General features: G+C 50.6%; 7 protein-coding genes and 3 long non-coding RNA genes across 29 annotated transcripts in view; 5 read left to right on the top strand and 5 right to left on the bottom strand.

Moving 5' to 3' along the window:
- CD4 (CD4 molecule) overlaps positions 1 to 9,118 on the bottom strand; it is a 12,347-nt gene extending 3,229 nt beyond the window's left edge. The window contains exons 1-6 of one of the 2 annotated variants that reach the window (XM_064410463.1): positions 7,067 to 7,162; positions 5,072 to 5,211; positions 2,558 to 2,687; positions 755 to 934; positions 534 to 677; positions 21 to 296 (exon numbers count right to left, since the gene is read on the bottom strand). In XM_064410463.1, coding sequence (XP_064266533.1) covers positions 21 to 296; positions 534 to 677; positions 755 to 934; positions 2,558 to 2,618 — 661 coding nt within the window. In that variant the 5' untranslated portion in view covers positions 2,619 to 2,687; positions 5,072 to 5,211; positions 7,067 to 7,162. Of the gene's footprint in view, positions 1 to 20; positions 297 to 533; positions 678 to 754; positions 935 to 2,557; positions 2,688 to 5,071; positions 5,212 to 7,066; positions 7,163 to 8,921 lie in introns of those variants that run through there. The other variant, XM_064410465.1, reaches the window with a different exon arrangement.
- Positions 1,118 to 2,892, top strand: LOC135294773 (uncharacterized). The gene is made up of 2 exons (XR_010356816.1): positions 1,118 to 1,715; positions 2,022 to 2,892. It is a non-coding gene; the product is annotated as an uncharacterized LOC135294773 (long non-coding RNA).
- Positions 9,119 to 17,313: 8,195 nt separating the features above from the next.
- Positions 17,314 to 23,683, bottom strand: LAG3 (lymphocyte activating 3). Its single transcript, XM_064411337.1, has 8 exons — positions 23,228 to 23,683; positions 22,826 to 22,997; positions 22,377 to 22,603; positions 21,853 to 22,110; positions 21,379 to 21,672; positions 20,774 to 21,064; positions 20,393 to 20,508; positions 17,314 to 17,938 (listed from the first exon to the last, which is right to left on the bottom strand). Exons 1-8 carry the CDS (start codon positions 23,280 to 23,282, stop codon positions 17,831 to 17,833), a joined length of 1,521 nt encoding a protein of 506 aa, XP_064267407.1. The 5' UTR covers positions 23,283 to 23,683; the 3' UTR covers positions 17,314 to 17,830.
- A 15,786-nt stretch (positions 23,684 to 39,469) lies between these two features.
- Positions 39,470 to 43,320, bottom strand: PTMS (parathymosin). Its single transcript, XM_064410459.1, has 5 exons — positions 42,936 to 43,320; positions 42,083 to 42,154; positions 41,283 to 41,364; positions 41,069 to 41,133; positions 39,470 to 40,417 (listed from the first exon to the last, which is right to left on the bottom strand). The coding sequence occupies exons 1-5, from the start codon at positions 42,981 to 42,983 to the stop codon at positions 40,367 to 40,369; spliced, it is 318 nt and encodes a 105-aa protein (XP_064266529.1). The 5' UTR covers positions 42,984 to 43,320; the 3' UTR covers positions 39,470 to 40,366.
- A 6,724-nt stretch (positions 43,321 to 50,044) lies between these two features.
- On the top strand, positions 50,045 to 56,707 carry MLF2 (myeloid leukemia factor 2). Its single transcript, XM_064410458.1, has 9 exons — positions 50,045 to 50,196; positions 50,370 to 50,443; positions 52,112 to 52,238; positions 52,711 to 52,746; positions 54,188 to 54,241; positions 54,643 to 54,768; positions 55,105 to 55,264; positions 55,344 to 55,584; positions 56,119 to 56,707. Exons 2-8 carry the CDS (start codon positions 50,394 to 50,396, stop codon positions 55,520 to 55,522), a joined length of 732 nt encoding a protein of 243 aa, XP_064266528.1. The 5' UTR covers positions 50,045 to 50,196; positions 50,370 to 50,393; the 3' UTR covers positions 55,523 to 55,584; positions 56,119 to 56,707.
- A 2,273-nt stretch (positions 56,708 to 58,980) lies between these two features.
- On the bottom strand, positions 58,981 to 78,169 carry COPS7A (COP9 signalosome subunit 7A). 5 transcript variants are annotated; one of them, XM_064410450.1, is made up of 8 exons: positions 70,136 to 70,401; positions 69,977 to 70,052; positions 69,452 to 69,540; positions 69,175 to 69,377; positions 68,601 to 68,706; positions 68,106 to 68,257; positions 67,928 to 67,993; positions 58,981 to 59,179 (listed from the first exon to the last, which is right to left on the bottom strand). In XM_064410450.1, the coding sequence occupies exons 1-7, from the start codon at positions 70,295 to 70,297 to the stop codon at positions 67,954 to 67,956; spliced, it is 828 nt and encodes a 275-aa protein (XP_064266520.1). In that variant the 5' UTR covers positions 70,298 to 70,401; the 3' UTR covers positions 58,981 to 59,179; positions 67,928 to 67,953. The 5 variants fall into 5 exon arrangements, with proteins under 5 accessions (XP_064266520.1, XP_064266518.1, XP_064266519.1 ...); XM_064410448.1 differs by lacking the exon at positions 58,981 to 59,179 and adding an exon at positions 67,169 to 67,786; XM_064410449.1 differs by lacking the exon at positions 58,981 to 59,179 and adding an exon at positions 67,169 to 67,649.
- PIANP (PILR alpha associated neural protein) lies at positions 78,086 to 90,936 on the top strand. 5 transcript variants are annotated; one of them, XM_064410454.1, is made up of 7 exons: positions 78,086 to 78,273; positions 78,567 to 78,737; positions 85,036 to 85,104; positions 85,247 to 85,833; positions 85,969 to 86,050; positions 86,286 to 86,513; positions 86,658 to 90,936. In XM_064410454.1, exons 3-7 carry the CDS (start codon positions 85,088 to 85,090, stop codon positions 86,677 to 86,679), a joined length of 936 nt encoding a protein of 311 aa, XP_064266524.1. In that variant the 5' UTR covers positions 78,086 to 78,273; positions 78,567 to 78,737; positions 85,036 to 85,087; the 3' UTR covers positions 86,680 to 90,936. The 5 variants fall into 5 exon arrangements, with proteins under 5 accessions (XP_064266524.1, XP_064266527.1, XP_064266522.1 ...); XM_064410457.1 differs by having other exon boundaries at positions 85,036 to 85,132; XM_064410452.1 differs by having other exon boundaries at positions 78,087 to 78,273; positions 85,244 to 85,833.
- Positions 90,937 to 92,622: 1,686 nt separating this feature from the next.
- Positions 92,623 to 108,661, bottom strand: LOC135294765 (uncharacterized). 2 transcript variants are annotated; one of them, XR_010356814.1, is made up of 4 exons: positions 108,027 to 108,661; positions 105,722 to 105,802; positions 105,425 to 105,613; positions 92,623 to 96,253 (listed from the first exon to the last, which is right to left on the bottom strand). It is a non-coding gene; the product is annotated as an uncharacterized LOC135294765 (long non-coding RNA). The 2 variants fall into 2 exon arrangements; XR_010356813.1 differs by lacking the exon at positions 92,623 to 96,253 and adding an exon at positions 99,925 to 102,925.
- On the top strand, positions 102,872 to 107,890 carry LOC135294764 (uncharacterized). Its single transcript, XR_010356812.1, has 3 exons — positions 102,872 to 102,993; positions 103,507 to 103,627; positions 107,472 to 107,890. It is a non-coding gene; the product is annotated as an uncharacterized LOC135294764 (long non-coding RNA).
- A 179-nt stretch (positions 108,662 to 108,840) lies between the features above and the next one.
- Positions 108,841 to 134,086, top strand: ZNF384 (zinc finger protein 384). Of its 10 annotated transcripts, none has more exons than XM_064410435.1 (12): positions 108,841 to 108,998; positions 109,363 to 109,411; positions 110,235 to 110,424; positions 113,052 to 113,118; positions 113,273 to 113,513; positions 113,851 to 114,172; positions 119,031 to 119,111; positions 126,005 to 126,229; positions 126,870 to 127,052; positions 127,844 to 127,922; positions 128,734 to 128,892; positions 129,038 to 134,086. In XM_064410435.1, the coding sequence occupies exons 3-12, from the start codon at positions 110,372 to 110,374 to the stop codon at positions 129,311 to 129,313; spliced, it is 1,686 nt and encodes a 561-aa protein (XP_064266505.1). In that variant the 5' UTR covers positions 108,841 to 108,998; positions 109,363 to 109,411; positions 110,235 to 110,371; the 3' UTR covers positions 129,314 to 134,086. The 10 variants fall into 10 exon arrangements, with proteins under 10 accessions (XP_064266505.1, XP_064266514.1, XP_064266509.1 ...); XM_064410434.1 differs by having other exon boundaries at positions 108,913 to 109,054; XM_064410441.1 differs by having other exon boundaries at positions 108,913 to 109,054; positions 113,048 to 113,118.
- Positions 134,087 to 137,366: the final 3,280 nt, after the last annotated feature.

The following is a 137,366-nucleotide window of genomic DNA, read 5'->3' as shown; positions in this document are numbered from 1 at the left end:
CCGTTTTTGTTGTCACATACCTAATACCTTCACAGCAAAGGAGATGTTCCGATTAATCAGTGGAGAGTCTGAATGGATCTGACACACCCAGGTCCCGCTGTCCATAATCTCCAGTTTCTTTAAATTCATTATGTAGTTTTGGCGGCTCTCGTTTTGTATTTCTGGTGTTACTCTGTTATTGTTACTGTCAAACAATGTGATGCTGAGATCAGGTAGAGAACTGGGGGGTGAACTTTGAGTTAAAATCAGCTTAGGGACTTCATTTTGCAGAAAATGCCCATCCGAAGGGATCATAACTGTAAAAAGAGAAAAGCACAGCCAGTAAGTCAGTTCCTCTTCCTGCGAGAGAGAGACAAGTGTTACAGCAAGGAGAACATGGAGACGCTGTGCTCTGGAGATGGAGGAGAAATTAACTGTGATAGCCCGGGACAGAAGAAATGCAGCTGGATAAAGAATGCCAGCACAGATGTCACCCCAAGCTCTATGGTCCCCTCCCTCCCCTCCTGCTGACTGAAAGGCCTCCACTCACTCACAATTAAAGATGTGCAGTGAGGTGTGGACTTTGTGAGTGCCATATTCACAGGTGTAGATGCCGGCGTCGGAGAGCTTCAAATTCCACACGGACAGTTGTTTATACTGCATCTTGATGTCAGCTCGGCCAGTAATGAAAGTTGGCTCTTTTGAGAAAACAGGCTTGGTTAGGAGGGAAGAGGTTTCTCAGCTGTGTGAAGGGGTAATGAATTGGAAGCCTTACTTTTCCAATATCTGTTATTGTTTTCCATACGCCACAGAAGAGTATCAGAGTACTTCCAGCTCACAACTGTGTCCCGAGGTAATTGTGACTCAGGAAGTATGCCTGTGCAGTTCAGGGTCACCTCCCCTCCTGTAAGCCCAGTCTGGAGTTCATTTTGGTGAGCCATACTGGACATCAGGCCTGAAAGTCATTACCCACCCAAAAAAAGGCGTAAGTTCACTTTCTGAAGGGTGGCTCAGTAAACACTTCCCAGCCTTCAAAAAATAGTTTGATATTTCTCCTCCCTTTCCCAGACACTGAAATTATCCTCAATGTCTGAATTTGTCACTCCTTTACATCATCAATTTAGTAATCTATCAATCAAGCTCTTTTATTACCTGGTTATTATCTTTCACATACATCCAGAAAAAAAGGAAAATACCAGTAGTTATGGTGGAATGATCATCATTCATAATTTTGAAATGTCAACAATTTTACTGAAACAACCCTTTTCCACTGGATAAGACTTAGTTATTCTACTGGTAGCAAATGAAGGACAGCATATGTCAGCCCTCCTGCACTCCCCAGTCAACAGTTGATCAGCACTGACAAATTTGCTCACACCTTCTTCCAGTTTTTGCATGGATGAAGACTGAAAACACAGAAAAATGAAAGAAAGAAAGAAAGAAAGAAAGAAAGAAAGAAAGAAAGAAAGAAAGAAAGAAAGAAAGAAAGAAAGAAAGAAAGAAAGAAAGAAAGAAAGAAAGAAAGAAAGAAAGAAAGAAAGAAAGAAAGAAAGAAAGAAAGATGACCTAATGTCAGGTTCCTGTTCTTGGGAGAAGGGCTATGTGACAGTAAAAGAAATAGGATTTATAAAGTTGAAGAAACATTAGGGGTGGTTTCTTGGGAGATTCATTTCCTTTCCTTCACTGTAAAGAAGGTTTCTTCAGGAGACCTTAAGAAAGAGATGGAGTTGCCAGAGGTAAGATTGGGAATAACAGGGTTGTGATCTCCTGCTTTGCTGTGGTAAACTCTCAGAGATGCCTAACCTGCAAATCCCCGAGGTGACCTGAGTACTGAAGAGCTATAGAAGTGTAAATGAGAAGGTTACATGAGTTTAATGTAGGGTTTGCCAAAAGTTACATCCCTCTAAGAGGTCACCTGCAACTGTACCCATATAGGTTTTCGATAATTGCACATTGGACTACAGAAGTTTATGGTTTTGTCTTTAATTGTGAAATTAGAAATGTTATTAATAAGATATCTTTTGCTTTTCATTTGGTTCCAGGATGGACAAAAGATTTCCAGTCTTTTCTCTGTGACCAGAGAAATCAAAGCTGAGTATCTGAGAAATGCAGGCTTGGCCTTATTCACTGTCTTTCCTTTCTTGGAAAATGAGCACTAAAAAATCCACCAAAGCTTATGACATTAGCAGTCAAGCTAAGCAAGCCAGTAGCATTCCATTTGCAAGGGCAGATCTGTGATGAGACTCTGAAGATCACATCACAGATGTGGTTGCGCATCACAGATATGTTTTTGCCCAGACAGCTGGAGGCAATGTGGAGGGCATATTTTCCACTCATCTTGGTGTGTATCCTGGTTCTCACAGGACCCCCACTCCTGCATCTCTGGGGGGCAGCTCCCCAAACCCTGGTTTTGGCTGGCAGGCTCAGCAGGCATGCTGGGAGCAACCCGAGTCCCAAAGCTAAACCGTGTAAGGAAACTTATACCACACATCAGAAAGAGCCTAGAAATACACCGAGTGTTATGGGGCTTGTGAAAGGGATGTGAGAACCGTGAGGGTTTGCTGGGCCCAGGACTCACTGAGATGCAGAAGCAGGAAGGCAGCAGGCGTGCAGCTCAGGGCTGTGCTGCTCGACTCCATCGCTGGGAATGCTCCTCCCGTCTGCAGAGAGCAGGGCTGGAAATGTTGTCACTGCCAAGGGATCTTATCCTGGAAGACCCAAATGCTCTGTTAATAATGTCTGATTTTTCAGACCTTGATGGATGGGACTTGTGTTCCCAGTCAGCTCCCACCACCCTTCAGCACAGAAAAATGGAAGCTTATTGGGAAAGTCACCAGAGCCCTTTGTTTCAGCAAAGAATCCATCTGCAGCGTGCCCCTGGAGTTTGGTAATAAACATTTCATTTTACTCATCCCTAGGTTTCTGGCATTCATCAGGCAGCAGCTGTTTATACTGCCAAGAGTTCTGTGCTTTTTTACTTCTCTATGGTGGGTTATCATCACTCTTGCAGAGATTAAAGCTAAACACATACAGGGCTGCATTAGCAAGAGCACAGCCAGCTCTGCTGGAAGTAGAGCGAAGTAATTATTTCTCTCTATTTGGCACACCTGAGGTCTCATCTAGGATACAGGGTACAGTTTTGGGCCCCCAGTACAAGAAGGGTGCCAACAAACTGTACGGAGTTCAGTGGAGGGCTAGTGAAGTGGTGAGGAAGTTGGAGCACCTGACATACAGGGAGAGGCAGAAAACTGGGCTTGATGGGGAGAAGGGAGCCAAAGTGGGATCTAATTTCAGTTTCCCATTATCTAATGGATATTACCTAGAAGAATAAGCCACATTCTTCTCAGATGTGCACAGGGGAGGAGCAGGAGGCAGCAGCCATATGTTGAGCAGGGAAATGTTGACTAGATAGAAGGAAAACTTTCTTCCCACTGAAGGTGGTTCAGCAACAGAATAGATGCCAAGAGATGCCAGGCAATCTCCAGCACTGGAGACACTCAGAAGTTGCCTTGTCAAGCCCTGAGCAACATGTTGTAGTTTTAGAGTCAACTCAGCTCTGAGTAGGAGAACTAACTGGAGACCTCCCAATGTCCCTTGCCATTTAAATATTTACGTGTAATTTTGTGATTCTACTATTATAGCCATCTGTTATTAATATTTTTCTTCAGGTATGGGTTTGGGTTTTTTTGTGTTTGTTTTTTTTTTTTTTTTTAACTTCTTACCTTAAAAGTCTCAATAACCAGCAAGTCTGATGTTGGAAAGACCTGTTTGAATTCTTAGGACTATTCAAAGAAAAGTATGGGGAGAAGGCAGGAATGAGGTCCAAAAGAAGAAGTTGCATTAATGGTAGTAAAACCTTAAGTGGGAACTGGAAGCTAATGGTCATATTAAGGTGAGTTATCAAATTCAATCCAGTTTCTGACTGCAGCAAAGACCAAGTGCTGGTAACAGCTGCAGCTGGGTGGGGTGACAAGGTGAAGGGGACCATGGCTGCTGGTGCAAGGACACTGCTGAGCTCTCCATCCCTAAACCAAGGCATACACCACAGAAGGGAAGCCAAGCAGCTTAAATGCTCTGGGGAGCGAGCAAGCCAGTGAGGTGACCTCACTTCTCTGAGAGCAGACAGTCCCCATGTTAGGTGTGTGACAGACTGAAGGCTGGAGTCTTAATAGGATTGAACTCCAAAGAAATGCATGAATAATTTTCTACAATATTTATATGTACGATGTGCAATATTATGTGTAATGTATTCTATTAGAGGATAATTTAATACTGAAATTAATTTAACGATCAGAGCATGTGAAGCTGTCAAAGAGTAGATGAAAACATCAGCGCTACATTTAAATGGAGATCAGGTCAGCACAACATCTGACATCCAGACCGATGTACAGACATGCACAGATGAAAAATATGTGTGCAAGAACAAGACAGCAGCCATATGCACCATCAGAAGAGAAACAGGTGGCAAAGACACAGTCAGAGGAGACTTGTGGCTTGCCTCGTGCAAAACAAAAAACCCACCCCAGGCCAGGAAATATTTGCATGATCTGTTTTCTGCGGAAATTGTAAAACAAAGGAGCAAGTGCAGATGATTGGAGATCACTCCTAACAAGATGCAGAGGCAGTGATGAAGCAGTTTGCTGGGTTAAGCTACAGAATAAAGAAAGGGGCACTAACAAGGCATCTGTATGCATCTCACTCCAAAGGAACATCGATAACTGAGAACTGGCACAGGTCCCTGAGTAAGATCCATTCCTGAGGTGACAGGAGAAACCTCATCCCTGCTGTGAAATCTCACATCACCTGTTCCTGTGGGATGAAAAAGTCAGCCCCCACTCTAAAGTAATATCTGTGAATTAACAGCTCAGTGATGGGTTTCAAATTTTTTAAGTCATTAAACTTTATATAAAACCTGAAGGTAATGGAACAAGTAAAAATTAATGAAATCGCTGAGTCACACCTCATAATTTTGTTTTGACTGGGAATCTCTTTTCTCCTGTCATATGGCTTCAGTTGTTCTGTGCCTTCTTTCTTCCTGGTTATTGAGCAAAACCACACAACCAAAGCCCTGTGGGACTGGTGAACTGCTGACCTTGTGCATCTTAGTAGATGCAGGTTGATGCATCTTTGTTCTTCTGTTTCTTCTCTTGGTTTCACATCTTCTGCATTCCCACTTTGTTCACACTAATCTTTGTATTTCTGTGGCAGATCTCCACAGTGCGATGTTACCACCTACATGTTACAAATCAGTGGGGAAAAATGGGTTGCCTTCAGCTAGGATTTCTTTTGCACACTTTCCCTCTCTCCCTGTTCATTTCTACTTCTCATGCACGCCACTTCCTATTGCCCCCTGCCTTGCTGCCTCCTTCTGCATCCCTCCAGGCCAGATCGCAGGCGAGGCTGCTCCGGAGTGTGCGGATCTGAGCGAGCGAGGCTCCGCAGCGCTACCCGAGCAAGCTGCTCTCATTAGCGGATGCTTGAAGCAGACCCACAGCCTCCTTACAGGCAGCCCAGCTGCATCTTACGGTGGTACTCATAAATTAAGCGGTGTCACAGAATGTCCCCAGGCACTGGAACATACTCATCAGTCCTGTTAAATTGCTAGTACATTTCCTGACACATTTTTGGCCGGGGACAGTTCTCGCTCTCCCGAGCAACTCTTGGGATGAATTTAGGTGTTAGCATGGGCCAGGGACCTCTCCCATTAGGTGGCTGGCATGTGGCCAGTTCATTTTGGAGGTTAAGTGAGTTTAATAGCCCAGACCATCTCATGCCAGCTGGCCTCTGTGCCAGAAAGAGTCCAGGCATACTTGATTTATTAGCACATCTAGCAACTGAGGAGCAGGGCTCCCTCCCAAGTGAACATTGATTTCCTTTTCATTTTAACTTCCCCCTCTTATTAAACTGGTTTAATTTCCTTCTTGACTTATTTTAATGATCCTTGCCTCTCTGAGGGATAGGAAAAGGAGAGCTGAGGTAGTGAGTGGGCTTGCTTCAGAGAATGATGCCTGCAGGACCAAGCCTGGAGAACATCTGCTTGGGAGCAGGGCTGGCAGTCCCTCGGTTCCTCCAGTACCAAACCCCAGTGGGTGATGGTTACAGAGACCTCTCCACAGGCTGGCACTGGCATGACACAGGAGGAAACTTAAATTAAAAAAACCCCAATAAATAAAAACTCGGCAGCCGCTCCTGATGCAGAGCAGGCCGTCTCCTTCTCTCGGTGTGTCCCTGCGCCTCTTCCTTGCAGCGCGGTTTTGGTTTCTCCTCTCGCTCTTGTTTGTGGCTGTGCTTTTGATCTGGCAGCAGCTCGTTCTGTCAGGGTGGGGGGGCCCCAGCCCTCCCTCCCATCCTCAGCTTCCGCTGCTGTGGCATTTCCCCTGTGCTGCCTGCCGGGCCAGGGCTCGGGGTGCAGCTGCGTCCTGCCCTGCTCGGAGTTAGGCTCGGCTGTGGGGCTCTGGGCTAAAGGGGTTCACCTCTCTTCTTCTCTCAGTTTAAAAATCTGAAACAAAGCTGACTTGGCTCTTTTACCAAATAGTGGTTTCTTTGAATTTACTCCTTAACGTTAAAGCAAACGTCAGGTGAGCAGCGGGCAGGGTAAGAGACGAAGTGCAATGAAGATGGCCAGTAGAGAGCAAAATTATGACAGCAGTGAAGGTCATTTCATGGTCCCTGCTGTCCCCCTGGACTGTTTGACCCTCCCTCATTTCCTCCTGAGCATCTCTGCTCATCCAAGAGCAGATCACAGAATCACAGAATCACAGAATCATGAGGTTGGAAGAGACCTCTAAGATCATCAAGTCCAACCTATGCCCTGACATCTCAACTAGACTATAGCACCAAGTGCCATGTCCAGTCTTTTTTTAAACACATCCAGAGATGGTGATTCCACCACCTCGCTGGGAAGACACTTCCAGTGCTTTATTATTCTTTCAGTGAAAAATTTTTTCCTAATATCCAACCTATACCTTCCCTGATGTAGCTTGAGACTGTGTCCCCCTTGTTCTGTCAGTTGCTGCCCGGTGGAAGAGACCAACCCCCACCTGTCTACAACCTCCCTTCAGGAAGTTGTAGAGAGCAATAAGGTCACCTCTAAGCCTCCTCCTTTCCAGGAGGAGATGCCCTCCTCCCGTTGGAACCCCTGGGAGAGGGAGGCGCTGGAGCAGGATCCATGGGGTCACACAGGTGAAAGCAGCTGATCCTCCCCAGGAGAGGTCCCACCATCAGGACAAGGAGCGTGGTGATGTCACTGTGCCAGCACCAGCTGAGCTCCCCTCAGCCATGAAGTACCCCATGCCCAGTCACATGCCTGGAAACACGTGGAGGCCACAAGAAGTGGCTCCATCTCCACAGCCCAGGCTGCTCCCTTCTGGCCGGAGGGGAAGCCAAGACCTGCCTTTCTAAAGCCCCCAGAGGCTGTGACTGGCAAGGCACTGTGATGGACTCTGAAATCAGCTCCTTCATCAGCCTCCTGAGCCCTGTGTGTGCTTGGGAGGACATTTGGGTCTCATCCCTCCCCAGTCTTCCTCTGGTGAATACAGGGTCCCCACGTGAGGCTGTGGCAGATCAGGTGGGCACCGTCCCTGGGTGCTCAAGAACCTCTAGTGGGGATGAGGTGGATGCTCAGTTTGGATGAGCAGAGCCCTGCTGTGCTGCAGGCAGACATGTTTGTGTGACACTGTGGGGGACAAAGGGCGAGTCAGGGAGACCTCATCACAGCCTTTCAGCACTTCAAGGGATCTTGTAAAAAAGACGAGGAGCGACGTTTTAGATGGTCAGATAGTGATAAGAGAAGGAGGAATGGTTTTAAACTGAAAGAGGGTTGGTTTAGATCGACTGTTAGGAGGAAATCTTTTACTCAGAGACTGATGAGGCACTGGAACAGGTTGCCCAGAGAAACTGTGGCTGCTCTATCCCTGGAAGTGTTCAAGGCCAGGCTGGAAAGGACTTTGAGTGATCTGGTCTAGTGGAAGCTGTCCCTGCCTGCAGCAGGGGTGTTGGAATGAGATGTTTTCTAAAGGTCCCTCCCAACCCGAGCCATTCTGTGGTCCTACGATTCTAACCTGCTCCAGGGATGTTGAGTTCATAGTGGAGAACACTGAGCATTAACCTGAACTCAACCCTCATGTGGAGGAATATCTGGAGGTGGCTGATGGAGGCTGAGGAGGATACGCCACCTGAAAGTTGAAAAATTCAACCAGAAATGAAACTCCTGCTTTCAACAGCACAGCAGCCCATGTGAGGGGAAAGCAAATCCCTTTTCTGTTGTCCTGAAATTGCAAGGATCCCTCTTTTTCCAAGAAATCCTGCTCACTCAGCCCTGAGCTAATGGATCAGGCTGCATTGGCAGCTAGTGTCAGGCAGTGAGCCAGTCAGCCTGGATTAGCAGAACAGACCCCTCCAGTCTCAGCACGTACAGATGTAAGTAGGCATCCTTACTTAGCTAGAGACTGGCATCTTCTTATTTTTGCAGGCTTTTTTTAGAATAAAGTTCCCCTTCCTGCAGGGTACGTGGAGAAGGTGATAGCAAGTGGCAGCTGGTAGAGGGCTGCTTCCCAATGCGTTTGCAGCCCTTGGGGATATGCAGTCACCAGTGACAGGCCCTCACATAGGACATATTTCCCTATATATGGGTTTGAAAGATCCATGAGATCCCCAGCCTCTGAGGCAAGTTGAGCTTTTCGTAACTCCCTTTTTACATGCCCCTTTCAGAGAAAATTCCAGGGAGACAAACAGTTTTTAGTTAAAATTAAAAGGCCTTGGAGAATTGTACAGCCAGAAGTATTGTCAAGTCCAAGGTTTAAGATGGTTTTACAACACACCTTTAAGCGGGGCAAAACCAACCCATCCATGCCGAAACAGCAACTTGAGCAGAGTAATAAAGTTCATAGCATTAAAAAACCCGAAAACAGGCTGGCTCTTACCAAAAGAAAGAGTTTCCTTACCTCTTTTCTCTCAGTCTCTGTGTTTCTGTCTCCTTGTGTTTGTCACCTGCTGTAATTGATCTCACCCAACTACAGCTGAAACAAAAGAGGAGCGAAGTTGATGTTCAGCGAGCAGATGTAGGCTTGGCCCTGATGTCTCCTCCTCTCCAGCCGGAGCGACAGCGAGGTCTTGCTGCCCCTCCAGGTTCTGCCGACATCCGCCGGCTTCTCTAGGCAGATGGTGATTTTCCAAAGGCACGTGATTTCCACTCTGGGTGTGAACAGAAATGGGCCTGAGCGGAAGGCGACGTTTGCCGCGGTGGGGAGAATGAGTGTGCGGAACAGAGAGAGCCTGCTGGCCACAGGGCAGCCATGGAGGGCTGGAACTTCCACACGGACGCCTGGCAGCTGGTTCTGCTCCTCTGAGGAGGAGAGCTCAGGAACTAACAGGTTAGCTGAGCAGATCCAGACCCAGCCCACACCTCCCGCGCTCTCTAGGAGCAGTCTGAGCTCCATTTCCCAGCCTGTCTCCTGCACCACCGCTGAGAGGAGGCACCTCTGAGGAGCTGACCCCAGCCCTCCTGTCTGTGGAGTGTGGCTGAGATTTAGGGTGAGGTGAAAGAATATTTTCTTTATAGAAGTGGTGGCTGTTGGCCAGCAGCCACCCAGCTGCTCTCTCATTCCCCCTCCTCAGCATGGCAGAGGGAGAAGACATGAAAAACCCTCTCAGGTCAGGATAAGGACAAGGAGATCTCCCCCCAGCTATCGTCATGGGCAAAACTGACTTAACTTGATTTAATTTATGGCCAATTAAAAACAAATAAATAGATAACATAGTGATACAATTTAAAAAACTCAACAACTTTAAAAAGCTTCTCCCACCTCTCTTTTCTCCTCAGGCTGAGCTTCACACCTGACTCTTCTATCCCTCCTTCCTCCCCCAAAATGTCACAGGGGCAGGTCACGGGAGTTGTGGTCAGTTCACAGCACTTCATCTCTGCTGCTTCTTCTTGCTTATGCTGTTCCTCTGCCACACTGTGGGGTCCTTCAAGAAATGCTCTGGTGTGGATTCCTCCCATGGACTGCAGCTCTTCATGTACATCTTGACATTAGAAAAACATTTTTTTTACAGTGAAAACAATCAGTGACCAGACCAACCTCGCCAGGGATGTGACAGAGTTGCCATTGCTGGAGGCTTTCAAGGTGTGATTGGGCAGGGTGCTGGATAACCTCATCCAGGAACCCAGTGAGGGTCCTCCATAGGCCACAGCTCCTGCCAGAAAACATACTGCAGTGCAGACTCTCCATGGGCTTCAGGGGGATCTCGGCTCTGACACCTGAAGGAGCACCTCTTGCCCCTCCTCCTCCCCTGCTCTTGGTGTCTGCAGGGCTCTTTCTCCCACGTATTGTCCTTCCTGTCTCCCACAGCTGCTGTGCGCAGCTTTTCAGCCTTTGTTAAACACACTGTCACAAGGGTGCGACCAGCACCACGGATGAGGTCAGCCTTGGTCTGCAGTGGGTCTGCTCTGGGGCTGTCTGGAGGTGGCTGTGACTGACACGGGGCCAGCTCCTTCTCACGTCTCGCTGGAGCCGCCGATGCAGCCCCTCCAAAGCCTGCCCTGCAAACCCAGTGTAAGGTTACTCTTCATAACCTGCACCACTGCTGAATCTCAGCTGTTTCCCTTCTCTGTAGGGTGGAGGAGGGGGCTCTTGTGGTTTCCCACCCACATTTGGTCTCTCTCTCTCTCTGAATCCCAGCCTCAGCCAAGGTGGCGGAAACCCACTGAGCCCCAGACTTGGCTGAGATTTCATCTCTGTGCCACCCACTCTTCTTTTGGCAGTGACTTGCCCCTTTGAGGATGGGGGTAAGAGGTGCAACCAGGCTTTGGGGGGAGCAGGGACAGACAGGCACAGCAGCGAGGCTCACAACGTGCCACTGCTGTGACAGGAACAGCCGTGATCAGGCCTCCAGCGCAAGAGCTGCTCCGTTGATTGTGACTTTGGAGAAAGAGGAGGTCCTGTTTCAGAGAGGAGGCCACCTGCACGAGACAGGAGCTTCCCAGTGTGGGATACAAATGATGGGATGGGATGGGATGGGATGGGATGGGATGGGATGGGCACTCTGCCAGTGTCCAGAACTTGGGAAAGCCCTTTTCTGAGATACAGGTCTCTGACGTACCCCATCAGCATCTTCAAAACTCTCTCACATGTGTCAAATAGAAATATCCTTTCTGGTCCCCAGCTGCCAGAGAGGGGATGTCCTGGGATAAAAAACAGCATTAAGAAAACTCAGGTTGGGATTGTAAGGCTTTGGCATCTCAGTGCTCGGGGACCTGAGGCATTGAGCTGATGCTTCAGTTTGTACAGATTCTGGCTCGCGTTTTGTCTCCCCAGCAAGCTGTAATGCAGAAACATTGGCTTGTTTTTAAACAGTTGGTTTATGTCACTGCAAATATCTACCAGAAATAGCATTCCCTGAAGGGGTAAAGCTTGCAAAATGCACTTGAACTTGCTGCAGAGTTGCAAGGAGAAGCAGGGCTGTGGGTCTGAGGTGACAAAGCCGCAGGCTTGTCACGTTGTGACAATGCCTGTTCTGGATCCACTGTCACTCTAGGGTGGGATCCATCCCTTGGAGCTGCTGCAGTGTGGGGAACAGGTGCCTCTGGGACCAAGGGTCACGGCGTGCAGTGACGTGTTTGTATCTCTTTCATCCAAGCATCTCAAAGCACTTTGCAAGCATTAATTAAACATCAGAATCCAGAAGGGATGAATAATATTAGCCAGTCAGTCTCTCTTCTGAATGTAATATTCCTCATAAATATTTAAGTGGTTTTTAGGTTCTTGGCAAGTCTGGTTGTCACCTCGCTGGGGCAGTTGCTGTACTGCACCCCTGGGGAAAGGGGGCTCATCCAGCATCACACAGTGACCCCACGGCACAGCGAGAACAGCCTGAGCACTGCACACAGCTCTCCCCCCACAAATCAGTGGCTGTCATGTTTCCCTGCTTTATCCCCTGCAGAGACACTCTGCGCTGTCTCTCTCTGCTCTAATCCCATCACCAGCAATATTTTGGAGAGAAACAGATCCTCTCAGCAGAGAGAAGAAGCTTCCAGGCTGTGCTGGGTGATGGTCACAGTCTGCAGGGACACTGAGTGTCTCCAAGGAATGAGAGATAAAGGGAGAGAAGGGCCTCAGAAATCAGATGTTGAGAAAGACCTTTTAAATGGCTTCACTGGAAAGCCAAGATGCCTCCAGAGATCATCTCCTTAAAACCAAGTTCCCTGCACATCAGTGGGGGCTCTCAGTGTGCCTCTGTAGACTGAAAGATGAAAGATACCCAGATGTGTCGGAAAATTAGAGATTGCCAAGCGGTATTGGAGAGAAAGAAGGACAAGTGTTTGATGCAGCATAAAAACCAGATCTTCAGGCACCTGACTATCAGCAGCTTCAAAGGCCAGGAGCCTCTCTCTGCAACAGAACCGCTGACACCTGGTGAGCCTCTCGAGGGGCATTTCTGATGCCTGATGTGGGAGCTAGAAACAACAAGCTGGCAGCTGTGTTCCTCAGAAATGGGGAAAACCGGGGAGAGATCCCTCTCTGCAGGAACTTGGAAGCCTGAACTGGGAAGAAAGGGCTCTCTAAGCAGATATCACAAAGGATCGTTTGCTGATCACAGTGGAAAATCAGGAGCCCTCCAGAGAGGTTCTTCACGAGCAAGGGGTCCCCTGCATTTAGTCAAGAGGGGTGGAGGCTGATGGAGCAGGACTAGCCAGGCGTGCTGGGAAATGAGAGGCTGCTTGGAGGGCACTGGACACAGGAATCAGGAATCACTACCTGCAGAAGTGTGTCACCAAAAGTGACAGGGGCTAAAGCAAGCCTAACCAAGACCGAGCCCATGTTAGGGGCACGTGAGAAATGCAACAGGCAGGAGGGAGGTGGCTGGAGGAGATTTTAGGGACCTGTATAGGATGCATGTTGCCTAATATCTCACTGTTAGTGGCCTCGGCAAAGGCAAGGGGAGAAGCTGGCGGCAGCGGTGGGTTTGGTGCGCAGCTGGAGGCGTTTGAGCAGCGCGGATCCCGCCGCACAGTGCACTAGGTGGCGGCATCGGCTCGGGACACGGAGCCGGGAGGGACCGCGGAGCTCACGGAGTCACAGAGAGGTTTGTGCTGGAAGGAAACTCAAAGATCATCCACTCCGACGTCCTGCCGTGGGCAGCAACACCTTCCAACAGACCGGGATCCAGCCTGGCCTTGGACACGGCCAGGGATGGGGCATCCACGGCTTCTCTGGGAAACGTGCCAGTGCCTCAGCACCCTTACAAGTGAAGAATTTCTTCCTAACAGCTAATTTAGGATCTTAAAGGGCTGGGGAGTGCCTGAGCAGAGGGTCCAAACTGAGCTCCTGACAGCCCCCAAAGCTTGTTAGGGAGTTTGCTGGACCTCCTTGGTCCAAAACCTGTCTTTTTACATGTAAAAGTGGGGAATGCTGACCCGGTGACAAGAAAGAAGCCCCACACTGCCTGTAAAAGAAGAGGAACCTTAGTAAGAATGGGAATTACCAAATCCTTGCAAAATCTGCCCTTGTGTGTGACTTCCTGTGTTTCTGGGCTCCAGGGGTGTCTGTCCTCTGTCCTCCTGCCGCGGCACCCTCTGAGACCCATCCGTGCAGGTGGCACTGACACCCTTTTCACAGCACGACATACCACAGCTCTTGGAGGGAGTGGCATGGCACTGGCAGGCCAGCGGGACGGAAACCTAGGAGAGGAACTCTTGAGCCTGATGGAATCCACAAGTATGAAAAGACTGTCCCAGATGCTTTGGAACTCAGTGGGAGGCACAAGATGCACTACCCACAACAACAGCATTCCCGCAAGGAGCTCGGTGTGATGGTTTTGCCTTTAGAAGGCAAAAGTAAAACCCTACATGTTTTGGGTTTATTCATCAAGTGTTGAAGCAATAGAAGCAGAGTACAAAGTAATGGGATTTTTTTTTTTTTTGCAAGATTGGATTTGATATTGTTCCCATAAATTTGCTTAGCAAATATAAAACTCAGTGTGCCTTAGTAGCCTACATAATTTGAGATCTGGTTTTAACGTTTTATTGTTTTTAAAAGGCTGTGCAGAATGCACAAATACCACAATAGATGTATTTTTCTTGTTGCTCTTTTGTCAGATTATGCTATTTGCTAGAATTTAGCCTCTCACTGTAAATCCCTCGGAAGTCTGGGTTGCAGAACATCTGGACCTAGTTATGATTTTTTCTAATGATGCTGATCTTTCTTGCAGAAAAAAAAAAAAAGATTAGTTTGGGATTAAAGGTTGTCTTCCTATTCCTTTTGGAAGAATCCTATGCAAAGGAATTTGCATGCATAACATTTACTTTGCATTCCTTAAGCCCTCCTCTCTGCTAAAAGGGATTTCCTTGGTTTTTTAAAGTTTCCATCCACTGTGCAATGAGTTTTCGTGTCAAGGTCTAGATAGCTGGGGAGCTACAGAGCTGCCTTCTGTGAGAAGCTGCCAGAAGCTTCCCCCATGTCCCATACAGCCAATGCCAGCTGCCTCCAAGACACTGATGGCCAAGGCTGAGCCAGCAGTGGTGGTGGTAGAGCCTCTGGGACAACACGGTTGAGTGGGATGAAAAGAACGTGAACAACTGCAGCCAGAGAGAGGAGTGAGAACATGTGAGAGAATCAGCCCTGCAGACACCAAGGTCGGTGCAGAAGGAAGGGCAGGAGGTGCTCCAGGTGCCTGAGCACAGATTCCCCTGCAGCCCCGTGGTGCAGACCGTGGTGGGGCAGGATACCCTCCTGCAGCCCATGGAGCTCCACGGGGGAGCTGAGATCCACCTGCAGCCCATGGAAGACCCCAGAGCAGGTGGATGCCTGATGGAGGCTGTGACCCCTGGCGAGTCCACTCCTCTCCAGGAAGGAGTGGCAGAGATAACACCTGATGTACAGACAGCAACACCCATTCTCTGTCCCCCTGTGCTGCTGTAGGGAAGAAGGTAGAGAAAATTGGGATCAAGTTAAGCCTTGGAAGAATGGAGTGGTGGGATGGAGGTCTTTTAGGATTTCAGGCCTTTTAAGATTTGAGTCTGTTTTCTCAATATCCTGCTTTAATTTGATATGATTTGATTGGTAATAAATTCAAATAATTTCCCCACGGCGAGTCTGTTTAGATGTGATGATAATCAGTGAGAAATCTCTCCCTGTCCTCATCTGCACCAATGAGCCTCTTGTTATATTTTCTGTCTCCCATCCAATGAGAGAAAGGAGTGATGGACCCAGCCAGGTCAAACCACCTCATTCTGGTATGTTGAAAATATTTATCTGAATTTTGCACCTGTAGCTGTATCCTTACCAAAAAGCATTGGTCTCTTTCCTTCATATGTCATTTGCTTTATTTCCTGTTTCTATTTATTGACTCCACTTGAAACAGCTTTCCAGATTTGTTTGCTTCTTTGTACAGACTCAACTCCACCAACTTGCCTTGTGCCACCTTGATTTGGAAATATTTTCCTATATATAGGAGTAGTTTCTAGGAAGGAAAATCTAAACTGCATAAACACTTCCCAGCTTTTGCTCACTGTAACTGCACCATGTCAGGCATCTGCCTGTTATGACAGGCACAGTGAACAGCTGGGTGCAAGCTCAGTGTTGTTGAACTTCTTTCAGAGAGGCAGACAAAACACTGAAGGGCTGGATGGAAGTGATGCAGGGAAGGCTCTGTGTCTCCATGTAAACCAGCACTGCTCCCCTGCTGGGCTGCTGCCTCCTCTTCCAGAGCAAAGGGCCCGAGCAGAGCTGACTGTGCACAGAGATGGGCCTGAGAGAATGTCCCAAAATCTGGGATTTGTACCTGAAAGGCAGTGAGTCAGGAGGGGATGGGGAAATAACAAAAAGGGGATGTGATAAAATGTGGTCAAATAATGGCCATCCAAGGCACGGTAGATTGGGAGTCCCTCTTTTCCCAGTCTTTGTGATGGGAGAAAAGAAAATGGTGAAAGTGGAAAGCTTTTCACTTCAAACTGAGAGAGGAACCATTTTCACACAGTGAATAAGCAGATCCGAGGACGGATTGCTGGAGGAAGTCAGAGAGTACAAGGAAACAGGGAGGTTTAAAGACAGGCCAGGCACACATCTGAGCAATGAGAGTAACAGGCAGTGCTGAAAGTGTTACCCACAGGAGGAGAGAGCATCCCATTGTGTGTGAGAAGAGAGAGCAAACCGCTGTCAGGCACTGAGAGACTACTGTGTGATCCTGATGGATACTGGATTGCCCCTCAGCCCCACAGGGGTTAACCAACCTGTTCTCTACCTCCAGAGCCTCTGGCAGAGAGAGCTGATTGAGCTAGACAGATCACTCTCACCTGAAAAAAATGGCAGCATTATCCTTTGCCAAGGAAGATCCTGGTAGCATGCTGGACTGTCTTGCCTCATGTTGGTTCTGCTCCAGGGTCTGCCTGAAATTGCATGGGATGGTTGAAGCAGACAAGTCTACCTCGCAGCTCTGCTGCACTTCTCTAGCATTCAGTGGAGAAAGGGGTGTCATTTTCAGTAAAATACATGGATAGGTGAGTAGCTGAAGAGCTGAGGAGTCCAGACATGCTCCCTGGAGTGGGCTAGCTGTGATTTTTGGGTGTTGCTGCGCTACCTGCAGTCTAAGGACACCCAAGTGGATTCACTACCTGAGTGCCTGAACCTTTTGGGGAGGGAAGGTGAGAGCCACACAGTAAGAATGTCTGTTCATGTGCCTGCTGAAGCAATGAAGAGCTGGCCTGGCTGTGGTGACCTTCTCTCAAGTCAAGAGAGTCTTCCATCCTGAACACGGAGCAGGCTCAGCGTGGGGACAAATATGGGAGAGTCACACATGTGACTGTCACGCCTAAGTGTTTCTTCTGGGGCTGCATTCAGTGGCTGCTCAAGAGCAGCACCACAGTCCTCCACGGCTGCTCAGAGGGGACGTGAAGAGCGTTCTCTGACTGCATGAAACCTAAACACACTGAAGGTCTTGAGAGGCAGGGCCTGGCAGGCTCATGCTTACATTGCTAAGTACATCCTTAGCAGGAAGAGAGTGACAAAGAGCCATAATACCACTTGCAGATCTTTCAGGAAAATGTGAGGACTAAAGGAATAAATGAATGAATGAACAAGGACAATCAGATGGGAGAAAAAAAGAAAAAGAGGCTCTGAAATGCAGCAAAAAGGAGAGACTGAACCTGTGATCCTTCCTTCTCTAGTGGCATTTAATTTCCCCTTCCCCACTGTGAAAATGTCAGAAATGAACAGGCAACCTGAGTAAAACAGAACTGAAAGGGAAAGAGAAGGCAGCAAAAGCCTTAGAAATGGCTTCACACAGGCAGAGGTACACCCGGCTCTGTCAAATAGCACACACAGGGGTCAGTGGGCTTTTTCATCACATGAATTTATTTTAATTCTAAAATGAATTTCTAATAAGTTAAAATGCTCAAAATATGCAACAGAGCAGTGAGCAGGGCAGTGCAGGGAGAGGGAGAAGAGAAGAGAGTGAGCATGGGGGGAAAAAAACATTGTCAGACTGCAGGGGAGATGGATTCCAGCCATGTCCTGCATCCGAGTGTTCCACCACAGAAAGCCTGAGAGAGAGGCCATGAAGGAGGGGCAAGGAGTGGGACAGAGATGTGGCACTGAAGCCGGCAGTAGCTACTGGCTCAAATACTCCCAATAGCTCCAAAGCATCTCTGCTGCTGGCCGCCTGACTGCAGTGCTGAGTCTGCCTGGCCCTGGCTGCAGCTTCCAGCCCCTCTGCAGGTACGGAGCTCCCCAGGTGCCCTGCCTTGCTCGTGCCACCCCTAGCCCCTCCTGAGGGGTCTGCATGGTGCCCATCTCTCTCTGTGTGCACACAGAGTTTCACCCTGCCATGCAGACTAGCCCCGACGCCCCTGCTTCCATCAGCACTCCGTTTGCTGGATCTTCCCTTTCTGCTTTTCCTCCATGGAGCTCCGTGGCACATTGGCTGCAAACATCCCTTCCAGGGCTGGGAAGGCAGGAGCCCGTGCCTGAAAGGGAAGCAAGAGGCTACATCAGACACAGCAGGGAGACTGAGCTGCACAGTCTGGCCGTGGAAGGCAGTCCTACTGCTTGCTACCAGAAGGCTGCCATCCCCTCCCAGAGCCAGGGAAGAAGACACTCTCTGAGACAAGCAATTTCCTCTGGGGAAGGCTGGCTCAGCAGGATCCTCTGTGGTGTGATGGGCATAAGGAATAACAAAGACAGGACATGCCTAAGGGAGAGCAGTCACTGAGCTGGGCAATGGTCAGGCCGCTGTCAGGTTTGATGGTGTGTCAGATTGTACAACACCTTTTTGGAGAGGTAATAAAGGCATGAAGGCTTGTGCAAAATGAGATAAGAACAAATTAAAGACAGAACCACACAAGTGACTTTCTAGACAGCGAAAAAGAGGTAGATCTCAGGGCTCCTGATAGCAGCATGGGGTTACACAGAGACAGTACAGCAAGAAGGATGAGATTAGTTAGAGAATGGCATGGTAGGTGTGATCTCAGCTAAAAGGAAGGCACTGGGGTTTGCTGACAGGTTTCTGCCAGGCTGAAGGGAAATGAAAAGCACAAGTCTTCAAAGACCAGTCATTATTGGCACAGAGAGTGTGAAAGTGCTAATGAGTTAGGCAGCTGATAAAGTTGAGGAGCCTCATTTGGAAGAAAGAGGATGAGAATATCATGCAAGACACAGATATTTTAGGAGAAGGCAGCTCTAACCTAAGTGACAGGATCAATGAAATGCAACAGTACCGATCAGACATTGATAGGATCAGGGGATTGGAATGGGAATTCCTAATGTGTGGGCAATTCCCATCGGGTGTGCACGGTACACCGCGGGGAGCATCCCGTTCCCAACCAGCTCAGGAGCAGCAAATGCAGTCTCAGAGGATGCCAGCAGAGAGAGAGAGAGAACCAGAGAAGAGCTGGTATCTCTGCTCCAGGCACCACCTCGCCTGCACTCTGCGGAGGCTGTGCAGGGAAGGCTGTGAATCACAGAGCCAGAGCGTGGCTGGGGCCAGCAGGACCTTTGGAGATGATCCAGTCCTGCTAAAGCAGGGCCAGCCCGAGCCGCTCGAGGAACACCCATGGACAGAGGAGCCATGCTGCCACACGGGAGCCTGGCTTGCTGGGCACAGCAGGGCCTGGGGGACATGCCAGTGCTTTGGGGTGGTGAATACCCTGGTGGGATGAGAGCTGCTCAAGCAAACAGCTGGACACCCATGTCCTGCTAGCTGAGGCTTTACAGGTGCACTGTCAAGGGGTTCCAGTGCAAGGCTTTGGGCCAGAAAGGTTGGTTCTGATCACCTTGGCCTGGACTTGCACACTTTAGAGAGTCTCACAGAAAGTGTAGATTTCTGCCTCATATTATCCTTTACCATCAGTGCTGATTGAGGATGGATGACGAAGAACCTGTCACGAGCTGCTCTTGCACTACCCACAGTGGTTTCTTAAAAATTTCCACCTTGCTTCTTTTGTGATGCTGCCTGCCTTCAGTCTCCAGCCACTGGGACTTGCTAAGACTTTTCATCAGTTTTGTCACATCCCTCGTCTTCAGCTCGAGGCAGTTTCAAGGCTCCCAGCTCTTTCACCAGGGTAAGCTCTTCCAAACTTATCTCGCTCTGATGGCCCAGCCCCTGCCCCACTAGAATTGTCATTGTGGGCCCTCTCCATGAGGCTAAGTAGGAGGCAGCTGCATCACAGCTACTCCCAAAAGGTGTCTCTTGTCTGCAAAAGGAAACTCTGAAGGATGATTTTGCCACCTTATTAATTTGCAGAGCAATAATAGGAAAACTTCAGAGAAACAGTCTGACTTGTTTGCAGAGTTTTTTCCAGTGACGTGCTGGGGAAGGATTAGTCCTGGTCTGGTCTTGCAGGATCATAAAGGCAAAGGTACAAGGCAGAGTTTTCAGAGGACAAGATACTGGAATAAGCTGAGCAAATGAAGGGCTGTAAGTTGTCAGAAGCTGAGAGCTGAGGTGTGAGGGCTGAGCCAGAAAGGAGCAGCTGTGCATCAATGTCCATGTCTGGGCACCAGCAGGCATTGATACAGAACAGGAGATGAAAACATCCAGCTAAGGAATGACAGAGAGGACTCTACAAAAGCCTGGCAACTAGCCCTCCTCTACTACAGCATGGCTTGATCTCTGGGGGAATAAACATGAAGATTTTCAAAGCTGTGATTGTGCCTCAGGAGATTTTCTTCCTTCTCTGAGGTGTCTGGCCTGCCCCTGAGGAATGCCGTGGTTAGCCAGACCTGCCAATGCCCCGGGTACAACTGTGGTTGTGCCAGTGCCACAGCTTTCCCTGTGTGTCCATGACACCGTCAGCACATTGCTCCAGCCCCATACCTCCTCTGGCCACTGTGTCCCCAGGACCTCTCTAGAGTAATCTGGGGAAGGTCAAGGAGTGTGGATGTACAGGGGAAATAACAGAAACGGGGTGATGGACACTTACCCTTTTTTGTAGGGCCAGAGCCACAACACAAACGGCAAGCAGGAAGGAGAGGGTGAGTATGAGCCCAAAAGTAACCTGCCCACTTAAGATAGAGGGAGCGCTGGAGACCTGGGCACCTGCGAGGGGGAACCACAGTTAGGAAGGAGGGGATGGTTGATTTTGCACCGAGGAAAGGGTGGGACTGCACAGCAACAGGCAAAATAGGAAAGAGGTAGGCGGGGAACTGGAAGGAGCAGCATGAGGAACTGGTGTGAGCTAAGAAGATGGGATCCAAGTGGTCCAAGGGGAGAAGGACAGGATGAGGTTGAGAGAGGAAAGGGCACCAGAGAGCTACGTAGGGTGAGGAGAAGAGGTTGTTTGCAGAACCATGGGGGACAGTACCTGTGATCTGCAGGTCATACTCCACTGCTCCCAGCCTGCCTTCTGGGCCATACACACTGCATTCCCAGGTGCCCATGTCCTTTTGTGACACCTGGGGTATTTCCAAGAGAGGTCCCATCTGGGAGCTGTGGCCCTCCAAGCCACGGGGAGTAGCCACAGCCAGCTTGCTCTTGGTGGGGGCTGAGTCAAGGTGTGTCCACTGGAAACGCTCATGTCCCTGGGAGTGCATGAGGCTGCAGATGAGCAGCAAACGACTGCCCTCAGAAACTGGTCCTTGGATGCTCGGAGTCACTGCGGCAAAGGGAAAATGTAACCTCAGGAAAGACTACAGGCATGTCCACATCTCTGCCTCGTCCATCCTCCTTCTGTTGCATCTTTTCTTTATTACTTCCTCTCCATTATTTTCTTTGTCTTTCTCATTCTTAAGAGGAATAATCAAGTCACCCAGGACAAGCCCTGATTCCAGCAGCGTCCAGTGCAGTGCAATGCCCTGAACAGAGATCTTGTTTCCTGCCCCGGGGTGGGAACCCATGACCAGGAGCTACCCCTGCTCATCGCACAGACACGTGGGGATGTTTATCTGCAGCGAGGGACCCCCCTCTCACCTGTAACCACAGCCAAGGTCACGTCCCTGCTGATTGTCCTGTGCCCCACCGAGACAGCGCAGCGGTACTGCCCCGCGTCACCCGGCCCCACCGCGGGGAGATGCAGGGGGAAGCTTCTGCTGCTCAGGTTCTGGGAGGTGCCCCTGTCTTCCAGATGTCCTCCTGCAAGATGGCTCCAGCGGGCTGCCACCACGCTCATCCCAAAGGCTCTGGGAAGGTAGCTCAGGCTGCACGGCAGATCGGCTGCAGAGCCCACTGCTGCATAGACCACAGGGCTGGTTGGGCCATCAAAACCTGAGCCAGGGAAAGAAGGCAATGTGGGATGGTGCCTGGAAAGAGCTCTGCAGGGATGTGACTGACCTGGGAAGTGAGGACAAGGTGGGAGCTGGGAAGCTGGGGCCACTGGGCTTTTTCAGTCACATCAAAGGGATCAGGTTAGGGATGCTGGGGTATCAACACAGAGGCTGAGCTCACCTAGAATTTGCAGGTTGAACGTGGCAGAAATGACCTCCTCATCAGAGTAGCGAAGCTGGCAGCACCAGGAGCCCGCATCGCTCATAGCTGGGTAGAAGATGGAGAGAGTCCCAGACAAGGAGCAGAACCTCCTGGAGGTGGGGCCCAGGTGCTTGTTGTGGAACCAGCAGGTCTCCACAAGGCTGGCCCTGTGGCTGGAGTTGCAGCTCATCAAGAGCAGCTCTCTTTCTATCACAGGACTGGGTGGACTGAGGGTCACTGCAAAAGAAGGGTTTGGGTTGGAGGTGAGCTAAGGTCATAGGGGAGCTACCAAAGCAGCTCTGTGTGTCTGCTCTGCCCTAACTTCATCCCTCAGGCAGCTCTCCCTTCAGAGCTGAGGGCAGACAGCAGGAAGCTGCACTGTCCAGAGGGTGCTGCCTGTGCTCTCACCTGCCCTGCCAAACACGGCATCCCCACCCTATCCCACCTTTACAACCTCCCCGCTCCTAGGATCAACATTCCCCAGGTTTTCCATCCTCTCCTACCTGTGATCACCCCCAGCTCCACGTGGCAGCTGTGCACCTCTGTCTTGTATTTCACCTGTGCCTCATAGAGCCCAACGTCCTCGCTCCGCACCGGGGCGATCCGCAGGGAGAAATTGCCGTGGCGCAGGGTGGAGTCCTGGAGGGACACCCGGGGCTTCATGAGCTGTGCTGTCTTCTGCAGGCCCGAGAAGCCAACTTCCAGCACCACGTGTGGCTCCTGGTGCACGCTGGAAGCGGGACAAGGATCATGCCAGAGGCAAACATGAGATCGAGGGAGGGGGCAGGAAGGAGGGAATATGGGGAAGGAAAGAATATGGGGAAGGAGAGAATATGGGGAAGAAGAGAATATGGGAAAGGGGGTAATATGGAGAAGAAGAAAAGGGGCTCAAAGGGCCTCCAAACCCCCGATTCCCCCAGAAGGACTCGTATCTCTGGTGGCCCTGGCGTACCTTCCCCCATGCCTCTTCCACAGCACAGATATCTTGTCAGGCAGCTGCTTTGTGCTCTCCCTTGTCCTTCTGGGGCTCAAGTGGCAGGGCAGCACGGCTGCACTCCCCTCTCTGACCCACACTTTCTGCTCCCTGCTTCTAGCCTCCGACAATCCTGGTAGGATGTGGCCAGCTGTAACAAGATGGAGAGTTGAGCAAAGAGCAGGATTCAGTATTATCCCACTCTGGGGTGGGGATGCCATCTTTGCCAGGGTGGGCTAGAACACAGTATGACATCTGGCCACCTTCTGTGGAGTTGGAAGGGCAGAAATCCTCCCTTCCAGCCTTTCCAGGGATCAGGTAACACACAGCCTCAGATTACTGAGCTACTCTGCCCTCCCCAACATGTTCAGCCCCTCTTACCAGTGAAAGGCAGCAGAGTGAAGGTGAGGAACAGCACCAGGGACACCGGCCTCATGGTGGCATCCAGGAGAGGGGCTGCTGCTCACTCAGCTCTGTCCTTAAGGAGGTCCAAAGTTTGAAGAGATCAGCAAAAATGAGGCATGGGCAAAAGAAGGTTGTTGGGATGGGTGGGTGAGCACCGAGGGGTCAGTGGGATGTGCTTGCTCTCACGCTCTCTCGCTCTCTGATCAAAGCATTTCGTAAATGCCTTTATACTGCAGGTGGGCAGCGAGTTTCCTCATATCACTAAGAGGATGCGTCACGACCAAGAAACCAGTACGAGCCCGAGGCACGTGAGGGCAGAGGAGGGAGGGACCAGAGACTCTGCTCTAAGCATCTTTTAGTGGAAATTCTTTGGGTCGCTGTTGTTTTTCTTACAAGTTTCGCTTCTATATAGCCAGTGGAAAAACTGTAGAAGACACTTCCCAGCAAGTACCCTTCATGTTTTTCTTTCATCTCTTACCTTTTTTGGTTTGATCTTCCCGTCTCTTACAGATTCTCTCTAATTCTTTCGGGGCTTTTGAGAACATGTTGGTCTTTTTTCTGCTGTTCTTTCTTTTGTTGGTTTTCTTATTATTATAATTCTTTTTCCCCTTCTTTAATCTTTCAGATGTGCTGACTTCTTGGCTTTTTCTCATTGGTCAGTTCACAGGCAGCATGAGGAAAGGCTAATGCTCCATGCTAAGCTCCAACCAGGACACATGTGACTCATCAATCTAGAGTCCAGGGCTAGTCTGGGACACACCTGAGGTGGTCCAAGGAGACAGAGGGGAACATCCAGAGATTAAAAATAAGGAGTGTGAGGAAGGAATCCTCCTGCTTCAGCAGCTCTGGGGGAAACCCACTCGAGCTCATGTGCTGAGGGGGCTCGTCCTAGCCCCCATGCAGCTGCTGACCTTTGCACAGGACAATACATTTCCATCCACGTGCCTCATCCTGGGCCCCCTTTTTGTCTCAGAGAACCCCCACTGTTGTGGTTCACAGTTTCCAGCTACCCACTGGCTCTGACTCTTTCAGATTATCAGCCCTTTGTGATGAGTGTCAGACACCCAAGCCCCTCGGTGGCTCATCCACCAAGGGCTTGGGCTTTTTCTGAGGCTGAGGCAAGGGAGGTGACTCATTGTGGCTGCCTCTTGACTGCAGAAGGAATTCTTGCTTGCTCTCTAGCTTTCCTCAGCTGTGTGCTGAAGGTGGAGGATAAAAGAGAGCCAGTGCTATGCTTGCCCTGAGCAGAGCTCTGTTGTAGGGACAGCTCTCAGGTCTTTCATCCCACGTGGCTCCTCAGCCTCCTGAGCAGTGGGACTGGTGTTCAGGTGTAACCTTGTGTGCCTCCGTGTCCCTGAGGGGCTGCTCTGCAGTGGTCCCTCATGCCCTCTTGCGTGACACAGCCCAGGGGGCTGCATGAAAGAAGAAGGGACAAGTGGAGATGGGGGAGAACTTGTGACAGTTGTCAGGAGGTGTTTTTCCCCTCTGTTCAAGAAAAACAGTTTGTGGTGACCAGTTCAAGCAGAAAACATCAAGGTCTCTTTCCCTTGAATCAGCAGCACAAGAATGGTGTGAGTGTGTGGGTGCAGACGAAAGAGAGAGAGAGAAAGAGAGAGAGAGAGGAGGGAGCTGGAACTGTGGTGGGGAGACACAGTCCAGCACCATCTCCTCCCATTCTCCTGGCTTTTTTTGGGGAAAAGACCAAGCTCAATGCTCTCTGCCTTCATTTCAACCCTCCCTGCACTCGTAGCCTTGGCACCCTGGCGCTGTTCCCTTCTCACCCCCCAAGCCATCCTTAGTGGAATCCGTGCTCCGGGACACGCTTGTCTCTCGTGAGGACCAGCAAAGGATGCGCTTCCATCCTGCTGCCTCCCCCGAGAGCGGTCCCGAGGCACTGATGGACAGCAAGGACAGGCACTGCCTGGCACTGGGGGGGCACTGGGGCCCAGGGCTCATTGTGCTGAGTGAGCACGTTGTGAAATGAAGGTTTTGGAGGCGCCGTTTTACTCAGCAGCAGGCTATCTTTAGCAAAGACCCGGTGACGTCTCTGCCTAACGACCCACTTTAAATGCTGACTCCTCGGATGGCATTTTCGTCATCTCCCAGAACAGGACCCCAGCGCGCAGATAACACTGACCGGACAAACATCAGCACGGGAACGCTTCCCAGAAGCGCCTGTGTGGGTCCCCTGGGCCGAGAGGCTGCCAGGCACCTGTGGAACTCTGGCAGAGCCATGGGGCAGACGGGCAGGCTGCAGTGGGAGTGCCAGGGGCAGGAGGCAGGAGCCCGGCTCACTGAACGCTCCTTGGTCTGTGCCAGCAGCTCCAGCCCGGGTCCAGATGCACCCACAGCAGACACCTTGTGCACGGCCTTAACACATCACTTTTCTTGTCTATCTCGGCGTGTCTTACAGATGCAAACTGCCCTGACCGAGAAAAATAGGAGTAGAAAACGCTGTTCTGCAGTTTCATCCAGTTAGTGTCACTGAAGGAATTTTTCGCTGCGTTTCCAGATTGCTGTGATACCATGTTTTCCTCTGAGACATTCCGCTTCCACCTTTTGGTTCTTGAAGCATCAAGTCTGAAGCTGGTCACAGTCTTCTGCTTTTTGCTGAGTTTCTGAGGTGCTCCAGAATTTATTTGCAGACTATAACTGATCTAAGAAACCACGCCAGGCTCGTAGCCTGGGTTATCAGCTGCTCTGGGTGTTCCTGAGATAGAGCACTCCACAGAAGGACCTCGTGTAAAACGTCCTGGTTGCTGTTTGCCCAGCGCAAAAACAAACACAGCAAGCAAAACCAAGTCACTTACTAATAAGAGATAACTAATAACTCCATGGCGAGGGACTGTAAACAAAGAGCAGCCACACCTGGGGAAACAGGAGGGAAATTCTGGCAGGGATGTGGTGTGAGCAAGAGCTGCTGGGCAGGTTGGTACTCAACAGGCGCCCGCACGGGCAGCAGGGTTTCCAGGGATCTGACTGGCATTAACTGCAAGGCTTCTGGCACTGACTGGGAAGCTGAGGGAGCTAAAAGACATCTGAGGTCAGCTGCAGAGGGGAAGGAGTGGGGCTGCCCTCTCTGGGCGCTCAGGACAGATGCAGTGGTCCCCAAGCCACTGCCACATTGCTGCAGCGGGGCCAGGCAGCAGAACATTGAAACAGAAAGAGGCAGTGCCCACATCTTTGCAGGCTATGTGTGAAATGTAGAGTGGGGAAACGCCCCAAAATAGCACCCCTGGGGTAAAGGGATGCAAGCCACTCTATCCACACAGAGGGCCACGGTGGTTTCCACCAAGGCACCAACCCGAGATGCATTCTGTGTATGAAATTAAGTTGAGGGTGGGCACAAACTTCCTTTTTCTGAGGGAGGAAGTGGCTGCTCCAGTCTTCTTTCTGTCCCTCCGTGATGCCTGGGAGCAGCAAATTGTCCCCCTAGGGGTGGGATATGCCACATGTCAGAGGGACACATTCAGCTGAGGTGATGGTCCCAAAAAGGAGTGAGGAGAAGAGGATTGGAAAGGAGAAAGTTCACATCACTCAGCAGGTCTGGGTGAAACCAAAATGTGCCCCTGCAAAAGTTCTTGGAATAGGAAGAGTGAGAGGATGCCTGACTGAGAGGCTTTCCTGAAAAGGGGATTTTTTTAGGGTCTTTAGGTGTTTTTAGAGGGTTTGCTGCATGGGCAGTGCCCGAGTCACCACAGGTCTCTGATATGCTGCTGAAGAGAGTCTAGCAGTGGCCTGCTCCCCAGAATCCCACAGGAACACCTTTAGGAAAGCATAGCTTTATAGGGTTTTTGGACAAATCTGCAGCCTCTTTCTGCAGTGCTATAAGGCAAGCATCCCTTTGTATGACAATCCTCAGCAGGCAGCTGAATATCCCAGAGAAACCTGAATTAGAAAGCCAGGAACAGCACTGGGAGGTGCTGGCTGAAGCCGTGGGCTGCATTTCTGCTAAAAAAAAAACCCTGGTGATTTAATTACTGAAGAGAATCTGCAGCATTCATGGGCATGTTTGGCAGCTGGCAACTTGTATCTGGCCAGCATTCACTGTGGAGAAGTGTGTAACTATTCCCTTTCAATAGACCCTTCCTGCAGGAAGGATGGGATGCTGCGGGATCCCTTCAGTTGTCCCAAATTACCTGTGGAGACGGTGATGGCTCATCAGCACCTTGGCCAGTATCTAGTTAAGTGATGTCTTTGATGCCACAGCCCCTGTGTTTTGCAACACAGAGGGTGAGGTGGATTAACTACAAAAATCCATGCAGCAGGTTAGGCTACATTTTGACTCATCTCTCATTGCAGCATTCATGCTTTTAATGCAATGGAAAAATATGCAATAGCCTCCCAAACATGCCAGGGCTGCAGGGGGTTTTCTCAAGGGCAAAGAGGTACCCAGGAGCTCAACATGTGGGGGCAAGGTGGTGTCAGGACAGGTTGTGAGGCTGATGCTGGAGATGCAGTGAAACCAGGGTACACAGATTCCCCCAACAGGCTAAAAAAAAAAAAACAAAAAAAACAAAAAAAAAAAAAAACCAAACAAAAAACAAAACCTTCTTAGGTGTGGCTTCTTTGGCTTTCAGTCTCTCCACAGTTTTGCAGGGAGACTGTATGACTGCTTTTCCTGGAGATTTTTTGGCCTGTGGGACCTCCAGAACAGATGTGGGTTGTGTCTGCTGGTCTTAGACCCAGCAGCAGATCTGGGGGAACAGTAATATTTCTCCTGATGCCAAGAGAGAAAGTTTGATCCACGTATTTCAGGCTCATATCCCCATTGCTGCTGTGTCTCTCAACTGACAATACAGAATCCCCTCAGAGAAAAATTACCACAAAAGGATGTGCCTTCTGCTCCTGGGGCTCAGATCCTTTCTGTGCCCTGCTCTGGGCAGTCCCATGGGTCTCTCCAACACAGAAGAGGCACCTTGGCCACGTCTCAGATGCTCAGGGCACAGAGGGGTCTGGCTCTAGGCTTAGTTGCATGTGTCCTCAGGAGCTGTGAAAAGCTGTGATCTGTGTGCTGTGTTTTCAGTGTGGCAGGAGAACAGCAGCCCAAGTCTCATGGTGCACTGGATCTCTGGAAGCTGCAGGCAAGCACTTAGTGAATATGTTGTTTCTTTCTTAGTGGGAAAGCTAGATATGGAAAATGCAGGGTAACGAAAGGAGCATGTGATGCTATGAGAAATCATTTGCAGAAGAGTACAGCCACAGGGAAGGTTGCTGTGGGTGATGGCACAGCAAGGAAGAGCACAGCAGTGCTCCAGAACAGTCCTGAAGAGAACAAAGTCTCTGATTTGGTGATCCCCAGCCACTTGGCTCTGAACAAAAAATTGCTAGGGAAGGAGATGGTGCATTTTTAAACTCAAAGGGCTCATTGTAAATCAAAATGGATTTATTCCTTTATAGTTTAGTTTTCAGCTGGATCAATTCTCCGCTGCTCATCAGTGTTGACAAAAGAGAGGCAGCAGGAGAGATGAGAGGGAGGATGGGATTGCCCCTCTCTGCAGCACCACACATTTGTGCTGGGTTAACAGGATTGTGTGCCAGACTGCAGTTCAGAGGGTGCTGGCAGCTGAGCTGCCTTTCCATTTCGTCTCCACTTGCACCTCATGGCAGGTGGCACCCTGCATCCTTCTGTGAGATATCTTCTGCTGCCCCACTAAGAAAAGGCCCCACGAAACCAAACAAACCCACTTGTTTGTCAGTCACAGGAAGGCGTCGCAGCAAGGTTCAGGTGGGAGGGCACCTCTGGGTCTCCTCCCCACCCCTCTGCTCCCAGCAGGGTGATTGATTCTCAGACTAGACTGGGTTGCTCAGGGCCTGGCCCAGGTGAATCCTGAGCACCCCCAATTGTGGATAATCACTGCTTGCTGAGCTCTTGCCTTTAGCACTGCAAAGAGACCTGGCTGGCTCTGGAGCACCCCTGTTCTCACCATGCTGGAGATGACTGGCACATCCAACAGGCTTTCCTGGCCCTTATTCACCCTCAAAGGAGGCTGGGGCCAAAGAGCTGGAACTATGAATGGACTTGAAAATTCCCAGGGAGAGATGGGGTCTCCTGTGTCACGATGAGGGCTGCGAGAGATCTGGGTTCCCAAAATAGAAAGCAAACTGAATATCAGAAAGTTGGTCACTGGGGTGCAATTGTGATGACAGGGAGTAAACATGGGTTTAAGCTTTTTTTTTTTTTTTTTTTGGTGCCATTTATGATTTTTCCTGGTTCTAAGACGTTTCTGTTTGCAGACATCAGATCCCATTCTCCAGGAGGAGCGCACTCTGAGCAGTAGTTCTCTCCCCTGTGACAGGTTTCTCTGCCAGGTTTTCCTCTGAAAGCCACAAAAGAGCCAAGGACTCTCTGTAGCTGCACAGCTTGTGAGAGAGTAGAAGATAAAACAGCTAATGCTTTTGTGGCCTGTGTAAATACTTCAGACCCTTTGCTGATGAGATGAAAGTGTCCTGGAAATTCAGACTATGTGAGCTTCCAGTGCCAGGCTGCCACAGGATTTGTTCAACATCCAAATGCCCATGGATGTCTTACACTGCCAAGACATGGTCAGGAGGCTTCAGAGCTCTGCAGGTGTGACTGTCTCTCCTGGCAGGGTGCAGATATTTGGCAAGGTTCATGGGAAGCCACTGCCTCCTAAGACTCCTGGTAAAGTCACACTTAGAATTCAAACATAAGGTTCTGTGTTGAGGAACAAAGTATGTGGATCACACTTCCAGAACAGAATACAGTATCCTGGGAAGACAAGACTCCAGGGAGGGAGATGGATGATAACATGCTGTATAAAATGGGATCTCAAAGAGTGAACAGATTGTGTTACCTCTGTTTACAGCACAAGTTACTGGAATGTGTCCATATTTCGAAAAAGGATGTGGAAAAATGGAAAAGGATTTAGAAGATTGGTACCAAAAAAAAATCTCACTTGAGAGCCTGGGGATCTTGCTTTGAAATGAATGAACTTGAGGTGTTTGATTTCTTCTACCTAATCTGAAGAAAACTGCAGTGAACTCAGGCAGCAACTTTGCTGCAAGCAAAAGAAAATTCATTTTATGTATCACAAAGACTGTATAATTCTTGTTAGAGGATGATGTGGAGGCCAGGAGTACAAATGAGTTCAAACACAGATTGGGTTATTTGGGGAGGATCAGTTCCTCTCTGGCTCTCAAATATGCTGACCTGGTAGGAGTGGCAGCTTAGGATGTCCCTGACTCTTGCACAATCCATCTTTGACAGTTTTTCCCATGAGCAGAAGATGTGAACTAAAGGCAGGCTCTCCACTCCAGCAGAGGAGCACACAAGTGACCAGAGGCTCTAAATTAAACCCCAAAATCTGTCTGGAAAGGACGTGCATGTTTCTCACAGAAAGGGACTAACACGGGAAGAACTCTTGGCGTGGCCTCTTCACCACCTGCAGACTGTTAACACAAAAAATGGTCAATGGCATCCCCTTGCTCAGCCCCAGGATATGGAACTCTGCAGGATTGAGGAAATTGAGCCAGACAATCACCATCATAAGAATAAACCAGTATCTACTCAGATCTCTCCAGGCTTTTCCCTTGCTCACAGCCCTGACTGGAGGGCCTCCCGAAGAGTTCGTGTGTGCCCTTTTCAAACTCAGAAGTAAAAGCCAGCTTGTCTTGCTCTGCAAGAAAACTCCAGTGGAGGGAAACCATGGATGAGCATGGCTGCTGAGCTGAGGCAAGGCACAAGCCACAGGGAAAAGGAAGGAAAAAGCTCCTGGATTCAAATGAAGTGAGGTGGTGGTGGCATGTGGGTGTGGGGACTTTCCCCTAAGTTTGGCAGGGCCTGCCTGTTTTTTCCCTAGCTACAGGTGCTCAAAGGGCTCATTTGTTCCAGCCCTGAAGGAGATACAGGGGTTTCTATGTTTTCTTCTTTTTTTCAATTACTATAATTTTCTTCTGTGTGTTGCTTATTAAGTCAAAATAAAAGTCACTCTGAAGGACTGCTAACCCCAAGGGCTCTGTGTGCCCCTTGTCTGAACTGTAAAACCAGATCGGCTTGTGCAGAGGAGGAAATACAGGCAAAATGGTCCTGCCATGAGCCAAGGTAAAGTCCAGAAGCCTTAATAATGGAAAAGGAGGCTACAGTCATACTGGCACAAGAGTAGTTATTCAAAAGGGGAAAAAAAATTAAACCAAGCCAAGAGCAACAGCATTTCTTGGTCTGTGAAAAACAAATGTTTGGGGTCCATATAAAAACCCAGAAGTTCTCAGAGTGAAGTGGCATAATCATTCAAGGGTCAGAAGATGATCTGGAAACCTTTCCAGGTTCTTGAGAGTGGGATTCCACCTTACAGCTGTTTTCATGGGGAAACAGATCCAAGAGACGCTCTTCCAAGCTTGCCTTCCTGTCTCAGTGCCACAGGGAATGACAGCCCCTGGCTACATACTCACTGCCACTGGCACAATTTCTGAAAATATAGTCCTTCATGGGGTCCTAAGACAGACCAATGTAAAATTTTGGTTTAAAGGGAGGAGGAGAAAAAAAAATGAGTGTGTGACTAGAATAGGGAATAACTAAAATTACTCCCTTGGCATGTTCCTACAGATAGCTGCCTGAGCATGACTGAGGGTGGAAAGGACAGAAAACTTTTAAAATTCTATTGCTGCCATGTAGAACTGAAGGTGTGGACTGTGAGAAAAACAGGCCCTACCTCCTAATGGTGGGACAGTCAAACTCCAATGCTCTACCCAGGGGATCCAGTAAGGGAAGGAACACTTCTGGGAAAGGGTCCAAAATCCATATGTGCCTTTCTAGTGGAGGTCCCTCGGGCTTGCCAAGGACTGTCTAGCAAAGGACTGTGTCTCCTGAAGGCAGAGAGACACCTGTGAGCATTAAAATCATCCTGTGGACAGGCAGCCAAGACCAGCTCTTGGCTCTGCAGCTTCTCTGGAGTGCCCAGGGCCATCCCGGTGGCTCCACAGTGACAGGCAGCGCCCAGCCCGGCATTTGGGGTACACAGACACGGACTGGGGTGAAGCCTGCTCAGGGACACGTCGGGCTGGGTGCCACCCGGGGGCCCTGCGTGAGGAAAGCTGCGCTTCAAGGACTCCGGCCATGCCTCTCCCCGGGATAAACCTGTCCCACAGGACCAAGGAAAGCGACATGAGGCTGGCAGGTAGCACTCTGAGCCTGCTCTGCCAGCGTGCTGCTCGGTTGCAGCACGGGCAGAGGTCTTGGGAAAAGAGATTGGGCTCAGCCTTTGTGTCCCGAATTCAGGCAGAAGGACCTGGTCCTGCTGGAGGTGACCCCGGAGTCCTCAGTGATAAGAACATGTGCATCATGAAGGTGTTCTGCAGTGGGACAGCACAGGTGTCACCACTCCATCCCAGCTCCCCGACACCCCGTCTTCCTTTCTGTCTGCAGGCTGGAATCCCATCTGTAGGCTTTTCACACTTGGAAGTAAAAGCATAAACAGCCCTGGGGATACTGGGAACACCTATAGGGATCCTGCCACACATGGGAGATTTGATCTGGAGTCGGGATTTGATCTGAAAGCATTTAAAGCACAGAGAAACTGAGGCAGAAGAGGATCCTCTCCCAACGAGGACCTAGAGCCAGCATGGCACACCATTAGCAATGGCATACCAGAATGCTTATTTCCACAGCTGTGGAAAGGGATTCACAGACCCTGAAGCAGTCTGTATTTTCTTTAGTTATGAGCAAAACCTCCTGACTCATTTGAATTACAAGGCTGGCTTTTCCAAACATCCCTACTGAATCTTCTGTGAAATTTACCTTGTGAAGAAACATCAAATTCCCAGCTCAAATCTGGGTCCATATTTACCATGCTGCTGTCCTGGAAGCTCAGGAGGTTTGTTGGAGCTGTATTCAACAGCTTCAGCTCTTTTCAAAACTGGATCTGACACAGGAAAATATTTATAAGTACCAAGAAACTTCCCAAAAGAAAACAGCAACCAGCTATAAGTTTCCTGGTGTGCTTATGGACAAGCCTACCTGGGGTTGTGCTGGGCTTAAGCTGGGAAGTGCTGTCCAGCAAGGACCTTTTTGCCAAGGCATTTGGACACGCAGCAACAGAAAAGCTGGTGAAGGATGCTTCAGGCAAGGGGCTTTGAAAGTTTTCATTACAAATTGTGCAGCCTCGTAAATGCATCCTAAAATGATGCATGAATTGTTGTAAGACTAGGGAAAGCCTAAGCCATGACTCTACCTGAGCTGCCAGCGAGGTATTGGCAGACAGAGGTAACCACAGGGCTCTGGAAACTGGCTGGTTTTGCTACATCTCACGTCTTTTACTTGTTGCAGGATCTTCTATCCTGGATGCAGGGAGCCCTGGTAACATTTTGGGTTTAGGGACAAGATCCTCCACTGCAGGACATGTAGCCAAACACCCTGCTGACGTGACACCAGGGCGTGACTGAAGGGACTGAGCTGAGAACAAAGCACCTTGAACCCCGACAGGACACTGCAGAAGCTGACCTGGACCCTCTGAGATGCAGAGTTTAAGATACAGGGTAGAGAAGGGGAGCAATGAACGTCGTTTCAAAACCCACCGGAGGTCTGTAGAATGTGCAGCTCCTACAGCCCCCCGGTGACAAGCAGCATGTCAGATGTCACCCACAGCACACACAGGAGCTGTGTGCTCTCCTCAGACAGTAAAGCATCTTCTTCTGTGCCTAACAAGAAATGCCTCCCACAAGAGCAAAGCTGTGCTTGGTGGCACCACGCTGGGCCAGGTTGTGTGGCTGGGATCCTTGAACATTTAGAGACTTTAGGTCTTTCCTCACCCCTGTGACTGTCCAGGCTTTGCTAAGACCATAAAAGCTCACCAGGAAATAGCACTGGGTTTGCATGGCAAGGTTTTAGTCGTGGAGGGGCTCCAGGGGTGGCTTCTGTGAGAAATTGTGTGTGATGAACAGGCTGCAAATCCCTGCACTGCTGGAGGGGGGGAGATAGAGAAAATTGGGAGTGAAATTGAGCCCAGGAAGAAAGGAGGGGTGAGAGGATGGTGGTTTAAGATTTGGTTTTATTTTCTGATTTTCTTGTTCTGATCTGATTTTTAATCAATTAAATTAAATTTTCCCCAAGTCAGGTCTGGTTTGCCTGTGACAGTAATTGGTGGATGATCTCTCCTTGTGCTTATCTTGACCCATGAACCTTCCTTGGCGTGAGCCTTTACTGTATTTTCTATCCCCCCATCCTGTTGAGAAGGGGAGCACTAGAGCAGCTTTGGTGGACTCCTGGGGTCCAGCTGGGGTCAGCTCAGCACAGAAGGAAAGCCCAGATTCACCCACTGATGAGATGTCCCATCCATCTGCAACATGTCCTGAGCTGAGCCCACACACGTAAACACAGACTCCTTCCCTGAGCCAAGAGTCTGGAGCAGCCACGAGCAGGGCTGCCTCTGACTCCGTGTTTGAAACGAGGGAGAGAGGTGGGAGGGAAAAGTACACGGCCTTCTTAAGGAGCTGGGAAGGCGAGTGGTTTCAGCTCCCCATATGGCATATGGGACGTGGTGGAGCAATGTGTCCCCTAACCAGAGGGACTAAAGCAGGCCCTGATCCCAGGGGGAGGGCAGGAATAATTGCTCTTCACTGGTTTTTTAAAGCTAGAGCAACAAGGTGATGATGGACTTTCCTGAAGCAAGAAGGGTTTTCCTCCCAGACCAGCAGTGGCTGGAGGGCTCACTTTTTCCAGCTCTGAAGGAGCTGCCTGCTCACAACTCTGCCCGTGTGATGGTTTGATTATTCCCATCTTGTATCATCTATTGAGATAAAACTGGTGTGAAAGACAAAAGAAGCTGGGCAGAGGGGATCATTTGCCTAAGGGGAAATGACAAGGTGACAGCTATAAGATACAAAGAGCATTCATTTCTGGGCTCAGCACTCCAAAATATCTTCAGACTCAGCTCACATTTTCGATGGCAGGCCTCTACTTCTTCACATATCGCAGAAACTGGTAGATGGAAAGGGACATCTCAAGATCCCTAGCCCAACGCCCTTGGTCACATCAGAGCTGATTCCAGAGCTACGTCTGGTTTTATTCACCCAGCAAGGCAGCGTTGTTGGTCACGTGCAGCAGCCAGAGCTGTCCCACAGGTGTGGCACCCCTTTCACAGCCACAGCCCTCAGGAGGTCGGCTCTGATGGGCCCAGGTCCCACCTGCCCAGTGATCCCTGCCAAGGAGCAAGGGGTCACTCGCTCATCCGAGCCAGGACAGGGACCCAGCTGAGACCCCACAGGTGGCTCTACCTGCTCTCTGCACTGGAGTCAGTGTTTGCTTTTCCAGAGCACACAAAAGGGCCATCAGAAGCAGAAATTGTCAGTCTAGAGGGAAGTTCAGCAGAGCCTGCAAGAGCACGACTGCGACACCTCCACAATTCTCAAAGCAAGCAGACCTGGAGGAGGAGGAGGAGGAGGAGGAGGAGGAGGAGAAAGAAGGAAATCTCCGTCGCTGCTTGGCTGGCAGGAGCAGATCTGCTGTAAGCTTGCAGCAGGTTCCATCGGAAGCACGGAAGGCACAGCTGAGGGAGTCCTGCCCCCAGCTGATGAGGTTAACAGATGGCCGCAGGAATTAAATTAAATGAGCAGAGAATTAGCACAGAGACGAGGAAGGCAAATAAGGCCCTGAAAAGGCGTCATCATTTCTGAGGAATCACTGGTGGAGACAGGCTTTGTTCTTACCTTGATGACACCAGCACGACACCACTGATCTCATTGTGGGGGAAGAATTAGGCTGAAAGATGAATAAACCTGCAGGCTCGGACACAAACCAAGCACACAGGCAGGCTCGAAATGAGGCGCAGTGCAAAGCCCTGCATCCTCAACTTTTTCTGGAAGCCTATGCCACTGCTTGCTGAGCTCACTCTGTCAGCATGGGTCTTTGCAGATCCACAGGACAGGAAGAAACTGTGTAATTTTCTATTGTGCTATCTGCAACCCTCACCTCAAGTCAGAGATGATGCCCTGCAGGTCACCAACATGGAAAAAAAAAATACCCAAAGCAGATATTTTTTTATTTCTGTATCTCTAGCTGTATCTTCTAACCATCCACAGACAGTGACAAAGGTGTTCAATAAAAACGAGTTATGTGGAAGAAATAGTAGAAACTGGGGAATCAAGGGGCACATAGAGACATGGAGAAGCTGCCTGGCAGTCCTTTGTCACATCCCTCTGTCCTGCACTATTTCCCTCAGAGGAAAGGAAGGTTGGCTGCTCTCATTGCTAGCACTGGCCTAACAATCAGCTGCTGCCCCACTTCCTTCTGGATGACTGCCTGGATACAGCCAGTGGTACCGCCGCTGCATCCACATAGGAAGCAGAGATGGAATTATGCTTCCATAGCTTCTCATTGGCAAGGACATCCTTCACTATCCCCAGCCAGGCACTGCACGGGGCGTGGGGAGGAAGCACGAAAACTTTAATCTGCCCGTGCAGAGATGGCATCATCCGCTGATAATTCGTCTTCAGTACTGAGCAGCAAAACCTGGCTGCCAAGCAGAAAGTTTGGGGAAGTCCCGAGGAGTTGCCCAAGTCTGGAGCAGAGACTAGAATCTGTATTTTTTTTTTTTTTTTTAACGGAGGAATGCTGGGCATACCAAGTTGCAGCAGCAGCGCGGCTCGGAGGTGCGCGCGGGCGGGAGCAGCCCATGGATCCGGGCGGGAATTGCCTATGGATCGGGGCGGGAGCAGCCCATGGATCCAGGCGGGAGCAGCCCATGGGTCGGGGCGGGAGCAGCCCAGGGATCGGGGCGGGAACAGCCCATGGATCCGGGCGGGAGCAGCCCATGGATCCAGGCGGGAGCAGCCCATGGGTCGGGGCGGGAGCAGCCCATGGATCGGGGCGGGAACAGCCCATGGATCGGGGCGGGATGGATCGGGCGGGAGTAGCCCCATGGATCGGGGCGGGAGCAGCCCATGGATCGGGGCGGGAACAGCCCATGGATCCGGGCGGGAACAGCCCATGGATCCGGGCGGGAGCAGCCCATGGATCGGGCCGGGAGCAGCCCATGGATCGGGGCGGGAGCAGCCCATGGATCCAGGCGGGAGCAGCCCACGGATCGGGGCGAGAACAGCCCATGGATCCGGGCGGGAACAGCCCATGGATCCGGGCGGGAGCAGCCCATGGATCGGGGCGGGAGCAGCCCATGGATCGGGCGGGAGCAGCCCATGGATCGGGCCGGGAGCAGCCCATGGATCGGGGCGGGAACAGCCCATGGATCCAGGCGGGATGGATCGGGCGGGAGTAGCCCCATGGATCCGGGCGGGAGCAGCCCATGGATCGGGGCGGGAGCAGCCCATGGATCGGGGCGGGAGCAGCCCATGGATCCGGGCGGGAGCAGCCCATGGATCGGGGCGGGAGCAGCCCATGGATCCGGGCGGGAGCAGCCCATGGATCGGGCCGGGAGCAGCCCATGGATCGGGGCGGGAGCAGCCCATGGATCGGGGCGGGAGCAGCCCATGGATCCGGGCGGGAGCAGCCCATGGATCGGGCCGGGAGCAGCCCATGGATCGGGGCGGGAGCAGCCCATGGATCGGGGCGGGAGCAGCCCATGGATCGGGGCGGGAGCAGCCCATGGATCGGGGCGGGAGCAGCCCACGGATCCGGGCGGGAGCAGCCCATGGATCGGGCTGGAGCAGCCCATGGATCGGGGCGGGAGCAGCCCATGGATCGGGGCGGGAGCAGCCCATGGATCGGGCGGGAGCAGCCCATGGATCGGGCGGGAGCAGCCCATGGATCGGGGCGGGAGCAGCCCATGGATCGGGGCGGGAGCAGCCCATGGATCGGGGCGGGAGCAGCCCACGGATCCGGGCGGGAGCAGCCCATGGATCGGGCTGGAGCAGCCCATGGATCGGGGCGGGAGCAGCCCATGGATCGGGGCGGGTGCAGCCCATGGATCGGGGCGGGAGCAGCCCATGGATCGGGGCGGGAGCAGCCCACGGATCCAGGCGGGAATAGCCCATGGATCCAGGCGGGAGCAGCCCACGGATCGGGGCGAGAACAGCCCATGGATCCGGGCGGGAACAGCCCATGGATCCGGGCGGGAGCAGCCCATGGATCGGGGCGGGAGCAGCCCATGGATCGGGCGGGAGCAGCCCATGGATCGGGCCGGGAGCAGCCCATGGATCGGGGCGGGAACAGCCCATGGATCCAGGCGGGATGGATCGGGCGGGAGTAGCCCCATGGATCCGGGCGGGAGCAGCCCATGGATCGGGGCGGGAGCAGCCCATGGATCGGGGCGGGAGCAGCCCATGGATCCGGGCGGGAGCAGCCCATGGATCGGGGCGGGAGCAGCCCATGGATCCGGGCGGGAGCAGCCCATGGATCGGGCCGGGAGCAGCCCATGGATCGGGGCGGGAGCAGCCCATGGATCGGGGCGGGAGCAGCCCATGGATCCGGGCGGGAGCAGCCCATGGATCGGGCCGGGAGCAGCCCATGGATCGGGGCGGGAGCAGCCCATGGATCGGGGCGGGAGCAGCCCATGGATCGGGGAGGGAGCAGCCCATGGATCGGGGCGGGAACAGCCCATGGATCGGGGCGGGAACAGCCCAGGGATCGGGGCGGGAGCAGCCCATGGGTCGGGGAGGGAGCAGGGGGCGCTGGAGGCACCGGGGCAGCCGCGACCCTCCCGGGGCAGGGAGCCCACGCCGGCTCGGGGTGCTCCAGCGGGATCGGGAGCCGGGCGAGGAGCAGCGTGACCGCAGCCGGGCGGCACCGCGGGCAGCAGGGCTCGGCAGCACTGGGAGAAAACGCCGGCGGATGCTTTGCCCCTCTGGAGACAAAGTGTGGGCGCTTCCAGAGGCCGGGCCAGCACGGAGCCGCTGCGGCTCGCACGAAGGTCGGTGTTATTTACAGCGCCCGGCGGCTCCCTGCGCGCCTGCCAAAGCCGGAGCTCCAGAAGGAGAAACACGAGCGGCAGCTCCGAAGGTCTGCGCGGATAAAAGGGCAGGCGCTCGGCAGCTCTCCCCAGGGCAGCTGGCGGGACAAAGAGCTGCGGCTGGCGCCTGCCACAGCGCTGCCCTGTCGCGGGGCCGGGTGAGCCGCAGCTCCCTCCCTTCCCACATCCCGACAGCGCTTCCAAAAGATCCAGGACAGCCCTGGGGCTTGTGCCATACCCCCGGTAACCGCGGCCCTCGAACAACCAACACTGCCCCTGGCTCAAGCTCCAGCTCCCCTCTCCACCCAAGCCAGCCCCCACCCACCCCTGTGTGTGAAGACACGGCCATCCACACCAGCGGTCTGAAACATTTTTAAACGCTTTTATTTACAGTGCTTGTTGAAAACAATATATATATTTATATCTATCATCCTCGTGATGTCTGTGCCATAGAAAACGCTGTGGCTATATTGCCTTTAATTTACAAAAAATGGTCACAAGAAAATCTGAAGGGAAAAAAATGGAAATCAAAGTTTGGTCCCCAATTGTGTCTCTCTTGATTTGTTTTAAAAAAGCCTCCAAATTAAAAAAATACACAGCTCAGATGAAATTCATATATAAAAGCAACCCTTATCTTCCGAAAAATTCACGAGGGCCAGCTTGCTGTCATGTAAACTTGGAGAAAAAAAAAAAAAGCTTAAAATAAATCCTGTCTCCGTGTGTCGCTTAATAGAACCATTATTTGCTCGTAATATTCTTTGCCTCTCAGGGTTCAGGGGGGAAGCGCATGAGAAGAGGCCCAGGACTGGGGAATGCACCATGAGGTCTGTGCCCACACCTCCCGGAGCAGGGAGGAGCTCTGGCAGCAGGGCTGGGCAGCGGGAGCGCTCAAGGATCTCACACCGGTGACAAAAACAGGCGGGCAGGTGACAAGGGGACAAGGGGAGGTGCTTTGCCACGTGAGGCGCCCGGCGAGGTTGTGCCCAGGAAACCATGAGATCCTTGAGGGAACAGGAGCACTGGGAAGTGGGGCACAGTGAAGGGATGCAGGGGATGGGGGTCATTTCAGCTGGGGAATAATGTCATGGACGGGCTAGGTCTTTGGGTGAGAAGGGAACTGCTGTCTTCCCCGTTTGAGAGCATTTCTAATCTTTCCTCATCTGAGATTGTGTGAAGCCAGAGGCTAACGGGCAGTGCAAGCACAGGCTGGAATGGAGGAGGAGAGATGGACGGAACAGGGGAGATGGGAGGGGAGGACTCAAGCTGAAGAGCCGTTTTCTGTCTTCTGTCTCTTTGGATCCACTTCATCCTGCACCAGCCACGGGGAGGAAAAAGAAGGAGTTACCATCAAACAGCCACCACCCCAAGGTACATGATTTCTCCACAAAATTCTTAGCTCTTTCCTCCATATGGAAATCTCTGTTAGGCCCACCCTAAATCCACTCTCCTCTAAAGCACTCTGGAGTGCTGCTCTGACACAGCTGTTGTGTTGGTCGTGCTTAAGATGTGGACAGTTCCATCCAGAGGAACACCACACCCATGCTGGTACTTCCAGGAGGTGTAAGGAGCTGAGGCTCACACCACTCCAGACAGACCTCAGGCTCTGTCCTGAAGAGGAAGGTCAGACCCTTCAATCTCCTCACCCTCACAGTGCACCTCGTGGCCTGAAGCCCAGGAGACACGGGCAGCTCAGAGGTGATGGCCAGGCACAACCTCCAGCACCTCGCCTCTCCCTCGCTCACTCAGCACCACAACTGCTGCTGGAGGGACCTGCATCCTACAAGGAGCATCCACCAAGTGTTTACTGTCCCCTTGCCACATCAGATTTGTTCACTCATCTGCTCCTGAAGCAGCGAGACCCGAGGCCTATTTGAGATTATCAGCAGCAGCATCCACACAGATTTGATCAACAAACAGCCTCATTCCCTCTCCCCACCATTATTGTCACACTACTACTCACCTCCTCCTCCTCTGCAGATCGTTTCTCTGCATGGCCATCCTGCTCCTGCCCATTCTCATCTGCTTCTAAGCACAAGCAAGAAAGGAAAATCACGGGTTAAACTGAAGCAGCATTTAAGGGAATGTAATCTCAGAGTCAAGAGGGATCAGAGAGGGAATTTCCCGCCACAATCCTCTATTCCTCTGCAGCCTGCTATTCCTTCAATTTCCCCTACCTTCATCCTCATCGCCACCTTCTTCTTCATCCACATCATCAGGATTCTCTTCATCATCCTCGTCAGCTCCGTTCTCCTCATCCTGAATGAAACAAACCGGTCAGAGCAGAAACCGGTGCCAGGATGACATGTCCACGTGCTCTTTGCTACAAGCACAACTTCCAGAGCTCCAGCCGCTCCAGGTAGGCATTTGAGTGCACTGTTACTCCGACACAGTTATTCCCACCACCCCTGCTGTACACTCCTCCCAACCAGCCCTCCTTCACAAAGCCAATCCTTCCAGTCCATCCCCAACACGAAGCTCCTTGTCTCCCACGAGCTTACATCCCGATGAGCTGCTGCCATCCCTCCCAACAACCAAAGCATCTCTCTGATTACAGGCTAATGACTTAGCCGAGGCTCACGGTACATCTGCTTCCAGATCCCTCCCCAGCTCCATCAATCTGTGCCTTTCCTCACTGTTCCTCCCCCCACCTTCTCCAACACACGCTCCTTGTGCGCCTCAGGATACCCCGGTGGGCGCAGGACCACATCTCCCGTGCCACATTCTCCCACTCGTTCTCGGCTCCATTCCCTGCTGTGACCTTTCTTCTCCCTGGTGGGCTGTGGTGACGACACCGAGTCCTTCAAGGCTCGTTCTCCACAATTATCCAAGAGCTCGCTCTCCCTTCATGTCTATGCTGGAGCTCCCTCGGCCTGCTGCCTTTCTTAATCTCCCCTATTCCCTTCATATTCACTACCCACAGCGAGCACAAAAACCTCCCCGACGCCACCAGATCTGCCCCTCAGAGCAACCTCACCTCTACTACCTCCTTCTTCTTTTCTTTGTGGACTGCCTTCTCTTCGAGTTTTTCCTTCTTTTCTTTCCTTTCCTATATATGAAATGAGGTGCGGGGGGAGGGGGGGGAAAAAAAAAACCAACAACATTCCGGCGGTCAGCGGCAATAAAAGACGGGGATGCCTGAACAAAGAAGGCTCGGAGGAGAGGCGGAATAGCGGGCGAGGAGGAGACATATTAGGCGTTAAATCCGCCCGCCCGCCCGGCGAAGGGAAGCAGCAGCGGGCGCGCGTCAGAGCTGCTTTTAGCCCGCACCACACGCGTGAGGCGGCCAGAGGCGGCACGGAAGAGTTTTAACGATTTACCAAAAAAAAAAAAAAAAAAAAAAAAAAAAAAAAAAAAAAATAAATAAATAAATAAAAGAGGGCAACCTTGCCCGTAGGACCGAGGCGTTTCCGGACCTCTCTCTCTCTCTCTCTCCGTTCCACCCTTCCCCCGCTTTGTGTCCACACAACTTGCTCCCCGCCCCCCGCCCCCCCCCGACCCGGCTCCGAGCGGAGCCGAGCGGAGCCGAACCCCGCGCGCGCTGGCGCCGCCCGGCCAATGGGGGGCGGGGGCGGGGCGGGGGGCGCCAGGGCCCTCGGGGGGGGGGGTGGGGGGCCCACCCCCCTCTCCCGCCCCGCCCCCGCCCCCCCATTGGCCGGGCGGCGCGCGAGGGGCCGCGCGCGCGCCCCCCGCCGCCAGGGCGCCTCACGGAGCCCTCGCCCCCCCCGCCCCCCCGCCCCGTTCCCCCGCCGAGCCCCGATCCCTCCCCGCCCGCCGGGAGCGCGGCCGGCCGCGAGGACGGGAAGAGGGGAGCGGGAGGCGTCTCTCACCTTAGCGCTCAGCTCCGCCGGTGCCTCCTCAACGCGTTTTTCCGACATCCTGGCCCCCCGGTCGCGAAGGGAAGAGGCCGGTGGGAACGGAGGGAGGGAGCGGGCGGGCGGGCGAGCGGGGGTCAGCGGCGGGAGCGCAAAGTCCCAGCGGCGCGCAGGCAGCGGCAGGATCCCGCCCCGGGGGCCAAAGTACCAGGGTCTCCCGCGGTGGGGGGATCCGCCGGGGCAGGGGATTTATACAGCGCCGGTGACGAGGGAAGGAGGGACCTGGGGAGGGAGGAGAGAGGGACGGGCGGCGGAGGAGGGAGGGGAGAGGGACGGGCCGCTAGAACAATGTGCGCTCAGCCGCGGCCGCCCGGCAGCGGGGGGCGCACCGCGGGGCCCCGTCGAGGCCAGCCGAGAGCCCCGCTCCGCGCCGAGGTGCCGCGGCTCCGACGGGGAGGGGAGGGGAGCCGAGCCCTCCGCCCGCCGCACGCCCAGGGAGCCGCCCGTGCAGGCTGGCTGGCTCTCCGGGAGGAATCCGGGGGAGGCGAGAAGCGGCGCTGCGGGGCCGTGTGGGAGGGCAGCGCTGGCGACACGCGGCCTCCTGCCTGGAATTTTCCACTCCAGCTGCCCGCCCTCCCTCCCTCCCTCCCGCTGGAAGCGCTCCCGGCGGTGGGGCTCCTCCCCTGCCCCCCCCGCCCGCCCAGCGCCGGGCGCTTTTCCCGCGCTCCGCGCGCGGCGGACGGACTGGGCGGGGCCTCGGGCAGCGGGTGGGCGGTGCTTGGCGGAGGGAGTGGGCGGGGCAGCCGGCGGTGGCGGGGGGGGGGGGCGGATTAGCGATCGCATCCCCCGGTCCCCATATAAGGAGGGGCTGGGGCTGGGCCGCCTGATTGGGCCATTCAAATGAGCTCTCTGCCTGGCAACAGGTTTGCCATTGGCTGGCGGCGGCCGGCGCGCGGGCGCGGGGCCCTTTGGCGCAGCGCGAGGCGGGAGGGGCCGCGGGCACGTGGGGCGGCGGGAAGGCGCGCGAGGGCGCGGGCATCGTCCCGCCGGATCCGCTCCCGGTGCCCGGCACCGGCATCCCGCTCCCGGTGCCCGGCCTGCGACACTGGTCCTTGCCACCCGCCCGCCTCGGGCCCGGGCTCCGGCCGACATTGTGCCGGTGCTTCCATCCGGGCTGGGAAGGATCATCGCCCAGCCCCGGGTCTGCCTTTAGCCAAAGGTCCTTCTTGCAGATCATCAGGTGGTGACTTGGAGCTGCAGGGATTTGTTGGTAATGAAACAGATGTTCCTGTAGCCGCTGCTCAGCCCTTTGGTTACCAGCTTGAGCGGACTGGGATGACTAAATTCCCTTCATCTTTCCCAGGAGGTTTATATTGTCCCGCTCTTAGTCACAGGCTCATACAACAGAAAAAAGAAAATAAATCTGCACGCGTTTGCAGGCCTACCTACAGACAGAACTGAGCGTGCACATGAGCACGTTTGGACGTACACGTGTATGCAGTCATTCTCCAGGTGCAAGGCAAGGTTGTTAATCCATCTGGATGGAAAATGTATTGAGGTGCACAAGCCCTTCTTGTCCTCCAGATACAAACTCAGCCTCTGTGCAAAGCCAGGATTTAGAGCTGCTGCTCTTGGGTTTAATCGAATGTGTCTCGCTTCGAGAATTTAACAGCAAAAGCCATTGGTATTCCTGGAACATGGAGTATGTATCTCCCGAAGGAAAGTATGGAAGAGATTGGATAAATTATGATCTGTGTGACAGGGAGGTGGAAGGCCCCCACCTTGTCATGTCGTCTCCTCCACAGCAACAGCTGCTTCTCTCATGATCTGACTAATTGACGTTCCTCCCAGCTACACACAGTGCACAGTGCCTGCCCCAAAAACAGTCCTGTAACTCAGACGTACACATCTACACTAGTACCAAAATAAACCGAATTATGAAAATGCATGCGCTAATTTTTTTTCCCCCTACTATTTCACATAATCCATCTGGCCAATTTCTCAGGTCTAGCTGCAATCAGCATTCCAGCCCTGGTTTGGTTCAAGTAGCCTTCTTTCATCCTTCTCTTTTGCATGAAGAAAATCTTAATTTCTAGACATACGCCTAAAAATGGGACCCAAAATAACCTATATAGTGGCCAGATGTTGTTCCCCTCTGCTTCTGCTTGTCAGAAGGTGTGTGGCTCATTGCTCTGCTGTTCTCCTCACCAATCCAGATTTTTTTTTTTTCCAGGATCCTTTTCCTTTACACACTCAACCATTGAAAACACAAAATTACATTGACACATATCCCTTGGCAAAGACATCTTCACATTAACGCACAAACAGGCCTTGACACAACATCCTAGAGGGGAGAAAGCAAAGGATTATGTTCAGAGACGTTCCCGTGCCCAAAGCTCTGTGTTGACACAGACTGCACCCACGGATGCAAATGCACAAACACCTGTTTGTGCAAGGGGAGCTCGTTTCCAGCAGCCTGTGGGATGGAGCTGTGGGGTCAGCACTACAGGCTGGCATGGCAGCAGCGAGCTCTCCTTTCCTCCCCTGCAGTCTGCAACCTCACCTTGTCCCTTCCATGCTCCCCACCCCATCCCCTTTGCAATTTTTTCCCTCATCTGCTGCTTCTTGGCATTTGTCTCCTACCCGTGCTCTTGGCAGCACTCTTCCCATGGCCCTCTCCCTGGCTTCTCTTTGTGACGTCCTGTATCTTACCTACAAAATTCATCTCACGTCCCCTCCTTTGTTTTTCACCTTCCATTTTGCCCTGCATGATTGTATCAACTCTGCTTTTCCCCGTAAATCCAACGTGAAATTCTTCTTCATTCCTTGTGACCTGCCTGTTTCTGCATTCTGACTCTTCTTGCCCTTTGGATCCCGGTGGTGAGATTCCCCGGGCTTCTTCTGCATCCCTCAAGCCCTGAGGCCATCCACTGACTGTCTCACCTAGCTCTTCCCTGTGACTTCTGCTCCTCCAGCTGATGTGTGCCACTCTGCATTTCGCCTGCCAGATCGATCTGCAGCTTCTCTGTGCTCCTCTCTCCCATCTGTGCTTTCCCCTTTGTTGCAAACGCAAGTGCACTCATTGTGCGCGCTGCAGATGCCAGTCCCTGCTCAGAGTGTTCTCTAGTCTTTGTAGTCGCTTTGCCAGCTCAGCAGAATAGATTCCATCCTTTTTGGGGACTTGTGTCCTTCGACAAAACGAGGGAGCTGCAGAACTCACATGACAGATCGTTGTGTGGAACAGACACTCTCGTGTCTGCCTGCAGCCCAGACAACAATGGGAATGTCATTTTCTCCGTCCAGTGTCACAGTTTTGGTGCTGTGTCCTGTTTGTGCTTGGTGTTTATGTAGGCGTGTGCATGTGTTTAGGTGCAGTACATACCTGCCTGGGTACGGAGGGGATATTTTCCCTCTGATACATTCTCTTACTTCTGTGAGTGTAGAAAGTATGGTATTTTCTACTGAGGCGTGCGTTGAGCTTGCTGGCGTGTGCCATCATACGTGAGCACGTGGTTGAGATGTGTTTGGGCTTTCATGCGTGGTATCTGTTTTTCTGCTCCCAGCAAACGCGGGGTGAATGCACCTAGAAGCAATTATTTATGCATTTTGGTCTATTACCTTGCTAGTCGTGTCACTGTGTTCTGATGGGGGGCAGAGGGGACGGTGACTTTTGTGTTTATTTTGAAGGCTGAACTAACTCACTGTGAGCCATTTTCTGAGCAGAAGCAAAACACAATAACTGGGTATTTTAAGAATTATATTTACTGAGCTAACTCCTAAGTGGTTCCAAACCTCTTCCAAACTGTTTGCTGAATAACAAAAGAGCAGAAGGATGTGTATTTGCATTAAATTTTCTTAGATTTACATAAATACAAAATATCTGTCCTTTCACTTACAGCAAAAGTAGCAAAATCTCAGTGTGCAGAGGGAATGTGTTTGAATGCATTTATGTATTTAACCCACGCTGTTCATCTTTCTGTACTGTGTCCATTAAAAATCCCAACAGATAACCCGCTTTGTTCTTCTTTCACGATGCCGTATACTGAATTTAAGAGGAAATACCCAAGAATTCAACCACCGGCCACCTTTGCATTGGGAAATGGCTTCCTGAGAGGCAGCATATTTATATAAGCCCTGCAGGAGGGCTGGAAGCAGGGTAGGTAACACAAGGAGAAGAAGCAAGAGCAGTAGAAGGGAATGACGAGGGGTGACACAGCCTGTCGGAAGACTGGAAAGCGAAGGGATGTTTTCAATCGTGATTTTTTTGTGAGCCTCTCTTTGCTAACGCAGCACAGATGGAGGTCGTGGTTCTCACTCACACTGTGACAGACACACTCTTAACACGAGCAAAATATTCTGAAAGTAATCGCTGCCACACAACGCAGGCTGCAGCCACCACAAGCCGGCTGTAGCATCCCAAATATGAATTTTCACATTTAAGATCAAATCAGAGCTGTCCTTCACTCAGGGTGCCCTTCATCCGAGGTCGGAGTTAGTTGTTGGGTGAGCATTACGTAAGAGGCACAGATGAGGAGCCAATGAGGAGATGGCTGTGGCTAGCTCCGAATTCTGCCAGCGAGGATTTCTTTGTCTTCCAGGCGGCCGCGGGGCCCCTGCGGCATTCGGGCGCGCTCGTCCTGCCCTCCTGCCCCAAATGCCCGCTCCGTGCCGGCAGCAGGTAACAAGGCAGGTGTCTCTCCCTGCCCTTCGTTTGCCTTCCCGGCGTGGTGCTCAGTTGGCTGTCCCGGGCCCGGCACCGGCGGCACCGGCGGGGCGGAGCCGAGGGCAGCGGCTCCCGCTCCGCCCTTCCCCGCTCCCCGCCGCCCCCCGCACCACCTGGGCAGCTCCGAGGGGAGAAAGAGAAAGAGAGGAGATGGAGAGACGTAATGCTTTTTGTTCAGTGTGACAAGAGAACAGAGAGTGCGAGAGGAGCAAGGTGGGAGCCTTGCTCTCATTCACGCCCCCACGTCGCTCCTTGTTCAATGGCCGTGCCCTTGGAGCACATCGGGAATAACTGGTGAGTGCTGTGCAGAAACCTCTCCTACCCACACTGCGTTCCTCAGACCCGTGGCCTTGTCCACACTCCACGAAAAGGCTGTTCTAATTCCTCCTTCCAGGGTTTCACGCAGCGCGACTCTCTGCAAGCAAGGCTCCCCCGAGGTTTGCTGAACTGGCAGTGGCCCGGAAATGCAGCCTTTGGTAAGGTGTCCGTCGGCTGCGAGGACTGCCCGAAAGGCTGCAGGAATACCCAGGGAGAGGCACAGCCTCAGCCCCCCCGTCTCGCAAACTCAGCCCTTGGGTTGCACTTGCAGAGGAGCAGCGTTAGGGACAGAAAAAGGATCTGCAGAGCAGTGTTTGTTCCAGGCTCTTTTCTGTTCTTTTCCCCGCTGTGTTTGAAGGCATTAATGCCTGACTTATAATTTGGAAAAACTGAGAGAGCCCTACCATCTCTGGGACTTTGCAGGAGTGGGAGAATCACTGGTATCCAGGGGACAGCAATTTATTTTATCCCAGATCTAGGGAAACGAAGAAAGAAAGAAAAAAGAAGAAAACTGGAAGAGATGTTTACATTTCTGCCTTAGAAGATCTTTACCTCCCTTTGCAGCCTGACACTTGAGGTCAACTCCACACTCCAATCAAACAGCAAGAGCGCCTCAGAGCAAAAGGAAAACACACCAGACAGGAAAGGCTTTCCAGACTGGAGGTCTCTGAAGGATGATTCAGGTTTGCAGAAGCAGCATCAGAGAGGTTGAGGCAGCGCCAGCAAGGGCTTTGTGTGAACTTCAGCACTCAGCGATGAGCTCCGAGCTGGTGACAGGAGCTGTTTCAGCAGCTCACTTGTGAACAGCCTCCCTCCGAGAGGCTTGGCCCTGCTTTAACCCGTGCCCTGCCCACAGGACTTGTGTCCACCTCGTGGTCCTGCACCATTGTGCTGCCGACAGTTCCCCAATTGTGGATGTTTTGGTTTCAGCCTCTGCAGAATGCAATTGCTGTGTGCAGAAGGGACTCCTGGAGAGCCTTCTGCATGCACACAGGCACGGGCTTCCCGTCAGAGGTCTTCTTTCTCAATACCAAGCAGTTCTGAGACCTGCTGGAGCAAGAAGTATTGCCAAATCCTCTATGCATTCCACACCTGAGCCATGCTGCTGGGTCATTTTCCTCTGTCAGACTCCGAAATCCAAGGACATGGCTCCTGCCACAACTCAGGAGTTCAATTTCTCAACCACTTCTCGCAACCTGCTATTTCCAGTCCTCTGGCACGGGTCCAGTCTGGCTCCTGCACATGGTGGGCCGGATGCAACAGTCAAGAGAAGCACCACTGAGGAAGCGTGCCCTGGGCTGGAGCTGGGATGAGTCAGTCTCCTCTCTTCCCTGTAATCCTGGTGGTAGCTGCAGGCAACCAGCATTCCCCAGAGATGGTGACAGAGGTGTCATCCCCTGCTTTCTGGAGATTCCCCGCCACTGCTGTAGGTGCACACAAGTACCTAGGCTTCACCTGTGTCCAGGATGGGTCCCTGACGGCCCACAGCTGGCTCACAAAGTATCCTCCCTGCTTGGCCAGCAGAGCACTCGCTGTGCATGCGCTCGGCACAGCCAGGCAGCTCTGGGGTGCCTCCCACATGCCCATGCCGTGCAGGAAGCCTAGGATAAGTGCTGCCTCTGCAGCAGCCAGGCAGCGCTGTGGACTCTGGCCGGGGAACCAACTGGCCACGAGCCACGGGGGTTACTACAGCATCACAGAATATTCTGAGTTGGAAGGGACCCAGCAGGATCGTCGAGCCCAGCTCCTGGCCCTGCACAGGACCATTACCAAGGGTCACACCTTGTGCCCGAGAGTGTTGTCCAAACACATCCTGAACTCTGTCAGCTACCCCGCTGGGTGCCAAACCTTTGCCTGATACCCAGCCTGGACCTCCCCTTACACAGCTTCAGGCCATTCCCACGGGTCCCGTCACTGGTCCGCAGAGAGAAGGGATCAGTGCCTGCCCCCGCGTCTGTGCGGAGCGGTGGGGCCTGCCCGGTCCCTCTGTTACCACCGCATCTTCCCATTCCCAGTGCCATTCCCGTTCCCGGCTGCCCGGCGGGAGCGCCCGCGGGGGGCGCCAGGGGGCGCTGCGCCGCGCGGCCCCGCCTGGCCCGCGCCCTCCCGCGGGGCGGGCGCGCATGCGCGGCGCGGGCGGGGCGGAGGCAGCGCGGTGCGGGGCGCGATGGGCGCGGAGGCGTGAGCGGCCCGGGGGCTCGGGCTGCGCCGCACCGGGAGCGCCGACACCGGCAGGCACGGCCGGGCAGGGCCGCGGCGGGCGGGCCGGGAGCGGGGGCGGGGGCGGGGGGAGCGCCGCCATCACCCGCCCGGGCTGGCGGCGGGGCGGGGGGGCCGGTTCCGCCGCTCCGCCCCGCCCCTCCCCGCCCTCAGCCCCGGCTGCGCTGACCGCCCTCTCCCCTCCGCAGAGGCCGCCCCCGAGCGAGCGAAGCATGTTCCGGCTGATGAGGGATGGCGAGCCGGAGGACCCCATGTTTGCCATGTGAGTCGGGCTGGGCATCCTGCGGGCAGGGCAGCCGGGGAGGGAGGGAGCGAGGGCTGCGGCACGGAGCGTCCCCGGGGAAGTGTGCGCTGCCCCCGCGCCCCGCCGGGCGCGCAGAGCCGGGCGGGCCCGGAGCGCCGCGGCAGCGCGGCTGGCTGGGGCACACACGGACGGACCGGACAGCCTGCGGAGGGACAGCACACAGGGACAGCCTCCGGAGGGACTGCACACACGGACAGCACACACGGACAGCACACACGGACACCCTCCGGAGGGACAGGACACACGGACAGCACACACGGACACCCTCCGGAGGGACAGGACACACGGACAGCACACACGGACACCCTCCGGAGGGACAGCGCGGCCACTCACAGGGCTCGCGTCGGTCTCGTTTCCGCGATAGTGGAGCGTGGTCTTGGAGGAAAGCGTGATAAAGTCGGCCAAAAGGCATCGCAGCTGTCTTGAGAGGAAGAGAGGGCTGGCATAATAACTAATCTTTTTCTTTGCGCGAGGATTTTTTTTTTTTTCATTATGCAAAGTAGGGTTGCAGTTGAGGTAGATAAAATCTGCTGCTCTGTCCAGTGTTTGTTGCTGTTCTGCACAGGAAGTCATTAATGGAGCTGGAGAAGGCTGCTGAAGCAGTTGTCAAGTTGTGAGGAACAAAGTAAAGAGAAAACAACGAGTAGTTTTGAAACACGAGTATTGAAATCTAACAAAGGTCCCAAGAACTCTTCCTGGGATTCCTTTGACTGAATGTTTTTGTTTCCGTCCTCAGTACAGAAATTGGATGCTATTGATAAATTTTGGCAGTGACACTAAGTTGGCAGCCTTTGCAAAGTGGATAAGGAATAGACTGTAATACAGGAAGAATTTGATTATGTTAAACAAGACACTACTAGAAATTTGGTGAAATTTATGTATGTAGAAGAATAGTCAATCTTTTACTTAGGAAATCAATAGTAAGCCAGAATTTTATCAGCTGTGGGCAAATTAGCAGGAGAGGAGGCCTTGATGTCCCAGTTAGTCACTGAATGACTGTGTGTTCTCATTAACATGGCAGGTATGAGTCTAGCTTTTATTATGGGAAGCATTTCCAGTAGAGACAGAAAAGTATTGGTTTTAAGTATTTAAGTAGTGGGTACTTCTGTCATCTCAGGAATAATCTGTGCTGTGGAGGTCATTAAAACTCAAGAGGGATAATTGCAGGCTACAAGATGTGCAGGAAAAAAGCTATGGTATTTCCCAGAAGTTTCTAATTGTGGCCACCCAATTCTGTGACTCTTTATCCTTACCCTCCTTTTCCTCCTCTTGCTTCACCAACCTCTGTGAGTGCATGCAGCCCTCAAAGTGGAGGCTGCAAAAGTTGGGAAAACCAGTTGGGGGTCCCAGTTATTGTCCCCTTTCTCCCTCAAATCTGGAAAAGCTGTATGTGGTCTCAACCCCTGGGGAGCAGAGGGGTGTCAGGCCATGCAGTCCATTCTGGAGGTTCCAGTCCTGCATTTCACTGTTTGTGTCTGTGTACATGGAGGGGTGGGAGGACGATAAGTAGGATCTCCTGCTCCCCGGTGCCATTAAGTGTACAGGTGTGTAAGAATAACACCGAGCTGGCAGGAGCGGATTACACGGGGCTTTGTCCTCACCGTTGTTCTCTGCCCCTCTCCAAAGGGATCCCTTTGCCATCCACCGGCAGCACATGAACCGCATGCTGTCGGGGAGTTTCGGGTTCGGGCCGCTCCTTGGCATCACGGACGGGAGCGCCCCTGGGGCTCGCCAGGCTGCCCGCAGGATGCAGGTAACACAGGGCTGGGCACGGGCCGCAGTTTCCCAAACTGCTCTGGCAGTGTCTGTCTCCCACCCTTCCCGGGTTGGGCTCCCCCCTCTCCTCCACGCAGGGCGTGGGTGCGGAGTGAATCTCTCAGGCAGTGGTGCTCCGGTCCTTCTCTGTATTCCGCCTGTTTTAAGGTCTTGAATGCAACTCTAGGTTGGATGGGAGGAAGGGAAGAAATACTAAATACATGTTGTTTCTCGTTCAAGGATGTGAGTTCATATAATGGGGAGAAATTTAGGAGCATCACCACACGTCTGGTTTGTTAGGGGTGCTAATGGCTTGAACCCCCAGGGCAATCTGTGGGGCACTTGATCTGTTTGTAAAGCCTGAGTGTTCCCAGTTCTGTTTCTGAGAAGGATTAGTGTGTTCTGATGAGGATCTAGTGTTTGGCTGTTGCAAAGTCATTCTCTGTTCTGTTTTTCTGTTCTCCTGGCAGGCAGGAGCTGTTTCACCCTTTGGGATGCTCGGCATGGTAAGTTTTCTGTTTTTCTGGGTCAGATTAGAGGCTTTCCAAGTAGTGGCTCCATACTGAGATTCATCAGCACTGTGTGCAACCGGTGCTAAAATGTAGCCATCTGTGAGCCTGACCAGCTATCCTACCAGGTGGGGAGGATGGGAATGTCTGCAGAGACCAGGATGAGCTTGAGATTTATAGTAAATGGAATGGGGAAGAAGGTATTGAACTGAAACTGGAAGCATCTGGTTTCTCCTGGATCTCTCATTGAGTTGTTTTATGACTTCAGGCCTTTACCTTGTTTCCCCTCTAATGTTTTAATCCTGTCCGTGAGCTGTTTTTGAAGAGAGAGTCTAACTCTCTGTATATGGGGAAGTTGTATTTGCACCTTGACCGGAGAAAAGTCATAAAGCTGTTATAGCACAATATTTCATGGGAATTGGGACAGTTAATATCTGGGAAGAGCAGGTAGTCCCTTAATAACCTCATCTGTCTGAAAAGAAGCTGCAGATGTGGAGGTAATGGAGGAGCTGTGAGGACGCCAGGAAAGGACTTGGCCATCAGTAGGCAGAGGGGATTACTGCACCTCCTTTGCTGGTGGTGGCGGCTGGAAAGCCAGCAGAATATTCACTAAACAGGGCTGGGATGGGAATGGCTGTGTGTACGTGAGAACACCGTGCTCGGAGCGTGCTGATCTCCGTCTTCCACCGAAGTGACACAGTGGAAATAGGTTATTCCAGATCCAGCAGCTTTAGCTGCCTTGCTCTGCAGAATTGCCTCAATGAAAGAGACTCCAGCGTCCTGGAATTTTTGTAGCTCAGAGGAGGATTAATAAGACTACAAACACATAGACTTCAAAGCATAATAACATTGTGTGTGAGTACTGCTCTGCTGGAAACGAGAACAAGAGGCTACTCGAGGAAACAAAAAAAAAAGAAATCAGCAAGTTTGAACTGACATTGTAATTTTGTTTACATATTGCACAATTAACCTGTGAGACCTGCTGGCCCAGGGTGTTACTGCAGCATTCAGGTTTACAGGATGGAAAAGGCAGGTGTTTGTAGGGGAAAATAAGCAAATTTGTTGTTGTGCTAGAAAGAAAACAATCCGTGGAAATTTTCTTAAGACCACTCTTAGTGCATCTGCTGAGATTTCTTCTTACTTTGCTGAGTCCCCAAGCTCACAAGCCCCAATGCATCAGCAGTTGGATACAAACTAAAAGAATAACCTTTGCCAGAGCATTGGGCAATGCAACCTGAGAGAATGGAGAGAACAGCAACCCCAAATTCTGGTGTTGGTTTTTTTTTTGTTTTTTTTTTTCTGCACACTGAAAGAACATGAAAAAAAAAATCAAGGTTCTTCTTCTTAGGCAGCAGGCTTTTTGCACATAGTTTGTTGTTCTTTCCTCATGTCTCTTCCCAGACTGACTACTCTTGTGTTCTCTTTTCCTTTTTATCAGGCAGGTGGCTTTATGGATATGTTTGGGATGATGAACGACATGATTGGAAACATGGTAAGAACCCTCCATGAACTGTTCTGTATGGAGGGGAGTGCTGAGGGTGCTTCTGCCACCCCTCTGATGTCTCTTACCTTACTGTGCTGCTTGGGATGGACTGAGCCACACCTGCCAAGGTGGCAGAGCTGTAAGCTTTGCTTCATCACTGGGAGGCAGTGACAGAGCTTGTTCCTGAGTGCAGGGAGAGGAGAGGGGTGAGGAAGGAAGCGTGTGGGTGGACATGTTTAGCAAGAAATAAGTATTAATTTAACAGGAAGGTGTGTTCTCCAGAAAAAGGGACCCATGGGGATTATATTCATCCTATTGTAACTTATTACTTCATCGCAGAGAGGGAATTAAATGCCATCTCTTCTTCCCTCCCATCCCTTCTTTCCACCATTCCCCATTCCTTCTTGCAGGAGCATATGACAAGTGGTGCTAACTGCCAGACATTTACCTCCTCAACTGTCATCTCTTACTCCAACCTGGGTGATGGGCCCAAGGTCTATCAGGAGACCTCAGAGATGCGTTCAGCACCTGGCGGGGTAAGGAGGAGGCTGCTGGCTTTGCTGGGACAGGGTGGGCTTCGTTTGGTGGCTTTGTGGGTGGCCACCTACAGCACTTTGGCTTTGCAGCCAGCTGCAGTTCAAGGAGCACATTGTGCTCTGGTGACTCACTGAACCGTGCCAAGGGCCCCTGGGAGGAAATGGGAAGAGCTGGCAGTGGGGAATCCATTCTTCCCTGTTCCTAATGTTGCGTCTGACATCCTGGGAGTGGTGGCAGTGCAAATCGGTCGAAACACTGGAGGCAGGAATCAGGGTGCCTTAGGGGGCTGGGAGAAGGAATGAAAACGTTGATTCCACGTGGGAATCTGCCCCCAGATCCGCGAGACGAGACGGACCGTCAGGGACTCGGACAGCGGCTTGGAACAGATGTCGATCGGGCACCACATCAGGGAGAGGGCCCACATCATGCAGCGCTCCCGGAACCACCGCACGGGCGACCAGGAGGAGAGACAGGACTACATCAACATGGACGAAAGTGAGTAGAGTGCCCGTGTCCTCCTCCCAGCCCAGCCGGGTGCTGCTTCCCCGCGTGAGCTGGCGGTCTCCCCGCGCAGGTGACGCCGCCGCCTTTGACGACGAGTGGCGGCGAGAGACGTCCCGGTTCCGGCCGCAGCGGGGCCTGGAGTTCCGGCGCCACGAGGGCAGCGCAGGCCGGCGGGCCGAAGGGACTCGCCTCGCCATCCAGGGCCCTGAGGATTCTCCCTCCAGACAGTCCCGCCGCTACGACTGGTGAACTGGGAGCAGACCTTGTGGGGGGTGCAGCGTGGCCACCCCCAAACCTACCTACGCGCTCTTGTGAGTCTTAACAAGTTCCTTCCTTGTCTTCCGCTCTGTGGTTGCCTCTTAGCCATAGGGTTATTTGTTTTCTTTGCACTAATCTTATGTTATTTTGAAGTTTCGGTTGCAAAGGGATTTTCCTGCTTTGAGAGGGCAGGGGAAGGTGTGAATTTGGAGAAGGTGCTGTGCTGAAGCAGAAGATGGAAGCTGTTTAAGTTGGCTTTGTCATGAACAAAAGACCTGTGGTGTCAGCCTGAACTGATGGCTGAAATAGTATGATGTGATGTAGGATTGCAGTCTGTGGAGTGTTTATATTGTCGTTGTGTGGAACTTAGAGACCATTTGCTGTCTATCCAGTTTGAAATATAAGTAAGTGCTGGTGTCTGCTCTCCTGTGCTTTGGATAGGGCTCACCAGGATGTGATCTAGTGCTTCAAAAGGGACATTTTCCCCTTTTTTTGATGTCTAGACATTTGGTTTAAACTTGTCTTTATCTGTCTTCTTTCTAAGCACCACTTACTCTTTTTATGTCTTCTGTTTCCTTTCCTCCCAGGTACAGACAGTGAAACTCGGAAGCCCCTTCAAAGCACCACTTGGACCCTTCTCAAATTTAGTATTAACCTCCCTCCCACTTAAGGATTAAAACAAAGCAACTAATCTTCTGCATTGCTCTATTTCACCCCGTTTGGGTGCTGCAGTGGGACATGGGGAATCTCACTGATGTGCAAGGAACACATTAATTGCCCATTCCCTCTCTGCTCTCCCTTTGGCTCTGTTCTTTCTGCCAGTAGTGCTGGGCATGAGGAGCTGCCACCTTGCCTCTTCCATCCTTTCCACTCTTTCTGTGCTGGGTTGGGCTGGTTCTGAAGTTTGTATTTAGTCCCCTGTGAAAGGAATATGAGGGAATTTGCTAGACCCCCCTGTCAGTCCCCTGACTGGGACAGAGGCTTTGATTCCCCTGCTGCTCCCTGGTGCATCTGTGGAGAAGCAGAAGGATGTGTATGTTGGAGAAGGGAGGAGCAGAACAAAAGCTGGATCAGCCTGTGGGCCCCCTGACCCCTCTTCAGTCAGCTCCCCTACTTTTTTAATTTGTGAAACTTGTAACTAGATGTTTACTGAATAAAGAAACAAACTGTAAAGAATTGGTGGATCAGTCTTTGCCTTCAGCTGACCTAATTGTGCCTGCTGTGGCACAATTACCTCTTTCACATCCTTGGAAAATTGCTGAGGAGAAACTTGGTGTGAAATTCTCAGGCTTTGTTTTCTTACAGAAGATAGCCTAACAGCCTTCCCATGTAGTCACAGGGTGAGATGATGCTCAACATGGAGATTGTGAAAGAAGACCCAAGAACTCACCATTTGCAAAAAATGCCCTCTAATTGCTGTAGTTTTGCTGTGCACTGAAGGGAAATTGGTTGATCCTTCTTGGTCAGCTGTGCAGCCCTGAATTGGGCCTCTGGGGTTCCTGCACAGACAGGGAATATTTCCATTATTTTCCTGTCATATCACTGCAACCATGGCTGACGTTATGAATGACCTTTCCTTAGCATCTCTGGGATTAGGTGAAAATTGAGAGGCATTAGGAATACAGGACCAGGGAAGATCTCCTGGGTTCTTGGCCAGTTTTGTGCTCTGGCACACACTCTTACACAAACCTTTTCATCAGTTTATTTGGAACAGAAGGCAGGAAATCAATTTATGGCTTACACTTGAAAGTGGCGTGCTGGGATGTGGTGTATCCCTCTGTTGTACATGTGGGCACTATCAGAGACATGCCTTGCTGGGGACTGACTGTCCTGCCCTGAGACAAGGATGCAGCATCCACCCTCTGGAAGCTCAGGGCAGAGTTTGCAGTGTTCCACCCTTCAAGGAAGTGCAGAACAGAGCTGTGGCTGGAGCCCACTTCCCCATGCCGTTTTGTCCCATGGCAAACCCCAGCAGGAGTCATAGAATAGTTTGGTTTGGAAGGGACTTCAAAGACAGCAGCCTGCTGTCCCTGGCAGTGGAGTGACTTTTGAGGTGTCATAGCCAAGGCAAGCCCTGAAGAGAGCAAGGCTGAAGGAGGAGCTACACAGAACAAAGCAGGGCTTGGGAGAGGTTTTGTGGAAGTCATCCTGGGGTTTCCAGACCAAAAGAAGGGACTGCAACAGCAGCAGCCCTCACCTCTGGCAGCCTTGAGCCACTGTGAGATGTGGCACCTGGTGCTTTGATCCAGTGGAGAGCCAGCTGAGCTCGGGAAGGTGCTCACAGCACAGAGATGGTGGCAGTAACCAGCTGCCAGGTCCTGGCCAGGTTTTGAGGAGAAGTCTGAGATGGAGAACAGGTGTTGCATTAATAAGCAGACAGGACTCTGTTTCTTCATGCAGAAAAGCTAAGTCTTTATTGTATAGGTCATATTTTACAGGATTATCAGAAGGCACTGTGTCAGATCTTACTGGTGGACAATACATTCACACTTAGTTCATTGGTCAGTACATGGTACTTTGCATGTCTGTCAAACTTCTGTATTTATAGTTAGTTTACATATTTTTTCTACTGATTCTCATGAGACAAATCTTGTTGTTTATGTAGGTGCTAGTTGTTTTTCACTCAAGAAAAAGTTGTTGTGCTAACGAGCTCTCATGCCAAGATTGTTTTCACATGGGAACTTGCAAATTACTTAGCTGCACTTAGAAGAAATGACAGGCTAGCTATTAATTTAACAGAGCAGGCCTGATTTTATGAGGTCTTTCTTTTATAATTCTTCTACCTGTCTACAACAAACAGGAAGGTGACCATGGTGGTGGTGGGGATTAACATTGACCTTTGATCGTGAGGATCCATTCCTCTTTGGGCATGGATTTCCTAATCTTGATCTAATCCCAAATCCTTTTATCTGGATTCAGCCTTTGCTCCCTGTTGGGTGCTGTCCTGATTACAGATTTAGGTAGGAGCCTTGCAGTGGGAGGACTCGGCAGTGGGAGGGTGATTTACCTGGCTGCCTGAGCCTGGCTAGCTGCTGCACACTCCGTGCAAACCAAGCTTTCAGCCTTCTCCAGGGGCAGCAAGGAACTGGTGATCTAGGAATATGGGAAAGAGTTTCAGTGAGAGGAGAACTTTGTGTTAAGGCAGGAGCCCAGGGGAGAGTTTTGGAGATTCCCAACCAGGAAGAAGGGGAAGTTTATTGAGAGGGTGAGCCCAGGCTGCCATGGTACATGCACTTCTGGCTTCAGAAGGCAGGAGGGTTTTCTCCAAAGAAGGGAACACACCTGTGTTCATTGTTTCCTATGAGTTACAGTTTCAAGTCCAATGTTTTGCCCTTAAAAGCAATCTATCTCCTGTATCAGGGCGCAGGAAAGGCTGGGATGAGACCCTGCCATTTCTGAAATGTCTCTGACAGCTGTGCCAGCAAGATGGAGAAAGAGAAGGCTGCATGTTCTCAACATGAAAATCAAACACTATTTATTTCAGATGGGCAGGACGTGGTTCCAAGTCATCCTTATCCGTCCAAAGGAAACAAAATCCCTTCTTGCTCCTTCTCCCATAGCTGTCACCTTCAAATTGGATGAATTGAAGCGCCAAATCCAGGCAGTTCATTGGTACTACTGGATCTTCCTGAGGAGCAAGTAGGACACCTGAAGTGAGACAGAGGGAAGGGGAGGTGGTAGAATGGGGTGAAGATAGGCTGGAAACACTAGTAGGAAGATGGATAGTATGACCTTGGATGAGAATGCACTAGCTACACACAAATAAACCAGAAACTTTGGTGGTTTTGTTTGTTGTATATTCAGTTTTCCATAATTGAAAATATATCTTGAAAATAAAACCCATGAGGGCTAGAAGGAACTTTGTCCTTACATGTTTTTGTGGGTAGCCCTGAAGGTCTGTGCATTTTTCACTTTGAGGTACTGTAAAATACTGGGGGAATTGTAGAATACTGGGGGAATTGTAGAATAGTGGGGAGAAAGAAGTCTGGGAAAGTTAACCTGGTGTCAATACTTCTAAATAAAAAATAGATTATATCCACACCTGTAAACCAGGCAAACTGCCATTATATCAAGGTAAGAGATGCAAAATGCATTAAATTGAAAAATAAGCATTTATGTCGCAGTGTTTATAATACGTGATCTCACTTCTCAAAATTGTTCCTGTCCAACAACTGTGATAATTTCTGATTAAATTATGGGTTGGGTCAACCCAGAGTCAGAGGTTGCAACAGCACGAGGCATTTCATCTGGCCACACAAGACTCTGTTCTGAAGTAAAACAAGTTAGTAATTACTAAAACAACAAAAAGGCCAATATTATAAATTTTAGTTCACTGATAGATTTCAAGTAATGAGGGGGAAAAGAGACTATAGAATATGAAATTATTTCCAGTAGGATGTTGTTTGAAACTAATGCTCATTAGTAACTTGATTAATGATCTGAAAGAAGGTATTAAACCAGTGCTGATGAAGCTTTCAGAGGATCCAAAGAACAATGAAAGTAATAAATGTTGGAAAAAGATGAGATGTACTGAACAGTCAGTAACTATTGGTGTGTTTATTTATAAACAGTAGGTATTTTTGGCTGCACTGAATGCAGAAAAGACATTCACCCAGGGACATAAACATAGTCTGTGCTCTTTCAAGATGGGGAGCTCCAAAAGGAATTAGGATTGGAAGACAACCAAGGAAATTAATGGTACTTGCATAATTCTTCCTCTGTGCAGATGGGTTACACTGGGATGCATTAGCCTGTGTTCACCCAGAGCAGAGGTAAAAATTCTCCCCTTTGAAGAATCACAGAATGGTTTGGGTTGGAGGGGACCTTGATTATCATCCAGTTCCAGCCCCCTGCCATGGACAGGAACGCCTTCCTCTAGACCAGGTGCCTCAGAGCTCCATCCAACCTGACCTTGAACATTGCCAGGGATGGGGCACCCACAGCTTCTCTGGGCAACCTGTGCCAGCGCCTCACCGTCGTCACAGTAAAGGATTTCATCCTAACACCCAGCACAAACATGCTCTCTTTCAGTCTGAAGCCATCCCCCTTCTCCTGTCACTACATGCTCTTGTAAATGGTCTTGGTCCATCTTTCTTGTAGGCTCCCTTTAGGTACTGGAAGGCTGCAATTAGGTCACCCCAAAACCTTCTCTTCTCCAGACTGAGCAATCCAAATTCTCTTTCATTTTCTCAGCTTTTCATTGTAGGAGAGGTGCTCCATCCCTCTGATCGATTTGGTATATCAGAGTAGTGAACCAGTTGTGGGAAATCTGGGTATTGGACACTAAAAAGGAAACCAAAGAAGACTCAAGAAGGGTGAAACAAGGATGGCTCGAAGCCTGCAAACACTGCCCAGCACTACAGGTTAACGTGAACTGAACTCCTGTGTCTGAGTTCACTCCACTGGAGCACAGGCTGGCGTCACCTGAACGGGAACAAGGCTTCTGACAGCAGAGGGCTCTTCAGCCCAGCAGAAAACCTGCAGCGACCTCACCATGGAGCTGGGAGTGAAGGCAGACCTTGTGAGAGCAGTAGAGCACACACCTCCGTCTCCCAGCTCCCCTACTCCAAAGCCCATGGGGTGGCCCAAAAAGAGTTTGGGCAGTGGGCAAGGGAGTTCTTGGCCACTTGAGAAGCCAAGCAATGTGATTATACCAGTCCCTTTGGGCTTCAAAAATCTCTGAGTAGGAGAGGGAAACAGACTGGCACAGGGCTTAGACTGAAGGGAGAGGTGGGAAGGGCAAGAAGAGACCTTTTGACTTGACAAGGGCTTCAAAGCAGGTGGGACCACAAAGAGCTGCAGGAAACAGAGCTCCCTCTGGGCACAATGGTTTGCTCAGGATACAAACAGGCACTGCCATGGGGCTGGAATGTAAAATCCTACAGGCTCCAGTGCTGGAGAACAAAAGGATTTAAAATAGACCTCAATCCAGTGTATAACTTAAAACTGATTTGTTTGATTTGCAGTATTTTTTTTACTTTCCATAACACTCTAAAAAATGGACTTGATTTCATATTTCAGCCCTGTCTTAGATGTAACTGGGATATTTTTCCCTCCTGGGAATTTTCCTTTTTAAAGACAACACTTCAAAAACTGTTTCCATGGGGAAACTTCACTTTGGTTATTATTACTTTCACCATCTCCTCACATCTGGATGGCTTTTTAAATCCTGAGGGCACTTAATACAAACTTAGCATGGGGGGAAAAGGTAATAAAAGGAAGGGAAATAGAACAGACACTACCTATCTCCAACTGCTGGTGATGTAATGTCCAGAGGTAAGCTGGAAGATTAGACACTAGCCTCACCATTTCCATCCCTTACTAATGACAGAAAAGGAGAACAAAGATTGCAAAAGAATAAATGCTTGGGTAAATAAATAAAACCCAGCAACATTGCCAAATTGGATGAGGGTATCACACAGGAGGACATAGGTGGCCTTGAATGTGTCAGTAAGAGCAAAAGGGCTAAAGTTTGTAGCACAAAGTGAAAGGGAAAAGGTGCATAGGGCCTAAAATCAAGATTTTGGCTATACACTGGAGCTTCCTTGATGATAACTATCAGAAAAAAAGGAAATACTCTGGATCACCAGAGGAGAAGACATGCAGTCCAGGAGGCATTTCTGGTAGCTATAGGTTGTGTTTCTGTGCCTGTGAGAGATGCTGATCAGACTTCACCTGTGGAAGAGAACTGTGCTCATTTCTAGCCAAGGAAGCCTAATTTGAAGTGCAGGAAGGAGAGCACTTTTGCACTCTATTTGAAGAGCAAGTAAGAGAGTAAGGAGAGCTCACGGTGCACGAGGGGGCTGATTTGGTTAGTTAAGCAAAGTGAAGTCTGTACTCAAGGGAAATAAACACCAGGGAGGAAGAACAGCTTCAGCTAGAGCCAGGCTGGCACAGGCACAAGAGAATATCAACTAGCTGTGAATTCATTTAAGCTGGAAATTAAAAAACTTTAACCACTACAGCAGTTGGGTTCTGGGGCAGCCTGCCAAGGGGACTAGTGGGTACAAGAAAATTAACCAGTTTGGGGTTGGCACCTGAGAAGCTTTTGCAAGGGATTGTGAGACCATCCATAGTGGTGAGAGATCACACTTGGTCACCAGGAGCCTCCCTGCTTTTGCTCCCAACAAAGAGATCATCCATATTCCCACATCCTGAAAACGGTGCTAAATGCTTCAGAGGCAGATACAGGCAAAGCCTCCCCAGAAACATTTTCTCCTGATCTGAAGGGGCTGGGCCTTTACTTGTCCTCAGAACAGGAGGGTGCAGGGCAGTTTTTAACATGTGCACAAAGTGCTACAGGAATTCTGAACATTCTTGCTACTGTAAAAGGGTCACAGCTCTCAAATCCAGCTGACATTTTGCTGCCTATTGAATTCATCACAACAGGAATATAATTGCACACTGCACAAAGAATTTTTGCAAATGAACTCCTTTCCTTGGCAGGAGAAGAGCCTGCCACCAGCAGAGGAGGCAGACAATAGTCCAGCCTAGTTCCACACTGGATCAAGAGGGATGCTCCTGGAAAACTGCAGAAGATGAGAGAAAAGCACCCAAAAGATGGGGTGTCTGTGGAACCAGCAGAGAAAACAGGTGGTTTTTGTGAGTATTTCAGCTAAGCAGTGACTAGTACTAGGAAAAAAGATGAGGAAAGAAGAGCCCTGCAGGTGGGAACACAGACAGACTCCCATGGAGAGGATGGCAAAAAGGGAAAGGGGTCACAGAAGGAAAATGAGCAGCTATTCCAGGGCATACAACGGAGACAAGAAGGATGTCAGAGATCTGAGAGACACATTTGCAGCAGCCAACATGAACGGTGAGATTCTTCTGACTACTCTACCTAGCTCTGCATCAGAATCCTGCAGAGGCAGGGCCACATCCCGGGAAGAATGATCTGGCTGTGGCAAGCAGCAGGCACAGCCCTCAGAGGCTGCTGTTAGGGGGGGTCTTTGCAGAGGGACACACACAGATCATCTGTGCCTGCTCTCCCTACAGACTGCAGCACCCACCTGGCACAGAGGGCCTGCAGAGCAGCACTCAGCCAAGGCATCCCTGCACGGGGCTCTGGGGGACCACACGATGCACGACCACCCTGCAGACCAGCAGATGCAATCTGGCTGGCATGGCCACGGCCTCTGCAGCACCATCCCCCTCAGCTGGCACCGGGAGGGAGCTCACAGGATGCAGGTGGTGGCACATGTCCTGCTGCTGGGCAGGGGCAGGGCTGCCATCCTCCCTGCTCCCCCCAGACAGGCCTGAGGACACCTGCTGTCCAGAGATGAGTCCCCCAGCCAGTGTCACTCTCTTGGTAATGTGTAAGAGCAGTGGGGTGCACACCAGCCCATCATTCTGCAGGAAACAAACCACCCTTCCAAAGGTCTCCTTTGGAGAACAGAGCCAAGGGCAGCCTCAGCAACCCCAGTAAATGAAATATTGACTCCTTTTGAGGCACCTCGGCACAGAGCAGTGGAGGATGGGGAGTACCTTAGAGAAGTCCTGCAGGATGTCTGTCCAGCTGTGACACTTCTCCCCACCCTCCAGGTACGGATGGGCACTGCAGCAGCTGCCCTGCACCTTCACAACCTTCAAGAAGGGGAGCAGCAAGCTACCCAGAAGAAACTGTGTCCCAAGAATGCAATAATTACCATCATTAACCCCAGTCCCTGGTTTACTCTTGCCACAGGACAGCTGGAGGTGGCTGGCAAAAGCTGGACATCAGTGATGGAGCAGTTCAGGTCCTCTCCTACCTCCTCCCTTTTCTGAACCCCTGTGAAAGCCCCATGTAGGTACCCAAAGAAGGGTTTGCAATGAATCACTGCGCAAGAGCTGTCAGACTTTCTGTGCTGGGGATGGCAGATCTCCTGCTCCTCATTTTGGGATGGACATTTCTCTGTACCCTCTTCTACTGCCCCCTAAACCTGATTCCTTTGCAGGGCTTAATGTGTCCAGGTATTTCTGTTCTCCTGTACTCAGGTCTTTTCTTTGGACAAAAGTGGGTTAAAACATAAAGACATTTTAAAATGAAAACTTATAATGCTCAGTACTTACCTCACTCTTGCCATCTTCAAAGTGATTTATAAATGTTAACTAATTAATTAATCTTCACATCTTCTCCAACTGAAATTCAGAGTCACGGCTGAAGCGAGCAGAAAAATAAAAACCACGGTTTTCAGGTGAAGGGCAAAGGCAAACCTATGCTCCTGCCCTCTGTTTGCCATCCAGCAAGGCAATTTGCAGCAATACTTTCATTCTGCACTGCAACCCTCTCATTTATTTTTCAGTCCTACCAAAGGTCTGAAGTAATTTTATGTGCTACCTCCAGCTTTCCTTTTCTTAATGGAGGTCTTAAAAGGTGTTCCTTTTGAAAAGTAAACAAAATGGAAGACTTTCAGAGCTGTGTTTAATCCCAAGCTCTCCTAAAATCCATAACACAGCCAGCCTTGAGAGGTACAGGTACACAGAGGCAAATGGGAAGGGGGAGCAAAGCCAATCTATGGCAAGCGCTGCTCCCAGAGGGATGGGCTGAGCCTGGGACACGGCGCGGAGCTGGCTGTCATGGAACAAAGGTGTGGCACAAGGACACAGCCGGATTGTGCCAGCTGTGACTGAGCTGTGAGGATCCAAGTCTGGGCCTTCAGCACAGCCTGGGGCTGGAGTGGCGAGCCCAGCCAGTCCACATGCTGGCTGCTGTCACCCACGTGTGGAATTTGTGCTCCCAAGGTCGATGGCAGTGCGTGGCACAGAGCTCAGGCACTGCTCTGCCCAGCCTTTGCTGCACAGGGCATCACACGAGCACTATCACACACAACCAGCCTGGAACTCTCAGTGCTGCACTCCTGGGATCTGCAGCCTGGATTTAAACTGTGGATTCAGGGCATTGAGACAGACCCTTTGTGTCTAATAGCCAGAGTTTGGTTAAAGATAGCAAAGCCCAACAGACCAGAGAAGAGATGAGACACTCGGGCAAAGAGCTGTTACAGCTGCTCCTCCCAAGCAGCAGGTTCTTGTGGGACACAAATATCCTCCTGCAGTACTGCTAACTTCAGCTCTCCCTGGAGGTGCCAGTGCTCCAGCCCAGCTCCCGCTGGACGTCAGCCAGTGGCTGTTAGGACACGTGCTGTGTCCGGCTGCTCAGCTCCATCCCAAGCCCCTTCTCCTCAGTCTTTCTCATCACACCCCAATGGCTTTGCAAGCAACAAATCTTTCAAGAGGATGTGAGGCGCCAGACATTTGGCAGGTGCTTGACAGGTATCTCCTCCCCTGCTGGCACCTCGGCTCCAGACCAGCCCTTCCCAGGGAGCTGAAGATGGGATACATATGGGCGTTATTGTTTCTGCAGACAATCGCAAATGCAGCCAGCGCAGCGCCTCTGCTCCCTGACAGAGACAGATGAAGGTGACGTGACGCAGAAGGAAGAAGGCTCAGGTGATTCAAACAAAAGCTGGAAGCTTTGTCACAATCCCTCCCAACAACTTAGGAAGAACAGGATTCATCAGGGAGACTCCCAAATTCGTTAGGTCTCTCTAGGTGGGCGTTCAAAATCCTGGCCCAGCTATCCACTCGTGCTCCAGCAGCCAGATTTGTGTCTCCCATCTGGACAACTTCATCCCAAAACTCTCCTACTTGGCACTTCTGTGCCAAGTGCAACAGCAGGGGGGAAGGTGGGGAAGGTGGGGCTGCCTGAGCTCTTGGGAGACCCCAGCCAGTGAGAGCCATCATCCCAGGAGAGCTGGCATGTCCCTGTCCCCAGCAGAGCCAGCTGGTACGCCCAGCCCTGTGACCACACACAGAGGAACAAAGCTGCTGGGAAGTTTTAGGAGTTCATGGGTTCAGGGCTTTCCTGCTGACAGTCAGTGCTGTATTAGAGCAGCCTGGAGTTAGCAAAGCAGGGATATTGCATTAAACCTGCGTTTTGTGGGGTTTGACATCTCAGATGGCACCCTGCTACCACCAAAACAGGCACAGACTGACCCCCTGCCCTTCTCAAGGCCTGCTCACACCTACATTGCCTCGGCTCCAGCTCTCACCTGTCTGCACAGGGAGCTGACCCAGGAGCAAACCCACCCCAGCCAGTGAACCCAACAAGGCCCCATAGAGACAAAGCTCCCAGCTTTCCTTCACTGGATTATTTTTTTCCGTGGTTTGCTCACACACAGAAACACAGGTTCAGGGAATCAAATTTTAGTCTTGGCACAAGGCGCAGAACCAAGCGGGGGTGGGAGTCATGGTGTCAATTTACATTTACATCAGCTACATGTCGTGGAAAGGCAGTGTGACACTGACACCCGTCTGACTCGGCTCCCAGCCAGCCTCCAGGAAGCATCCTTTGAAGAACCCGAGTTAGTTTTTTTTCCTGGGCATCTCACAGGAGTCACTTTGACTGATTTGGATTTTTTTTTCCCATCCGAGAACAGCTTGTGCAGCATCTATCCTGTGAGAACTCACACATGTGGGCACTGACTCTGTTACCTTCACCTGTCAGGCAAGTCCCTGCACCACTTTCCATCCTGTCCAGGATCACAAGACACACAGTATTGACACAAATAAAGACTTTTTCCTCAGGCACTGCACCTTCCTCTGAGACTACCTAAAAATCACCTTTTGAAGAGTCTAGAGGAAAATCAACCACACAAGAAACACTTTAAATAAGATTTATGATTGATTTCTGTTTTATGGACTCTCATCCCAACAGAGATACTGTGGCACTACCTTTGAAAAGGGAACCTAGTATTTTGAGGATATTCCACCCCAAAATGGGACAAAGGCTCTTAACATCACAGCTTATTTTGGTACCTCCAGAACTGGCATACAAGGCAAAGAGATGCCGCCCACAGGAGCGCAGGTTTGTATAGATATGTCCATAGATCTCTATTTTTATTGTTTTATATATATTTATAATATATTTTTATACTTTTTAAAAGAATCCCTTCAAAAACTACCCTCCCACCTAGCAAAACAAAGATTAAACAATCAAAGACGGTGTCCTGGAGCAAAGTATCCCAGGGGGGTCTCATAGAGCCAAAACGACTGCTGCGCACCAGCACCCTCTTGCCAAGCTTTTGTGATGCCCTGGGGGTGCCAAGGTGACTGTCACACCTTTATGGCTCCTGAAATTGACCTGTCAAAAGACAGGGAGAGAGAAAGAGAGAAACACGTGGCCGTGGCTACGGGGCTTGAGCGGTTGGGGAAACAGCAACGCGTACAACCTGAAGCTCAGAGTGTGAAATGCTGCGATGAAAAGGAGGGAGACGCTGCCTGGAAGGTCGGTAAAGGAGAAAGGAAAGAGAACAAACGTGCAGCAGAGTTAGCTGGCAAGATGGATTTGGGAGAAGAGCTCAGAAGCATCACACGTGGGACCCCTGCTACCCCTCCATCCCCCGAATCTCTTCCTCTCACCCTCCCAGTTGTGAAGGGAGATCCAACTAGTTTGATTTAGACCAAATCTTCGTGCTGCCCCGGAGCCTGCGGACACAGGGAAAAAAAAGAAAAAGAAAAGTTCAAAGTGGACGTTCAGGTTCACATCTCCCTTCCTTCCTAAGTGCACAGAGAAAAGCGCTGTGCCTGCACTGCTCACCCTTTGGCTTTGGAGGTTTTCTTGCTCGCCTGGCGCTGGTTGGTGCCAGGGGCTGGCTCCCTGAGCTCCGTGAGGTGCTGCTCTGGGTCCTGGGACGTGGCTGCTGCAGCGGCTGCTGTTGTCACTTTAATGGTCTTCTTCAGGTTGGCCACCTGCAACAGCAGCACAGCAACAGCGAATGGGTTTCCCAAAACTGGGATTTTTTGGCTACGGGTTTTTTAGTTGCACTTTGAGTTTTTTAAAAATGTGTTTCTAAAGGAAGCCCTGGAGCTAAGAGCTGCAAGCTCACATCAAGAGCCAATATCTGTCCAGGCCCCTGCACTGCAGAGGAGCATTAAGCTGATTTAGGACTCTTCTTCAGGCACAAGTCCCTGGGGGGTCTGGCCTAGGGAAAAGGCAATGCCTCACTTCAGCAAAGACTGTAACAACCACAGGGTACTGGCTGTAGCTGTTTTAAGGCGAGGGGCTTTGGCTGCTCCCTCTGTCCCCACTCACCTCGCTCTCGATCTGCTGCTTGAGGGCCAGCTGCTGCTCCTTGTGCTGGTTGGCCCGGCTGACCTGCTCCTCGATGCCCGACAGCACAACCTCGCAGCCCTGGCACCTGGAGAGGGGAGCCACAGCTGAACAGGCCAGGGAATGGGCACAGCGCAGAGACAAACGTGAAAGGCAGCAGATTTCAACTCCAAAAACACTGCTAGGTGACAGCTATGCCAGACAGGGAAGGTACAGGGGCGGGAGACTGATGTAATAACGCAGGGAATTATGTTATTGTCTGGGAGGGGGACAGGTAACACAGCCATGCTGGGTTAAGAACTACAGATAAACACTCAGGAAGCCTTCTGGCAGCAGCCAGTGCTGTGCAAAGGCTGCTGCATCCCCATCACCCCTCTAGACACCAACAGGGGAATTATTTTTGGAAAATTACTTTCTGTTGGAGTATGGGGAAGGGGATGGAGTAGGTCACCTCCCAACACCACCCACCCTCAGCGATACACAGAGGATCCAGGGAAGCCACAGGCCACTCCTGCAACCTGTTTTGGGGTGTTAGTACCGGGGGCTTGCTCCTCACCACTCCTGCAACGTGCGGGTGATGGTGCTGAGCTCCTCCCTGCGGATGTCCCTCCCAATGCTGTAGTCCACCTCCAGGCGCTGGTTGCGCTGATCCAAGCTCCCTCGCAGCACATCTGCATACACAGCCTCAATCACCAGGTCCTCCAGCTGCCGGACGTTCTTCAGCTGCAGCTGCTCCAGCAGCACCGAGTAGGGGATGCACTGTGGAAACACGATGGTGACTAGCAATGGGCAATCCCGGCGGGAGGACAGCTCAGGAAAAACAGGGCCACTACCTTGATCTTGGCAGCCAGAGTGACGACGGACAGGTGCCTCAGTTTGTTCTTCTGGGCCTCTGTCAAGGGAGGGAGGTTTGCTGCTTCAGCTGTCACCGGGGGAAAGAAGGGGATATTAGAATTTATGCCTCGTTTCCCAGTGCTGCACAGAAGCATCCGCACCACACCCGTCTCTTAAAACGTCTGCACATCAATCCCCCAAGTGCTGCTTCGTCTTGCCAAGCCACCCCCATCAATTCTCAGCTCAAAAGACCTTTTCTGAGCAGCCTTTCTCCCTGCCACCCTCAACTCAGCCTTTCGAGCTGTCCCATGGTTATTTATGCGGCTCTGCACATCCCAATGGATAGCTAATTCCCTCCCTGGCCCCTCAGAAACGTCGCTGTCAGGCTGCTCCTTGGCAGGGGGCAATGGCAGCGTTAATCTCCCCGCTGGTCCGGGGCCCAAAGCGCAGCCGGGCGCGTTCCGGGGGCCCAGCCCCGGCTGCTCGGGGAGGCCCTGGGCGCGGATCCCGGCCCCGGCGCTCACCCAGGTAGTCCGCGTAGGTGCCGTAGGCGAAGATGGTGAGGAGGCGGAACACGGGCGAGAACTCGCCGTCGGCCAGCTGCGGGGACACGGGGTCAGGCGGCGCCGCGGGGCCGCGGGCAGGCCCGGGCGGGGCCGCGGGCAGGCCCGGGCGGCTCTCACCTCGCGCACGGCGGGCATGTCCAGCAGCTCCCCGAACACGTAGATGCCCGGGGCCTCCAGCACCTGGTGGATCAGGCTGGCGAGCGCGGCGCCGCGGGCCGCCTTGGCCAGCAGCAGGAACTGCTCCTGGCTCTGCCCCGTCACCTTCCCCTCGGCCGCCATGGCGGGGCCCGGCCCGGTTCGGCCCGGCCCGGCCCGGCCCCGCTCGCTCGCCCGCCCGCCCCCCGCAGCCCGGCCCGGCCGCTCCCGGCCGGCCCCGCGCGCCCGCCCGACACCGCCGGCGCACGGCGCCCGCTTCCGCGTCTGACGCGCACCCGCCGCCCATTGGCGGAGCCGGCGGCTTGTCCCGCCCCCGCCGCTTCCCCATTGGCCGGGCCGGGCGCCGCGCGGCGGCGCAGTCCCGCCGCCAGGGCGCCCCCCGCTGGCGGGGCTGAGCGCTGCCGCCCGCGGCCGCCGCGTGCCTGCGACGCATTCCCGGCCATTCCCGGCCATTCCCGGCCATTCCCGGCCATTCCCGGGCCATTCCCGGGCCATTCCCGGCCATCCCCAGCCACTCCCGGCCGCCCTTGTCACCCTGCCATGTTCACGTTCATGTGCCCGGGCCGGCACGGTCTGCCTGGGGCGCAGCCTCCCGCCGGTCCCCAGCCTTGGCGCTGCTGGTCCCGGCGCTCAGCTCCGTTCTGCGCTGTTTCCATGCCCTGCTCACCAGCAGCGTCTGCTCCCTGTTCCCTTGTTTTTCATGGCCCGCCCTCTGGATGCTGAGCCATAGTGAGACGTGTCCCAACAAGGCAATCACTGCTAGGTCAGTATCCATGTGTTTATAGGTCTTGCCAGTCTGGTGAATATCTCCGCTTCATCCCTACACCTGGAAATGTTCCAGGCCAGGACTGGTGGTGCTCTGAGCAGCGTGGTCCAGTAGCACACCTCCCTGCCTCCAGCAGGGGTGTTGGAACAAGATGATTTTTAAGGTCCCTTCCAACCCAAACCATTCTGTGATTCTGTGATTAATGTTGAAATAACTGGTGAGAAAACAGGTGCACTACTGTACGGCGTGGTGTTTTTCGCATCTCAGTGATCTATTCTATAAGCACCACACCGGAATTAAAAGAGGTGCATGGAATACCTTGTGTGTGCCCACACATCGCTCTCATTTTTGCTTTCACACCATTAAGATCTCACTATTTCGGGCAGTGTTTTGGGGATATGTAAATGTAAAAAATCTTATGTTGCAAAGCACTGTACTTATGTATTTAAGCTGTGCGTTTCTTAAATCCCTGCATGCCTCCCCTCCTCTACTGCATTAATTTTTACAAAAAAATGACTTTACTATCTGCTGAATCATTAACCATCGCACTTGTCAAGGAATGCATCCCTGATGCAGGCAGGGTATGGCCATAAAAAGATAGTTTAAACGCTCCACAAGGATAGAAATGTTTATAGTGCACCTTAAGTACCTCTTCGTGGGTGTGTGAGTTACAGCAATGCGGTCATTGTCGAGGGCACGGTTCCTGTGCCAGGTGAGAGAGAATAGAAACTCATTTGGGGGTCATTTGGGGAAAAAACCACCCACACCTTCAGAGCTCTTCTCATCCTGTATAAATCACACGGCAGGCAGAGGTGAGTTGTGAGGGGACTGGGAGGAGTGCAGTCAGCACGCATTGCAATAAGCAATATTAAGCTGTTTGGCCAAGAGTTTCCAGTGCATCACCAATTTCCTCATGGCTGGCTCCTTCAGAAACCCACAATGATTTTCCATGAAGGAAAAAGAGGCAACAAACTGATGGCAGCCCGATACAATCTGTGCAGCGTGGTTTTGGGATGTTAAAATCGTAGAGCCGTCGGGGCAAGTTTGCACTCCAGCACGTGATTGCCAGCAAGAGATTTGGTCTTCAGCTGGATCAGTTGAGCACATATCAAAGGCAGTTGACTTGTGCTTTGCCAGACTTCTGTAACATCTTGAAATAAGTGTAACATCTTGAAATCTTCATCTGGGTAAAGTCTACAGTTGTTAAGGTTTTACTTGCCAGTATCAACAACTCTCTTCTCTTGCTTTGACTCCAGTTCTTGTCACACAGCTGCTGTGGCTGAGTCACGGGGAAGGCTCCTGTGGGGTACAGTTCTGCTCCAAACACAATTTCAGAGCTGGAAAACATAACCCATGGCTGCCTTGAGGGGTTGGATTGTTGTCTCTCAAGCTCATTTGTACAGCTCAGGGTCATCCTCTTCAGTCCCTAAGGCTCCTTTAGTTTTGGTCTCCCCACTGAGGCTGCTGACAGACGGAGGGAACAGTGTGGACAGCGATGGTCAGTGTGAAAAACTGAACTTCTAACACTAATGATCCTGCCATGAAGATTAGGTGGACATCACTTACAACTAATTCCAGGCATAAGGAGGAAAAGAGGTCTGAGTGCTGGGCCAGAGAAACAAACACGTGCCCTGAGAGGGGAGGGCACCCAAACCCTCAGTCCTGCTTTTGTAGGGCACATTTTCATTTATGTGCTCTGACCATCTTAGCATTGAGATGCCACAGTCTCCTTTGCCTCAAAAATCTGAAGCTGAGCAAAGAAACTTCTCTGTTCATCCTCCATTGGTAACTGAGCGAGGGCACAGTCCATGAGCTCTCCTAGGAAAGTGCCTCACACCCGGTGGCTCAGGGCATTGCTGGAAGCTACCCTGGGTCCTCAATGAACGGAGCAGTGAGGAGCATTTCCTATGCTCAAGTCGGGTAAAATGGGACCAAGACACATTTCACCCAACAGGCATTTCTTCAGGAAGATCACGATGACCCAGGGAAGCAGGAAAGTCTGTCAGTGTGTATTCTCAGAGCCAGCAATATTTGGGCTTCTCCATACAGCAGGATGAAAGGAGAGGCAGGGCAGGTACTGTTGGCTGAGAGCTGTGAAGGCAGATTACAGGGCAATATTGACAAGGGCACCATCTCCTCCCTGCTCTTCCCTCCCTGTTTCTGTATTTAGGCCTGATTCACCGTAGCCTCACACCTGCTGTCTTCACTTACACCAGTGCAGGGTGCATTCAAATCAGGTTCAAACGTAACCCTGCTGATTTGTAGTGTTTTATTACTCTCTTCCCCACCCCCTTGCCGGCTCCTTCCATCTCAGTTTTATCTCTCTATCGATCTGTTTCTCTCACACTCTCTGACACGCTTGCTGCCTTTCATTATTAGTTAGATAAAGCCTGGCAGCCTGAGCATCCTAGCTACATGATGCTCCCTCTGGCTCCTTCTCCACTTTGGTCCCAGCTCCTCTGTCCTGTATGCTGGGTCCCCATGTTTTTGTCTGCTCCTTTTTTATCCTGCATCAAGGGCAAAGACCAGAAGGTCCTTTCCATGATTCAGATCCTGTGCTCTCCAGATGAGAAGGTCATTGTCTTCACGGGTGCAAAAGTCATGGGTAACATCTCCACAACTTAGCAAAACTTTGGCCTCATCCCTAGATTGGAGTGCTGGGTGTTGAAATTAAATCCCAGCCTCCTGGAGTCAGTAACTTCTGTGCTTTTGCTTTCCTCACAAAGCAAACACCTATCTTTATGGTCACAGGGAAACTGTGAAATGTGATTTTCATGTAACCAAAAGAGCCGAAAGTAGGAGGCGAAGAGTGCAGATGAAAGCAAGTCTGTACGACATTTCATAATTTTAAGATAAATCTTGTGACACGGAGACGTTCTGTGTTGTTATTTCTGAATGTTTGGGATTTCTGATCCTAGCTGTAACCACCCCCTAGCATCATCCCTCTCTTCTGATCTCGCTCTGATCTTTACAGAAAGAAACCTCCATTCTCTTTGTGCTATAGATCCACTTCCTTTCCTCTCTGCTCACTGTCCCACTTTAAAGCTGTAGAGCTGGGCTCATTCTAGGTTGTTCCCTTCTTCACCACCGCAGAATCCAAATAACTTGTCAAAACACTGAAGACATTTTTTTCACCAGTCCCTCTCCAAACATAGCAGAGTCACATCTCATGAGACGATTTTTCACAACTGTGTGTAACACGGACTCTGAGACAAAAACACTGTAAGGACAAGGGAGGCTGCATGACTCTCTTGGATACCAACATGATACAGAAGGCTTTTAACCCTTTAGCTTGTACTGGGCTAATGCACACGGGGGTTGCACTTCAAATCAGCCCAGTACCGGCTGCTTGAGGGTAACTGCATGGTAATTCTTCCTCTGATCTGCTCTCAGAGCCCTCAGGATTCTGCAGACCAGGAACTGTCTTCCAGACAGGCCTCCGGTTGTGATTCAAAGACTCCAGAAGAGAGAGGATCCTGCACTTCACTGGGTAGTTTGTTTCTGTGATTAATCACTCTCCAGTGACTGGCTCTTGTTATTCTCTGCCAGAATATTTGGTAGACTTTTCTCCAGGAAAGGAGTGATACTGCAAGCAAGTCATGTCTCGTTCTGCTTTTTGATATATTAAACAGGTTGACCTCTTTAAATTACTGAGATCTCCAGCCTTCAGATCACCTTTGATTCAAAGTTATTTTTAAAATATGGAGCATAAAGCACTGTACAGTTTTCCAGCATGAGACTTACTCAGACACACAGAGAGGTTTAATCGTCTCCTCACTTGCCATCCTTACTTCTGTCCTTACAAAGACAGGAATCACTTCAGACTCATTGCTGCAGCCTGGACCACTGATCCTGTGTTCAGTTTTCTGCTTCTTACAACCCCCACATCTTTTTTGGAGCACCTCTTTTCAGGACTGGAAGTTGTTCCCTGTAGACATGGGCATTTTTTTCCTTTTCGTGGCTGTACAATTTGCTCTCAACAGTCTTATAAGAAATTTTATGAGAATGGCCACCTTACTGAAAGGGGCAGGTCACTCTGTCCTGGTCCTATCCTCATTATTTTTAACACTCTAACAATATTTGTGCCCTCAGTAAATTGTGTCAGAATGAACTATATCTGCTCACCAAGCACTGAATAAAATGGTGAGTCATACCTGACCCGGGACTCCTTCCTGGGCATCCACATGAGAAACACTGCCACTCAATGGTGGGCTTCCAGGGATGACCTCCTTTGTGTTTACAGGGCGTTAAATGGAGTTAACCAGCTCACTTAACCTCCTGCTCTGTTAATGTTGCATAACACTTTTTTTTTCTTATCAGCGTGCTTTGGGAAATTAACACTTCCAGAAGCCTGGATAGATCTAAGCCATCACCTTTCCCAAACAAACCTGTAGTCACATCAAAGACTGACAAGAACAAAACAAGTTTATGCAGCAAGATTAGTTTCCTCCAAGCCAGGCTGATTGGCATTAACTGGAGAATCTCATATCAGCTCTTTGTTGCTTTGCCTAGAGTTTTTCAGGTCTTCTGTTTGCTCTTTACAAATATTCACAGGGCACAGTTCTCTTCCAGTCTTCTGGGATGTCTCTGATATTCCAAAGCTTATTAACCATTTGTTTGGTGAGCAGTAGGGCAGAGGAAACTGGGTTCTCTGTGGACTTTTTTCCTGTATGTTCTGTACTTTCCACTGCCATACCTTCAGCCGGGGTCTCTTGATGGCACCTCTTCCATGGCTTGCCACGTCTGTGAGGGGCAATTTCTTCTACAGTCTACATCAGTGGGCTCCCCCACCACTCTCTAACATTACATCGCTTTTTTTTACATAGATCAGAGCTCTTTGTTACATTTCTAAAATAACACAGCTTTCCCAGCATTTTCTGCTTAATCTTTTGGCCTGCTGGATGGACTGCTCTGACCTGTGGGGCTCTGCCCAGCAGCATGGCTACAGGCTCTGTTCCAGCAGAGGCATTGGAAGCATTTCTTTCCTCTGTCAGGCTGCTGTTTTTCATACAATTTGTTGGAGCTTATTTACCTTTTAGAATCTCGTCATTTTGTCAAATCCATGGCAACTAACAGACAGACAGACCGACAGGATTCTGCAGGTAGCAAGGCAACAACATGGGTCTCTCTTCCCTTAGGAAACAACAGTAAAACCAGCAGCAGTGGCCTGCCCGGGCTCAGGACTCCTGGGTGTAAATGATCTGTACGTGATCACTGCCAGACAGAAATAACAGCCAGTAACACCTGATTCCATCTCTCCCCTCAAATTTCCATGTAATTTTACATTAGCTTTCCTTTGAAAAGGGAACCAAACAAGCCATTCAATTTATATCACGTAAGAGTGAGGTACAAGTGACATCAGCCCTTGAGCTCTCTGTTCCCATCATCTCGACAGCTTTCCTGACTCCCCCCACCATATCTACCAAGGTTTCCTTGGTCCCTACAAAATCCTGCTCTTTGTCCTCTCTCATATTTCTGACTCCTTTTGCTGCCTTCTGTAGTTTTACTCTTCAGGGGGATTTTCAGTGTTTGCGTCATTTGGATTTTCACCCTTTAGCTGACCTTTCCCTGGTTGAAATTTCTCCTCTGTTTTGTGCTTCCCAATTATACTAAACACATTCGTCAGGATTTGAAAAGGTCAGAGAGAGCCTGTGTGCCTGATGTAGCCCCTTCCAGAGCTTTCTACCCTCTGCTACTTCCAGGTGAGGAAGCAGGGAAAGAAGCACGGAGAAGGAGACAAGCTGAACGCTGGCTTGTGCTGCTCCACCATGTCTGCGCAGGGGGTTTCTTGGCATGAGAGAGTGAGGGATCACTGAGCAGGCTTTGCGCAGATGATTTGAACAAGTCCTGTGAGAGCTGGAGATGAGAAGGCTGGAGTGTGACAGGAGCCTGGCTAATCTCTGACAGAAAGCCCCGTGTACATGAAAGGGACAAAAGCCGGGGGGTTTGGCGTGTGCCTGCCTGGTGGCACACAGGGCTGCAGCATCTGACACAAACCTGGGCCGTGACAGTGCCCTCCTCCCACGCCACGACCTCCCGGTGACAATGAGCCTTAACACAACCCCGTCCCCGTGCTGATCCTCCAAACACACACCGACATCACTCCCAAACATGTGAAAAACCTGTTGACTCTCCTAAGCATGCTCACAGATTCACACACAAGACTCAAACATCCTGGCATGGGAAAGCTCGGAGCAGCCTGGTTCATTGGCATAGGAGCTCACAGGAAGCTTAGTGAAGAACAGACTCACACCCTTCAGATATCTGTCCAAAGTTGGCACAACCTGTTCTGGCCATCCTGCCGTGCTCAGGCTCAGTACTTTGTGTCCATTTGTCACCTGCTTCCATCCCTCATGCAGTGGCAGGTTGCTTTACAGCTCAGTGCTGTCTCTATTATTTCCTTCTGGTATTTTTTTTGTCCCAGGGTCAGTCACAGTCTTTCCTCATCGCTTTATGATGAAAAGTTTGATTGTTTTTGAGGATCTGAGGAAATTACTGTCTTGCTTCCTCATATTTCAGGCCCTGGAGTGGAAACTGTCTCTCTGTCATTGACTTTCTTCTCTCGCCCGTTGGTTGCTCAGCTGCTCCCTTCTGATTTGGTCTGTGCTTTCTGTTTGGTTCTTGATGGTGGAGGGAGATGTTCCCTGTGAAACACTCGGCCCCTCAAAGGCACATCAGCTTCTTTCTTTAATTTTGCTGTCACATCCCTACCATTTCCAGACGCATCCCATCGATCCCTGGCAGAAACGCGCTTGGGGACGCGCTCAAAACACCTGGGTGATCCCTCAGCGGGTAAAACACACCTTGGAAGGATCCCCCTCCTCCCCCCCTTCCCCATAGCTCCTACCTCCCCCATGTGTCCCAGGGGCTCTGCCCGTGAGGCTCGACCGAGCCGCGCCGCCTGCCCCGCCGGGGCCGCCCGTCCGTCCGTCCGTCCGCCGCCCCCCGCCCGGTCCCGCGGCGGCCACGGGGCCCGGGGGCCCGGGGATGATGGATGCGGGGACGGGGGCCGGGGGGCGGGACGGAGGGCTGGCATCTCCCCGAGGGCACTGCCGCGGGGCGGAAAGGCGAGGGGCGGCGGGGATGAGCCCCGGGGGGCGGCCCGGGGGAGGGGGATCCCGGGGGGCCTCCGCCCCCAAGGACGGACCGGTCCGGGGGTGGCATTCGCCGGAGCGAGCTGGAGCGACGGGTCCCTTGGAGACACCTCTCTCCATGGCAACCTAATCGCTTCCTGTGAAGATCCCGAAATAACCGACGAGCCGGGGGAGCGGAGCGGAGCGGAGCGGAGCCGAGCCGAGCCGTGCGGGCAGCGGCGGGAGGCGGCGGGGGGCAGGTCCGGCGGGCGCGGGGTGCGGGAGCGCGGCGGGGCGGGAGGGAGGGAGCGGGAGGAGCCTCGGCCGCCGGGGCAGGGGGCTCCGGGCCGGGGGGACGCGCTGCCCCCGCCCCGCCCGGCCGCCCCCCGCGGGCTGCAGCGGGGCCACGGCGCCGGGCGCGCCCGTGCCAGCAGCCATGGGGTTAACGGGAGGCAGCGAGCGAGAGAGACAGAGACGGAGAGAGAGAAAGAGGGGCTGGACCAGTCCTCGGCAGCTGTTTATTTCAAGGCATCTCTCGCTCCCTCTCCCTCAGCCAAGGCTCAGCCTCAGCAAACCTTCCTCCTCCTCCTCCTCCTCTTCCTCCTCCTCCTCCTCCTCCTCTCCTTCCTTCGTCCTGGCCATGAGAAGCACGGGCAGCAGCAGCTGTGCTCCCCCAGCCCTGTGCTCCGCCGCCCCGGCTGCGCCCCGCTCGTCTCCCCGCAAGGTAAGTTCATCCTCTCGGCCCGGGCTTGGGGGACACAGTGGGGACGGGGCTGCAGGGGCTGCAGGGGGGAGGGGGGCTGCATGCCTGTCTCCAAGTCATCTCTCCCCGTCTCCTTCCCCGTGTCCTTTCTCCCCTTTTTTCTTTTCCCTTTCCCCATCTAGGTGCTCTGTCTCCTTCCAGCCGGCTGTCTCCTTCCTCCCCCTTCCTTTTCCTCCTCTTTTAGTCGGGGCCAGGGGATGCCTGAGGTGCCGGGAGGGAGGGGGCACAGCCGAGGGATCGCTGCCTCTTACCCTCCAGCTCCGGGCTCCATCACAGACCTGTTGTGCTGGAGCACTGGAGCCTGCGCTGAGGAAGGCGACTTCAGCCAAATTGGCGCAGCTGGAGAAAGGAAACGGAGGGGTCAATCCCACCTCCTGCCTGGCCAAGGGTGCACCATGCAAGAGAGAGCGGTTCAGATGTGGAGACTCAGCACTTGGAGCACTTGGATGCCCGGGAACAGTAGGAAACTGGGAGGCAGAAGATTGTCAGACTCATGACATGTATTGCAGGCAGGCACTAGATGGCAGGGGACCGGCATCCTAGAGTGCTGCTTGGAATGGGGCCACACTCACAGTTCCCAAATGCAGGGAGACTTAAGCTCAGAGGACCATTGATGGGCTTCACACGCCCATTCCCTTGCTATGAAAACATCCAAATGCAGCATCACCCTTCCAGCCCTGCATTCTGCCCCAGCCTAGGATCGTCATACCCAGCCCCTAAGTGCTCACCCTGGCAGCCTGGCACGGAATTCCTACCGGCAAGTCACTGAACGCTGCAGGACCTGCACTGACTCAGGGCGAGCAGTGTCAGCCCCCTCCGGGATCCTGCTGGATCCTGCCGGGTGCTGCCACCAACCCTCTCAGCCTCAGACGCCAGGTAGAGCAGCCTGATGTGAGCCACTGCATTCCAGTTGCCAGCCCCCAAATTCAGCCAGCTCTAGGAGGTGCTGCCCCCAGCCCCACACATAGCGGGAACTCTTTCCCTGGATGGGCTTGGCACCTCCACCCCAGGGCACCAGCATTCGGATTCACAGTCCCAGCTGCCAAAACTCCTCTGAGTGCAGCAGAATTGTCTCCTTGGGTCATCTGCTGTGGGATTCCTCCCCTTCCCTGTCCCCACCCAGCCAAATACAGCAGGGCATATACATAACCTCTTTTCACCAACACCGGGGTTCGTGCTTCCTGCTGCCACACCAGCAATGACTGCATCTCTGCCTCCTGGACCATGAACTCCGGGGTGTTCATGGCCACTGAGAAAAATACAGGGGTGGTGATGCCCAGGGCATCACGCAGTGTGGGGGGGTCTCACTGCCAGTGCCTGAACTCACTCTGCTCAGTGCTTGGAGAGAGCTGCTAGGTTCCGTGGTCCCAGATCACAGTCTCGTATCAGTAGCTGTCACCACAGCCCTTAGTGCTGGCTGGTAGATTAAAAAATGACAGCCAACCTAGCATTCCTTCTCTGTAAGGAGGGCTGGGTCCTCCTCAGGTTTGTTTTGATTTTTTCATCACTATTTTGAGTGGAATCGTTGCAGTGGGGGAGCTGGGCGAAGCAAGGATTTGCATGAAGCTCTCGGTGCTGCGGGGTTGCTAATGGTGAGCGTTATTTCAGCCAGCAGTAAGTTTCATAATCTTGGCCCAGCTCTTGTGAATGTTCCATTTTTCAGGGTCATGAGCCTCTTTACCCTTCTTCCATCCCTTCCCCCTCTCCCCAAACTGGTTGGCAATTTCATTGTTCCAGTGGAATATATCCGTCATGTGAGGTCATCGCTGCATAAGGAGAGGTGATTGATTGCTTAGGTCACTGGGGCCTGTCCCATGCTGGGCTTTGAATGCTGGTTTGGAGACCTTGAACCGGACTCTGTGCTGGAAGGCCAGGCGATGTGGGGTGCAGAGGGGCACGGTGATGCATTCCCGGCAGCTCGAGTCGCCGAGCAAACAGACTGCTGCATTCTGAACTAGCTGGAGTGCTCTGAGAGCAGACAGCTTCATTCCTAGAGGCACAGTATCACAGCAGTCAAGCTCTAGATGTTACAAAAATACAGATAGATCATCATCTGCCAGCTGAGCCAGACAGAATCGGGTGCAACTCTTTTCCCATCCCCGGATGGAAAGAGCCTCTACCCGCTCCTCACTAACGCGGCTTGTGTGCGCTTGGCTTCATCCAACTGCTCTCCAGTCAGAGCTGATCTCGGCTAGGCGTTGAGAAAGCTGTGAGATTCTCAGATTTTAAGGCCAGAGGGACCATTTTGATCATCGAGACTGACCTACAGCAGAGCACAGGCCAGAGAATTTCACCAATTTAATTTCCTGCGCCAAGCCCATAACTTCTGATTGAACTGTAGCATCTCTTTTAGGAATACAGCCAGGCGAAGGCTGCAGGCAGTAAGGAATACACCACCTGCCTAGGTGAATTGTGCTGGAGTGTGACCCTCTTTATTAATAGTATTGTTCCTCATTTGAATTTGTCAAACTTCAGCATTTTGTAACAGAAGGTTACAGATTGCACTTGATGCGAGGGAGCTACAGCACACGGCTGGCACCTTGGTTCTTTTATTCCTGTGATGCCTTTTTTATTTGGCTAGGATTTATCTATGGCACTAAGGTATACGAGAATCCTGAACACAGAGAAGGAGTAAGCGAATCCTAGGGCTTTCCTGGGGCACAGTAGTATGTGAACTCCAGAGCCCAGGGTGTCACATTCAGGGTTTATTCCGAGCTCCCTGATCTGAGCAGGAGTGCAGCAGACTCTGCTCCTAGCCATTTGGTAGGATGTAAATTCCCAGCTCCCCTGGGAATTTACTGAACTGCTATGTATGCTTTGGGGCATGGCTACTGTGATCTGCTCTCTCATGTCCCAGCAGCGGCAGGTCCATGCTGCAGGAGACTTACAAAGAGGGAGGATGCACAGATGGGTGTGGAGAACAGCAGTAGGATTCATGCTTCCATCCTGCAAATGCATGAGAGCAGCTCCTAACAGATTAGCCCCAGTCTGGAGTGATGGTGGGGCCCATATGCAGCAGCAAAGAACAGTGTAATTCTTACTCACTGCTTTCAAGCACCAAGATTCACAAACTGAGCTCAATGAAGTGCCCCGGGGAAATAGCTTTGTCATTCACACTCTGTCATCTGTGCATCACAGGACCAGAAGGCTGAGATGAAGGCTCTGTACCTAGAGTGAAAGTATACATGTTTCCTGTTCAGACTCTGGGAGTAGCCCTGTCCGGTTTTATTGCCATTAGACCTGGGAAACGCATATGAAAGCAAGAGCCTTGCCATGAGGTAGTGGTGCAGAAATCCAATCTCTCTGCTCCGGCACACAAAGGCTTCTTGAATGGTATAAGGTGGGATTTATACTCCCAGGTAGTGAGAGCATTGGCATCCCCTCCTCTGCTCTGAAGGTCTAGCAGTTTATTCAGGATCCACACTGGGAGCTGCATCCAGAGCTGAACAAAGGGCATGTGTTACTCTTGCCCTCCAACGCAGGAGGGTCGGTGCCCAGGACACAATCCTGCTGCCGGTGGCTGACCGCAGAGTGCCCCAGACATGCTTTGTCTGCTGTTTAGTCAATAATCCACAGGGACATCCATGCTCCATTTCGAACATAAACGCTCCGAGCACGCTGGAATACAGCCTGCATTGCTTGGTGTTTTCACTTGAAACATTCCTTTGCTCCCACGCCCTCCATGCCATGGGAGACACCTCTGTCCTGCTCCCAGCTCCTCCACAATCAGCCCTGGGTGTGCCAGTGCAGGACACACTCTTAGTCTTTGGCCACGACCTCATCAGCAGATCAGAACGTGTGGACGAAGACCAACCAACTTTGCAGCATTCCTGCACTCATCTGGAGTCGCTGTTGGGGTGGGGGCATCGGGAATCACCAGCTCTTCACTCAAGGCAGCAGAACCCATGCACAGCAGTGTCTGCAGTCTGAGGCTTGCACCCCCACGGGTGGGCTGTCCCCTGCTCGGCATCACGTGCACAGGAGGCGGTCAGTGCTGGGGCTCACCCCTCCTCAGCTCATTCCATACGTTATCTGCTCCACAGGCCTGACATTTAGACAACCGTGTATGAAAGCCATCCAGGATTTGGCTCTGTAGGGTATCTCATTCCCAAGTTTTCAACCCTGGAAGTCCATAGACTGGGTGTCATTGTTGGAGCTCTCAATCTCAGCTTAGAAGAACGGTGGTGTCTCCATTATGAGATCTCCCAACAAGCGAGGAGAGCGCATTCCTACTCCCAGGCACGCTTCTGAGGGTAGAGCCATCACTGTCAGGAGGAGTGCTAGAGGTTACATGTGCACCACTGCTGTGCCACACTTCCCTGTGGGACTGGCACTGAGGTCTGCCTGCACCTGGAGAAGGTCATCCCTGCTGGGATGGCACTGTCCAGCCCCACGTCTCCTGCTTCCCGAAGCAAAACAGCCCCCTGCCCCCAAAGACTTGAGCTGTGCCACAGGCAGAGCAGGCTCTTCATCCCAGGGAACTGCTGTCCAGTGGTGAGTCCCAGGCATGGCCCCAGGCATTCCAAGCCGCCTTCAAACCTCTCCTGCAACTTGTGTGCCTTCCAGCCTGGGGATTCACACAAGGAGGTCCTCCATGCTTGGAATTCCCTCCCTTTCAAAGTCCAAAATAAATTCTGTCATGGATTTCTGTTGCCAGACATGATCTTCCACGGCATCGTGATCATAATCCAGATGGCCAAGATCTCGCCAGTATCTGGGTTCAGAAGAAACTTGCTCCATTCTGCTGCCTCTCTGCAGAGCTGCATTTTAATACTGAGTCCCCTCCAAGGCTTAGAGGTTCAGGAGCAAAGAACAAAGAAATGCTGAGAATAGCTGCTCTTTTCTCCTCATCTTCATCTCAGGATCCCTCCAGAGACTGATCTTGCCCCGGAGGGAGGGGCAGGGCACATTAGCCAACAATTCTTTTTTTTTTCTGTGAACTTTGTTTAAATATTTAACAGAAGGAAACTAAAAATATCCCCGGTTAATGCAGCAGGAGCTAGACAGCTACTTAGTCTTGGGTGCCCTTCCTCCTGGCCCCTCTTCTCAGGTGTACATCACAGCAAGCCCTGGGTTCTTCCCTCAGGAAAAGGAAGCCTCCCACGCAGGAGGGGCTGCAGTTTTTGTTCGGGGCATGGGGTGAGCAGGGGCGGATGGCAGTAAACCCCTGGAAGCCGGGAGGTGCAGCACAGCTGGCTCAGGGCTGGAGGGGCAGGGCTGGCCTCTGCATTAACTCCCTCAGCCAAGCATGCCTGTTTCTCCATCCCGGCAGCCACAGGAGGGCATGACCGTGGGCTCTCGGCATTCATGCCTTCCTCTTCACGATGAAGGAGCAGGCTGAACATCTCACATAATTTTTTTTTTTTTTTTTTTTTTTGGCCTGTGCGTGCGGTTGCGGGGAGGATCCGGGGTCAGGCACATAAGAGCTCCCCGGGAAGGGCCGGCCAAGGGAAGGGGCTGGCAGCAGGAAGGGCAGGCGCCCTGCCCCCGGGCTGATGCCGGAGGGTGCTGAGCGTCCGGGGCAGAAATCCGACTGAGAGGACCTGACCTCTCTCTGTGCTTTTGTTGCTCAGTCATGGGAGGTGGGAAAGAAAAGGGAGGAATAGAGGAGAAAGGGAGGGATGGGACAGTGCAGAGGACATTAAGAGTGTGGGAAGGTAATTTCATGTTAGCTAAGAGGAAAGTAAATACTAAATATTTGATAGGCATATTTTTTCTCTTAAATTCTTTAGTGAGGCTGGACTTTTTCTCGCTGATTCACTCTTTCTCAGTCGTCTTGGTTTACCACTCTTATGCTTCCCCTTTCGCTCCCTCGCTCTGGCACACAATGAAGAGGCTCTTTTTTAATAAATGGATTACACACTCCACACTATAAATAAACACAGGAATTAAGATTCCAACTTGTTCCAGCGATAAGCAAACAAAGATGCTGAATTCCCCTCTCGGCCCTAAGACAGGAGAGTCCCTGAGGAAGCTGCGCATGTGCCTGGGCACGTGTGCTCCAGAGATCGCTCCTTGCTTTTGTGAGCCTTTGCTAAGGCATGTGTTTCTGGGGGGACTTGGCATGGGGGTGGGGACGATGCACCTCCGTGCATGGGGGGCATGGGAGCAGGAGAGGGTGCACGTGTGCGTGCATGGACTCCCCTTATCCTGCCAGCCGGGGCCGGGAGCTCACCTGGGGCGGCACACGCTGCCTGCAAGGAGAGAGCCGCCACCACTGCGTGAGGGGACACTGACACCCCTCCCTTTTGGTTCCCAGTGAAGAAGATGAGACAAGATCCCGACTGAGCAAAGACACTGTTGCATCTGAGATGGAGCCCAGTGCCTGGTAGGTTCACAGCTTCCCACACTGGCAGGTGAGGCGCGAAGAAAACAGGAGTGTGGGTGGTGGGCTGCTCCCGGCTGCTTGGCCTTTCAAAGGAGGAGCGTTTAGATCAGGCTCTCTTCTTCTTCCCCCCACCCCGCAGCAGGATGCCTCCACTCCTCTCCCGCATCCACTCCCTGCAGCTGTGGCATCTCCTGCTCGTCGTCTTGGCCGTCCCTCCTCCCGCCACATGGTCTCTTCGCTCGCGGGGCCCAGCAGCCCCTCGGCCTCTTTGCACCCGCCGGAGCCCCTCGGCCCCACGGTCCATTTGCATCTGGGAAAGGACCTCACAGCCGGAGCGGGATTCCCGCTCGGATTCCCGCTCGGAGTCCCGCCCGGCCGCGCCGCGGCAGCGTGCCCTGCCCGCGCGGGGAGCGGAGCTGCGGCACGTGGTGCGGCTGAGGCGCCAGGCCGCGGGGGCCCGGCCCGCCACGCCCTCGGGCTTCGAGGACGGCATGCCCTCCTCCCAGTACCCCTGGGCCATCGTGTGGGGTCCCACGGTGTCGGATGAGGATGGAGGGGACACAAACTCAGCCAACCCGGGCTTCCCGCCGCTGGGATACACCTTTGTCTCGCCGCACGGGATGGCGACGGCGCAGCCCAACTCGCACTCGCTGCTGCACAACGCGGGGCTCAACCTGCGCGAGACCCCAGCCACCCTGCGGCCCTTCTTGTTCGGGCCCCGGGGGGAAGGTAAATCTGCACTCTGCTTCTTTCACCCCCGGTCCCCCGCAGGAGCAGCTCCTTCTGCAGAACTCATCCTTGCCCTGCTGCTCTCTGGGGACCGGAGGGAGCGGCCATCACAAGCCGCACTCCTCTGTCTCGCAGGTGTGGACCCCCAGCTGTACGTCACCATCACCATCTCCATAATCATCGTCCTGGTTGCCACCGGAATCATATTCAAGTTCTGGTGAGTGGGGTTTGGGCCAATGGAGGCTCTCACTGGGCCGGTGTCTACAGGAAGCCTGTGGGCTTGGGACCCATTTGTCCCAGGGTTGCAGATCTGGTGCTGCAATCCCTTGCAAGGTTTGGCACTCGGCCATGCTGGGTTGTAATGCTGAGTGTGGCGGGGTCCATCCCCCAAACCTCTGCGTCATCAAGGGCTGCGGCTTGTCTCTTTATCTCACCCCTTGCTCTCTCCAAAGCTGGGACCGAAATCAGAAACGCCGGCGTCACTCGGGGCAGCAGAGCAGTGGGAGGCAGCAAGAGAGCCAGCAGCCCCTCACAGACCTCTCCCCCACCACGGTCAGCATCCTGGGGCCCTACGGCGACCCCCTGACCCCCACTCCTGAGGCGGAGCAGTCCAGGCAGGGCCAGGAGGGTGCAGAGAAACTGGGTGGCCACGGGAAGAATGCAGCATTCCAGCTCAACCGGTGAGTGGCCAGTGAGCTGGGGCAAGAGGGGCTGGCAGGGGACTGGGGGACAGGCACACCGAGGCAGGGCAAAGGTGATGTTGGCGAGTGGGAGGTTGGGGCAGTTTAAACGCTGACTAATTTCCAATTCCCTCTTTCCCCTAGAATCCCACTGGTGAACCTGTGACACTCCCAGGAGAGGCTGAGCTGGCTCCCCCACCCTCCTGTCACCGCTGGCGAGCGCGGACTCTCCCCGCCTCTGCTACCCCAGGAAAAAAAGCAACCTCCTTGTGCCACGGCCCACCACCACCACCACCTTTATTAACTAACCCCACCGGGATGTGCCTGGGCAAATGGACGAGCTGGGCCTCCTTAGCCTCCTGCTGGGGGAAGGTTGGGGACCCGCCCTGCCCACGCAGGACAGGGTGACGAGAGAGCAGAATGGTGGGAGGGAAGACAGCTGGTGGTGGTGTGAAATCTTGACCTCCCCAGCCCCTCTTCTAGCATATGTGCACAGACACACTTGGATCTCCATGACTCTCTCACCAGTGCATGCCTGACATCGGGGGTAGGCAAGGTGGAAAGGCATACCCCTGTCCCCGTGGGCCCTCACCCTCCGTGTGTCCCTTCCCATGTCGTGTGCTTTGCAGTGAATGTCTGGAGTTCAGTGTCTGCAGGATTGCCCGCCAGGTGACTCGGATGGTGGCAACTTCGTCTGTTCCTGAGACCTTGGCCCTCCTGAGAGTCCCAATGGTGGGTGAAGCTTGGGCAGAAGAGGCTCACAGAGCACCTGGGCCCTCTCAACAACCCATTTCCTTGAAGGAAACATTATCTTCCCCTTAGATGGAAGATAGTCACATCTTTCCAGTTTCTTTCTGCCTAACACTTCTTTGGGGTTTTTTCTCTTCAGCTTGTATCTTTCTTCCTCTCTCCATCCACAGTTTTTTCCCCTCAGTTCCCACCCCCATGCCACTTCTCTTGCCAGTTAAAGTTGGAAATTATTCCTTTAGCTTTCCAAATGTTTTGATCTTTGAAAGCCTCTTTGCTGTCCCTCTCCACCCCTTCAGCCTCCTTCACCAAGGTTTTTCTGAATAACACCAGTCTGTATGATGCTTTCCAGAAAATCCGAGGTAAAGCCCTCTGCTCACCATGTTTCTCAGCAAGTGTCCTGCACACAGCTAAAGCGTGCAATGCAGACATTGCTGGGCATGAGGAACTTGAATTTTGCTGAGCTCAGGAAGAAATTTGCTTTCAGATACTCCTGGCACAGGCAACAAGGCAGCAGACAGGACTCTGCGCCTCGGATGACCAAAAGCACTGGAAGGGTTGTCATGTACTGCTGGTAGGTCTCTCCTGGAGTGCAAGGTGACTGGAAACCCACAAGGCAGTGCTCTCCAAGGACATGAGAGAGGGGTATCTGGGCTCCCAGATGAAGCTTAATTCATTTCCCCAGCTGGTTAGAAACTGAAAGCAATGGCACAAGTAATCTGTCCAAATTGGTTGCCTGCGTATGTCCTTCAGGGCTGTGGTGGCCTGTGGGGCTGGCAGCCACACTGTCACTTACCTGTGTGAGCAAGATCCATGCATCTCCACCTCTTCCTAGCCATGGACCCATGGGTGTCACTTTGAGGATGTGCGAGATGGCAAATTTCAGCTTACCGACGATAGTTCGTCTTAGCTTTTATGGACAACTTCAAATTAATTAAAACCCCACACTGACAACCACTGAGGTGAAAAGATGCACATTTAGATAAGGTTGCCCCTGCAGTGTACAAACACCTTTGGCTGGTGGTCTGATGTCCACTGGCATCATTTCCAGAGGCAGGAAAATCACCCACAGTCTGAAGGCCCTAATGCACTGTACAAGGTCTCTGACAAAAGTAATCTTGGAGAGAGGGAAGCGGCCTTTCATCCTTTATCTCTGCATAAAAAGCCTGTTCTTTAGAGGACAAAGCACAGGGAATTTCATAAGAGGCCTGGTTCTGCCCGTTTACCCAGCTGAACCATTAGGTGTTCTCGGGTCCCATCTGACTCACTGTGAAGGGCATTTAAATCAGAGTGTAAATTACAATAAGCTTCCCAAAAACAGTAGAGATTTGGAGAAAATGACAGGTCAAATAAAATTACTGGCTTATTAAAAGCACAGAGTGGCTGAAAGATGTAGGTGGAAAAGGACTCTGGAGATCTCTAGTCTAAGCACAGGTTGATTCTGTGCTTACAGCAGGGGATATTAGTGCTTTACCGTAGATCGATCTGTTACTGAGCCTGTTCTTATTCGGGATCCATGCAAGGCCTTGGTGGACTTTTAAGCTGCAGATGAACATGGAAGGACCAGGTGGCATTTCCTTCTTGCTGCCCCATTCATTGCTGCCTCTGTTCCCCCTCTCCCTGGCACGTCCCTGCTGGGGAAGGACATCTGCAGGAGGCTGCACTGCTGATTGCTGGCAATTTGCAATACCTTGAACTGGTTGAAGTAATTTTCCAGACCAGATTAATTAGATTGTTCTTTGATCAACAGCATTTGTTGAAACAAGGCCAGAGTTTAGACTCTTCCACTTCAATGGCTGTCCTTGGAGTATCTCTTTCCACATGCTGCATGGAGAGAAGGTTTGTAAGAAAGTGGCAGGGGACCACAGGAGGCATAGTGAAAACATTTTCCAACTCTTGATGTGGGGAAGCCCTGCGCTCTCCTGGGAAGGCTTTTGTAAATTCTGCAAACAAATTAGATTTTGTTGGTTTGGGGTTTTTTCCTCCCCCTTTTACATGTCTCTGGTTTTGGTAAAAGTATCTCCAGGGAGAGAAACCTTTCATGGATGCTGTGGTAAGGGGAAAGCTGGTGAAGCTGTGTAGAGAAAACTCTTACAACAACAGAGGCTTGGGTATAATGAACATCTTTTCTAAGAACAATTTTCCTAGCCAAATACATTTTTATGATAGTCATTCAATTTCTCACACAAAACAGGTTAGATACAGGGAAACAACTTCATTGTTCTGCCCAAACATTCATTGCTATGCTTTGTCCCTGGAACAAAACACTCAGAACACATGTGGACACACAAGCTTCTTCCAGTTAATAAATAATCTCACTGGATCTGTTTTCTCCATGACTGGAGCCTTATAAACCATCTTCCCCTACACAGACTGGAGCAAGAGCATGCCTGAGGTCTTTACCCTGGCCCAGGGTAATATTTTGTAGGATGTGCACATGGACGGGTTGACAGCACCAAGCCAGGGCAGAGGACAGCACCTTCTTAGTCACAGCCCATCAGGTTCCCCTGTCTTTTAGTTGAATGGAGGAGAAAGATTTTTTTCTTTCCATTAGAAACAGAAAGTTTTTTCTTTCCATTAGAGAGAAAAGTGTGCAGGGAAACCAAGTGGAAGTGTTCACAATCTTGGGATAATTCTGCCCAACATTTCTATGCTATTAAAAGGAAACATCCAGGTGGGCCAAGTGAGATGAAGTGACTGTGTCTCTGCTGAGCTCCTAGAGAGCTCTGGCTTTTTGAACACAAGGGTGGTCTCTCTGTGAGCACAGTGAAAAGGAGGGAAGTCCTGCTTCCAAGCAGGAACTGGAGTCTCCTTCTCTTTACCCAAGAGAGTGGTATGACCACAAGGCCAAATCCTGCTTGGGCTTTCCCACCTGCTTGGTTGCAATTGGTAGGCAGGGAGCAGATCTCCAGTGTGTGTTTCCACACCTCTCCTCCAGTCCAGTTTCCCGGGGCTAACATCCAGCCAAGAATCCCAAAATTCAGAGAGGGCTATCTACCTCTTCCTCAATGGCACCCAAGTGCCCTTGCAAATCTGGTCCCTTCATTTCCCACTCCACTTCCTGATGAAGAAAAATGCTTGGAAAGGAGTGGTTTGTTCATTCCCTGTAAGTTCTCAAACAGGACCACCTTGAGACTGTTCTGAATTAAACTGTTTAGTTTTTCACTCTGACAAACCACATCTGTGGCACAGCCTTAGAGCTGAGACCTGCAGCACAAAAGTCCTGGGTCAAACTCCAGCTCCCCAGCTGCATCCCTGCTAATGCCCCACTGTCGTCCTGGCCCTACCTGGCAGGACCATAGAGAGAGGTCCCCTTCCTTCACCACCTGCTGGCTCTCCACTCCTCTTCTCCTGCTGTTTGCCCTCTCCCACTGTTTTCCCTCTTCCCACTCTTGTCCTGTACCATAGTCTCCTCCTGGTTCTCTGTCCCCTCCTACTGTTTCTCTTTCCCTACTCCTCTCTTGTTCTCCCTTTGCCACCCGGTCTCGTTCTGCCACGGCTTCCATCCTCCCCTCCAGCCTCCCCCTGCTCCTCTGCTCAGTCTCGCTCTCCCCCCTCCCGTGCCCTTGTGCGCTGTGATATATATTTTTGTAGGATTTCTCTTCTCCTTGTGGTGAAATATTCAAATCTTGTGGGATGTTAGTTTCAACATTTTTAAATAAAACTTTGCAAAATATTGAAAGCAGACCCCTTGCGTCCGTGGAAGGTGCCACGCTGGAAAAGCCAGGGTGGGATGAGAGGTGCACCCCGGGCAGACCCCATCGGGATGGGGGCTCAGACTGCTGTGGGGCATCCCACATTCTCTTCTTGTGAGTCGAGGGGACAATTTGGCCCCGTGTCCATCTTGCCTCAGTCTCTTTGCCGACTGAAGGACCCCTTTGACCGCTCTCCTGCATTTCCATGGGAGGTGGCGCCTGGTGGATGGAGGAGGAGCCCTTCTTCACGCTCATCTCCACCCAAAGCTGCTGTCCTGCCTCTGGAGCTGCTGCCTCCCAGGCACGCCCGGGGCTGCCTGTCCCGCTGGGGGCCAGGGTGTCCGGGACAGGTGACAGAAGGGGAAGGGAGGGACATGCAGCGCTGCAGGCGCAGAAGCCTCCCTCACTCTGTTCCCCGCGGCTGCCTCCGCAATTTCTATTTACAGCCCTGCTGCCTCCCCTCCTGGCCACTGTGCTGCTGCTGTTGCTGGTTTCCAGGGCTGCTCTGTAATTAAGCATCCTTGTCTCCTGCAACTCCTTCACTCCGCAAGCCCAGCGGCAATCGGGGCTGGGGAGCACCAGGCTCGATGGCCACTCCAAAGGGCTGCTCCCGGCAATGGCTGAAGACTGCTGAGGATGGGGATGGTTCCCAGCCCCTGCTCCCTCTGTCCTGTCTGAGTCCTTTGGGCACTGGAGATGTCCCTGATCCTCTGCTCTACTGTTGTTGGAAGGAGCAGGCTTCGCAGATGAGATCTGGCCTCGGACTCTGAGGTTTCTGCCCTTCCTGCTGCAGGGCCAGGCCCCTCCATATGGCACCCTGTGCCCTGGACAGGATCTCTGTGGGTTGGTGGTGGCCCCAGGCCCATCAGAGAGCAGACACACTCCTGCAGTGGCAGTCCCAGGGTACAGGCACACAAGAGGCTGAACAGCCCTTCTTCTGCCCCTGTGCTGAGTGTGGGAGGGCAAAGACTTTCACCCTGTTGCTTTTGGCGAAAGATCCTCTCCAGTCAACAGCTTTGGGGCTGGGCAAGCTGGAGAGACTTGACAGAGGTGAGGATAGGTTCTCATTGTGCTGAAATTGCACTCATGTACTCATTGGTGCAGTGAGATGTTTTGCACAAACCTCATCTGCTTCCAGCCGCAGCTTCAGTCCTTCCTGCTGACTTCTCTCTGTCATCAGATGCTTTTCCTCTGGTGCCCTCTCTGCACAGGCTGGGGCTGCAGGCACTCAGCCAAACAGACCCTTTTTCACCAGGACTCACTCTCTGACTCACAGGAAAAGCTCCACAAGCTGCCCCTTATTCTTCTGGCTTCCTGAAACACTGACTCCCTGGTCTAGTCTCCTCCCCTCCTATCACCACTCCCCACTACATCACTCCTATCCACCTGTCCATGTTGACTTCCCACCCTTCCAGTCTGGTCCCAGCTCTGACTCCTTTTCCAGCATCTCCATTCCTTTCCTGCCTGCAGCCTTACCTCCTTCCCTGGCATCTCCCCCACATCCTGTTCTCCAGCAGGGAGCTAGCACTGGGAGTTACATTCTGAATGAGGACAGCAGAGATGGGAGGAATTAATGCAATATTTTAATCAAAGAAGAACATACAAAACCTGTACAATGACTTCAAGACACATAAAAATCACCCTAATGAGTGGCCAAAAACTAAACATGAGGTGTTGCTGACTGCTACGATTTCCTGGGAAAGAGAGTAGTTCAGAAAAACATTTTGAAACCATCTCCAAAATCTGGGATTCCCTCCAGCTGAATGCCTTCTATAACCTGCTATAAATTATCCCATTATGGGGAAAAAAAAATCAGGCAACTGTCAGCTGGAAGAGTCTGTATTGCAGGGATGTGGCAGCAACCAACAACACTTGCTCACCTCCCCTGCTCCAGGACCTTCTCCAGAGTTGTGGCTGGAAGTTAGGACCCCATGTGCTCTGGCTCTGCCCTCCTCTCCAGGCCTGTGCTGCTGGATGTCATTCCTTAGTGTTCCTTTGCAGCGCACCTTGGGAGAGAGCCATCCCAACGCTGTGTGGGCATGGGGAGAGTGGTGGGAAAACACCTCTGGGGCTGTGGGCATCCTTGTGCTCCTCCAGGAGGGTGTGGAGTGGGCATGGCAGCGTGGACAAGCTGTGCTAACTCCAGTGTGAGCCTTTGGGCTGGGGGAATGGAGAGCTTCAATCACAGGTAGCTCTGCACTCTACTAAAGGGACCTGGCTGTGTGGATGGCCATTTAATTAGGAGAAATGCACAACTTGAAACTGCCATAAAGAGTCGCCCTGAAACAAGCAACCTCTCATTTCAGCGTCATGTAAAAGAGTTGAGTAGTTCCCTTGGTTCATTCCTGCTTTGATCCTTAGAGGCAGAATTGAATCTTTATTGAGGGCTGCTGTGTCTCCGAGCGCACATTGCACTCAGTGAATAATAGGCCATTCAGTGACGCATTCCACATTGATCCAAAGCCCAGCTTTCTCTGGGAGTGACCAGAATGCAAGCAAAACCATCTTCAGCCTCAGATCAATCCTCACAAGGGATCTGGCAGGGAAGCAAATGCCAGTTCCTGCTCCAGGGCCCTGTCCTGCCTCTCTGTGCTCCTAGTTAGCGCTCCAGTGGCAGGAGAGCAGATGCTCTAGGGCAGCCAGTCTAGTTTGAAGCTCAGACTTTGTCGACAGCTGGACATACCACAAGGGTTCAACAAACAAGCAAGTAAACAAGCCTGGGGTGACTTGTTTTCTATCAGAGGAACATGGTGTGATGCCTACAGCATGCACTGGTCAAATCTGAGTTGCAGCCTGGCCTAGCTAGGGAGCCAGTTGGTTTCCTTGTTAGTTTGCCTATGAAAGGATGCACCAGAAGCACAGGCATCCAGATTCTCTCAGGTGCTCCCTGAGCCTTGGTAAAGTGACTGCAGAAGCTTTCACTTCCCAAACCAAGGGGCTGTCAGTGGTGGGTGTCCTCTGCTAGTGTCAGGGGAATCAATCCAGCCAGGTTAGGACACAGTTTTGCCTGAACGAGTTAATTAACCAAAACATGAATGCAGTGGTTAAATACACCTACAGTGGATGTTTGTGCCAGTCTTATTATGTGGATTCAGACACATTTGGCAATACCAGGATGAGTTATCTAAGCCCAAAGTGGTTTCTCTCCCATGCCTTTTTTTCTGCTTTGACAATTCTTTTCCTTATGTGACATATTACACAAATCACACAAACATCACACAGATGAGATCCAACACTCTGTGCACCCTGCGTTGGCTGGATACACAGCAGGAGCCCTAAGAGGTTCCTTTATAATGAGATTTCTCTTATATCCAGCATCAGGGCCTCCATGATAAAACTGAAGACCAAAAATACTGTCCTGGATAAATGTGGGTTTCTTGTATCTACCCACATTGGCCAGCTTACTTGTAGCTCCCTGTGCAGTGCAGTAATTCTGAGTGCAGGATGTGGGGAAGAGACAGATTTTCCCCTGGTACCTGCAAGTTAGAGGAGAGCTGGGACAAAAGGGTGACTAAGCATAACACTGCCTCTTCCAGGGTTTTGGTGACAGTTCTTTGTTCATACTCAGGCAGTCCTGCAGAGAGGAACAAATTGCCTAACTAAAATATAGGGAGCTGAGGCTGTCAAGCAAAGGCCTAAAGAGAGGTATGAGGGAGAAGGGATATGAAGGAGGACAGGAAAAGGCAGGGTGAGGAGAGAGTGGGCAGAAACCAGAAATTGTGGCTAGGATTTAATGATGGGGCTGGAAGGAGAAGTAGGGTCAAAGGCGGGGATCAGAATAGAAATTTAGAGCTGGGGGCATTGAAAGTGCTGGGTAAATGAAGACAATGTGGGTGAAGCAGGGCTCTGGGAGCTCATGGGGACCAGGGTGCTGCCAACACTGAAGCCCCAATTTAGCCTGAGCACTTACCCAGCTCTCCTGATCCTTCCAGCTGTTTCAGGAGCTGCAGTTGAATCCTCCCCTGCCTCCTGGAGAGGGAAGGGAAGGGAAAGCACATGCTCATGGGTCAGCCCCCAGAGCTCAGCCTCACTGCTACAGTGCTGACCCAACCCATGCATAAGAGATGCAGGACTGTCACAAAATGTAGGTCAGGGGCTGAAAGTCCCTTTTGCAGGTTTAAAGGTCTCAGCCCTCTGATGTCTGCTCCAAAGGATGATACATTCCCACTTAAGGAATGCTGTTCCCTTATCTTGCTTCCTTACCTATGTTAGTTGTCTGGCCATCATTTTCCAGGAGCTGAGATGGAGTCCACTCCATGAGAGCTACAGAGGTACCAAGAACTAAGCCATGGGGATTGCGCTCTGAACAACCACAGCACTGAGACCACCAAAAACGAGGCTGTCAGAGCCTGCCCTTGTGCTCCCAGAGCCAGTCTTTTGGCCTCCAGCCTTTGCCACTAAAGGGCAAGGACAGTACCCCGTGGAGCAGGTACTGGAGCAGTGCCTGGTGAGGGGAGAGTCCCTCACACCTGGAAATCTATGCACTGGAAAGCCCAGAAAGAATGATGCAGAAGAAAGTGCTTAGCAAAGCTGAAGCCAAGGATGCAAATGTGAAGGAAGGGGTGAGTAGTGGTATGAACCAGCGAGAACCATCCTTTGCACCAGAAGGGCCTGCTGGAAAAGAAGTGCAGGATAACCTGACTCCAAGCATCTATCAGGATGCTGGATGAAGGAAGAAGCTGTTTTTTTCACAACTTCTGAGCTCACTTTGCATCCTGGGTGGTTGCTGCCATTTGTTTTCTTCTTTGGTGATAATTGTACGTCGTTTGTGTGCACGGTTCACTGCACAAATGATTTCACATACCCGCCCGAGCTGTGCTTTATTGTGCTTTGTTTAAATATGCGAAATTGTATGCAACTCCATGTGACGTCTTATGCAAATTGCTTCTTGTGTTACTGTGCATATTTGAAATTAATTTGAGTATGATCACAGCCCTGACTCTGAAGCCATTGTTTAGACTGAGCACTCACCCAGCTCCCCTGATCCTTCCAGTTATCTCAGGAGCAGCAGCCTGAGCCTCCCCCGCCTGCCTCAGCCTTGATCCAGAAGCAACGTGCACTGGAGGTGACAGAGCTTAGATGAAGGTCATGTTCCAGGCCTCTGCTGAGTTTGCCAGTCAGCGCAGCCAGAAACTGAGTGTTTAATGGGGAAGCTGGAGCACCAAACTCATGTCCCAGAAGGATCTGCAGACATGCATTCGTGGGGACCAAATTTTAATCCCTGCAGAGCCAGGCTAGACTCTGGACAAGGACATGCCATCCAGTGGTTCAACAACTCACCAAGGTATCCAAAGGCATCTAGAATTAGAACAAAGCACTGGTGTTACAACGTCAGGAATTAAAAGATGCTTTCTGGAGAAGGCTGTTAACAATCTGCCCCTTCTGGCAGTGGATCTGCAGATATAAGGCAAATGCTCTACACACAGGTGTCCCATGTTTTTAAAAAGATCAGATTTCATTAAGAACATCTACTAAACACACCAGCCATAACACAGGCAGCAATATATTTTCTACGTAATCTCTGAACAACATTCAAGCCATTTCAGCAGCATTCTTCATGCTAATTTTCCCTTTTCTCCTCTTCTTGGTTATGAGTCAGCAGCTAGGCTTGAAACCCCTAACCTTCCTCGCTGAGGAACGATATAGACCTCGCTCTGGCAAGGCCTTAATCATCTGTTAAAGAACAGAACAGAGACAGTCAACCACTGAGTTTCCCATAACTCCCGTTTTATCCCCAGCTCATTCACTCCACTGTGATCTGGCAGTGGGGTGTTTCATGCAAGGATTTCTGCGCTGGGCAGTTGAGTGCAGGTGGGTGCTGGGAGGCAGGGCTGGCTGGAGCTGTGGGCCACATCCCAGGGCTGCTGGTGTCCAGGATGGCAGCAGAGAGGAGAGAGGCAGGCGGTGCTCCCAGGCAGCTGCAGCTGCTTCACTCTAGCACCCAGCCTGTGGTGGACAGCAGAGCTGCTGTCATCTTTCCCCCTGACAGATGCTCCTGGGGCATCCCCTTCTCTCGTCCCCTTTTCCCATCCTGTGCCAAGGTGGTTTCATTCAGCTGGGAGAGGGGTGATGGAGGGACCCTGGCCAGTAATCAGTACCTGGCTGGGCACTAAGCCAGTGGGGAGCTGGCCTCAAAGCTCCTGAGTGCCCAGCTCACTCTCCCCCGTGCTGCAGTGTTGAGAAGCCCTCTTCTGCTCATCAGAAATCCCCTCAGATCTGCAAGACACCCAGCAGCCATCACCTGAAGCAATTGGTCTTGGTCCTGCCTGTCACATACTGTCCCCTCCAATTTCTGTGCTTAGCTCTCGGCACGCTGGAGGCGGGAGGATGCACATCCTCACTCCCTGGGTAATTACAGCCCTACAGCAACATCCCACAGCCCCGCACAGCCCCACTTCCAGGCAAGCCCCAGGCACCCAGCTTGGTTTGAGCTGCTTTGAGGGCAGAGTTGTTATGAAAATGTCCTGCAATTGCATAAGAAGAGAGGACTGACAGAGATCTCCTGGCCTGTGGCAGGCAGCCCCATTGCATCCTCTTGCTCAGAGACTTCCAGTCCCACAACAAGTTGTCTCCTGGCCTCATTTCTGCTATTGAAAGGCTGTTCCAGATCCTTGCACTGGCAGGTGGGAAGCTCCTTCTAATTTCCATCCTCTGTACCCATGGCCCAGACTGTGATAACTCATTCTTGTGCCAGCACTGTCCTCAGGCTTAAATTCAATGTCAAAGCCCTTTGTTAACACAGAGTTAATGTTGCTTGGTGATAGCTCATTCATTCCCAGAACATTATGTTCATCAAAACGCAAACTTGTGGAAAAACAGGGCATTTAGAGCTAAAGTACATGCCCAGGCAACCTTACTCGTGCACCTTCTGAGCTGGCAGCTGCCAGAGGGACTGTCAGCTCTCTGTCTGCATTCACTGCATCAAGCAGAAAGCGTTCTGTGATGATCAGTGGGAGCGTTACCTGGGACCAGAGGGGGTGAGCAAGGAGGGCTGAGCCAGTCCCTTGGGGGCAGGCAGGGTGGGGAGTTTGGCTGCCAGCTCTGGGATGAAAGGCAAAGTGTTTTTGCCCATGGGATACCGGGTTCTTTCAGTGCACCACTTTCAAGGACAGAAGGAGATTACATGTGATTAGGACGTCCTGGGGTAGAGATTTCACCAGGCACTCTACTCTGCAACAACACCCCAGGCAGCAACTTCCTGGCAAATGTCAGCTCATAAAAATGCAGCCGTGGGGCATCAGTGCTTTGGGAAGAGCACACCAGTGCTTTGGGAAGAACACACCAGTGCTCACTGAGAGGGCAGGTCCTGACCCACTGCAGAGTCACTGTGGTGGGGGAAAGCCATCTCCAGCCCACAACCACAGCTGGGGAGGGCTCCTGTGATTTTTGGCAGCATCAGGCTGTTTGCCCCTTTGTGCAGTTGCAGTCATCCTGTTTCTACCACCGAGGCTTCTGTGTCTAAGGTGAAGGATGCTAGGAGGCTGCCATGAGCTCCAGCCCCATCCCAGGCTCCATATGAAGGGAATTCAGACCAGGATTGCCAGCGTGGCTACAGAGATGTACAGAGCACAAGTGCCAGGGCTGAAAATGTTGGAAATTTTAATACATGGTGATTTCAAGCACAGAAGCAAGGAATGGCCAGAGGGGCTCCCTCTGTACACCACTGCCCTGTTACCCATGCTGCTGTCATTTCCAGCTCACCTTTCTCACTGCATTAAAATATTAGTGCTTTAGAAACTGCTAATGTTTAAAACAAATTTTCTTACAGTGTTTGCTGCTGGGTACGTATTTTCTAAAGAGTGACTTATAGGAAATTCAATATGAAGGACAGCCACAAATCCTGCCCTAGACAGGCTGCTCAGCATCCTTCTGTGCAGCCAGGCTTTGTGCTGGGCTCCTATCTCCAGAAGTTTTGGGGGGAGCAAGTAGCATTTCTCAAATTTATTCTCTACTTCCTGAGGTTTTTTGTATGTGTAGTGTGTGCAGTACCTGCCTTCTTGGTGACCCAAAAGGGCAGCTGGCCATACTTGCCACAGCAAGGATGTGCAGACGATGGGAGCTGATCTGGGGGGAAGCGAAGGGCTGTCAGCTGGCAGGCCTGGAGGGCTCCACTCCAGAAAAAGGAGACAGGGAACGAGCAAAGAGTGATTTCTCAGGTGGCAGCTGCTCCCCAGACAGAGCCAAGGCTTCTGCGACAGATGCTCACTCTGCCTGCAAGGCTGGAGGAAGCGCAGCCCCAGGTGACCGTGGTGCTGAGAGAGTTCCTGGAAAACACAAGCATCCTTGCTAAAATGAGGCCCGGCAATGATGCAAAAGATTTTCTAGGAACTCTTGAGTATCTAGGTGAGACTGAGAACTGCCCTGAGGATGTGGAGATCATTATGCCAGCCTGTCTGGGAGGAGGAGCTCAGCCAGCTGAGTGGGAAGGAAGAAATTGAACCTGCAGAGCACTACTTGCTGCATCTCTGGACTCACCTGCCCTGACCCAAGGACTTGCTGCTTCCAATGAGGCACTGGGCAGGAAAAATGTGCCCTTGGGTCCCACATTCCTCCAGGCAGAACATCTGGCCACAGCTGGACTCCCTCAAGCCCTGTCTAGAGAAGCTCCCATGTGGAGAATCAATACATAATCCAGGAGCTTTTGAGTCTAGTAAGAGGGCCCAGGAACGAATTTGCAACTCTTGTGCACTCAGTTTGAATAGTGGAAAACTACCCAGAAAGCAGACAGAACTGAGGAGAGTGAGGAACATAAGGATGGAGAGGGCAGAATGAGAAAAGTGCTCTGTCAAACAGGCAGAACACGCTTATGGATCCAGGCAGTTGGATGTGCTTGCCTCTGAAACAGGAGAAATGCATCAAATCCTGATGAGGTGCACCCACAAGTGCTGAGTGAGGCAGCAGAAGCCATTGCGAGGCCACTCTTGATAACTCTTGATTGGTCATAGCACCTGGGAGAAGTGCCTGAACTCCTGGGGAAGGCAAACATCTCTCCTGTCTTCAAGAAGGATCCAGGGTCAGTCGGCTTCACCCTGATCCCTGAGAAGATGATGGAACAGGTAATCCTGGAAATAATTTCCAGGCACGTGGGTGACAAGAAAATCATCAGGAATAGTCAGGATGGATTCATCCAGGGGAAGTCACGCTTGCCCAACTTGATAACCTTCTATGATAAAATGCCTCACCTTCAACGGGGCCTTTGGCACTGTCTCCCACAAAATGCTCACAGACAAGTTGCTGGATGAGCAAACAGTGAGGTGGCTGAAACCTGGCTGAATGGCTGGGCACAGAGGGTGAGCAGTGGCACAAAGTCTAGCTGGATGTGCGTACCCAGCACGGACTGCTGGCTCACAGAGACACTCTGGGTGATTCCTCAGCACAGCCAGGCTGGATCAGAGACCTCCAGAGCTCCCTTCTAACCTCAGCCACTCTGTGGTTCTGTGAAAACACTTCTGGGAATGGTTTCTGATTAGTGCCACCCCAAGCTGTGCCTGGCTTTGCCTCAGGCAGCAGCAGCTGAATCTGGCTAAAAGTGCAGCAGCTGTGTGACTGCAGAACGGGTGACTGCAGGTCCCCAGCCTGCCCTGTGTCCCATGGCTGAGTACTCTGGCACAGACACAGTCGTGGCTTCAGCAGATGGCAGGCTTAGCCTCTAACAAGGACAGAATGACTTCTCCATCCCAGGAAGAGGTGGAATGAGGGAAGGGTGAAGCTGGTATGGGAGAAAAAGACATGATGGACAGGGAAACACTCTGCAACTTGCTCTGCTTCTCACCAGGAGCTGTTCCCTCCTGCCATGTGGCTGCTGGGGAAAAAGGAGTGTCCAGGTGTGTGATATGGGGGAGAAACAGTGGCAAGCTTGCAAGATGTGCTGTGACTAGCTAACACTACTGCTGCTGAGCTTAGCTCTTTGGGAACTACAGCACAAGGAGGATGATGAAGTAACCCTGGGAGATAAGCTGTCTGCAGTACAGTGAGAGGAAGCAAGGCAGCTGGTGAGTTCTCCCTGCTGATGTTGTAAACACATCTAAAAAAGTACTTCCCTGAACATGATGTTTACCTGAAACTTGGGAGCCTTGCCCACAGGGATCTGCTCCAGATGCTGTGAAAACTCTGGGATACAATAAAGGTGCAAGTGCTGCTGAAATCTGAAAAGCCACCCAGAGTGATGCAGCCCAAGCCTGTTAACTCTGAAAACCTCTCAGCATGTTTGAGTCCATAATGAATTCCAGAGGGGTTCACAGTGCACAGGCTTGGTGCATCTCTGATGTTACACACCGTGAAAACACTTGTAGCAGACCGTCCTTCCACACTTTGCAGTGCTTACCCACGGGGCTCCTGGCAGACTCTGTTATCCCTAGAAACCAAACAGCAGACTACTTGTCCTGCCTGGAATTGCCTCCTTCCCCTTCAGCCCCTCTCCCCCAGCCTCCTTCTCATCCCTGTCAGGCAGCAGCTGCACGTATGAATTAGCTTCCCCTCCGATGGGCACTTCAAACCTGAAAAAACCCTCCAACTTCAATTCATCAGGAAGATCACATTAAGCCCATCTAACCTCGCTGTCTGACAGGGGAATGCACTGGCCAACTGGGGGGGTGTAGTAGATGTGATACGTCTTGACTCCAAAGCTTTTGATAGAGTGAAAGGCACAAACAGTGGGGGAAAAAAACCCACAGTTGGAATTTCCAAAAGATGCACACAATTGCCAAAAAGTATATACAGCTGGTTTGGGGAGATTGCTCTGTCAGGGTGGAAAGGCACTTTTCAACGGGGCTGTGAAAATCGGTAGATTCATTTTCATCACTGAGAGCTTAAGCTGTGTGGTAGAAAAAGCTTTTTAACTATCCAGCAATAAAATGCTGGACTAGATTGGCCAGGGAGCCTTGTCATTGTAGGCTGTTGAGAACAGGTTCAACAAATATCTGTCAGGAATGAGTTGTGCTTACTTAATCTTGTCGTCGGGTCAGGAGGCTGAATTACATGATTGCCTGAGGTCTCGTCCCAATTTCATTTCCCCCAATTAAATTAAATAAACCTCAGAAATCATTGTCAGAAGCAAGCTGCAGCAAGCTATACTTACTGCAACCCCCTACCCTCAGTCGAGTGTTAGATCAGCACTAATCCCATCCAGGTGTAAACCAGGTTCAAGACCTAGCACTCCTTCTCCAATGTGAAAACCAGCACAATGAAACCCTTTCAGCTCTGCCACAGGGGCATGTGGCACATTTAGTTCAGACTGGCTTTTGTGTATTTCTCCAAAGAACCGATCCTTTTCTGAGATGCTGGGTTTTAAACTTCCTTTCTGAGAGAGCTTATGGGAGCAGGCATTGTGTGGGAGAAACACCAAGAAGTCACCTAGATAAAGAGCACAAGACTTCGGACTGATCTCTTACCCTTGAAGGAAAAACTCTTTCGGGGATGGAGCAGAGAAATGTGGGCTTGTGGGCCTGTGTTCAGCACATCTTTTCTTATAATGCTGTGCTTGTCGTGCTAACCTGCTCTGCCTGCCAAGGAACCACAGCAAAGTGTAGGGAGAGGTAAATCTGTGCAGCCTTAAAAAGAGCCAAACTCAGAAAAGGACTGCCCAACTAAATCATGGCTGAGCTCTGTCCCTTCTCTAATGGCTCATTTCACTGCGCACATCCCTGTGTGTAAAATGGGTTTTTAGAGAGGAGTTCATCCATTCCAGCCTTTCCCTAAGCTAAGGAAGACTCCATGTCCACTGTTATGGAGAGCAAGGATAGGCAGAGACAGACTCTGCTATTCCAGCTCCCCCACACTGCTGCCAGCCCCGAGCCCACTGCTGAAGATGAGTGACAAATTGTATACAGCATCCTAAATAAGATTAACGTAATGATCTCTTTAAGGCTGTTGTCTTTGTGATCACGTCACATCGGGGCTTCATAATCATCTCGTGAATGATGAATGCACCCAGATCTGTCTCTTCTTCTGTCATTTCTAACCAGTGAATCTCTGTGTGTAAAAGACATTCCTGTTAGCAGGAGCAAAGAACAGGACCTCACACTTCTCTGCTTCAGACTGTGAGTAATTCTCCTAAATGCATTTAATCAGCAAACTTCCTTTTCCTGCTGCTTTTTGCTGAGCTAGAGCCATTACTGAAAGCAGAATTATTCCCAAGGCCAGTGACATTCCTCCATGGTGGCAGTTCCCTTTTGACTCCACACATCATCTGCCTCTCCCCAGCATTTTACCCATCTAAAATTCTCCTACTAATTCCTTTCACTTCAGCTTATCTAGCTGCCTTCCAGCCCTTACTGCAACAAATGCCCTACTGAAATCCAACTAGATTAGATTTACCAATTTCTTTTTTTACCAGGTAAGGGAAAGGTAGTAAAGAAAAGGATCAAGTTAAGGGCACACAGTGCTTTTGTTGATAAACCCATTTTGTATTTGATTCCATTTTCCACTTACTGCTGTAGCTTTAATTCTGTTTTCCTTCTGTAATTTGTTCTTAACCTTATACTCTGTTGAGACTAGACTAATGGGTTTGCAGCTGCTCAGAGTACTTTGTTTTCTCTCTTCCTGAAATATAGCTCCTTTTCCCCAGCCCTGACATGCTTACTCTGAAGTTGATGGATATGCTGCAAATCTTTGCTCCCAAAACTGCTGCTTCCTCAGATGGCTTTGGGAAAAAAAAAATCCACAAATACCAAGGTAAGGTGGTGAGCTCCAGTCTTGCTTTGATAGAGCTTCTCGAGGTCTGCTTTCGCCTTAATACATCAAGTTACTGCTCTCCACCCTTTATTCTATCCTCTTCTCCCACCTTTTTCAGCATCATCTTTCTTATTGAGAAATGACAGGAGGCAGCTGTAAAGACCCAGAGGTGTTTTAGCAGCACTGTGGTGAGCACTGAAGGTGCTGTGTGTGAGGAGTGCATCAGCCGAGCACCCACCCCTCTGCTCTCCTGGTGAGCTGAAAGCTAGTTTAGGCTATCACAGAGGCATGTTTCTCAAAAATAGGGGGCTGAGAAGTGACTATTTAACTTCTGAAAGGGAACAGAAATCCCCTGAAACCCATCACAGATTTTCCGACTGCAAAGAAACACGCAGACACCTAAACCAAGAATTTAAAGCAGTTATTAAAGTCTCTCTGCTGCTGAAGGGGTGCAGGTTTTGTGTAGGGAGGGAACTCTCACATGCTGCAATATAGTTTTAAATTTTAAATGACATTTCAGTGCTTGCTGCTGTTCAGAAAAACATGGGTGTCACAGCTTAAGGAGTCACCCCCAAACCAACCAGATCTTGCTGTTAGGAGGTGCATGTGTAGTCTAAAATGGGACAAGTTGTGCTGCAGAGGGTGGCGAGCCAGCTGGAGAAGAGACATTCGTGCAGAAAGGCTTTGCAGATGCTAATGCTGCTGTCAGCACAGATGCATTTCCACGGGGCCAAACAAGCACACTGACCTTCTGGCTCCCTGCGTTGTGAAGACACTGAGCACCGGCTCATGGCAGATCAGCAGCACAAAAACACTGAGCCACACAAAGAGTCAGGTGGGATGGGATTTCTAGATGTCTCTAGTCCAATTATAGCAGGGTAAATCCAAAGCTAGACCAGCTTGCTTTAGGGCCTTGCTCACAAGTTTCTGAACTTCTCCCAGGATGGAGATATCCCAGTCTTTTAAGGTACATCTTCCCCTACTGAACTGCTCTCAAGGGGAAGAAATTTTTTCTTACACATGTTTAGAATTTCTTTGTTTCAACATTTGTCCCTTGTTTCTTGACCCCTGTTTGTTGCTGGCTTCCTCTTCTCTACAGCTTTCCTTTAGGTAGGAGCAGACAGCAACTAGACACCCCCTCAGTCTTCCCTGTTTAACAAACCCAGCTCCCCCAGGCTTCTCCTTGTGCATTGTGTGCTCTCCCCTCCCTCGTGGGAGCCTTTTGCTGGCCATGCTGCAGCTTGGGTGTAATCTTCCAGGTGGGGCCTCACACCTCTCAGGTGGATGCGAATAATAATTTCCCTTGATCTGCTGACTACACCTTTGCTAATGCAGCCTAGGGGACCTTCACTGCTTGAAGGGCTCACCGCTGAATCATGTTTAAAATGCTTCTTGATAACTTTTGTGGGGATCTAATAAAATACAGGGGTTATTGCCACAGAGAACTTATCGCCCCACTGGAGCAGGCTTTGCCTGTGCCCACTGAAGAGAGACCCTCTCAGGCACTCCTGATGTAACTGGGATTTTTGCCCTGAGCTGAAGGTCCTCAGCCACTCTTGCTGTCCTGACACATCTAATGAGTAATACTTTTTCCTCCTTCGAAATTATGGGATTTGTATTCATGGCACATTGGTCAGATTTTCAGTAACTAACTGCCCTTACTACACTACAGTGGCCAAATGAACTCACCTTGGAGCCAACGCTGATCCAATCACAGGTTTTTACATTCCTGCCCAACAGGGACCCACCTCCAAGTTCCCAGTCCTCCCAGTTTCTCCCAGTCCCAGAGAAACTTACTTCTTTCACTGAAAAAGGATTGCATTGTTGCTGCATGTGCTTCAAATTCCAGAGTGTATCCCAGGTGTGTGGTTTCTGCTCCTTGCCCTCAACAGAGCAAGATGCCATTATGATGAAATGATTCAGGCAACCAAGCATGTGCAGGATAACACGCATCTATAACTCTCCATTACTGTGTATTTCTAAAAGCTTAAACAACATTAAGCAGAAAAGTTACCAAGCAGGGGAAAATGCAATCTATTTCCATGCAGCAGGAGAAAAAAAAAAAAAAACCCCACAACAGAAAAAAAAACCTACCAAGAATGACGTGCTGAAATGCTCTCTGCTGTGTGCTGCCAGGGGATTTAATCAGCCGATTGCCAAAGAGATGTCAGTTCCCTGAAAAGAGTGAGGACAACACGCCTTGCTGAGAAATGTACTCTCAAGATTAAAATACCAGCTGCAGAATAAACCAAATATTGTCCTACAAGCTGCTAAAAATTTGGGTGAGAATGAACAGCTGCCATCCTTAAAATGTGTGTCACTATATCATCGCACCTTCCAAGTCAATCTGTCCATCTCTGCCTACTGGTCAGTATAGCCCCAACAAATTCAGGTACCACTTGAGCCAGCTTAATGAGGCCTCATTAGGCCGGGTTTAGCAGCCCTAGGAGCCAGCCAAGCAGGATCCTGTGACACAAAATACCACGTATGTTACCAGGACAGCCACCGTGGGCAGTGCAGCTTACACACAGACAGCAAACAAAAGGTGCTCGAGCACAAGGGAGTAGAGTGGCACCACGGGAGGATGGTCTGCAATCACAGCTGAAGGGCCAGGGTGCTGTGCTCTGTGCTGGAGTGGTGAAAAAAGAGAGAACTGGAGGAATCAGGAGAGTAGATAAAGAAGGAAAGTGCTGAGGTGGGAACGTGACAGTCAGATGTGATTGTGGAGGAGGCAACAAGGATGGGAGATGGAACAGGCAGCCAGCGTGGAGGTGTGTGTTTGCCACCCTCCCGGGCCAGAGCTGCACAGCAGAAGTTGTTACAAAGGTTGTGAGAGAGCAATTGTCCTGGTAACCGGCTGGCTTTCTCCACAGGTTTTCTTTTCTGAGCTTGTCAGGAGCTGGTGCCCTCAGCAGGAGGTGGGAACCCGGCTGTGTTATTCACATGATTCTGCTCCCGGGAGGGAGGCCCCACTAACCTCCACCTACCACCTGCTCCAGGGCTCCCTCACCTCCTGCAGTCACTCTGCATCGCTGCTGCCTCATTTCCCTGCTGCAGAGTTGGGAACATCTCTGCCACCCCCCTCCCCAGCTCCCTGCCTGGGCTGCTGGGCAAACCCCATGGCTGGTGCAGCCTCCTCACACAGCTCCGAGCTGGAAAATGGGAGGCTGTACCAAAGCTGGCCTTTCCAAAGAAATGAGCTGGTCTGGAGACTGGCCTGGGGGTCTCCACTGCACACATCAAGGCACTTGAGGAGGGCACCTCCTCACCCCACACTGCTCCTGCCGCCCCCAGCTCCAGGGATTTTACACAGGTTTTTATTCACCACGCTCCTCAGCTGAGCCCAGCCTGCCAGAGTTATGAAATCCTAGAAGCCCTAAACACACAGACACACGTGGGACACAGGCATGTCTCACCAGGAGAAACCCGCAGCAGCAACCGGGATGCTCTTCCCTTGTGTGGAAAGGAGCAAGAGCTGCCAGCACAAGTAAAGGGAGGGAACAGAGAGCTGGGAAAGAAGGTAAAGAGATCAGCTGTACTCCCCAGAGACACACACACCCGTGTTTCTCTGACTTTGCCTCCTGCGAAGGAAAGGAGATAAGGCAAATCAAGTGTCTGTGGCAGATGTTAGTCACGCTGCCTCACGTGCTGCTGAAGGGTGCTCGGCAGCGCGGGCTGGGAGGGGGAGCAGAAAACTCCAGGCACCCTAAGAAAAATTAACCACTTTGTCCCAGTCCTCAAGTGGCAATCTCCCTTGCCAGGTATAGGGCATTCTGACAAGCACTCCTGGGTATCGAGTCCAGGCCAGCCCTCTCCGAGGAGACTCACTCCTGTTTCTTCCCAGGTAGCATGCAGGGAGGAAGGAGGCTGTAAAGGACACTCTGGCAAAGAAGAGAGAAGTAAAAGAGACGTCAGTGCCAGGATGGAGCTCCTCTTCCAAGGCATAAGATTGAATACATTTGCTGCGTTGCAGAACGAGGAGAGAAATGTCACCTTCAGAGGTGATCTGACAATCACAAAAATAAATTACATAGAGGAGAGGAAAAAAAAAAAACAACACCACAACAAGATGAGCATTTGTGAATATTCATGAGCAAGTCAAAACCCCCAAATTAACAAGGAAATTAATTTCCAAACTGATTAGGCTGCCAACTCCTTTTATTTAAATAAATCAACAATTGCCTTCACGTGACTCCAGCTGAAGAAGGCAGGGCTAATCCCGACTCCTCCAGGAGGAAGTCCGGTGTCCCCTGCGGTGACCAGCAGCCCCGCGGGCTCTGGGGACAGGCAGGTTTCCCTCTGCCCGCTGCTCCGGATGCTGCGGCTTCGCCATCGCCCGAGCCCGTCTAACCGCTGGCTGCTCTGCCTGTGCCCTGCCCGCTCCCACCCTCTTACTCACGCTGCCTCGGAAGAGCTGTAACAGCGTGCCAAGCTGGCAGAAAACTCACGCAACAATTAAAAAAAAAAAAAAGAGCTTTCTGTCAAGCCAGAGCACTGCAAACAGCTCAACACCGCAGGTGAGGGAGGTAACCCAGCCCGACCTGGGGGTGGCCCGGCGCCAAAGCCGGGCTCATCCCGGAGCGAAGCCGAGCTCATCCCGCAGCTCTAAAGCGGCGACAGGGCAAGCACAGCCGGCGCTTGGCCGAGCTCACACGGAGCCCCGGCTGCGGCAACGGGGCTGCCCTCCACGCCCGGCCATTCCCCGCTGTTCCCACCGGGAACGAGACGGCCCGGGGTGCCCGTTCTGGCACCGGGCCAGCGGGCGGGCACTCCTTTCTGTGGGCTCAGCGGGACAAACGCCTTTAACGGCGCGCCAGGAAGCGCTCGGGCTGGGACCGTCCCAGGCGCTCGGGAAAACTCCTCCGGGAAAAAACTCCTCCGGGAAAACTCCTCTGGAGCGGCCCCGTCCCGCACCGACCCGGAGGCGGCGGCGGCGGCGGCCGAATCACCATTCACGGTGCCTCATGAATATTCATGAGGGCGACCGCCCCGCTTCCCCCCCCCCCCGCCGGCGTCACGTGACGCCGCGAGGCCGGAAGCGGCCCTGCCGGCCGGGCTCGGGGACGCCGCGCGCGCGCCCGCCGCAGGCACTTCCGCCCTTCCGCCAGCCCGGGCTGCCCCGCGCGCCCCCCGCGCTTCCGGTAAGGGCGCGCGCGCGCGCGGCCGGCCCCCGGGCCGCCCTCCGGCCGTGGCCGCCCCGCCGGTGCCCCCGCCCCGCGGAGCCCGCCCCGGGCCGCTGCCGCCGCTCCGCCGCCCCGTTTGCAAGCGAAACCGCTCCGCTGATGACGCCGTTCCGCTCCTGCCGGCGACCCGGAAGCGCCGAGGCGCGGCCCGCCCCCTGACCCGGAAGCTCCTCCCCGCTGTCTTTCCGGTGAGGAGGCCGCCGCCGCCGGAGCCGGGCCGGGGCCGCCGCTGGGGGGGAGCCCGGTAACGTGCGGGGCGGCGGGGCCGCGGGCGGGGGGCCGGGCAGCGGGGCTTCCGGGGCCGGGGCGAGCTGGGAGCGGAAATGGAGGAGGGCGGGCTGTCTGTCTGTCCGTCCGCCCGCCTGCCTGTCCCGGTGTCGCGGGCTCCGCCACGGGGGAGCCGCGCTCCGGGCCGGCCCCGCCCTCGGCCGCCGCGGGGGGAGGCGCGGCCCGGCCGCAGCGGGAGCGCCCGGGCCGCGTGTGGCCGGGGCGGGCCGGGCCGCGGAGCGCCGGGCGTGCGGGGCCCCGGTAACCGCGGCGGTCTGTTTGCAGAGCCGGCCCTGCGAGGAGGAGACATGCAAGAGGAGGGAGAGTGAGAGGGGTAAGGAGCTGCCGGGGCTGCGCGGGTGACCCCCGCCGGGGCCGGGAGAGGCGGGATGGGCCGCGGGTCCCGGAGCGGGGGCGAGAGGGCGCCTGAGCCGCGGGGAGCGGGGAGCCGGGGCGCGGGGTTTGCCTCTGCCAGGCACCTGCTCCTCAGAGGCTGCACAAGTGCCGGGGGACGGCACCGAAGTTCTGTCTCCGGCGTGCGGGTTTGGGATCCGGGACATTTGGGGTATTCCTGATGGGTGCTCAAACGCGCTTGTTCTAAAGGTGTAACAGCGTTTGAACTTTGTGGTGCTTATGTTTACCGGGGAAGCGTTTTTTGTGTTGTTGTGACAGCCTGTGTGGCTTTCAGCATCCTTAGTATTTTGCAGCAATTAAGCCTAAAAGCTCCTTGTCATTGAACAAAGATCTTGGGCAGACGTAAAACAACGGTGTAAATTGTTCCCGAGCATTGCTCTCAGGGCCTTTTGTTAACTGGAAACTCCATGCCCATGGGAAATAAAAGCCAGGCATCTGGAGAGTAAAGAAACCCATGTTAAAAGTCAACTTCTGAATAAATACCTGCATATCCAGCCTTGACTGTGCCTTCCAGAAACACAGCCTCTCTCTCACCGTGTACCTGCACGTGCTTTTATTTATCTGTTTATGATTAAAGTGATGACCTGCCAAGAAGCATAAGTGCAGCACGTTCAGTATGTGATTCTGTGAGGTCTGAACTCCAGATCCCTTGTCCCTCGTGAGTTCTCTGGTTCACTCGGTTGTTTATTTGGTGTATGTGCATTTGTGGTCTGTACACAGAAAGTGTTTTTGGTTTACATCAGGAGGGTACGTTGGCATCTGTCTGATACTAGACTGGTGAATAGGAAGAAGGTCCCATCTCTGGCGTGTTTGTGGAAGCTGGGATGATGAAGGCCCTGCAGTGGGAGCGTGCTGTGGTGCAGGGTTGAAGCTCCAGCCCATGTCTGGTAGTTATAGAGCAATTGGAAGGGTTACGAGCAGAGTTCTGGTAAAGTAAGTGTGAGCAGCGTCTGATGGGGGCTGCCAATAGGGGTGCATGTTTCCAAAATACCCTTGGAGCCTAAAAGTGGGGTAGGGGAGGGACAGCTCTGGGCACTAGGCCAGTAGGTTGGTGGAGGAATCTTACCTTTGTTTTCTGCCTTTGGAAGACTGGCTTGCTAGTGAAATTGCATGAAAGCTTCAACTTTTACACCATTTCTCCTTTTCCTCCACGTTCTTATAACTCCATCACACTTCAGCCTTTCAAGCCCGAAGTTTGAGGCCTGATAGATAACATGCTCAAGCACTGAGATTTTTGGACAGGGAGGTGGACTCTGAGGGAGTCTAATGAAATCAGTGTAGCCGTCCTTTGAAGAATCAGTAAGAGCCGTGTTTGACTTGCACACTGTGTAAGCTGAGCAAACAAAAGTTAGATTCTCTGTGAGGTTCTGGTGGAAGACAAGATGGAGACAGGCAGCCACGGAGTGCCCTGGCCTCTGCTAGTCTGGATTTTGGAATCTGGACATGGGCTTTCCTTTCATTACTTCTTCTCTTTAAATAAGAAAGCTGTTGTGAGGGTTTTTTGCTTAAATTGGCATCTTTCTGTTTAACTCCTGAAGTTTGCAGTTGCATCCAAGGGAGTCTTGGACAACTACAAAGTTTCTCTGGAAAATGCATCTGATTATTATTATTATATGAGACTTTGTGGTTTCGGACAGTCAGGTTCACTTTGGTGTTTTTGATGTGGAAGCTAAGCAAATAACTGCTTATTTATTTTAAAAACAAAACAACCACCAAGCAGAAAACCTCAAACTTGGAAATTCCAAGCAAAATACCGCTCTCGATTCAGGTGGTGCTCAGTTGCCAAGGATGTGTTATCTCATGTGTGCCCATCCTGTGGAAGAAAAAAGTCATGTAATTAAGTGTTACATGCATAGGGCTGTGCTGTGGGCACTTAATAATTAATTTGGCTCAGCAAAGAAAGCAGAGGAAGGAAGGTAAGAGTCTTGCCCCATCAGCCTCTGATTGAATCACAGCGGTGTAAATCCAGAGTAATTCAGTCAGGCAGCGAGCAGTCTGACTGCATGCCACCAACGTAAGGTAAATAATTTATCCTTAAGTGTGTTTATTGGTTGATTTGCAGTGAGTGAGTGAGGCAGGAGTGCGTGGCCTTGCTGTTGCATGAGCAATTCATAAAAACAAAATTATCGGGTAATTTGGTTCATTTAAATACTGCTCCTCCACATAGAGGAAAATTGTCTTTGCATTTTGGCTCACACACAGCAATTCCACATGTATTTATTCTGTCTTCATATACTTCTGTAATGTGTTTCATGCTACTGGGGGCATCCCTCTGGGCTCCCCTGATGATTGAGATAGACCCTTCAGAAGCAATATTGTTCAATTATTAGACCACTGACAGACCATAACAGAAATATGAGTAGGACAGTTTGCAGGTAGCTGAATGAAAAACATGCAATAGTTGTGCTCTCTGCCAAATGTATTCTGAGCATAGTTTTTACCTACCACTTTTGCCATATTTATTTAGGAATAGATGTATCTTCTGTTTCAGAAAATACTGTTTTGTTAATTTCTTTAGGTTTTGAGTAGTGTTTTTGCAAGTGTCACAAAGTTTGTTCACTAATGGTATTACATAGAGGAATGTAAGGATTAGAAAGGAAAGTGCTTCTTCAGTCAGGTGTTCCCAAAGAGATTACACCTCTGTGCTCAGGAGACTCTTTTGGTGTCTAACTCATCTTCTGAATGCAGGGAGACTTGAGATGGAGCAGTGGGCACTTGCCTGGGGACAGAGTCCTACAGAATCTTGTCCCAAAGATGGGAAGAAAATGGTCAGTGGGACCCACAACATGATTTCACTTGGAAATAGGGTATCTCAGGAGCAGGGGAATCAGGTTATTTTCCTACTGCTTAGTCACATTGGAGGAGAGCAGGAATATTGAATGATATTTCTGTGTTTCTTTCAAGAGTGGGGCTGGGTGGGCAGCAGGAAGTTAGGAGCCCTGAGTTTGACTTCTTGGTCTGCTGTGGCTGTCTGTTATCTTGGGCAAGTCTGTTTCCCTCTCTCTGCCTGTCTTTCTTCCTGTGTAACATACTGCTAATGTCCCTTTGCTGCATCTGGGTCCTTAGGGTTGAGCTGGGGTGGAGGGACAGGCAAGGTCCAAGATTTTCTCTGCCTGTGGGGTCAGACTGTCTGTGATGGTGAAAAGCAGTTTTCATCTGTATTTGCCTGCTTGCAGATGCACAGACTTCATTTATGCCTTGTACTTGGGTGGACGATAATTGGGAAAATTTGAACGTGTTCTGGGTTTCTAGTCCTGTTTTTTGCATGGAGGACTACTGGGCAAGGGGCATGTCAGATGGACACAAGCCCATGGGAATAACAGGCATCTTTTCCCCCTGAAAATAATTTTTTTTATTTGGGCAGATAGCTCAAAAGGGGGGAGAAATTGCTCAAGAAAGACAGGGGAGATTAAGGAACTGTCACAGCATTAGACTGAGTCAGTTCCATGTTGGAATCTCTTTGAGTTTAATGGGTTTTTCGTGTGTGTTTGTGTGTCTGTCTTCCTTATCCTCCACTCCTCTTCCCTTCCCCCTTCTTCTTGCCCGCTGTGCCCAGCTAGGATGGAAGAATCTCATTTCAACTCCTCCCCGTACTTCTGGCCAGCGGTGCCCACCGTCTCGGGACAGGTAAGATCTTCCAGCCTGTTGTGTTGGTCTTGCTTCATGTCAGAAGTTTACGATGTGTGTTGCACGATGAGTGTTTCTGTTGCATTTCTTGCTCAGCCAAATGCTGGGCAAAGCTGTGCCAGGCTATGCTAAAACCTGTCCTTCCCCCGTTTAGATTGAGAACACCATGTTCATTAACAAGATGAAGGAGCAGCTATTGCCCACAGAGAAGGGCTGCAGCCTGGCTCCCCCCCACTACCCTGCCTTGCTGACAGTCCCCACCTCTGTGGCCCTGCCCACTGGGATCTCCATGGACTCGGACACCAAGCCGGAGCAGCTGACACCACACAGCCAAGCCCCCGTGACTCAGAACATCACCGTGGTACCAGTGCAGTCTGCTGGGCTCATGACAGCAGGTAGGGCACTCCAAGGGCTTCAGCAGCCTACAAAGGGCACTGTGGGATGGGGCAACACGAGGTCCTGGAGAATCCTTATTGGCCTGTAGGTTATTCCTAGCCTTACTGATGGTGTGGCCTGCCTTGCTGTGGTTTCACTGTGAGTCTCTAGGCACTCCATACATCCACCCTTTTTAGGGAAGTTTGACTTCCAGCAGTGGAGACTGGGAATGCTTTGGGAGGGGAAGCTACCCTTCTGTTTGTGTTGTAGTCAAAAGCAGGTGCTTCTGTGGGATAAGGAGGTTGGGCATAATTGGAGATGTAATAGCTGACTTCCTCCACCTTCCTTTGTTTGCAGGTCCTGGTCTGGTGATAACTTCCCCGTCAGGTTCTCTGGTGACCACAGCCGCCTCTGCCCAGACCTTTCCCATCTCAGCTCCCATGATTGTCTCTGCGCTACCCCCTGGCTCCCAGGCAGCCCTGCAGGTGGTTCCAGACCTGTCCAAGAAAGGGACAACCACCCTTGCAGAAGGTGGCGGGGCTGGGGGAGTTGCCCCCAAGCCACCCCGGGGCCGGAAGAAGAAACGATTGCAGGAGTCGGGGCTGCCAGAGATGAGCGACCCCTTTGTGCTGACAAACGAGGATGATGAGGACCAGCACAAGGATGGCAAGACATACAGGTGGGGAGTGGGGTTAAACCTTGACTGTAACATTGCACGGGGATGGGGTGTAACCCTTCAAAGGGTTACATGGGGAACAAGAGATCTCTGCCTTGTACCTAGGGAGTCCCTGAGTAGAGAATCTTAGAGCTGCAGAAAGAGTTGAGTTTTCTTTTGGTCAGGAATAGTTACAAGCTGATAGGTTGACCCAAAACTAAGGATTTCCTTTTAGTGGACAGTCTTGATTTCCTGAATATGTAGTTGTTAATGTTACTAGGTTAGTTAATGACCAGGATGTTATGGAGGCTAAACTACATCCTTGATGGCACAGCCAGGTATTATGGCTGCTGTACTGCAGAGTGCAGTGCTGGCTGGTGCAGCTGGAGCACTCCTGGTGTAGCTGAGAGCCCTGCTCCTCCTGGGTGCTCCTCAGTTAGGACTCCAGTCTGTCCAGTGTCAAGACTACAAACTGGAGACACACTGAGCAGGAAGTGAACCGTGTGTAGTGTCTGCTCCTGTGTGTATTGCCCCATGTGATCTCCTATCTCAGCACTCCAAACAAAACAAGGGAAAAAAAGATATTTCTGAATTAAATATTAAGGGTGTTTCTGAGCCCTAAGTGTGTCAGATAAGAGGGAGGAGAGTTCTGAGCCCTGAGGTTGAGTTTCTGAGCTTGGAGGGATGTGGCTTTAGTTTACGAGTGGTGGGGAGGGGAGAGATAAGGTAGGAGGGAATACTTGAACCAGAGGATAAGCAGTGGGTGTTTCAGCAAAGGTGGGAACCAGACAGAGCAGAAAGTGGAAGGCAGTAAATGTGATGGTCTGTCTTAGGCGGGAAGCAGGAACACTTTTGGGTGATTCCATGATAGGTGTTTCTGATGGATGATTAAGATAAATAAGAGGTGAAATAGCCAAATTGAAACAGAAATAGGAGATGGTCCCTAAGTCTTCTCACTTGCCTATAATGTGCCCAGGATCCCATATCAAACAGTTTTGCTTTTATCATCCTAGATGTTCTTTGTTTTGGTACAGATATAGTTAACCTTTCTGGAATTCCACCTTAGGAATATGAAGGCATCTACATAGAATCTGTGCATCCACCCCAGGCATTTTTTCACTTTTATCTATAGCGGTTTTTCAATGTTTACTTTTTTTTAATCAACATAGTTAAATGGGTACAAAACCAGAGCTTGGATCAGCCTTTTTATCTTAGCCAGTGTCCCAGTTCTTCCACTTTGAAAATATAATCAGCGTATGGTGAGGAAGGGTGGGAGTGTTAGGTGGCTTGCTATTTGTAATCCCACCATTTATTTTGGGCCATAGCCACAGATCCACACTACTCAAGCTGCTTACAGTCTGGGTTGCTAATTAGGTTGTTAAATATGTATTTACAGGGGACACAATTGGCAGTGAACACTAGAATTAAAGCTGAACCAGGGCTTTAATTATAGCTCCTTGTTTACTTGTAAGTTTGGAAAAAAAATGCCCAAGACCAGGTGGAGTGACTCAGCAGAAACTTTATGAACATGCTTAGTCTGTGTAACAGCTCATGAAAAAGCCTTTGCAGGGAAAAAAACAGATGAGTGTATATGTGGGAACATGTAATTTCTTTATGTTTAAGATTTCTTTACGTTTAATCTGAGTGTGGTACCTCTTTAACCAGCTCCCCCCCTAAGCAGGCCTTCCTCTGAGCAGTGCTTAGGTGTGAGAGAGCTAAACTGAGATTTATTGAAGACCCCCAATAATGGTACTTCAGGAGGGAGTACTTCTGCCCTCCTTGAGATCTGCACTTTGGATGATGCATCCCATGTACAAGTTTGGAACTAAAAATGATTGTTGGAAATCTAAAGGAAAGCACTATCTTCTCTTGGAGCTGTGGGAGAGAAGGCCTTTGTGCAGCATAGTAAAATCGTTTCTCTATAATATGCATATGAATAGACTCACAGGCTAAAACTTTGAGCATTACTGGGATCCTTCTGTATTGTAGAGGATGATTTCAGTAGTTCTAGTCACTACAGTATGCAGACATATGCTAGCTAAATTAAGACTGTGGGTGAGGTTGCTCTACTCCTGCTTCTTTCTCAGGCTGGAGGAGGAGTTGGTTTTGGCATTCATATGACTACGTTTGTATGATTTCACTGATTCCCATGATGAGACACTGAGAATAATGTACTCTGATTCCTGGAAGGAGTTGTACTACATTGATCAGTGTGATTTTTATTTTTTTAATACCCAATTCCTAAAACCTGGGATTGTTTTGTCAAATTTAATTATTTTTTAAGCTTTGTTTTTGAGCTCTGTGAGCTCTCTTGTCATGAGTGTCTGTGCAGGTGGCTAATATTTGTAATTCCTGACTCCTAGTGTGGTGATAAAGACAGAGTAAGGCCTTGAGTGAGCAGCACAGCCAGGCAGATGTGGGAGGTATTGGAGCATAAACCTTGATACATGTACTGCAGTACTCATCCCATTCTCTACTAAATGTAGAGATGCCTGCTCCAGCAAATGGCAGCTGTTTTACTGCTGTATCATGTCTAGAAGTGAATTAGTAGGCTGCTGTGAAGGTGGTGGAAGAATCTCTATGACTAGGGTTTTTTTTTTTTTGGAAGGAAAGGTGTGAGGATTTTGCTGCTGATGGCAATGCTTGCAGATCTTTGACGTCTGTCCTTAGGATTCATCAGGCAGAGTCCTTGGTGCTTTTCATTGTGCTACTGGAAGAATGCTTGCACCTGCAGGGGACAGCATCTAACCCAGTCCTGTGAAGCATTTTCTTTCATGAGTAATGTCACTTCAGTCTTGTCTGGATTCATTGTCAGCTCTTTGTTAATCTTCCCCAACAACTTTGTAGAATTCACTTTTTCTTTGGAAAATGAGATCAGCATCGAGAGTCCCTCTAGAAAGATGCTGGCAGTGTGGAGCACATGGCTTCTTCCCAGTGCTTTAAAAGGTGCTGAGGAAAAGGTAGCAAGCAGGTCCTGGATACAGTAGGATTGGTTTTTAGTCCTGGTGTGGTGCCTGTACCTGTGCAGTTTCAGAAGTCTGTGGTGTGATGTGATCAGTGGACAAGACTGACAAAGTGTTCAGCCGCTCTGGGCCTGATGATCAGTTCTCTTTCTCTTGACAGTTCTCTAAGCAGTTTCTTTGTAAGAGGAAGAGAGCTCTGTATAGGCATTGCTAAGCTCTGGTACTAAGTAAAGTCTAGGATGAACACCAGTTTATAGTCTGGAATGTTTTGCAAGCTGTGCTCTGGAGCTTGGATACCAGCAGAAAGCTTGTCGGCTTGAGAAGGGCCTCACTGTCATAGTGCAATCAACAAGCTCTGTCTTCTCCACTTCTAGTTTTGAGTTTTCCTTACTTTCACTGGGGAACAGCAGGAAGGTTGAGAGACATTAAGCAGCTGAGGGACATAGGAAACTTCAGAGATGAGCCCAAGGTGCAAAAGTGTGCAGAAGCCTTAGTGAACTGAGCTGTAGAAGGTGAGGAAGCTGGATGGAGACCCTCATTAGAGAGAAAGTTAAGGACACAAGGGGAACTGGTGGTTTGAATACAGCAGGTGGCCATCTCCTCAGACATGTCTTGTTTTAAGCCTGTTTTTTCTCCCCTGTACTGGATTTAGCATTACTGTTTAGTGAACTTCCCATAGTTTTGAATCAATTTGTAATGTGGTGGCTATGAGTTTAGTAAGCCACATATGTCTGTGATAATATTATTGAATTTGGCCGGTTTTAAGCTTGGAAAAAATCTGTTAAGCATGCTCTGAGATGATTTATAGTTTGTAGGTGGAAATATGTGAAGGTAATATTCTCTTAGAGGCTTCTTGAGGCTTGCATGACCCCAGGCACTGAGCAGACAGTCCATCTCCACAGAGGGGACAAATGCAGCTAACTTCTCTCAGTTTCTGTGTGAGATTGGGCTATATATCTACTCTTCCTGCAGCTCTAAGCATCTTCTAGAATTACACTGAAGGGCCAAACATGCTTTTCCTTCAGGCACAGCTCCTCCTTCTGCTTCAGAAGGGTCTCTAGTGCCCAGTGTGGACAGTAACCTCCCCCTCTGATGGACACAACAGCAAGGCATGAGAAGACACTGCTTGGTTCAAACATGGAAGGGATGAGAATGAGCAGGGACTGGAGCTGTTTGTGCAAGGAAATCTGGAAACTTCGTAGAGATGGGAACTAGAAAGGAGGAGAGAAGAGACAAGAGCCTACAAACTAGGGAATGCAGCAGAGGATGTGATGGGGAGCCTCTCTGCAAGGGACAGAGGGGAGAGCTAGCACAGGAATAAGCTAGCTATAAACAGCCAAGACTGGGGGGTGGAGGAAAGAACCAGACCTGCTAGGTGCTGGAAAATGAGGTACCTAGAACTGGCAGAACACAGAGGGACAAGAGTATGGGATGTGGACAGACAAACAGAAGCATGAGGGAGAGGAGATAAGGGTTAGGTAACTGAGGGAGTGAAGTAGCCAAGTGCCCTGCAGTGGAGGATCAGGAGGCTGGTGCATGTGGGTAAAGGGCTTGGGTCTGGGCCTTGGTGCAGGAGAGGGGATTGCTCTGGGCTAAAAGCCTAAGGGCAAAAGGGGAATTAAGTTTGAAGTGTCAGGCAGAAAGTTTGACCACATTCCCTCCAAAGCCTAGAAATATTAAACCCAGTGTTTCTAAATTTTGCCATGGCTTTGATGTCAGCATAAGAATGTGACCTCCTCTGGCAAAGAACCTCATCTCCCTCTTAGGCTAGAAAAAGGTGACAAAGTATTGTTGCTGTCATTTATCATCTTAGCTGCAGTGGCAGAGGTCTGTGCAGTGGATTTTAAGATTGCTGATGACCAACGTGGGTGTCAGTATGATGCCACACGTTGGAATTTCTGTTTGCTTTTTTTAACAAGTGGTTCCGTGAGCAGCGGAACTAATGATGCCTGGTTTCCAGCGGCTCTCTCCTGTGTGGATTCTCTGATGTCTAATCAAGGGTGAGCTTATTAGCCTTTCCCTCAGTAGAGGACTCCAAGAGAGTCTCTCTTCTTCCCTGAGCTGCATAATTTTGAAACTCGTGTTGCCTTTTAAGATCCTTATTCCTTTTCCAGATTGGTTTGCATTGGCTTACGATCTCAGAGCTCTAAGGAACACTGTTGCACATGCACATGTACATATACACATGCAGTTTGTACACATAATCCTTGCTTTGTATATAAATGCAGTGCTTGGAGCTTAGAAAATGACAATTTGACTGGCTACATGCCTGAGGGTATAATGAGGTAAAACCTTGTGTTATGGTAAGTTCTCTCTCTTCTGCTGAGATATTGTAACTATGTGTGTGCACATACTTGCTTTCCCTTGGCAGTTCCTCATAGTGCCTAACAGAAGGAATTGACAGGAGAAGTTCTGCAGTCACAAATTCTAATTTTGGCATGTTACTTGTCAATGGAATGAATGAGTGTGTGCAAGGGAATGAGGAGGACAGTCACAGTTTCAGCTTGGGAGAGAAGGAACTTTAAAACTCTATTTTTTGCCTCTTGTCTGATTGCACCTTAATTTGGCCCTATTCCTTGATTAGTTATTGGTGCATGATAGCCTGTCAGAGACCTGCATGTTTGCTAAACCTGAAAGGAATATTCTGTGAAGAGAAAATAAAATGCATTGACATGGGATTGTGGAATTGTGGAGCATGATCTAGGGAAGGCATTTGCTAGTATGAAGAACTGTTGATTACATTTGCCTCTGCCACAGATTGCTGTGGTATCCTACAGCCCAACAGATAAGCTTGCCTTGAAGTGTGTGCAAGTATGAGTTAGGTTGAATCTGCAGTGGATTTGCATTTGTCTCAGGCTACAAATGACCATAGAGAGTTACCCTGAAATAATTAACATCTGGTGTTTCCAAAACCATAATCTCAAGTGTCATTGAACACTCCTCTGTTACAGGTCAGACCCTCTTCTGCTTTGCAGAAGTGTTGTAGCTCATAGGAGTAGCATAGAAATCTATAGGAGCAGTGATACGAATGTATGTAATAGGAATTTTCCTTTAAAGGAAAAAAAGAGGTCACAGATATCAGTTTGTCCTCTTGGAATTAGTGGGTACATCTCTCTTACTGTGTGTCACTGTGTCTTTTGTGATTCCCTTCCCTTACAAAAACTAAAACAGGGACATTGTAGGGATAGATGAGTGCTTATGGAGCACTGGTATTTCTGTGGTGGGTACAGGAGATGAATGATCTGCTTCACGAGGTCAAATTTGTGTGTGGTCAACGAGGCTTAAGGCTGTCCAGAGTGGTGATATAAAAAACTGAATGCTTGCTTGTTAAGTATCTGTGTGTGCAACATAACAAGAGTGCAGTTCTGTGGAAATAGTCAATAAAGCTGTATCAGAACGCACCTGCATTGCCCAGCCAAATTATGGTGACATGGATGACCTTAATCCTGGTGTTTCCAAATTTCCTAGTGCTATCTAATGGGCCTTTTGTATTCTTTTAATTTTAGCTCTTGCATGTTATCACTATACTAGGAAGCACATTATTGTGTTTTATTGTTTTGTTGGTCTTTTATGCTAATGGTGACTGATTCCAAAAACTGCCAGACAGTTGTCTTAGGCCTGATGTTCAATGATTTGGAGGTCAACAGAAAGTCATGGCTGATAACCTAAAGATAAAAGCAATGCTGGTGGATAGCTGTAAAAAAAATGGGGTCTTTATGTGGTTGTTAATTGTTCAGACAAAATATATTTTAATACAGTCCCGTGGAAGACTTCGCTTTCTGGGACAGCCTGATGTCTCCAGCAGCCAGGGATTAAGGTCCAGATGTTTGGACACAATGGAAAACATTATCAGACAGAAGTGTTTTGTTGGACTATTGAAAGTCTCTGGTCTAATATAAGGAATATGGAGGAACAGTATCCTGCAAAAGAATGGCTGTGAAAAAGACTTTTAAGGATTAAGTGACATCTTGAAAGCTCCCAGTGCAAGACTGTGACAGAAGAGCTTTAAGGTGCAACTGTTGAAAGCATAAATGATTGAGTCATTAAAAGAAGACAGGCAACATGTGAAGTATGCTGAAATACCACAAAATTCTGGGTCAGGTATTTTTAGGGTCATTTGGAAATATGGACAAAAGGCAGGAATGCCCTCAAATCTGGGAACTTGGAAAGTGTCATATGATGAGAGCATTTTGAACTGCTCTTTGCCTTGCCATATGAGAGTATGCTTTTCTGCAGCCTTACCAAGCCACCAGGTGACTGAAGGACTGTGGAAGGAAGTTGACCAAGATCTCTGAGCATAGCTGATAGATTTACACTCCAGAAGTATAAGCTGTTCATTGGAAGCACAGTGTTGGCTTTGGAGTAGGGGCTGATGCTGGGTGTGCCAGTGTGGAAGCAGAGGTGCAATTCCTGTGACTTCATCTGGCATTTTCATGCTCGCTGGCTTTATTTGCATGTTGCCCAAGTGTACCTGTGTATCTTGGGTGTTAGTTTTGTCTCCTTTCTCCTCCTCCTACAAAATATTAACAAGAGGGTCAAGCATTTATCATGAGCTGTGCATCCATTATTATGCTATGCTTGCATTAGTTACTTCAGTAACTCTGCATTGCAAAGGCAGGACATTTCCTTCCTTTTTAAATGGACTGCTGATTCTGACAGCCTAAACTTACTCTTATCATCTAGTCTAACTTCAGACTTTCCTGGTTTGATTTTTAGTTTTACTGATGGTCTAACTTGTATATGTAGCCTAACAGAAAAAGCAAGGACTCAATTAACTTGTAAGACTACTCTCAGTAGATACTAGGAATAAGAATTCTCAGAGCCATATAAAAGCTTACATAGTTTTCACAACTGTGATACTGATTAATTAAGCACTTGATTGAAAAAGGCTGTTAATCCATGTTGGGCAAATTTTACTATGAGCTGGTATTTCAGATGGCATTTTATCTCCTAACAGCATCTGATGAATGAGGCGGAACATTCCATGAAAAGTGGAAAAAAATACAGCACTGTGTGCCACAGAGTTGTAGTCTAGTTGCTATAGGCATCATTTTCTTTATGACTCATTGTGATGACTTTCATATGGGAGTAGAATTAGCATTGTACATCCACCTTTTGCTGGCATTTCATGATTTTTGAGAGTGTCTCTGTCTAGCATGACCATTTTTTGAATGTCTTTATTTCATATAAAAAAGAAAGCATGGTAAACATTGGAAGGGGTTACTTTTGATCTCTGGCATATGGCTGAGTGCTAATTTAACTGTTGATATGAACCTCTGTTTTATTAAGGATATTTTCTCCAAGGCTGTCTGAATTTGCAGAGCCATAACAAGCTGCTGCAGGGGATGTTGTGTCACACCATCAATGGGAATGCTGCAGTCATTTCTGTTTCTTGCTGTCAGAAAGAATGCAGCCAAAGGAGGGGCAGTTTAGAAGCACAGTGGGGAGACTATTAAAAATGGATATTAAACAGAGGGGGGGTAGAAATCAATTATTCCATATAGTGTTTCATTCATGCTTAGCAAGGAGCACTCCCTATTTTTCCTCTCCCCAGCCAGAATTTCACTGAAGTAGAACACTGAAATGCTGCTAGTGTCAGATGGGATATTCTCATTATCCATATAGATTTAACATTTTTTTGAATCCATATTTGCCCACTAGAGGGCTGATTGCATCTTCCCCTTTAATATTTGATGTTGTCTGAAGCAGAATGCAAAGCCCTTAATTAAATGGATCATTTGTTCCCATGAAAATGCCTGATACCACACAATATAAAATTCTGAAGTGCAGCTTTCTGTTATATTCCAGGGCTTTTTTTAACTCATAAGGCTCATGAATTTGTTAATGCTGCATAACATTCTTGCTCTCTCAGAGTTGATGCTAATTAGATGATTAGAAAATGAGTTCTTGCAAGATTTTAATTCTAAATGTTGTTTGAAAAACAATATCAGAATGTCTGTAGCTGCTAAATTCAGACAACGGATTGGTTGGTTTGTTCATTTGAGGGTTTTGTTTGGATTTTGGGGGTTTTGGGGGGTTATGTTATTGTTGTTGAGGCCCGTTTTTGCTAATAATCAGGTTTATCATTGTCATGCAAGTGCCAGTGGTGTTTTGAAAACTTCTTTATAATTTTATTTTGAAAATAGAAAAGGACATGCAGTTTTTTTCTCTTCATTGAAGTTTATTTTAGAGAATTTCTGACCTGAAGGCAGTTACCTGGCAAAGCAAATAAGTAAAGTAAAGGGTGCAGAGAAGTTATGGAAGATAAAGTTGATGGCTTTATGGCACTATGGATTTAATGCATGGGACTGCTTAGACTTGATGGCACAGTAAAGTTCATTAATTTTTCAGAACAGAATAGACTATTTAAAATACAGAGTCCTGTGTACAGCACATAAGAGATTAGTGCCCAGCATTCTGTTGAAACCCCTTAGAAGGGTATTTCTCTCAGAAAGGTACCTGGATTCTCAGAATGCTGATTGAGACCATATTGTGGCCTCCAAGCCTTGTTCCAAAGATGCATTATTCTCATGGTTGGAAAAGGCCTGTTTCCTCTTTTTTCCACTTTTAGTGTCAGTTGTTGTTCCTCGTTATATCTGACTTGTTCATAAAATAAGCCCCTAGTAATTGATATTTTTCTCCCTCCATAGATTTATTTGCATATTCAGCAAGTTATCTTTTAAGCTGTACTCCAAACCTAGATCGACTGGAGTTGGTGAATCTTTCCTGCAAAGCCAATTTTCCACATGCCATCATTCTTTAAGTTTGCTGAGCCTGTGTGTGTTTTGCAGTAATTGTTGAGGACGTTGACTTCAGAATTAGACATGCTGTTGGCAAGAGCAGTCGTTCCCCTCCTGTATACAAACAGAATACCTGCTATTCCCCTTTGTTTTGGTGAGCCATATTAGCATGGCATCACACTGGGAGCTTGTTCTCAATTGAATGGTTCCTTATCAGAGGGCCAGTGCTGTGGAACGGGGTTCAATTGAGAGTAATGGAAGTCAGCATCTGCTCAGAAGGAGCTTGCTAAAAGTCAAGCATGGGATTATGCTGTAATTGCTTGCATTAGCAGGGAACTGGACTTGGCGACTCAAAGGTAGTTTTCAGTTCAGTGTTCACCTCAGAGTTATTTCTAACATTGGTGCTTTCAAGGATACACAGTTCTCATCATGTAAATATGACTTGATTACTGGCATTTCAGGAAGTCTGGAACAAACTGTGTGACTTGGTTTATAAACCAAGAGCTACTTTTTTTAAAAAAAGATGATGCTGATGTTCCTTTTTACTCCTTGTATCTTTAATTGATGTAGGGATAAACAGCCAAATTGCTTCTGTTTATTGATTCCATCAGGGATTGGTGGGGGTGTGTGTGTGTATTGAAGAGGGATTTATGTAAGGATATACTTAGTTTGCATGTTCTGTTAGGGCTTGCAATTAAAATGGATTAAGATGAAGGTAGGACACATGGGAACAACTGTTAGAGATGATAATGAATGTAAAAGAGCAAAGGTGGAGAGGAGGGAAATGTTATGACAGGTGTGTGTTAGAGTGCTTGCTAGGAAGGCATGGCTTCCAGCTAAATGGCTTGGAATCAAGCTGTGGCTCGGAAGGGCCTGTGGAAGTTAAGGTAGGTGCTGGATAAATACTGCTTACATGACATACCTAATCAGGCTGCACACATCATAAAGCTTCTGGCTCCAACAGAGTCACAACAGTAGATGCAATGAAGCATCCTCCTGAGAGGAGATGGATATGGGGAAGAGTAGGATCAGCCCTTTGGCTTGTAATACCTGCAGAGACTGTTGTTGCTTAAACTCAAGAAATTCCCAGACAAAACCACTGTGAATGTTGAATTCATGTTAACCAGCCTTCCTCTGGCTGGCATCTCTTCTCTCAAATGTGACATGGAAATTACATGTGGAGATTCTATTTTGTCTTTAATCTAAATGAAAAACCTAAATTCAGATAAACCTTTACTCTGCCCCTTGTTTGACACACATGGAGGGTGGGGAAGAAATGAGTAACTTGGATGCAGCTTCTATCTCTCTGACAAGTTAACAACCACAAAAGCTTTTACCATCTTGAACTGTAAAACAGTACGAGCTTCTCTTAACAGCCTGGTGTCGTAGTGGAGGAGCAGTTCTTAACAGCATCCGTAGCAGAGCTTTGCCAACTGCTTCTTCTTGTTCAGAGAGTCTGTGTGTTAACAAATACGTTTCTGATCATTATGGGAACAGATGGAACCAAACACCCAGACAAAACATTTTGCATCACACAGTAAGACTGAAATGATGAAAGCCCACTAGACCCATGAAATACCACATTTGATATCCAGAGTATCTTTGTGAGACCCACTAGAAAAGCAGTACTGCTGTTATTCTCAGCATTTTGTATCCTAAATATTTGAGTGTCTTCTCCAGAAATGGGAGTGTTAAGTGCAGAGTTAAGTGGATTTTGCCATTTCTGCTCTCACAGATTTCACAATACATGGAATTAACTTCTAATACAAACTATAACCTGGGATTTCCAAGGGGTTTTTTTACTACAATAAATCATAGATTAACAAAGTTGGGGTTTTGTCTGGGAATTATTCCTATCCCTTTAGGATTGCTGTTGGAAAATTTTCAGAGTGCTGCCCTACCTCTCTTGCAAGCCAGCTGGTTTCTTCCAACACCTTCACTTGTCTGGCTGTGAAGTATTGTTTGTTCTGTTACACCAGTTCCCCTGGGACTGAACCAAGCCAAGCAGTCTCCCAGGTGAAACCTCCCCAGTACCACATAGTGGGAAAACGCCCCTTCTTCACTCAGTGTGGACGATCCCATCCAGTTAGAGTTGATCCATACTGGGGCTTACCCCCATGTGACACTGTCTCTTCCCCTCGCCCCGGTCCCAGGTGCCGGATGTGTTCGCTGACCTTCTACTCCAAGTCGGAGATGCAGATCCACTCCAAGTCCCATACGGAGACAAAGCCACACAAGTGTCCTCACTGCTCCAAGAGCTTCGCCAACAGCTCCTACCTGGCCCAGCACATTCGTATCCACTCAGGGGCCAAGCCCTACACGTGCAGCTACTGCCAGAAGGCCTTCCGCCAGCTCTCCCACCTGCAGCAGCACACACGGTAAGGGCCAGAGGAGGCTGGGGCCCTCTGCACTGCATGTTGCCGTCATCCCAGCATGCTGCGAGCACCTCAGTGGGCGACTGCCTGGGCAGACCTGGCTGGTTGTCACAGGCTGGTCAGGTCTTGTTCGCGTCAGTAGCGGTGTCGGACACGTGAGGCTGGTCCCCGGCTGTGAGGGGCTGGGTGCGCTCAGGTCAGCGCCGCTCCGCCGGAGAGGCGGCGGCAGCGGAGTGACGCTTTCTGACAGGAGGTAGGGCTGGTTGTGTCAGTGTGAGAGTAGAACGGGCTTAGGAGGACTGTTCCCTGTCTCCCTAGCGTAGTTCTGCCAAACATCTCAAGTCCAGGCTTGCAGCCCCCCTGCTATTTCAGCCGCAGGCTTCCCACACACAGCTCTGCCAATGCCCCTCAGTCCAAGCTCTATAGTTCCTCTCTCTGGATCCTCCCCCGGTGCAGACAGACCACGGTCTCTTGAATCCAAGGGGAGCACAGTTTGAGACCAAGAGAGCTCCCGCTGTGTTTGGAGTTCCTTCACGTAGCAGATAGCGTGGTGCTGTCCCACCCCCTTTGTGCCCTCATTCCATCAGCACTAGCCAGATGGCGGTCATGTCCAACTGCTGCTGCTCCTCCTCCTCTTCGGCAGGATCCACTCCAAGCTCCACACGGCGATTGTCAAGCCGCACAAGTGTCCTCACTGCTCCAAGAGCTTCGCCAACACATCCTACCTGGCCCAGCACCTCCGCATCCACTCGGGGGCCAAGCCCTACACCTGCCGCTACTGCCAGAAGGCCTTCCGCCAGCTCTCCCACCTGCAGCAGCACACACGGTAAGGGCCAGAGGAGGCTGGGGGCCTGGCCCTGGTCCCCCCGCGCTGCCGGCATGCACCTGTGGAGCACGCGCGCCAAGCATGCGGGGGGCGGGCGGGGAATGCGGCCGGCTGCACCCCCAGAAGGAGGTGACCCACCTGAGTGGACGGAGTGGAGGCTGCGCAGGAGACACTGACCACGTCAGGGCTGAGGTGGGCACGTGCTGTCCCTGGGGATCCTTGGTCTTGCACCGCGGGCGGCACAGAGAGAGAGCGATAGAGAGAGAGGCATTGGCTGTAGGGGATCCCAGCCTGGCACCACGGGGGTTGGACTGAGTGTGTGGAAGCTGCTCCTGGCATTGCAGGGGGACAGGGACAGATTAACACTGGAGGTAAACTCAGCCTGTTACCTAAAAGAAAAAGTGTTGGTGTGTCTATCTTGGAGGGAACAGAGCTGCTTTCTTGGTACTGTGTAAGCAAGAGAACAGATTCCTCTTGGTCATTTGGGACTCCTGAGCTTGGAGCAGGGAGCCTGGACCTCCAGACCCCTTCCCAATACATTTTTGGGTAGCTGACATGCTGAGCTGTCCAGGCGTTCCTGAGCTCTTGCTCCTCGATCGTACTCACTCTGAAATCTGCTTGACTGTCTGTCTTCAACTTCTAACTGGACGCGGGAGCTGGGCAGAGCTCTCTTTGTCCAGCTAGAACAGCATCTGGAGGCAACATCATGCCCTTCACACAGCAGCAGGCCCTGGCAGTCTGCCCTGTCTGTCTGCTCACTGCCTCCCGTTTGTGCTCTTCCTCCTCAACAGTATCCACACCGGGGACCGACCCTACAAATGTGCTCACCCTGGGTGTGAAAAGGCTTTCACCCAGCTTTCCAACTTGCAGGTAAGGGGCTGGGTGTGTCCTGCTCGCCAGCAGGGGTTGGCAAGCGTGCCTGTGGGTAGAGGAGGTGGAGGAAGTGGGGAGGCTGGGAGGAGAGTAAAAGAATGCAGAAAGCTATTGAAACCCTGGGCAGGGAAGAGATTCCTGCCTTGTGGCACTAATGGCCCAAAGAAGTCACGTAAGTGGTCGCATCCTGTAAAATTAACTTGACTTGAAAGTGGTGAGACCTTAGTGAAGTTCCCCCCATCTGTTTTGCAGTTTTCTAATTTAGCTGGGGCGAGACTTTTGCAAAATGTTACACCCAATAAGGTCTGGGTATCTGGATGGGTTTTCTTTGTTTTACAATGAAATGGAGGGCGTAAGGGTAGGGATATAGGAAGCAGAGGTGGTGTGTCCTGTTGCAGTACCCTGGAGGAGGGGGACTGTAGAGTGTGCCAAAGAGCTGCAAACACCTGCAAGCAGTTAAGCAAATCCTGCCCTGAAGGTATTAGATGCAGGGAGCAGATGTGTGGAGGGGCAGAAAAGGAGAGACCAGGAAAAGACTGAGAGTTGCATGGAAACTGCGAAGATGGGGGTTGTGGAGCATTAAGAGTCTCTGCTTTTCAAATCCCTAGTATGCATGAGAGGGAAGGGCATGTGTGGGGAAGGTGTGGTGGGCTGGAGGGAGAAGTTCCATCCCTATGCTAGGAGCCAGGTGTACCTTCTTCAGCAGCCAGGAGCTCGGGGCCTGGCTGTGACAGGGTGTTTCTCCAGTAGAAATACTTCCTTCCTCACGCTTGCTTTCTCTTTCCTCCGTGCTGCTGCCACCCCCCAGTCCCACAGACGGCAGCACAACAAAGACAAACCTTTCAAGTGCCACAACTGCCACCGTGCGTACACGGATGCCGCCTCGTTGGAGGTACACCTGGCTACGCACACGGTGAAACACGCCAAGGTCTACACCTGCTCCATCTGCAGCCGGGCCTACACCTCGGTGAGTGTTTGCTGCCCTCACCTTCCCAGGGAGCAGCTCCCGTAGATCCGACGGGAGCAGTCCCCTGAGTTGCCGTGTCCCTCCCTGCTGGCTTTGGCTCCTGCCGGCGTCGTTCCCTCCCCTCACGCGGTCCTTCCCGTTGCAGGAGACGTACCTGATGAAGCACATGCGGAAACACAACATCCCTGACCCACAGCAGCAGGTGGTTCAGGCACAAGCCCAGGCCTCGCAGCAGCAGCAGCACTTCCAGCCGCAGGGCGGGGGGGCAGCAGGGGGCCCTTCTGGAGACACTAACCAACCCAACCCTCCCCCCCAGTGCTCCTTTGACCTGACTCCTTACAAGACTTCAGAGCATCACAAGGACATCTGCCTCACTGTCAGCACCAGCGCCATCCAAGTGGAGCACCTCTCCAGCTCCTAGAGAGACCTCAGCCCAGGGAGCAGAACGCCTCTTGTGCATAGCCTGTGCCAGGGGCACCGCTTGTGCAGCGGCCCTCCTCGTGCAACAGTTTCCGGCCTCTCCTCCTGCAGCAGCCTCTCCTGGCTGTGTAACCCTGTTCATGGCAGCCCCTTGCACAACAGCCTGTCTCAAGGGGGTGCTCCTTCTGTGCAACAGCCTGCCTGGTAGGAGGATGCTTCCTTGTGCAAGAGCCCCTTTCCTGTGCTGGGATCACTTCCTCATGCAAGAGCCCCTCCTTTGAAACCCAAAGAAAGGCCCCTGTTTTGCCTTCTCTCTCACTGTAGGATGTGTACGAAGCGGGGTTGCGTGCTGAGACGCGCATGGTGGATGGGATGGAGAGATGGCCCTTGTATATACAGGGGCTTGGACACATGTTTTTAGCAGGCCACAGAAGAATGTGGCAGGGTTCACAGCTGGATGGGGTTCTTTGAGGATTGCCTTGAGTGTCTAAGAGAGAAATATCCATTCCTGTCCCTCCTGCTTGTGAAAGGGAGGGGGGGGTCGCTCGTCCTGCCCCAAGGACTGGGTGGGAGAAACCTTCTCCCCAGTGGAAGGTGAGACCAGTGGAGGGGGGAGAGGTGAGGCATGTTCTCTGGGATGGACAGGTGCCTACACTGCCTAAGGGCTGTAGAGTATTGCATTCTTTCTCCTCCCCTGGTGGAGAGCAGTAGAGAGGAGTCTGTCTGAACTGGCTGCTGCCTCTCTCTCACAGCTGTCTGAGCAGCACAGTGGCCCCGTAGGAATGTGGGTTCCTGCTCATTGCCCTTCCTGCCCGTTGTGGATGATATCCTAGCAGCTTGTACTCCTCCTCCTCTCCCTCCTGCTTTTCTCCTCCTCAGAAAAGCCTGCAGGCATCAACAACAAACCAAAAAGCAACTGGAGGGAGGGTAAGAGACTGCCAAAATAATCATCACCCTTCTCTCTACTCCCTTTCCTGAAAGGTGGAATGACAGCAGTTCTGACACACACCTGTCCTGCCCCCGGTTTCCCAAAGGGAAAGAGGAGGAGGAGGAGGAGGAGGAGGAGGAGGAGTAGACCAGTCTTTTCAAGGGGCTGGCAGGAAGCAGGGAAAGGCTAGCTTCTCCTGCTCATCTCTTGCCAGAGTGCTCTCCCAGGCTCCCTCTTGCCAAGACGGGCTGGACTCACATGGCAGTGGTGGCCTCTTCTGGACCCTGGTCATGGGAGAGAATCCCCAAAAGGTGGACAGTGGAGAGAAGGGGATGAAGATCCCCACAGAGAGACCAATCTAATGAGAAGGGGGAGCCAACAAGAATAAACTGAAGGCCCCTTGAATTTATATATATATATATATAAATATCTATTCCCCACCCCTGGCCCGCTCTGTCCTTGCTGTAACTGTTTCTATCTCTGTGTTTATAAAACGCATTATCCTGGCGAATTTTTATTTTCAATCTTCGTTTGTTTTTCCCTTTCTCTTCGTCTTCAATTCTCCTTCCTCTTATTTTTTTTTAATTGGTCCACATGACTGCTAGTCTTGTGTGTTACTTATTAGTTTCTTTGGATCATGGAGGCTGACTTGGAAGAGAATGAGAAGGCAAGGGAAAAAGCATGTGTTGTTGGGTTTTAAAATCAGTCACCCACCCAAAGCCTATAGAATCCCAGACTTCTGTATGAACAACCAATAGGGGCTTCTATTTTATTTTTTTTAACCACCCTGTATAGAAATAAATTGGTGTAAAAGGCTCCTTGAAGGTGCTGCTGTGAGCAGCCTGCCCCTGTGACGTGTGTTCCTTCCCCCTGCAGGAGTCTGGCTGCCCTGAGTGTGGAGGGGCCGTGCGGGCAGGCGCGAGGGCGGCACGTCCCTGCCTTTGGCACATCCCTGCCTTTGGCACATCCCTGCCTTTGGCACATCCCTGCCTTTGGCACATCCCTGCCTTTGGCACTTTGCGGTTTGCACAAGGAAAGGAGGAGCTCTGCACCTGGGGAGCCTGTGGCAGAGCTTTTTCTCTGCATTTAGTCACCAGGGTTGGCTGCAGACGGGTGGAGTGTTCGGTAGGTGCATAGGCTAGGCTAGAAGGAGCTGTCTGGTTTGGCTCCTGCATTTCACAGGTGACATTTCAATCCATTTAGCCTGTACTGAGCCCCAAGAACTGATCAGTACTTGAACTGTGTTGACAAAATGCATTGGCTTGATTTTGAGGCACTGGGACATAAAATCTATTGGTAGCCTGCTGCAAGGGCTTCATGTTTCACTGTTTAAATATTTAAGCCAGATTTCCCCTTGCTTTGGCTTCTGGTTCCTAGTTCTGGAAACATTAATCTCTCTGATTCAGAGAGCCTGAATTTTCCCCCCTAGACTTGCATTTAAACACTCTAATGTCTCTTCTCAATCCACTTTTTGACAAGGTAAACAGATAAAACTCTGTAAATCTTCCACTGTAAGAGATTTCTTCCAGCCTATGAATTACTCTTGTCTTTTCTTTCTACATCTTGTCAAAGTTGTCATTATCTTATAAACACATTCATTTTGGAATTGAGTGTTGAAGCCCCAGTGCCATGGATGAGGTCCTCCTGGCTCTTTGCCTTAAGTCTGCAGAGGACTGCATTTTCCCTCTTCTCACAGCGTTCTAGAGGAGCTCACAGTGGCTGTTTGTCTGCTCAAGTCTGATCATCCAGTCTTGGCTTTCCATGACAGTATTTTCCCTTCTCTACAGGTATGCTCTGAGTTCTTGTTCCCTGGGGGCTTCTCGTGGGGCTGTGTCCAAGTGCAGCCTGTGTGAATGGACCTGGCTGACTGATGGACCAGGTTACTCACAGCTTTCATAGCTCTGTCACCTGCAAACTGTATCAGTTGTTATTTTTACTTTCAGATCCAGGTTGAAATGCAATATTGCATCTGACCTATGCTAACTTGAAAAGCATTGAGTGCAACTTCTCATTAGCTTTCTTTTGAGACTTGTAGGCTGAGCATTTCTTAATCCTCTTAGTATTTGATTATGTACAGTTTATCTTTCTGACTTATGGTGCTAGGTGAATGCCTTATAAAAATTTAAGTATGTTGCACCTATGCAGTCCCCTTTATTAAACCAAATGTATAATGATGTCATCTAAGAATGAAATTAGGGTTTGGGGTTTTTTTTTGTTTGTTTTGTTTTTTTTTTTACTACAGAATCTGTATTTCGTAAAACCTTTGTGTTATAGGCTTTATTTTTTCCTTCACTAATTCTTCATCTCTACAATTTTTCCATAATTTTGTTATTGAGTCGCTTCCTTTGCCTTTTGGGAGTATTGTCATGAGTGTCTTAAGGTATTTGTCTAATATCCCAAGTTTAATTTAAAGATCAGAATCACTGGGCTAGAGAGCTAGTTACTAAACTCTTTCAGACCTTCTGTTTCTTTGCTGATATCAAAATATACATCCCTAGCAGGTGTTGTCTCATCTCCTACTTTGATACTATGGTACTAGATAGAAGTTGCTATTTTCATATGACTGCTACATTCTGTTCCTTTCTTTAGATGGAATTGGAAGTATTTCTTGACTGGTTTCTCCTGTTCTATGTCACTAGCATTTTTCACCATTTTTATCTAGCATAGATCAGTACTATTAGTAAGGTTTCTTTCTTTATTTTGTGATTGAAAGGAATGAAAGAGCAAAATATTCCTTTCCTTTTACCACTAGTTTTTCTAGTCACAAAGCTTTTCTTAAGAGTTTTCTCAATTTTTATAGTGTCTAATTTATGTTGGTTGCTGTCTGACCTTCACCTTTTCCATCTATTATGTTTCTTCTTACAGGAGAGTTTAATTCATATTCCTCTGCCTTCTTTCTTTTTTTTCCCATGAACAGTTCAGTTTATAGTTTTGCTCCCCATGGAAGTTATCAGACTCAGCACAGGTTTATTACTGCTTGTGTCTCCTCTGCATGTCCGTGTTCCGCACGGACAGGACAAAACTGCCAGCTTCGCTGAAGTTGTTCTCTCATCTTGAATGCATCATCTTGAAGTCTGAAAAATTACTTGGTTTGGGTGCAGTGTCTTGAATTAAGCTGGGAAGGCTTTAAAAGTCAGAGTAAGACCTTGCTGACTGGTTGAATTCCCTGGGGAACAGCTCACAAGTTAAAATTCTTTGCAATGATTTTTTTGGTTTATATGTTAAAGGTGTTTGAAATCGCCTTTCCTGGTCCCTGGTTTGAGATTTTGTTTTCTGCTGTCTGTTGCCCTTTCCCTTCTTGGAATCTGATACCTGGCATGGGTATCCATATGTGTTTGAGGCTGTACAATTCCTGTTACCAGTCATTTCAAAGGTGTTACTGTTCATGTTTGTGCAGTTTGCTGCTGAGCCTATAGATTTTACTGTTGGCCAGGAAGAAACTAATTATTTCTTACTAAGGAACTCTCCCACTGAGCTTCAGAAATACCACTTTATTCTGGGCCTCCTTTTTTTCTTATCAATGAGAATTTCTCTGTTTACCCCGTCCTCTTGCTGATGTGGAAATAATTGAAGATACCTTGCCCTCATTATCTCTGTCATTATTTGAGCTTGGATTAGGTCTTCCTCTTTGGATTCCCGTGGTTGTTTCACATATTCAGAGTGCTCCAGATGGTTTAAAAAGTGCAGTAGCTACCTGTGAGACACAAAATGTATCAACTTGTACAAAATTCCTCCCTCTCTAGATGAAGCCTGAGGTTCTGCAGTCTGCAGCTGTGTGCACTCAAGCCAACAACGGTTCAATTATTTACCTCCCACTCACAGGAGTGGAATATTCGCTTAACAAGATCCCATGGTCCTTCTTCAGCTCCATTAATTCTTTGACCCTGCATTTTCATTGTGCTGCCAATCCATTTGTTTCTATATGTTTGTACCCAAGAAGACTTGAAAATGACTCTGGAGTTCTGTATTACGTTGCATCTTGTATCTTTTCTGAAAGGCAATAGCACTTTTTCTTCTTGTCTTTTTCCAAGCCGGTTTTCTGTTCTTAGTTGGATTTTACAAATTATCATTGCTTTAAAAGGAAACATCATGTAGGCTGGAAATCATTTAGAAAAGTCACCCACAAACAGTAACAGAATCTCAGCCGTGACTAATGATAGTATTGCTGGTCTATAATTCAGTTAAATCTTCAACAAAGATTTAAGACTTTTATAATTTAAAGCCTTATGGTTAATCAACCATGTCCCTCATTACAGTTTTTTTGTTAGTTATCACTGCCATTGAAACTGCCACTCTATATTACTACTTTTTTTTTTTTTTAATCCATAGGGTCTTGCTATGCCTTTGTTGAATACATTAAAGTCTTCTGCTATAAGAAGTCTTTCTTCTTGTGTAATGAATTACAGACAATGATCAAGTCACTGTATTCATCTTTCCAACCAGCTGAATTAAATTGAGCTGGGTGAGGTGTTTCACGATAAGGCTTGGCTCCATCATGTCCTTCTTATCTGTTGCCTTTCTTTTCCCTTTCAGCAACCCAGCTGTGCAGTGTTCAGTTGAAGTCTTGCTACATTGGTCCTAGATGGCTATCTTGAGCCACCAAACTCAGACTGCCATGCAAGGATATCCAGTTCTTTTAATTAGGTCTTTTCCTTCAAATTAAAACAAACAACAATATGTTCCTTTCCTTAGCTGAGTGCAGCCGCTGTCAATGCCACTGTGATTTTGCCACATCAGTGTTAGGTTAACTGCCTTACAACAACCTGGATGAGCCCACTTGCTTTGCAAATACTTCTTAAGTAAAAGTACTGGCTGGTCTGGAACACATTCAGAACTTCAAAGTTGTTTGGAAAAGAAAGCCCATTGCTTCCATCTGCTTGCCAGATAATTCTTTTCAAATTACTGATTGTCAGTTTCTAGCTATGCAACTTCTAGGATGTTTTATTTAATGGGTAGAACTAAACATCTTCCTAAATCTCATTGGCAATAGGTAATATTTCATTACCTCATGGATGTGTCTACATCATCCAACTTTCTTCCTAATATAGAATATAATTATGAGATTCTGTCTGTCTTCTATATTTTTATTGATTATTTTATCATCTTTATATCAACTAAAGGATATATATCATGTTTAGGATTTTCTTCTGATATTTTGCAGGTAATGTACCTGAAAGCTGCCCAAGTTTACTAGTGCAGTTTCAGAACATAGAATGAAATTGCTCTGTACACTTCCTTAACTACAAGATAGGTACCTGTTCAATCGTCCTTTCAGGTACAACAGATTAAATTTGTGTGCATGGTTTCTTGTTTCTGTATAGTAGAACACCAAAGTACTAGAGAGATGTAGTAACTTGGTCCAACAAACATTTCGATTTCATGTAGTGTCTGTGTAATGAATGGAAAAAAAACTGCAAGAAAAGAAATCGTGACACCAAAGAACTAGAGTCTACGCCTAGTTTTGCTACTGAAGTAGGTATGTTTTTGAAACATGGATACAGTTATAATTTGTGGCCTTTGGCATCCTCTTTCATTTGTATAGTTGATTAATCCCCTGGGGGCCAAGTGCTGCAGATCAATCATTTGCCATTTTGAGAACAAAGTGTGGGTACCTCTCGTGTTTCCTGAAGACAGGAAATTGAAAGTTCAGGCACCTCTGAACTGAGAATGTTAAAGAGTGAGAAGAGCTGGATGTACCTCAGCAGCAAAAAGGTAACTGAACCAGGGTTGGAAATTCCAGCTGTCCTGCTGGGCTCTGCATGAGGATCCCTCTCAAGCACTGGCCTTCTCACAATCCTTGGACAACATTTAAGAAGTCTATAAGGTAACTAAAATCCGAATTTGGGACGCAGATGTTTACATTTCCAAGGGAAAACACACAGGCATCTGTAGATCAATAAAGGTTGGGAACCACTCCTGCAGACTGCATCCGTAGGCCGGGCAGCACCGCTCATCCCGCAGCTCGGACCGGGAGCTGCCTGCAGGATCAGCTGCAGGATGGAGCTGAGGCAGCAGCCTGGGGCCAGGGGAGGAGTGTGACAGCCACAGGGGTTAGACAGAAAAGGGCCTGGGTCTCTAGAGCTTGCTTCAGCTGGGACAGCACCTTCCTGCACGGTCATCACGCCCCTGCTCGGACTCCAGCCCGCAGAAGTGTTTAAAAAATGCTCCTCGACAGATAACTGCAGTGCTGACTCCTCCTCTGTGGGTGAGGGTGCTTCTGAGCCCTGAGCCATGCAAACCCTTTCTTTGACTTTGTAAAGAAAGCAAAAATAACCAGCTTTCCGGGACTCGGGGCTCAGGAACTAGTTTTTGCTGGAATGGTAAAGTTTCTGCTTACTGCTGTGAGACCACACAGGCACACAAAACTGCCTCTCCCCTTTATTTTTCAAATTCACAGTGGCAGTTCATGCAGTTAGAGACACATTTGTACACTTTACTGAGATTTGCCATTTAGATTTTAGGCAAGTGCCTCTTCTTTGCCCTATCATTTGTATCTGCAGTGGCAAGAGGTCCAGAGGGAGATTGTCTTTCTGGCATCTTCCTAGCCTTGGCTTGGAGGATAAGATGGGGTTCCCAGGTGGTCTCCTGAACAAATCTGTGATGTCTAAGAATGTCTGATTTTTAACATCAGCTCCATTCAGCTTGGTAGCCCCAAGCAGGATGTGTTTGGGAGATTCTGGTTTAGGACTGTGACATGGTATAGGGAGCAGATTTTTTTTTTTTATTATTTTTTTTATGTAACAGCCACATCCTTCCCCTTAATTAAGAGTATAAGGCAATTTATACGAGAATTTTGAAGTACTTTAAACAGGCTTAACAATAATGTTCAGCTAACTGAAGCCAGCTGCTCCACATGGGAACTGAAAAGACTAAGAAATGTGTTTTGAATAATTAAAAATATGTCATAAATAACTTAAATGACTGTAGGAAGAGGAATGGAAAACTCCATCGTCAGAACACAGAGGCTCTCTGAATTAACCCAGTAGTTTTACAGCAAGATGGTTCATAGTTCAAACAGCTGCAGTTCCTTTATGTAACAGCTCCTCAGTCTTGCAGTGCAGGCTGCTCAAAGAACTAATCCTAGTATATCCATAAAGGCATGGCATCTTGGAAGATCTTTGGGGGG

This window comes from Passer domesticus, chromosome 2 (genome assembly GCF_036417665.1).
Source record: "Passer domesticus isolate bPasDom1 chromosome 2, bPasDom1.hap1, whole genome shotgun sequence".
Taxonomy (NCBI): domain Eukaryota; kingdom Metazoa; phylum Chordata; class Aves; order Passeriformes; family Passeridae; genus Passer; species Passer domesticus.
This window is presented reverse-complemented; position numbering and strand designations above follow the sequence as displayed.

Coding starts and splice junctions, on each gene's coding strand:
- COPS7A (XM_064410451.1), bottom strand. CDS start 78,154: ATGGAGAGAGGTGTCTCCAAGGGACCCGTCGCTCCAGCTCGCTCCGGC. Junction 69,541..77,787: donor CCCTGGGACACATGGGGGAG/GTAGGAGCTATG, acceptor CCCCGGTGACAG/CTGAAGCAGCAAACCTCCCT. Junction 68,258..68,600: donor AGCAGCAGATCGAGAGCGAG/GTGAGTGGGGAC, acceptor CTGCTGTTGCAG/GTGGCCAACCTGAAGAAGAC.
- PIANP (XM_064410452.1), top strand. Junction 86,051..86,285: donor GGAATCATATTCAAGTTCTG/GTGAGTGGGGTT, acceptor CTCTCTCCAAAG/CTGGGACCGAAATCAGAAAC. Junction 86,514..86,657: donor GCAGCATTCCAGCTCAACCG/GTGAGTGGCCAG, acceptor TCTTTCCCCTAG/AATCCCACTGGTGAACCTGT.
- PTMS (XM_064410459.1), bottom strand. CDS start 42,983: ATGTCGGAAAAACGCGTTGAGGAGGCACCGGCGGAGCTGAGCGCTAAG. Junction 42,155..42,935: donor CGGCGGAGCTGAGCGCTAAG/GTGAGAGACGCC, acceptor TTTCATATATAG/GAAAGGAAAGAAAAGAAGGA. Junction 41,134..41,282: donor AGGTGGCGATGAGGATGAAG/GTAGGGGAAATT, acceptor GCTTGTGCTTAG/AAGCAGATGAGAATGGGCAG.
- ZNF384 (XM_064410435.1), top strand. CDS start 110,372: ATGTCTGGTAGTTATAGAGCAATTGGAAGGGTTACGAGCAGAGTTCTG. Junction 119,112..126,004: donor TCTCTGATGTCTAATCAAGG/GTGAGCTTATTA, acceptor CCCCGGTCCCAG/GTGCCGGATGTGTTCGCTGA. Junction 127,053..127,843: donor CACCTGCAGCAGCACACACG/GTAAGGGCCAGA, acceptor CCTCCTCAACAG/TATCCACACCGGGGACCGAC.
- LAG3 (XM_064411337.1), bottom strand. CDS start 23,282: ATGAGGCCGGTGTCCCTGGTGCTGTTCCTCACCTTCACTCTGCTGCCT. Junction 21,673..21,852: donor GTTCAACCTGCAAATTCTAG/GTGAGCTCAGCC, acceptor TCCCTGGCTCAG/GTTTTGATGGCCCAACCAGC. Junction 17,939..20,392: donor CTCTGGCCCTACAAAAAAGG/GTAAGTGTCCAT, acceptor CTTCCCTTTCAG/GCACGGGCTCCTGCCTTCCC.
- MLF2 (XM_064410458.1), top strand. CDS start 50,394: ATGTTCCGGCTGATGAGGGATGGCGAGCCGGAGGACCCCATGTTTGCC. Junction 52,747..54,187: donor CCTTTGGGATGCTCGGCATG/GTAAGTTTTCTG, acceptor CCTTTTTATCAG/GCAGGTGGCTTTATGGATAT. Junction 55,265..55,343: donor CTACATCAACATGGACGAAA/GTGAGTAGAGTG, acceptor CTCCCCGCGCAG/GTGACGCCGCCGCCTTTGAC.